Genomic DNA, 126,293 nt, shown 5'->3' on the forward strand with positions numbered 1-126,293 from the left:
AAGAGAATATAAGACTAGATCATATACCACATCAAAAGATTTCAAATCTTGTGATGGAGCATACTTTGTAGTCTCAGTACTTAGGAGGTAGAGACAGGCAAGTCAGGGGCAAGCCTTGGCTGCATAAAAGCCTGCTAAAAATACTGTGTGTCCCCCACCCCCCAAAGGTTGCAGATCTCTTGTGAGAGGAGTCTACCAGGTTTTGTGATACTTCAGCTCAGAGATGGATCTGTAGTTGTGGAGCTGGCCTCATAGGGATTCTTCACCAACTTTACACACCGAAAAATCATCAGTATTAGAAAGAGTAACACAAGGACAACGAAGGCAATGGCAAAGCCTTTGTCCACATCAATACCATTGGATAAGCTGGAGTCTTCCATGGGGACACACACCTCTTACTGTCTTCCAGACACAGCCACCTTCTCAGGTATATCTTCAGATTTGTCATATTTCTAGAAAATAAGAGCATAATCAAGTTCTCTTCTTTCCCTGATTTATGCATGTGTGTGCTTGGATTTCCTCAGTAGCAGTATGTGGAGAAACTAAAGGAACCAAGGGTTGAAAGCAATGATCAAGAGTTATTTAAGAGCCAGGCATAGTGGCATACACCTTTGAGCCCAGCACTCTGGAGACAGAGTCAGACTGTCTCCATGAGTTCAAGGCCAACCTGATCTACATAACAAGTTATAGGTCAGCTGGAGCTACACAGAGAAACACTGTCTCAAAAACAAGAATAAAAAATCCTCAACACTCCAATGCTGTATCCCTTCCTAGAATACCTATTGTACATAATTTGTGTGTGTGTGTGTGTGTGTGTGTGTGTTTAAACAAGATCTCACTGTGTAGCCCTGACTGGCCTTGAACTCATGGAGATCCTTTTGCCTGTGACTTTTTTCTTTCTTTCTTTCTTTTTTTTTTTTTTTTTTTTTTTTTTTTTTTTTTTTTGAGTCAGGTTTTCTCTGTGAAACAGTCCTAGCTGGTCTTGAACTCACAGAGTTCTGCTTGCCTCTCTCTCACGTGTGCTGGAATTAAAGGCATACACCACCAGTGCCCAGCTGCCTGGCTTATTTCTGTTTTTATATATGTATATGCCATGTGCATTTGGTGTCAATGGAAGTCAAAGGAGTAAATCATATCCCCTGTGAAACTCACAATCATCCAATCCAGGTGCTAGAAACCCAACTTAGTTCCCCTGGAAGAGCAGTAAGTGTTCTTAGCCATTGAACCATCTCCCCAGGCCTGATTGTGTTATCTTAACTCAATGGGTATTGACATAACATTGTCTTTGTTCTGATCACTGCTTGCTCTACCACCATTCTAAATTCTTTGTGAAAAATCATGTACATCCAGACATCGATTTCAATTACTAAAACTTAGCTCATCAGGGCTCAGCTTGATTGCCCATCAGAACTAGATAATGAGGACCTATCACTGGAGATGCCTTAGGTTACAGGCCATAGAAAAATCTGGCACTGAGTCCTCCTTGCTGCCTGTCTTTCATAATGTTGGAAGGTGCATGCAGACTGATAGGGGTTTGGGGGAGTTATCAAAAAATAGCTCAGTGGTTAACAGCATCATTGCTCTTGCAAAGAAACTGGGTTTGATTCCCAGCACCCGAGTGGCAACTGACAACCACCTGTAAGTCAGCTTCTGGGGAACCCCACACTATCTCCTGGAAAGTCTAAACACACATGGTACACATACATACATGCAGTCAACATTTACACATATTTTAAAATGTTTTAAGTTTTACCCACTTATGAGATCCTATGTATACATAACCAAAGTGTCAGGTATATCAGGTATAGTGTGGTCACTGGTAATAGACTGTTATGGGGGTAACTGATTGCGTTCTGATCAAATGTGAGGCACCTTCCATGGGTTGGGGGAATAAGTTGTGCTTGGTACTATAAACCTGGTCAGAATCCTGTAACTAGCAACATCATAGGCCCTAATATAAAGCTACTACTGTTGTTTTGTTAAGAAGCGTGTCGTTCCCATCCAACTACTTTCTAAGCATGTACGTTTATGCTCCTAGGTTGGTGCTTCTATTAGCGCTGGGAAAAGGCTCATTTTGCAGTGGTTTGCAGTTACTGCTGAGACTCATAATTGATTCAAGTGCTAAGACAGAGTGACTGCTTAGTGACAAGCCCAAAAAAGGACAGGTTATGAGCAGTTTTCCTGCCAGCCTGGTCCCAGAGCTACGTCAGCCCCAAATAACACACAGAGATGCTGTATTAGATATTAGATATAATGCTGTTGGCCCGTTACTAGGTTTTTTTTTTTTTTTTTTTTTTTTGCTAGCTCTGTCTGTCTTAAATATTAACCTATTTCTATCAACCAAAGTGTTTCCATGTGGTCTTATCTTACCAGAGAGAGGGCCCAGACCTCTTCTCACTCAAGTCTCTATGTCTTGAATCTCCCTACTACATCTCCCAGAATCCTCCTTGTCTCCTAGTCCCCCCTATTTTGCCTTCCTATTTGCCAATTTTATTCATTAACCAATAAGAGAAACATTTATAGAATGACATCTCCCATCAGAGACACCTATATCACTCCCTCCAAGATTCAGAGCACACTATGGAAGATGACCTTCAAAGAAAGTAGGAACCACAGGACAGGGAGGAACCCTGTCTTTGAGCATGGTATGACTGTTGAACTCATTGCTCCAGATTGACTGTGGTCCACCTGCCCAAGACCTACATGGAATTGCATGTGTCAGCACCATCATGGATAGGGAAGAGATTCATGAGGCTTACCCCTCCCTGAGGAGTTATTGGCAGTTAGTGGATGCTAGGTGAGGGGGGGCAGATTTTCTGGTAAGTAATTTCCCACCACCAATACATAAGCAGCTCTAACTAAACTCAATAGATCTCATGTACACTTGCATAAACATACACATACACAGGACATGAATGTAGAAGGGTTACTAGATGAAGAGGTTCAGATGGTGGGGAAAAGGCACAAGAGAAAGTAGCAATATGATCAAAATACAGTGTATGAATCTATGGAATTATCAAAAAATCAATTAACTAAACTTTAAAAAAAAAAAAACACTTGGTCTGTCAAACCAGTTTCTTGAACTGGTGATGTAGCTCACTGGGTAGAGACTAGCACATGCCCATAAATTGCAGATCTTCAGAGGTGAAGGCAGGAGGATTAAGAATTCAAAGCATCCACCTACACAGCTATAACTTAGATGGATGTCTAACGCATTATGATAAGTGAAAGAATTACAAAACCAAAGCCAAACAAGAGCACTGCCTAAGCCGAGTGCAATGTCTCATGTCTTTAATCTCAGCATGACAGAGATTGAAGCAGGGGGATTCAGACGTTCTGCTCCTTAGGCCTCACAGCAAGATCTTTGTCTCAAACAGCAACACATGTCTCATCCTACCCAGAATGGCTCATTACCAGGTGCAGTGACCTCCAGACACCCCTCAGTGTGCTTGAGATACTTGATACCCTTTAAATAGAGTTGCTCAACTGAGAGGTTGCGGAATCAGTCATGTTTTTTCCCCTAGGCACATCTCGCCAGTGTTCATGCCATCCCTGCTGGCACTGATTACATCAGCAGCTTCCACCTTCAGAGCCCTCTAGCCAAGTTTTTATGTTGACACAAGATAAACATACACTTCATACTTACTGAACCCTGATTTAAAAGGGCTGACAGGTCCTGGGGGCATGGATCAGTGGGTTAACAAGCTCGTTGTGCAAGTATGAGGACCTTAGTTCAGATGCCCAGCACCCACGTGAAAGTCAGTAGCTGGCACTGTAATCACAGTGTTGGGTAAAGGAGAAAGGCAGATCTTGGGGTCCCCTGGCCAGCCAGTCTAACTGAACTAGTTACCTCTAGGTTCAGTGAGAGACACTGCCTCAAAAGCTAAGGTAGGCGGCTAGAGAGATGCTCAGTGGTTGAGAACACTTGTTCTTGCAGGGGACCCTGGTTCCAGTTCCAGAATCCACTATAACTCCAGTTCTAGGGAATCTGAAGCCCTCTTTTTGGCCATGGGTACCAAGTTCTTAGGTGGTACACATACATAAAATGTTAGCAAAACACTCATACACATACAATTGAAAGGGGTAAACTAAACTCAAAGGCTTCACTTCTAATAATTTATGCTGGCAAAAATTGTAAGTTAATAAAGGGACCGGACCCTCACTCAGCGCCCTGCTTTGGCAGCCATGAGAGGCCACAGAAAAGACATGTAGGCCTCTGACTCAGCATATGTCACAAAGAAACTTCAGATCCCCTGGCCTCCAGGAGCCTAGGGCCAAAGCTAAACACAAAGAAACTCCAGACCTCCCCTCCCCCCACCTTGCCTCCTAGATACTTGGTTTCTGGGAACTTTTGGCCACAAAAGAAACTTCAGGGGATGCCAAAACCTCCCCTGTATTCTCCAGGATACAGTTCTGAAAACTAATGGTATCTATGAACAACAGGCTACCTACAAGTAACAAGACAAAGTCTTAGAAACAACAGAATGTTCCCTCTCAGCACTGACCAATGAGAATAATTGGTCTACAGGTATTTCATGCCAAAATATGACTTTGAGAAATTCCCCTGAATATTCCCCAAATCTCATCTAATCAGAAACCAATCCGTACCTACTGATGTAATCCTGTGATTTTTGCCTTAAAAACCCGACAGTAGACAGGGAACTCACTACCTCTGGTGGCTGCTGGGTCAGCCAGCCAGACGAGTCCCTGTCATGGTTGGATGAACAATAAACCTTATGCATGTGCATCAGTGGATCTGTCTCTCCCTGGTGATCTTTGGGGACCTTCGTGACTTGGGCACAACAAAAATAAATCACATCTTTTTAAAATTTTAAAAACAAAGCTGGTGGTGGCCACTCACACCTTTAGTCACAGCACTCAGGAGGCAGAGGCAGGTATCTCTGAATTACAGATCAGTCTGGTCTACAGAGTGAGTTCCAGGACAGCCAGGGCTACACAGTGAAACACTTTCTTGCAAACAAAAATAGCCTGGCTGACTCAGAGCTTTCTATGTAGACCAAGCAGGCCTTAAACTCTCCACATCGCTCCTGCCTCAGCTTCCCAGGTGTTGGGATCACAGCCATAGGGCGTTTGTTGTCTTTCTTCTTACCAATTACAGATACTCTTTTGTTTTTGTCTTTTTCACTTAATAATTTATCTTGGGGAATGGAGAGATGGTTCAGAGGCTAAGTGCTCTTCCAGTGGTCCTGAGTTCAATTTCCAGCAACCACGTGGTGTGGCTCACAGCCATCTGTAAAGGGATCAGATTCCTTCTTCTGGTGTGCATGAAGACGGAGCACTCACATACATAAATACATGAATAAATAGTGTATCTTGGAAGAGTTACAGATGTGGTTTAGTGGTAGATAGATCTAGGGTAGACCTGGGGTTCAGTTTCTAGCACTGAAAAAAAAAAAAAAATCAAGCCTGGCATAATTACTCTAGCTAGCTACTGTGGTACCTGTTGCCCCACAGCCTTGACAATGAAATGTATTAACTGTAACTTAGTGGCAGGGTGATTGTATCACTTGGGCAAGGCCCTGGGGTGCTATCCCCATCACCATAACAACAAATGAATCATCAGTTAAGAAATCTGGCTGCTCCTACAGAGAACCCAAGTGCAGACTCAGCACCCACACGGCTGCTCACAGCTTGTAACTCCGATTCCAGGGAATGCAAGAGCCTCTTATACCTTCAGAGTACAAGGCACACATGTGGTATACATACACAGATGCTGGCAAAGCACTCATACATGTAAAATAAAAAGAAATAAATCTTTACTCAAAAAGGAAGTTTGCATTATAATTTTGGCCACTATAGATAAAACATCATATACTGATAGGACGTAATTATAGTATTTTATGTGCGATATGGAAATGAGTCTTGTGAAATTTGTGAGTGCTCATGCTTATATGTGTGTGTGCATGTGTGAGTGTAGCACAGAAGACAACCTTGAGTGTTTCCAGAAACAATGTCCATCTCCTTTGAGACACAATCTCTCATTGCCCTGGAGCTTGCCAGTTAATCGAGGATGGTTGGCCAACATCCCCAGGGATCCTCCAGTTTCCTCCCCAGCCCTGGGATTACAATATGGTGGCACCACATCTGGTATTTTCATGGGGTGCTGAGAGTCAAACCCAGGTCCTCATGCTTGTGCAGCAAGGACTTGAGTGACTGACTGTTTCCCACCCCAGCAATGATGCTGACAATTCCAGAGCCACAGTTACAACTGTTTTTGAGTAATAGTTTTGTCCTAGTTTCTTTCCTGCTTTGATAAAGCAATTTAGGGAGGAGAGGGCTTATTTTATTTTATCTTATACTTCCAGGGAACAGCCCATCTCAGAAGGAAGTTAGGTGAGAACACGGGACAGTAACCCTGAGGCAGGAGCAGATGCAGAGGCCATGAAGAGGTGCTGCTTGCTAGCTTGCTCCTCATGTCTTGCTCAGCCTGCTTTCTTTTTTTGATATATTCTGATTTATTATTTTTTTTCTGAAAAGAGTTTCTCTGTGTATCTTTGTAGACCAGGCTGGCCTTGAACTCAGAGATCTGCCTGCTTCTGCCTCCTGAGTGCTGGGATTAAAGGTGTACACCACCACCACCTGGCTATTTAGTCTGCTTTCTTATACAACCCAGGGCCACATGCTCAGGGGTGGTACTGCCCCCAGTGGTTATGCCCCCTCACATGAGTCATTAATCAAGAAAATGCCTGACAGGTCAATATGATGGAGGCATTTTCTCAATTGAGGTTCCATCCTCCCAGATGACTCTAGGTCTTGTCAAGTTGACAATAAACTAACCAGGACAGTTTTATTGATATGTTTTACACACAGTAAAGTACAAACACACACCTTTGTTTTAAATTGAATTTTATGTGTGTGTGTGTCTAAGTGGATGTCTGTGCACCACATGCACATAGGCGCCTTCAGAGGTCAGAGGAGGCGTCAAGATCTTTTGGAAATGGATGATTACAGATGGCTGAGGGCCACCATGGGGGCACTGGGAACTGAACATGGATCTTCAGCAAGAGCAACAGATGCTCTTAGCTGTTGAGCCACCTCACCAGCCCACACACACCTTTCTTGAGACAGGGCCTTGTTATGTAACTCAAACAGGTCTTGAACCCTGCACTTGGAGGCAGAGGCAGGCGGACCTCTGTGAGTTTGAGGCCAGTATGGTCTACAGAGGAGGTTCCAGGACAGCTAAGACTACACAGAGAAACCCTGTCTTGAAAAAACAAAAATTAACATTGTGGAAATGCTATTCTACCAAAAGGTATTTACAAACTCAATGCAATCCCAATCAAATTCCTCATCTCCTTCTTCACAGAAATAGAAAAACTATCCTAAAATATATATGAAAGCACAAAAGACCCTCCATAGCCAGAACATTCCTGAGCAAAACAATACTGGAAGGATTGCAATCCAAATCTCAAGATAAATTACAGATCCACAGTAGTAAAAACAATATGGTAGGGGCCAAAAACAGATATGGGGACCTGGAACAAAACTGAAGACGAAAACATGAGCATACATAATTTCAGCCACTTAATATTTGCCAAAAATATAAACTGAAGAAAAGCATCTTTAAAGAATGGTGCTAGGAAAACTTGCTGTCCACATCCCAAAGAATGCATTTAGGCCCATATTTATCACTAACTCCAAATGGATCAAAGATCTAAATATGAAACCTGAAATACTGACACTGCTAGAAGAAAGCATAGTTAATACAAGAAAGCATGATATAGGTGTAGGAAAGGACTTCCTGAATAGGACTCCATGTGTCCAAGTATTAAGGCCAACTATTGACAAATGAAACTTCGTAAAACTTACATGCTTTGGCACAGCTAAAGAAACAATTGTCTGGGTGAAGGGGAAGCCCACAGAGTGGGACTCTGCTAACTATAACTTTAACAGAAGATTGATATCCAGAATCGATAAATACTGGTATAAAAAACAAAATGACACATTTGAAAAATGAGCCTGGGAGGCTGGGTGGTGGTGGCACATATCTTTAATCCCAGCACTCAGGAGGAAGAGGCTGGAACATCTCTGTGAGTTCCAGAAGAAGCAGCAGCTAAGAAGTATCCCCAAAGGAAGAAGTTGCAAGGGCCTAGTCATTAAGAACAGTGGCTGCTCTTGCAGAAGACCTGGGTTTGATTCCTTTGTCTCAAAACACAAACATAAACCTCATAATAATTGCCTCTGAGAAAGTTGTGGTTCCATACCATATGTTTTTCAGAGGAGTTCATGAAAAGCAACCTATGAGGAAAAGATCTGACGTCATCATCCAAATCAGGAAAGAAACACGTGCCAGTGGACCTTCTGGGGGAGCAGTTAACCAGCTTTTTAGTCACACACAGGTAAAGCTAAAGTCTTGTTTGAGAAACTAATCAGCTCATAAGTTTCAAGTCATCTTCATAGACTTAGTGAGCTTGAAGCCAGCTGGGGCTGCATGAGATCCTGTCTCAACAAACCAAAAACCAAATGACAGCAACAAAAATCAGGGTGGGGAGGTTCAGCAGGTAGAGGGGCTTGATACTTACTTAGAACTGGTGACCTGAGTTCAAGACTCCACATAAAGGTAGAAGGAGAAAATGGACTCCACAGAGTTGTCCTCTGATCCATAAAAAGCAGTGTGGCACCTACACACACACTAATACTTTTTATTATTATTATTATTATTATTTTGTTTTTGTTTTTCGAGACAGGGTTTCTCTGTGGTTTGGGGGGTTATTCTGGAACTAGTTCTGTAGACTAGGCTGGCCTCGAACTCACAGAGATGGGCCTGTCTCTGCCTCCGTAGTGCTGGGATCAAAGACCTGTGCCACCAACGCCCAGCACTAATACCTTTTTATTATTAAAAAATAGTAAGTTAAGTACACCTGGTGCACACTGTTGAGGCCAGCACTCAGAAGGCAAAGGCATATGGATTATGGATTTCTGTGAGTTCGAGGTCAGCCTGGCCTACAAAAACGAGTTCCAGGACAGCAGGGCTGTTACACAGAGAAAGCCTGTCTTGGGGAGGAAAAAAAAAAAAAAAAAAAAAAAAAAAAGGAAGAAAGAAAGAAAAGAAAACCCAAACATTAAAACTGAAATAGAAAGAAACAACCTAACTGGGACTGTGAGGTGCTAAATTAAGCTTTAAACAATATCAAGAGAATTGCATTAAGCCAGGCATTGGTGGCTCACGCCTTTAATCCCGGCACTTGGGAGGTGGAGGCAGTGGGATCTTTGTGAATTGGAGTCCAGTCTAGTTCCAGGACAGCCTCCAAAGCCACATATATCTTAGAACAATATCAACTACATTATATTTTAGAGCACCAAAGGTAAAAGAGCCTTGGACTATAAGAGAAAGCTGGCCTGGAGCTCCTCCTGTTGGTCGGAAGATGGAGATGGCTGGATAGATATCTGCTCTACCTCAGTGTTCATATGCCAGCTACATGTCCATAGCGTCCTTTCTTAGGCTGTCCTTCTGAGAAAGGACATATGCTTTCTGTGGGAACTAAATTGCAATGATTCTTCACTTGTAATATCTATTTTTCCATTAGTTCTGAGATTACCATACAAAGTAATTTTTTGTTTGTTTATTTTGTTTTTTCAAGACAGGGTTTCTCTGTATAGACCTAGCTATCCTGGCACTCACTCTGTTGACCAGGCTGGCCTTGAACTCACAGAGATCTGCCTGCCTCTGCCTCCCAAGTACTGGTATTGAAGGAGTGATCAGCCACCACCACCACCAGGCTGTTTGTTTTGAGATAGTATCTTACTAAGCAGCTCACCTTAAGGGCTCAGTGGTTAAGAGTGGCTCAGTGGTTAAGAGCACTGACTGCTCTCCCAGAGGTCTTAAGTTCAATTCCCAGCAAACACATGGTGGCTCACAACCATCTGTAATGAGATCTGATGCCCTCTTCTGGCCTGAAGGCACACATGCAGACAGAATCCTGTATACCCAACAAATAAATAAAATAAGAAGCTCACCTTAAACTCATAGAGACTCTCCTGCCTTTGCTTCCCAAGCACTAGTACTAAGGTGTGTTCCACCAAGCCGGGTTTCTCTCCCTCATCCCCTTTGTTCTTCTATACTTGAGTTGCATGTGTTTTTCAGAATTCCCTTTCTGCCTCTAAGCTTTTTCCCACTAACAGTTTCTTAAAATTGTTTTCTTCCCTCTCTATTCACTTTTAGGCCTTGGCGTACATATTAATTTCCCAGGGAGATATTCTTGTAATAGTCACTATAGTTTATTATACTTAGTGTTTATATAATCTTGTCATATAGTAATCCAATATTATAAGAGAGATCGTATTTGTGAAAAGATTTATTTTATGTGTATCAGTGTTTTGTCTGCATGTATTTATATGCACCACATATGTTTCTGGTTCCCTTGAAAGTCAGAGAGGGCATTTAGAGCCCCTTACAGATGCTTGTGACTTAGCATGCGGGTTCTAGGAACTAAATCCAGGTTGTCTGTGGGAGCAGCCAGTGCTCTCAATTGCTGAGCCATCTCTCCAGCCCACATATCTGTTTCTTATCTTAACAATCAGTCAATGATGTACAATAAATATCTGTTCAGTAAATGCATGTAGAACCATATCTTGCTAAAGTATGCATGTAAAAATGGTTGTTGGTAGCTGGGGATGTAGTTCAGTTAGAAGAGTATTTGCCTAGCATACACAGAATCTTGCATTTAAATCCTACACTGCATGAACTAGGCATGGTGGTATAGATCTCTAATACCAGCACTTGGAGGATAGAGGCAGGAGGATCAGAAATTCATCATCAGCTTCGGCTACATAGGGAGTTCAAGGCCAGCTTGGGCTGTGTGGGAGCCTGACTCAAAATAACAAAAATCTCAGAATGAGGTTAACTTTAGAATTCAGAGAATTGGGGAGTCCTCAGGGCTTTGCCTTTATATGCTGATAGACTCGATGGCTCTTCTCAACCCCACATTCCTTCAGTGTCCCTTTGAACTCCCAAGTTGGCTTCCCTTATGGTATCAAGAGTGGGTCTACACAGTTCTGCAGTCTGCACTCGGGAGGCCAAGGCAGGAAGATCAAGGCAAGTTTGAAGCTAGTCTGAGGTACATAGTAAATTTCAGGCCAGCCTGTCTCCATCTGTTTCCCACAAAACAATGAGTTTGTGGGTTCAGAAAAACCTTGTCTCACAGTTCCCCCTTCATGTCATCTTTCTCTCCTCCACTCCCCAGGGCAAGGCAATGTTTCTGTATGAGCCAGGATTCCTAATTAACAGAAATTAATTAACAGAAAAAGCATTATTGGAAAGAAATAAAGGAGGTTTCAGAGGGATAGTCTTATAAACAGGTGGGAGGGAGACAAGCCAGATTCGAGGAAACAAAGCTAGTGTGAGCACAGGAAGGGTCTGGTTAGGACAGGGTCAGCAGTAGGCATTGTTGCCACCAGACAGTGCTGGTACTGAGGACTGCTGTTATCATTGGACCTTGCTGCTGCTGCCAAGCCTGAATTATGAATTGTTGTCATCTTTGTGTCATTCAGTATTTCATTCTGGCTGGGGCAACACACTGGTCAAGGCCAAGTAGTGAAACAGCATCTTTTCTGCCAGGGTGTAGAAGGGGTACTATTTGGCCTGCCTAGCCTTCTACAGTAGAAACAACGTTTTGTCTCAAAAAGTTACATGAAGGAAAATCTCAATAGGGAGCAATTTTGGATGTCACACCAAAATAAAACAACAACAACAAAACAAAACAAAACAAAACAAAACAAAACAAAAACAAAAAAAAAAAAAAAAAACAAAGACCCAAACAAACAAGAAAGTCAGGAACTGGAGAGATGGCTCAATATCTAAAAATACCACCTCCTCCAGAAGTCCCAAGTTTGATTCTAGCACCCATGTAAGGTGGCTAACAACTGCCTGTTACTCCATGTAGGGGCAGCTTTGATACACACACACACACACACACACACACACACACACACACACTCACACACACACTCACTCTCACACACACATTGTTTCTCTGTGTAGCCTTGGTTTTCTTGGAACTCACTCTGTATATAAAGGCATGGACCACCAACACACAACTGAACTCTTTAGTCTTTATTTTAGAAATGCAACTGAATTCTTTATTCTTTATTTTAGAAGTAGCTGATAGTTCTATGACTATGACTAATTTAGTTTTGGGTAACAGAGACCAGTCTGGTTTACATAGTGAACGTCAAGACAGGCAGGAATACATAAAGAGACCTTGTCTCAAAAATAACAAAAACAAGCTGGGCATAATGGCATATGCCTTTAATCCTAGCACTTGGGAGGCAGAGGCAGGTAGCTCTCTGAGTTCTAGGTCAGCCTGGCCTACATAGTGAGTTCAGTTCATTCAGGACTGCACAGAGAAAAAACTGTCTTGAAACAAACAAACAACCCTCCCACCACCACCAAAAATTACGAAGAAACAACAACAACAAAAAAGCTTGAAGGTACTCACACAAATGCTCGGGAGGCACATCTTTATGTGGGACTGGAATTTGGGAGTTACAGAAAGGAAGCTCTTTGCTGTTGAAAACTACCCAGACAGGCTAACTAAAATCACAGTGGTGAGAGATCAAGGAGCTTGAGGTAGTTTGCATTGTGAAGGAAGGGTCAAAGGTAGAGATTGTGAACCGGCAGGGCCAAGGTCAGGGGACCGAGGTGGAGAGGGAAATGTAAATAAAGATGGAAATATCCAGACATGAGAATGTCAGGAATCACCTCCAATTGTCTTTCTCCTCACCTAAGAAATTGGAATTCTTGGATTCCGAGGCAAAGACCTTCTCATTCTCCCAGGAAGACTTCCCACTCAGAGCTGTTAGGCTCATGCTTTGCTTTCCTCTCTCCCCAAAAAGAAAAATCCTTGGCTCTTACTTTCATGTGCACAGATCTTACAGAATCTAACATTTACAAATGTCTCTTTAATAGAAAGAATATGAGTGCATAAGTACAAAATTAAATATTTTTGCTGTTGCTGTTTTGAGATAGGCAATCACAGAGGAACTCACTTTGTAGACCAGGCTGGCTTCAAACTTGTTGGTGACAGGCGGATCTCAGCCAGCTAAATTCTAAGATTGCAGGTGTGAACCACCATGATCCAATATAATTTGTTTTTCAATACGGAGTTTCTCTGTGTAACCCTGGCTTCCCTGGGTTTAGCTCTGCAGACCAGGCTGGTCTTAAGCTCAGAGATCCACCTGCCTCTGAAGGGACCAGCCCCTCACCCTGCTTTGGCAGCCTTAACAGGCTGCTGAAACGACCCAGTAAGACATAGACCCCAGACTCAGCAATATGTGCTGAGCTCCTGACCTTGCCTTCCATGTGGCAAGGAACCAATCGGAAGTTAGCTGGAAGTGCTTTATAATAACAGTGGAATGCAGAGTGTAGCAACTGCCCCGGGAGGGCCTAAAGGCCATAGTAACCTACAGCTGTAGTTGACCAATCAACACAGGACAGGTCACTCAAGCCCGGAAGTGCACCAATCCAGAGACAGTTCGTTCCCCAGACAGTCCCCTTGCTCCACCCCAATATATTTCCTGCCCCAAGGTCCCTTCAGGCTCTTCTTGCTCCACCCGCTCCCTATGTCGAACAGGTGGAGGACCCGAGTTATTAAACTTGTTAATTAATTAAAGACTCTTTGCTTTTGCATTGGATTGGGCCTCTTGGTGATTTTGGGGTTCAGAATTTGGGCACAACACCTCTGCTTCCCGAGTACTCGGATTAAAGAGGTTCACCATCACCGCTCAACTAAATAATTTTTAAAGTGGAAAAAAGTCAACAAATTGTTGGAAGCAGGTCGTGGGTGTGGGGGGTGGCCATGTTGGAGGAGCTGTAGTCAGCAATGGAGCTTATGGAGTACAGTTCTTCTGAATGCACAGCTAAAATGAAGTGCATCCCAGAGAGCCAAAGACCTCAGGTTTGTCTCCAGAATTCCCCTTGCCCCTGCTGTGCCTTCTCCTGTTTGCTGCTATTGTGTTTTTACTGCATTTGGAATGCTGTGATTACTATGTGAAGGGATCCCACTGTATCTAGTATAGTGTGATAGCTTCTTGAGAAAATACCCCTCCACACTGGGCAATTTACTTGCAGATATAATGAAGAAGATGATTTTTACGGAACAATGGTTGTTCCATATGGTTAGTTAGTTAGGCCGATGATTTAATGAACTTTCTGAGTCAGCCTAAAGGACACAGCTGGCTAACACAGTGATGACCGTCAGGAAAATGGTTTAAGTCGCTCTGCCAGTTGCTCCAATGAGAGATACAAAAGAGAAGAATAAGAAGTCACCCCCTTTTTGCTAGCTGTGAGACTTGGTCAAGGATAGAAAATAAGAACAAGGAAGTTTTATGCACTATAGACCCATGGATTCTGTCTGTGGAAAAACAGGCTGATGACTAAACAATTATGTCCCTACACCCAAAGTGAGGTTTGAGTTCCTTGGTCATGAAGCTTACAGAATCACAGGTTTTGGTATGCACCTTAAAAAAAAAGTTGGGGAAGGAAATTGAATGGCCCTATTTCATGTAAAGAAAAAAGAAAAAAAATAGATGGTTAGCTAGAGCAGTTGAGTAAAGCTTCACAGGAATCTGCTGCACTGAAACTGCCAGTACAAAAGGAACTGAAATATACCTGGCTTGCTTAAAACTTTGTTAATCAGCAATAAGAGAATCATTGCTTTGGTACAGATATTATGATGGGAGAATTAATGCAAAGGAAAATGTCTAATTACTTGTGGGCTTCTAAGAAAAATGTAACTTGTGACTTCCTCTTGTATAAAAACTTACTTATTTTCTTATTTATTTTTTGAGACAGGGTTTCTCTGTATTGCTTTGGAGCCTCTCCTGGAACTAACACTGTAGAACAGGGTGGTCTCTAACTCACAGAGATCTGCCTGCCTCTCAGTGCTGCAACTAAAGTCATGTGCCACCAATGTTTTTGGGCTTTCAAGGCAAGGTTTCATCCAGGTGGTGGTGGTGCACGCCTTTAATCCCAGCACTCGGGAGGCAGAGGCAGGTGGATCTCTGTGAGTTTAAGAGAAGCCTGGCCTAGAAGAGTGAGTTCCAGGATCCAAAGCCACAGAGAAACCCTGTCTCTTGAAAAACAAAAAGAAAACAAAAAAGATGGTATCTCTGTGTAGCTTTGCCTATCCTGGAACTCACTATGCAGACTGGGACCAGGCTGGACTCGAACTCAGAGAGCCACTTAACCCTGCCTACTGAGTGCTAGGAATAAAGGAGTGGTCTACCACAGCCTGGCTAGACAAGAAAATCTTTGTGCCAGGATGCACAGTAAAGAAAGTGTGACATGACTGCTATGTTATGATTAAGGTTCTTATTGAAGAATGAGGGAGAACACCCAGAGGCATTTGGAAGGGTCCAGAGCAAAGAGAGAAAAAGAGAAAGAAGCCGAAGTAGCCTGAACATGGCCAGCTAGCAGACTGGACACCGACTGCCAGGGCTAGCTAGGGGAGTGGGCGTGTTATGAGGTGATGTGAGGAGAGCCTTAACGAGGTGGGTCCAAGCCAGACATGCCATGCAGACAGCACTCACCTGGAAAGTTTTATGGGGGGGGGAAAGGAGCACAGAGAAGAGAGAGGGAGAAACAGAGAGAGAAGAGAGGACAGCAAGAAGCAGAGAGAGGGAGTGAGACTGCAAGAGTAGCTGGAGAGAGTTTAGATTAGAGAAGGGCTGGGCCGCTATCATGGACTTTGAAATGTGTAACAGGTTCTTGTGACACTCAGGGAGCCCGGAGGGCAGCATGGGCTTTGATGCGCTGACAGGTGCCACAGGCAGCCATGTGTTCCTTCTGTCAGAGGGAAGGGAAATGACTCCGTTTAGCAAATGGGAACCAGTTTCACAGGCTCCTGTGGAATGCTGGCTTTTATCTAACCATACCTCTATAGTCCAGGATGAGCTCCTTTCTGGATATTTGGACTGCCTACCCTAGCAAAAACAACTTTATTTTCCTTCTTTTTAAAGCCAGGGATTTACTATGTACCTTATGCTGGCTTTGAACTCACTATACAGTCCAGGCTGGCCCCATATTTCCTGCAATCCTGCTCCAGTTTCCTGAATGCTTGGATTACAAGTGTGAATTACACCACCAGGCAAAAGTAGCTTTTCGGGAAGGGCATGTTAGCTCACACTCAGAAGCCGAGGTAGGAGGTTCACCCAGAGTTTGTGGCTGGCCTGGTCTATATATCGAGTACTGGGCCAGCGAGGTTTACAGAGTGAAACCCTATCTCAAGAAAAAAAAAAAAAAATAGATTTCCTTGACAGATCAGGATCAAAACTGGCACAATCAAAATTTGTTTTCCAAAGAGAGGGCCTATTGTAGATTTTTTCCCCCCTTTTTGTAGCTTGCTGTTTAATTTGACCCAAGTAGCACTGCTCAGGACTAGAGTGGGGGAAGGGAGATGAGGTGTGAAACTATTAACTAGTGTTGAATTTGGTCCTTTAAAATAAACAGAACAGCAGCATTTACAATCTTATACAAAGTCAACCCCACTTTGACTTCCAGAAAGATCAGTCATTTCTTTTTCTCATGTTTTCTTCCCAAAGTCCTTCCTCCTTCCCATCTGCTGTACGCTACCACTCCTGGAGAGGGAGGAACCCAAACCAGAAAGATCCCGTTCTTCTCTCCCGGTGTAACTTGAATCTGAAGGAAGAGGCAATGGTGGGGAACAGTTACAAGACTTTGGGTTTGTATTTTGCCATAGGGTTGTACTATGCAGCCCTGGCTAGTTTGGCATCTCTGTAAAGTCCAGGCTGGCCCAAAACCTGAAGCAATCCTGCTGCCTCAGCCCCTTGAGTGTGGGAATACAGGCATGCAACATATTGTCCAGATAATGAAAGTTTCTTATAACAGTTCCTGAAATAAAGAAGCCATGCCCCCAAATGATCACCCCCTCCCCCATGAACATTTCAGTTGCTAAAACAAAGTTCTTAACTTCCTCTAGTGGTTTCTCCCATATTTTTACGCTTATGATAGATGCTACTAAACTCAGAATTATTGGAATTTTCCCCAGTAAAAATACCACCCAGAAGACAACATGGGCAGTCTCTTACCTTTGAGCTCTCCAGCGGAGGCCAGGCTTGTCTAATGCTCCTCCTACTTAAGGGCATCTTTTGGCAACCTTTGCTTTATTTATCAGCCCCTCTTAGGAAAGCGGAGTGTTTTATTTGCTCTGTCCCTTCTGACTTACACTCTGAACGCAGAAGGTTCATGAATATTTCATCTAAAACTGAATCAAGTTTCAGACTCTTCTGCGCGAGTTGGAAGACAATCCGCTACATTGAATTGCAGCCGCGATGAGCAAAGAGATATTTCTGAAACTCCGCCAGGGCTGTGTCCGCCAGGGCCATGCAGCTTCCATAAGAAGCCCCCGTAGGCTCATATATTTGCATGATTGGTCCTCAGTTGATGAGCTGTCAGAGGAGAAATAGGAGGTGTGGCATTGTGGCTGTGTCACTTGGGGTGGGCCCATTGTCCCTGTCATGTCCCATCCGTGCCCTTCCCTCTCCCCTACTTCCCAACGCTGTTTATCTCTGCTTGTGAATAAGGATTTCTTCCAGCACCAAAGCTGTCATGGTTGCTTCCACCATGACAATACTGGACTAAACCTCTGAACTGTAAACCAACCCCAATTAAATGTTTTCTTTTATAAGTGTTGTCATGATCATGGTGTCTCTTCACAGCGGTAGGACACTAAGATAACAGCCAAGGTTAATAGTGTAGGCAACACCTCCTAGGAGGACCCGTGGGTGGTAGAGGATTGATCAGCATCCAGACTTTTAGCCTACACAGTGGTTCTCTGAATTAGCCTAACTGGTGAATTTGTTAAGCCTAGCTTTAATGAAGAAGAAACCTAAGGGGTGTTGGCTGCTGGGATTTTCTTTTCTTTTAACATTTATCTTATTTATCTAGTTGAATCAGGGTTTTACTACATGGCTCTTGCTAGCCTGGAATTTTGTATGTAGACCAGGATGGCCTAGAACTCACAGAGATCCATCTACCTTTGCTCCCCAGTGCTAGGATTAAAAAGTCATGTGCCACCGCTCTTAGCCTAAAATTTATTTAATTTTTATTTATTAATTTACTTTTTTTTTGAGGCAGAGGCTCATGTAGCACAGGCTGGACTCAAACTTTTTTGTGGTAGGGTCTGGCCTTGATCATCTGACCTTCTTCCTATACTTCCCAAGTATAGGAGTTATGGGCATGCACCATCACACTTGGCATCTGGGATTTTTTTTTTTAATTGAGATTGGTTTTCTTTGTGTAACCACTCTGAATGTCCTGGAATTCACTCTGTAGACTAAGTTGACCTCAAACACGGAGATCTATCTGCCTCTGCCTCCCCAGTGCTGGGAATAAAGCCATATGTAGCCACCACCACCTGGCAAATCTTAAATTTTTTAAAAAATATACTCTTTGTCAATCTAATACATTTATATGTTTTGACAGTATGCATGGACCATTCCATTCTCTGCCTTTGGAACTCTTCTTTCTGACACATCCCTTCCTGATTTTGTTTTTTGAAACAAGATCTGTAGCCCTGGATGGCTTTGTACTCTTTCTATGTAGTTAGGATTGGCAGAGAACTCCTAACTCCCAACTCTGCCTCCCAGTCAATGCTGAATTTTTATGCTGTGTCATACTGCTCTACTTACAACCAATTAGTTTCTTAATTTTTAAATTATTTTTAATGTGTATGTGTGGGTTTTTTTCTGCATGTATGTCTGTTTATCTCTTGCATGTGCCCATGGAGGCCAGAAGAGGTGACTGGATCCCCTGGAAGTGGAGTTACAGAGGGTTATGAGCTGGCTTATGAGTTCTGAGAATTGAACCTGGGTGCTCTGGACAGCAGCCAGTGCTCTTAGCTGGTGTTAGGGATCATGAGTCGCCCTATCAGAGGCAACCAATCACGTATGCAGTCAGCAAGTGTTTATTAACATTACCAACATGCTGGAGCTGCTCCTTTTCAGCAGCGTTAGGGGAATTCCAGGGAGGAGAGCTTGGCTGATTGGTGGGTTTAAATAAAAAGTTCATAGGATTGGTAGGTGGCTCTAGTGGTTAGAGGGGAGGGAATCCATCTTCAGGTAGCTAGCAGAAGGCTGTAGGTGCCTACTGATTGGTTGCCCCAGAGTTGCAGTTTTCCTGAGAACTGCTTGCTCAGCTCCAGCCAGCAACCAAAGATAAGTAATAAAACTAAGGTGTGGTCCCTGGCAGAGGCTATTAGAAACCTATCATGGCTCTAGTCTGGCTGGGCAGCCCTCTCAGTAAGTGCTCTCTCTAATATCTTAATTTTTATTTCTGTTTGTTGTATAGTAATTTCTTCTGATATGAACCATTCTGAAATCTTGAACGAAAGCTCCTTAACACATATGATGTTATAAAGCAAAGTGAAAAGTTCCATCCTGTAGGGAATTTCCTTAAAACTCAAGAAGTCAATAACTCAAAATCTTCAGGAAGTCCTTGAAACGGAGGAGATGCATTTGGTCCCTCCTTCCTCAAACTTACATAAGTTGGAAGGACTATTGAGATCAAGTCTCAAGCTGAGTTGCCCAGAACAGGCTCTGGCCACTATTCAAGCTTCCTGGAAAAGGCAGCAACCAGCTGCCAGGCCTGGAAGAAACACTCATCAGCTTGTCCAATTGCCTGCAAGGTGTACTGTGAGTCAGTTTTCCAGGCTATGCTGGGTTGGGCTTTTGGTGGAGAGTTTTCTTTGAGTCATTTCTGTTCCTTTAAGTAACCCCTCATTCACAGTCCTGTTAATGATCCCAGTAAAAGTTTATCATGTCGGGTTTTGGAAGTACCCTTACTTTGGTCCGTCATTGGTTTCCTAGCTGGGGTTGTTCACATCTCTCCAGGTATAGTGTCGCACAATACCACAAAAATGGAAAATCTGATTTTATAGTCCCCCCGCCCTTTTGGCATGGTAAGGAGTGTTTTATTGACTACCAGGTAACTGAATAGTTAGAGTTAACAGGAATGTACAAACATGGAAAGGTTATTATTGTTGTTGTTGTTATCTTGTGGAGGTAGGGTCTTATTGTCTAGCTCTTGGCTGACCTAGAGCTCACTATTAGATCAAACTGGCTTTGAACTCACAAAAGTTCCCTTGCCTCTGTCTCTCCAGTGTTAGGATTAAAGGCATGAGCCACCACGCCAGGCAAATCACATTCAGTTTGCAGCTGAAAACAGCTTTCTGGAGTTTGTCATATTGTAAGTGAAAGAACACAGAATAACCTCAAAGTTTGAATCCTTTAGCTTGAGAGGAAGCAGAAGTTGGGCTCAATTGTTGGGCTAAGTACTGGAAAGTATTTCCTTATTGTGTTGCAACACTTGGATGTTGTTTGAAATGTTTTCAGTAATGTATTAGTCATTTTTTCCCTGATGAATAGTGAAAATTATCATGCATTAGAAAATAAACTCTAGATGGTTAAGATATTTATACCAGTTTGGCCTTCCATTAAATCTTTAAAATCTAAAAATCTATCTATCTATCTATCTATCTATCTATCTATCTATCTATCTATCTATCTATCTTAGGTATATATGTGCCTGAGTGTATGTGTGTTTACCACATATGTTCATTGTTGTGGGGATCAGAAAAGAGGGCATCAGATCTCCTGGAACTGGGGTTACAGACAGTTGTTAGGCACCATGTGATGCTGGAAACAGATCCTGGGTGCTCTCAACCACTGAGTAATCTCTCTAGCACCCTCTGTGAAAGTATTAATGCTCTTTCTGACAATAGAAGCTGTGGCTTTGGAGTTGAAGAGATGAATCAGAGGTGAAGTCTGCAGACATCTGCTCTCCAGAGCTCCGAGAGGGCACATTTCTGTCCCTTTATATAACCCACTAAGGGAATTGTGAAAATCACAGGAAACTTGCTGATAATGCTGACTGTCATCATATGGACACACACACAAACACATACAGACAAAAATTAGAAGAACATACAGCAGGTTGTTCACAGATGAATGTAAACACCATGCCATTTTACATAAGAAATTTGAGCATACATAGATTTTGTTATCCGTATGTACCGAGGATAACTATTGAACTATTGTCTATAGTTGTTAGTTGTGTTTTGTAACTCTTTGGGGGCCCACCACCCTGCTGCCAAATAAATATATGAAGATTTGTTCTTATTTATGAATGCCCAGCCTTAGCATGGCTTGTTTCTAGCCAGTCTTTCTAACTTAAATTATCCCATTTCTCTTTAACTATATTTTGCGTTTGTTTTTAATCTTTCTTTATTCTATATATCTTTCTTTCCTTCTTGATCTATGGCTAGCTGTGTGACTGTGTGTCTAGCCCCTGGTGTCCTTCTCTCCTCCTTTTTTTTTTGCTCCTAGCCCTCTTCCCTAGATTTCTCCTCCTAAATTCTCGCCGCATGCCAGCCCTGCTTGTCCTTTCTCCTGCCTAGCTATTGGCCTTTCAGTTCTTTATTAGACCAATCAGGAGCTTTATGCAGGCAAAGAAACACAGCTTTACAGAGTTAAACAAATGCAACACAAAAGAATGCAATACGTCTTTTAACAAATGTTCCACAGCATAAAAAAATGCAGTACATATTAAACTAAGAGTCCACAACAATTGTCCCTTTGTAATGATTTCACTATTGTCCTGAGGACCAAATTCAGGCCATCAGACTTAGCTAGAAGAGTCATTATTCACCGAGTCATTGCACTCACCTTAAAAAAATCATTCTACTCATTTATTTACTGTGTGTGTGTGCATGTGTGTATATGCCTTCACCCACTGGACCATCTCACTTGCTACAGTTTCATTTTCTGGGGATTTTAGTTCCTTGAGGTTTCAGTCAATCATGATCCAAAACTACCAAATGGAAAGTATCGGAAATAAGCAAATTGTACACTTTCAGTTGCTTGCCATTTGAGTAGTACGATGAAACCTGATACCTCCTTACTGGGTTGGAGCACTGTGAAGCATCCTTCCCCAGCATGTCCACTGTGAACACAGCCCATATTTGCAGGAGCTGTCTCATTATGCTCCATTCACACCATCCTTATTTCATGCAATACTAGCCTCAAAGCTCAAGGTTAATAATCCTGGCAATTTGGGTGTGCTAAGCAAAATCACAAAGTAATCTTCTGCTCTCTTTTCATTTATTTTCTTTCTTCCAGCAGAGTTTGAGACTTCATTATGGTATTTTAATATAGAGTTAAGCAGGAGGGTTAGGAGGAAGAGAGAGACACTCACTGGGAAGAAAATAAAATATGAAGAAAGCTTCTCTGTAGGCTTCTCAAAGATGAGGTGTGTGTGTGTGTGTGTATCTGTGTGTGTGTTTTACATTGAGCTAAGTGCCCAACCCCTCCTACCACATCCCCCCCCCCAGACAGGGTTTCCCTGGAGCTTTGGAGCCTATCCTGGAACTAGCTCTTGTAGTAGGCTGGTCTCGAACTCACAGAGATCTACCTGCCTCTGCCTCCCAAGTGCTAGGCTTAAAGGTGGGTGCCACCACTGACTGGCTACCTACCATCTTTTTAAAAAAAATATTTTATTTCAGTTTGTTTTTAAATGACAGGCATCTGGGTTGGAGAGATGGCTCAGAGGTTAAGAGCACTGGCTGCTCTTCCAGAGGTTCTGAGCTCAATTCCCAGCAAACCCATGATGTCTCACAACCACCTATAATGAGATCTGTGTGCCCTATTCTGGCCTGCAGGTGTACATGTAGACAGACACTATACCTATACCTAATAGATTTTTTTTTTTTGAGGCAGGGTTTCTCTGTGGCTTTGGAGGCTGTCCTGGAACGAGCTCTTGTAGACCAGGCTAGTCTTGAACTCACAGAGATCCCTCTGCCTCTGCTTCTTGAGTGCTGGGATTAAAGGTGTGTGCCACCACCACCCGGCCATAATAGAAAAATCTTTTAAAAATTCATTAAAAAAAATGACAGGTATCCCTGACTGGACCTGCCTCCCTATCCTCTTCCTCCCGTTCCCAAGTATTGGGCTTAGATGCATGTACCACTACACTGCTTGCTTTTATGAAGCACAGGGATAGAACCAAGGATTCCTATGTACCACGAGAGCACTCTACCAACTGAGCTACACCTCTAGCCAAATATTAAATTTGAACATGATTCTATGTCAGTAGCAAAAGTATCCCTGTGGTACTTTTTCAATGCATGCATGTATGTATTTGTGTGAATGTACATTCGTGTGTGTGTGTGTGTGTGTGTGTGTGTGTGTGTGTGTGTGTGTGAGTGTCAGAGTGTGCATGCACACTCCTGCCTGTAGTACAGTGTAGGCCAGAAGACTTCCTCTGGTGTTTTAAGGGAGACACTTCCTGATCTCATCAACTAGGCTAAGCTGGCTGGCCAGCAAGCTTCCATCTTCCCAGCCATGGGTTACATAGATCGGCCTGACCTTTTTTAACCTTGGGTTCTGGCACCTGAACTCAGGTTCTCATGGGGAGACTGAGGCATTTCACCAGCTTCCACTCCTTGTTAAACCAATGAGGAGATTTTATTTTTACCAGCAGACACCACACCAACTAAACCATAGCGTAATCACCTTTTGTAATTTTTCTAAAAACAGATGAAGAGTATGCCATTGTTTGAGTAAGCCTTGTAATTATGAATTTCTGGAGACAGAAATCCATATTCTTTCCAAATCTTCCCCCATCTCTTCCCCTCTTCCTTCTCTTTCTTTCCCTTTTCTCCCTCCCTCCCTCCTCCTCTCCCTCCTTTCCTCCCTCCCTCCTGCCCTCCCCCCTTCTTTTTTTCAGTGCCTTGAGTGGGTCTCATGTAACTGGTTTTAAATGTCTGATCCTTTTTTCTCCCCCATCTCCAGGCTGGCCTCAAATTCAACAGGGAAGCATAAAGCTAATGTTGAGCCATTTGTCTCCTGTTTCCATCTCCAAAGTGCTGATATTATGTACATCAATTATTGTGCTCCACTTTGCTTCCTACTGATAAGCCCCACTGTCCTTTAAGGGAAGACACAACTGCTCTTACACAGGTCGTGGGTTTGGTTTCAGAACAAACACAGCAGCTTGAAACCCTCTGTGACTCCAGTTTGAGGGAATCTGACACCGTCTCTGGCCACCACGGGCACTGCACATGCAATGCACAGACATGGGGTTTCCATCTGGGTGCCAGCTTTCTTCATCTCTGCATGTGGCCTATGTGAGGCCAGGCTAAGGAGGGGAGCACTTGCTTGAATTTCACCATCTCATCTGCAAAACTGTTCTTTTGCAATGCCCAATATTAAAACAGTGGGAGAAAGAAACTGACTAGTTCTGTGCTGGAAGTGCTTGCATTCAAAGATGAGTGGGCAGAAAGAAGTGCAGAAGGAAGCAAGAGGAAACCCCACACACAAAAAGAGGAAGGAAACCCAGAAGATATTTGAGATATCTGGACCAAACCTTGAAGAAGAGCCAAAGACTGAGTAGAACCAGAGGAGGTTAAAACACACACACACACACACACACACACACAAAACACAAGAGGAGAAAAAAACATCAAAGGAAACTTTCAAGGAAAGGCTGATTCAAGATCTTCAGGCGCTTAAAGAGGGTACACAACAAGCATTTAAGCAATGAGACCATGTTGATAGAAGCAGATGAAACATGGCACCAGGAGCATGAGAAACGCACGGTGATGTTTGGAAGGCTAATTGAGACCATCCTTACCCCCACACAATGGAGTTCCCCTGGGTTTCTGTTTTATCTGACAGTTCCAAGGCAATATTGCTGTTTTTATTAGCATTTTCTTCTCATATTTTAACCTGTCTTCCTACTTTGAATCTGTTGCTGTTAATGGTTTAAACATATCTCTTCTTACCTTGTTGGTTTTTATTATATTTGGAATCAATCTGCAGGTCTCTGGCTTTTCATAAGAGAACATTACAGATTTTTAAAACATGAGCTTCTGATGGAATACTTGGTGAGATAGGTTACACTGCATTACAGAATATTTGTGAAAGCTGAGTGGTGGTGGCGGATGCCTTTAGTCCCAGCACTTGGGAGGCAGAGGCAGGCGGATCTGTGTGAGTTTGAGGTCAGCCTGGTCTACAGAGCAAGTTCCAGGACAGCTAGGGCAGACAGAGAAACCCTGTCTCAAAACAAACAAACAAACAAAAAACCTGTGAAAGACAAGAGGTCACTTATATATTACATAAGTGCCCGTAAAAACTAGTTAATGGTCGGACATTGGTGGCGCACACCTTTAACCCAAGCACTCGGGAGGTAGAGACAGACAGATCTCTGTGAGTTCCAGGCCAGCATGGTCTACAGGAGTTTCAGGACAGGCTCCAAAGCAATACAGAGAAACCCTGTCTCAAAATAACAAAACAATTTATAATTAGGTTGGAGAGATGACTCAGTGGTCATAAGCCCTTGTTGCTCTTGCAAGAGAACCTGGGTTCAGGTCCCACATCCATCTGATGTTCACAAGCATCGATCACTCCAGTTTCAGGGTATTTAATGCCCCAGTTTGACCTTTGTGAACACCAGGCTAGCATGTAGGGTGCAGATACAGATGTAGTGTACTAATCCCCCTGACTGCGAGGACTATGCATAAAGGCCATCACCCAAATTCTTTGGTTGAATTAAGCCATCTTTATTTTCTGTCATACAGGCTGTCTCCCTAATTTGGGGGTTTGAGAAAACAGCACTGAACAAAGGAGAAGGTGTGGTTTTATACCTCCCCAAACTGCAAGACTAGGGGTTTTTCAAAGGTTGGGGGATATCCCAAGGAATTCTGTTTCTGTAGGAAGTTGGCTGAACTTCTCAAAATTATTTGGCAGATCATCTTATCTATGTTTTGGTGGTTAGGGTATAGTGTGTAGAACATGTAAATTCCAGAAAATGTGTCAAGACCTGGTCAAATCCAAGTTTTACAGAAAACAGGAATGAACTTATTTTGATCTTGTAACAAGATGGCTTTTAATCTTAAGATGGAGTCAGACTGGTTCATCACAGTAAAACACAAGGAGATATATTATATAAAAATAAAATTTATAACACACACATATATATTTGTTTTTTTTTTTTTTTAGAAACAGGGTCTCACTGTGTAGCTCTGGCTGTTGTAGAACTCGAATTCACTATGTAGATCAGGCTAACAGATATCTACTTCCAAATCTACTCTGCTTCCCAATGGCCAGCTTTAAAAATACCTTTGTAAAAATAAAAGTTTATAGCTATTACACACACACACACACACACACACACACACACACACACACACACACACACACACACACACACGGGGAGGGGGCAGAGAGACAGAGTGGGTGCCAGGCAGTGGTGGTGGTATACATCTTTAATCCCAGCATTTGGGAGGCAGAGGCAGGTGGTCTACAGTGTGAGTCCTAGGACAGCCAGAGCTACACAGAGAATCCCTGTCTCCAAAATAGACCACTGTAAAATAGACATGACAAACCCTGCTTTCCTTGTTTGGAAATCGCCTGCTTCGGGCAAGAACAATCTTCCTAGTTCCCCACAGCCCTTATCCCGCCGCGCTAGGCTATGAAATTTGACCTCTTCGGGCTACCGTCGCGCGGACCGGAAGGGCGCTCGACATTGCTTCCGGGCCTTCCTTTTGCTTTTCCCCCTCGTCTCCCTCACGCTGCTTCCGCACCCCATCTCTCTCTGCCGTCGGTTCGTGTGTGTGTGTCTGCCAGGCCGAGCCCTGGAGCCGAAACCTGGGGTCCGTGTGGAGAGAGACGCGGCCCGCGTGCTTGGAGCCGGAGTCGTGAGGACTGACTGAGGCAGGCGGAGGCTGAGGCGGCCCCGGGTGGTTTGCTTGCGGGAGGTCGCAGCTGTGTGTAGAAAGCTGGCGGAGAGCGAGGGGCGGGGCCGGGGCCGGGGCGCGCGGTTCGGCGGCGGCGGCGGCGGCGGCGGGTGGGCGAGGCCGAGCGGCGGCGAGGCGCGGGAGCGGGCCGGGGCTGCTGCTGCCCTAGGCGGCGGGACCCGTGCGCGCTGATGGCAGGGGGTGTTAGTGTCGCCTCTGCGGCGGGCTTGGCCGCGTTCGTGGGAAAGAGCTTGCACTTCTGCCTTTCCGTTCTTCTTCCTTCCTTCCTGCTGGACGTAGACTCCGGGGCCTGCCTGGTGCAGCAGAGACCCCCTTCCCCTGGGCGGCATCCCCCTGCCTGCCTGGTCGTAGGAATTGCTTTCCACGGGGAAGCAAAGTTACGTGAGAGAAAAAAGGGCAAAAGAACCCAAGATGCGATTAGTTGATTACGGAGCAGCAGTGTCCGGTGGACGTGGTACTTCAGGTTAGACACAGTGTAGAGACAAGTTCGTCTTACTAATAAAGACACACAGAAATACCTTCCTTTGTAGATAAGCCCGCCTCAGTTTTCTGCAACATTGTTTTGGGTAGCTCCCAGTTGCAGATTGGTGTTGTCCAAGCTCTCTGAGCTGTTAGTTGTGACTCAGGTCCGTTGGTCTGCGTGATGAGGTGAGTTTCCCCAGAAAAATCTCCCGGTGAAGGAGGGGAGAGAACAGACTGTGAATAAGAGCTTGCGGGATAGGAGTGCGTTTTACGACGAGGCTGAATTGTGCGTGTGTTGATCTTAGAGTCATTTTAGTTCCTTGTTCTCACAGGGCAGAAGCATGTCCTCCCTCCCGGGGTGCATTAGTTTGGATGCAGCAACAGCTGCAGCTGACTCTGAAGACATTACTGAGCTGCAGCAGGCAGTGGTTGAAGAGCTGGGCATCTCTATGGAGGAACTTCGTCAATTCATTGATGAAGAGCTGGAGAAGATGGACTGTATACAGCAGCGCAAAAAGCAGCTAGCAGAGCTGGAGACGTGGGTGCTACAGAAGGAGTCTGAGGTGGCTTATGTGGACCAGCTCCTTGACGATGCGTCCAGGTGAGGGTTTGTGCAAGCAAAAGTGCATGTCCGTTTGCAGGCTTGTTACTGCGATTTTTCATGGCAAAGCTCAGTCGTGTGGGACCTTACGCTTCCTCAGGGCTTGTTTTTGGTTTTGGCTTTTTGGGTGTTTCAAGACAGGGTTTCTCTGTGTAGCTTTGTAGACGAGGCTGGCCTGGAAGTGGCAGAGATCCACCTGCCTCTGCCTCTGCCTCCCGAGTGCTGGAACTAAAGGCAGGGCCGCCCCTGCCGGCCTTCCTCAGGGTGCAGAGTGCAGAGTTGCAGCATCCACTTGTACCTGTGTGTATGGTAGCTGGTGCATGGTCAGCAGTAGGGAGGTTAAAGGTTTGGGTCCTTTGTCTTCCTCCTTTAGTGAACTTTGTTTCTTTAGTAAGATCTCCAGGAAGTGAAGGTTGTAGAGTTGATGTTTTCCGTTTTTTGCTTTTTTGTTTGTTTGTTTGCATCCTGAGGGTGGGGTGGGGGATGTTTCAAGATAGGGTTTTTCTGTGTAGCAGTAACAGTCTTGGCTGTTCAGGAACTCACTTTGCAGATCAGGCTGTCTTTGAACTCACAGAGATCTGCCTGCCTAAGCTTCCTGAATGCTGGAACTAAAGGCATTTGCCAGACCACCCAGCTCTGTTTTTCTTTTTGTTGTGAGACAGAATCTCAGTGTTTAGTTTTAGCTGGCCTGAAACTTGCAGAGATCTGCCTGTCAGTGCTGCAGTCAAAGCGTCCCAGCTTTTGTTTGGTTGGTTTTTAGGGTCTCCCCAATACTAGAGTGTGGCCTTGAATTTGTTTTGTAGATGAGCATGATCTCGGCCCTCCTGATCATTGTCTTTTGCATCCTGAGTGCTGGGATTATAGGTGTGGGTCAGCATGCCAGGACTATGTGTTGTGTTTGGGATAGCACCAAGGGTTAGGTAATCATTCTGCCAGTTGAGCTACATCCTCATCCTCTCAACTTGCTGTTTTTGACTGTGAAACATTAACAAATTCCAATCAGATTGTCACCACAACTTCAGATAACCAAGTAGACATTGTTAGTATTGCACTTGGGAATTTTGAATTGTTGATGAACTAGTTGAAAACTGATGTCTCTACTCTTTTTGTTTTGTTTTTTGTTTTTGAGACAAAGTTTCCCTATGTAGCAACTGCACATCCATCAATAATGATGTCTGGGGCTCTCTTCCATAGTGCAGACATTTAATAAGAAATAATTAAGTAAATCTTTTTTTTTAAGGTCTAGTGTTTGGGGATATATATGTGAGTGTAACTGAACTCAGCTCAGAAGAGGGCACCAGGTTCTCTGAGATATAGTGACAAGTATAAGCTGCTGATGTGGATTTTAGGTACCCAACCAGGATCCTGTAAAAGTGTACCTTTTAACCACTGAGCTGTCTCTCTAGTTTTTGTTTGGTTTGGTGTTTTGACTCATTATGTGCTCTTGGTATGCAGCTCAAAGTATAAACTACCCTCCTTCCCTGCCTTACTTTTTACTTTGCGACTGGGTCTGAATTGCACAGGCTGGCCTAACTCTTGTTCTGTAGCCACAGTGGGTGCCGTGTTTCTGCCTCAGTCTCTCAAGTAGTTGGGTTGGTAGGGTTGTCACCAGGCTCTGCTTTCCTTCAACATTTTTATATATGTATTTATTTAGAGCTTTTTGTTTTCCTTGTTGATGCTGGGGATTGAACCCAGGGCTGTATACATGCTATGCAAGCACTCTACCATTGAGCCACATGCCCAGACTTGTTTTGTTGGGGCAGTATCCCTCTGTGTAGCATTGGCTGTCCTGGAACTTACTCTTTATATCAGCCTTCCCTGAAATTCAGAGATCCACCTGCGTCTGTTGTTACTACTAATGTTTATACCACCACCCGGCCATCCCAGACTTTTGAATTGCTTTAGTCAATAATGTTTTCCTTCTTATAATTTGAGTTCATTTATTTATTGTTTCATGGAAAATTCCAGTGCCTACATCCATATAGTCATTGATGTTATTATCTTCCATAGGTGATGCTGGGAGCCGAATTCCAAAAGATCAGAAGGTTAGTTGGGTTGTTACAAGAAGTTAAGAAATACAGCACTCGGAAGCAGAGGTAAGGATATCTCTGTGAGTTCAAGGCTAACTTAGTCTACATTGTGAGTTCCAGGACAGCTAGGGCTGTGTAGAGAGACCCTGTTGGAAAAAACCAAAATAATAACAGAAAACAACACCCTTAATCTTGGCTCTGAGGAGGCAGAGACAAGTGGAGAGGTGGATCTCAATGGATTTGAGGTCAGCCTGGTCTACATAGGGAGTTCCAGGACAGTGAGCCTCTGTCTCAAAAACTTTAGTAATAGTAACACTAATAATAAGTAATCTTGTGGCTAGAATGTGGCTCTGTGTAAGAGCACTCACTGCTCTTGCAGAGGACCAGGGTTAAGTTCTCAGCACCCTCATGATCTCTTATAACCACTATGCCTCTAACTTCAGGGGATCTAATGTCCTGAGTTCACCAAGCACATATGTGGTACACATAAATACAGGCAAAACACTAGTACACATAAATAAGTTTGAAACAGATTTTTTAATTTGGTACAATGCTTGCCTAGCTTGCAGGAAGCCTTGGGTTAGTTATAGTACTGCCCCATCAGATTTGTCTTGTTGCATGCCTATAATCCCAGCACTCAAGACATGAAGGCAGAAAGACCATAAGTCCATGGTGATCCTTATCTACTTCATAAGTTCTTGGCAGGCCTGCACTATAGTTGACCCTATCTGTTTTGTTTTGTTTTGTTTTTTTTGAGACAAGGTTTCTCTGTATAGTCCTTGTTGTCCTGGGACTCAATCTGTAAACCAGGCTGGCCTTGAACTCGGATTCACCTGATTCTACCTCCCAAGTGCTGGGATTTAAAAGGTGTGAGACACTACCACCCGACTCAGGTGGCACTGCCTATAAAAATAGAAGAAGCAGCATTTGAAAGTGGGGATAATTTTGGTCTGAGCATACAGTCAGTTTAGTCTCAACGTATTCACCGTGTAGTAGGCGCCATAAGCTAACAAGTTGTCTTATAGATAATTGCAAGAAAACAGAAAAATTGAGAAGTTGCTTCTTACCACAGCTCCACATATAATTGAATTTGTTTTGATTGTTGAAGACAAGTTCTTCCCAGGTGTTGTATTCTTTTTCTGTTTTATTTTTATTTATTTATTTTTGCGGCATCATGTTAGGCAAGTGCTGTTTCACTGAGTCCCTGGCATTGTGTCCTAACTCCTAACAGCTGCATCCCTCCCCATCCCTGTCTATCGTCCTACAGCTCCGAGAAGCTATGGCTGCCTTAAGAAAATCAGCTCAAGATGTCCAGAAGTTCATGGATGCTGTCAACAAGAAAAGCAGTTCCCAGGATCTACATAAAGGTTAGTGTTGAGGAGTTGGTAAGTCCTTTCTGAAATGTTACTGACAATCAGCTTTGCATCTCAAAATCCTGTTCTAACTGTCAGTTTTCTTTTAATATGTTTTTATGTGCACAGTCAGTCTGAGATTGTTTGATGGGGTGACTCAACTGTTAATTGTGGTTACTATTAGCTCTGTGAAATTATAAGGAGTTAGCGATAGCCAGTTGTGGTGCCACATGCTGGTAGGATATGCCGAAGGGTACCCTTAGGCATGTGAGGATGCTCTGTGTTCAGTGTGGTGTTTCTCTTGTTAGCCGTCTTGTGTTTCTGCCTTTGTCCAAGAGTTCAGCAAAAGTGGCTACAGGTCAAGGAATGATGCCTCAGCTCCCTTTATTTCTGCACTGCCTTCCTTGTTTGCTTTGATAGGTCTTCTATATCCTAGGCCTGCCTTGAGCTTCATAGTTTGCTGAGGATGACCTGAAACTTGTGGTCCTCCTGCCTTCCCTGCCTGGGATTTTAGACATTAAATACTCTGCCAGGTGTGTGCAGTACTTAGATTGAAATTCAGGGCTTTGTGCATGCTAGGTAAGCACTCTCCCAGCTGAGCTGCATCCCCATCCTACCATACTGCCTTCTTGACCTTCCCTTTCACTCTTCATACCAACTCTGTCTCTAGGAACCTTGGGTCAGATGTCTGGAGAACTGAGCAAAGATGGGGACCTGATAGTCAGCATGCGGATTCTGGGCAAGAAGAGGACTAAGACATGGCACAAAGGCACCCTTATTGCCATCCAGACTGTTGGTATGTTTAAGTAGAGGAAGGACTAAGGGAAGGAAGCCTGTGGGACTCGGTTGCTGGTCCTTCCCCAAAGCCTTTCCTTTTGTCCCCTGCATTGCACCCAGGACTCACGGTGTGTGACTGTTATTGTTTGTTTTGTTTTAATTTTGTTTTTCTTTTCCCCAGGGCTAGGAAAGAAATACAAAGTGAAATTTGACAACAAAGGAAAGAGTCTGCTGTCTGGCAACCATATTGCCTATGATTACCACCCTCCTGCTGACAAGCTGTTTGTGGGCAGTCGAGTGGTGGCCAAATACAAAGATGGAAATCAGGTCTGGCTTTATGCTGGCATTGTAGCTGAGACCCCCAACGTCAAGAACAAGCTCAGGTACCTGGACAGGAGTGTAGATTGTAGGGGAGTAGGAGCTGGTAGCACAGCACCACTCTTCATATTGTAGCCAAGATTTCACTGTCAGCTTTTGTGTCCTCAGTCCCTTGTGATCAGAGACTCTTCCTCTTTTCCCGTGTCATATCTTTTTCTTTCTTCCTTCCTTTTTTTCTTTTGTTTGTTTATTTTTTTAAGACCATATCTCTATATGTAGCTCAGGCTACTGTCACACTTCTTTTGTTTGGTTTTTGAGACATGGTCTCTCTGTGTAGTCCTGGTCGTCCTGGAATTTTCGCTGTAGTCCATGATTGACCAGAACTCAGATATCCACCTGTCATGTCACACTTTTTATGTATCCCAGATTGGTCTCATATTCACAAACCCCTGCCTTTGTCTTGTGAATGCTTTAATTAGAGATATGTACTCCCACACTTGTCCTTTTAGGGAAATAATTCTTCATGAAAAGTCAAAAATTAATCAGGATTTATTAATAGTGAATGCTGAGGGGAGAAAGAAGTGGAGATTAATTGGTATCATAGCGGTATATAGAAGAATACATATTTGGGAGCTTATTTTTTGGTTGTTGGAGACAGGTTTCTCTATGTTGCTCTTGCTGTCTTGAGACTCAGTCTGTAGAGCAGGCTGGCCTCAACTCAGATATCTTCCATCTCTGCCTCTGAAGCGCTGGGATTAAAGTTCTCTGTCACCATTCCTGGCTTTCAGCCTGTTTTGTTTTGTTTTTTGTTTTGTTTTGTTTTTTGATATCTGGTTTCTCTGTGTAGCAGTCCTAGGTATCCTGGAAGTAGCTCTGTAGACCAGGCAGCCCTCGCACTCACAGAGATCCACCTGCTTCTACCTCCCAAGAGCAGAGATTAAAGTTGTGCACCATTACCTCCTGGCTTTTGTTTTATTTTAAGTTGTGTAGTAGTATCTGCTTAGATTTGCACTGTTCTCAGTGTGCTGAACCGCCTACATCAGTCATTAATCAAGAAAATGCCCCCAGATTTGTCTACTGGCCAGTGTAATGTGTCGTGCCATGTTTTACTCCTTTGGCCTTTGGGGGACTTGCTTTGGGAGACCCGCCACCCATCTCCCAAATCGATCACACAGGGAGGCTTATTAATTATGAATGCCTGACCTTAGCTTGCTTTCCTGAACTTAAATGATCCCATCTACCTTTTTCCTTTGGTCTTTTTCTTTTCTTACATGTATTTTACTTTCAGTCTTACTGTGTGGGTAGTTGGGTCGCTGGCTGGCTGGTCCCTGACATCCTCCTTCCCTTGTTCTCTTGTTGCTCTTTGTCTTCCTTGTTTCTTCTTCTGTTCAGATTCTCTGTCTGTCAGTCCCGCCTATCCTTGCTCCTGCTTTGCTGTTGGTCATTCATCTCTCTATGAAACCATCATGTATTTTAAGGCAGGCAAAGAATCATAGTTTCACAGAATTAATCAAATGCAGCATAAACAAAAGTAACACACCTTAAAATAATATTCTACAACAGTAATAGAAGTATTTTCTACTTCCTTTTTTCTTTCTTTCTTTTCTTTTCTTTTTTTTTGTGACAAGGTTATGTGGCTCTTGGTGGCCTGGAACTCATAGAGAGCCACCTGCCTTGGCCTCCCAGGTACTGTCATTACTTAAGTGACATTTCCTCTTCTCAGATGGTCCTCAGTTATGTCAAATGTATAAAATAAATAGCACATTTGAATTTATAAAATAGTAGTTTACCAGGCATGGTGGGAAATAGTTTTAATCCCAGTATTTATTTGGGAGGCAGAGACAGGTAGATCTGGTATAGAGTGAGTTCCAGGACAGCCAAGGCTACACAGAAGAAACTTGTCTTGAAAAATCATTAGTAAGTAAATAAATAAATACTTTAAAAAATCTTTCTTATAACAGGCAGTGTGACTCACATCTATAATCTAGCAGTCAAGAAACTATAGAGGATCACTTCAAGTTTGAGGATAGCCTGGGCTACATGGTGAGATCCAGTATACCCTAATTGACAGTGTGAGATCCTTTCAGCTGGGTGTGGTTGCAATTGCCTGTAATCCCAGCACTTTGTTTTGTGTTTGCTATGTAAGTACTCTCCCAGCTGAGCCACATCCCCATCCTGTAATACTGCCCTCTTGACCTCTCTCTAACATATGTCATCACTCTTATACCAACTCTGTGTCTCTAGGAACCTGGGTCAGATGTCTGGAGAACTGAGCAAAGATGGGGACCTGATAGTTAGCATGGGGATTCTGGGCAAGAAGAGGTTCTAAGTAAGGTCAGCAGCCTTACATATTGAGACCCTGTTTTAGGAAACAAAGGGGCTAAAGACTGTGTTTTGCTGGGGGCAAGCCTTTAATCCCAGCACTCAGGAGGCAGAGGCAGGCGGATCTCTGTAAGCTCGAGACCAGCCTGGTCTGCAAGAGCTAGTTCCAGGACAGGCTCCAAAGCCACAGAGAAACCCTGTCTCAGAAAAACAAACAAACAGAAGACTTTGTGTTTAACAGTACTTTCTGTTGCTCCAAATGACCTGAATAAGTTTCCAGCACCCATATCTGATGGTTCACAACTATCTGTATTTGTATCTCCATGGGATCTGACACCTCTGCCTACTCACCTCGCTGTACTTATGTACACAGACTTAAATGTAGACATAGATACATATAATTAAAAGTAATAAAAATTTACCTAGGGTTTGAGTAACCTTTGTTTACTCAAAAAACCAAGAAAAAAGAAAAATTAAAGACTATACCAAACCTAAAATAAACCAACCATTCAACAGAATAACCTTAGGCAACTAACAAACCAAACCTGAAGTCAACGTGATATTTGTCTTGTCACTATATCGCTTCTTAGTGGATAATTTATTAAACTTTTACTTTTTTATAGTTATTTTGTGTGTGTGTATGATGTTTCTATTGAGGTCAAAGGACAGTAGTGGAGTTAATTCTCTCCTTTCACTTTTAAGTGGCTTTTGGAGGATCCAACTTCAAGTGCCTTTAGTTCTTGAGGTAGCTTGCCAGTTCTACTTATTTATTTTTAAATGTTTTTTTTAGACTTTGTGTATGGGTGTGGGGGTGCATATGTTATGGGGTGTGAAGAACTGAGGGTAATTTTCAGGAGTCAGTTTTCTTCTTCCCTCCTGTAAGTTAAGAGCATTGTAATTTGGGTTGTTAGGCTTGGCTGTATGTGCGTTTACCAGTGGAATCATCTTGATGGCAAATGCTTAAATATTTGGTGAATTAGATTGTAAGACAAGACAAGGGTAGTAACATATGCTTGTAATCCCACATTGGATGAAGAGGCAGTAGAACCAGGAATTCTAGGTCATTCTCTTCTACGTGGTAAATTTGAGGTCAGTCTGAGCTACATAAGACCTTTTTTCCTGGTTGGAGACAGCATCTGGAGGCATCCTTGGAATAGGAACCTGTGGCGGTTATCTGTTTCTGGTGTAAGTGATTTCTGCCCGAATAAACATCCATCAGACAATACTTTGCCCTGGAATCTTGTTTCCCATGCTTTAGGGTCTTTCTACATAGCCCTGGCTATCCTGGAACTCACTTTGTAGACCATGCTGGCCTGGAACTCTCAGGGATCCATCTGCCTCTGTCTCTTGAGTGTTGGAATTTAAGTGTGTTCACTACTATGCCTTGTTTCAATTGTATTTCTTGATTTGTAAAATTGTAGAATTTTCCCCATGGTTTTGTGAGTATGCAGTGTCTGTTCTGAGTTGCCCAGTTTTTATAATTGGTCAATAATTCTGTGTGGCTATCACCTTGCCATTTGTAAAAACTTGTCATTTTATCCTCATTGACATAAAAGTATGAGATTCACTTTGTAGTACAGATAGGACTCTGTCTTCTGAGTGCTGGTATATGTGTCTTAATAAAGAGATCTTAATTCATTGCCTCCAGTTTTGTCTATTGACATTTTTAGTACGTTGATAATCACCAAGTTCCTTTTATGTTACCAGGTTTAGAACAAGCTCTAAAAAGTTATTTACTGGACTTTTACTAGGACAAAGGTCCTTAAAGGAAAAGTCTAGAAAGGATTAGATCCCTGTATGAAGTTGACATATTAGAACATATAAAGAGTATTACATAACGAATCCTCTGTAGGGAGCATATGCAGACGAACCCACTAGTAAAGTAAACTTTTTAGTAAAATACTCGTTTTCATTGCATTTTACTGCCGTGAACTTGGTCTTGAATCTCTGACGCAAAGGAGGCAGGATTAGGGAAACAGCTGGTAGGCTTCCTAGCGCTCGGGTCACTGGACTTACTGGCCTAGTCATTAGCCAGGCCCCTATGTGGACTTCGTGCTTCTATTGGTCAGGTCTCCCGAGGAGGCTGTCTACGGCCTGGCCGCGCCCATGGTGTGGGGCGTGTCTTCTCCCCGGGTGGGGGGGGGCTGGGCGTCCGCCATCTTGGATTCCGCGGTAGCAGTGGCGGCGGTAAGGTGCCGATTCTGCGGAGTGGCTCTCCCCTCCCCTCCCCCAGCTCGGTGGCGGCTGCCCCTCCCACTGAGGGTGGTGCAGCGACGGTGCCATCTCGACCATGGCGGCGACTGCAGCTAACCCAGGTGAGACGAGGGACTGACAAGTGCGGAGAACCGGGGCCGGGCAGCCGGGCCTGGCGTAGGGTGGTGGGGGAGGGGTGTGGGGAGGCGTCTTGCCCGGAGGAGATGTGGAACCGGTGAGGAGGTTTGGGGGCTCTAAGTCCCGGACTTGGAGTAGCGGAGGTGCTGGGTTGGGCGCTTTCACTCTGCTGGTGGTGGTAGGGAGTGGTGTGGTCTTTTAACCCTCTGCCCGCTGCTGACGTCCCCAGATGTCTAGAAAGTAACTGGGCAAAGTGGCTTGGTTTACTGAGAGTAATCTCGGCTGTAAACATGGGACCACACTGATGTTTCGTAAGGTCTGGATTCCAGAGTTGGGACGGTTTACTTTTAAATGTAAAACTTGGTTCTTCTTGTGGTGTGTAATTCCCACCCGCCACCTTCCTCCTCGGGCTATACTTTGAAACATGGGGGCTTACGGTTTTTTTTTTTTTTTTTTTTTTTTTTTTAGTGTAGTTATAGTGTCTGCTCCTGAAGGCAGAGGTTTGGGTAATGCTTGTATTTTAGGACAGGTCTTTGTCCAGAACTCAGGTTTTTAAATCTTGTTAGGTCTAGGTGGAGCAATTCCTATTCTTTCAGAAAAATGTCCCATGCCATTTGTGGATGTCCTTTTCCTTTTTTCTTTCTGTTATTTTATTTTGAGACATCGTCTCATTCTAGTTCCATGTTGGCCTTGAACCGCTGCTATTTCTAAGTTTTAAAAATTATGTACATGGGAATATTTACACAGAGTGCAGGTGTGGGAGGGGTTCAGAATAAAGTCATGGATCCCCTGGAGCAGGAATTGTAAGCCACAGAATGTGGATGCTGAGAACTGACCTTAGGGCCTTTTAGAACACACATTCCTAACTATTGGACCTTCTCTTCAGCTCCTAAATATCAGTTTCTTAATCCTAAATTTTTGTTTGTTTGTTTTCGGAGATGGAGTTTCTCTGTGTAGCTTTGGAGCCTGTCCTGGAACTCATTCTGTAGACCAGGCTGGCCTTGAACTCACAAAGATCCATTTGCCTCTGTCTCCTGAGTACTGGGATTAAAGGCCTGTGCCACCAACACCTGGCTCTGTCTTAAATCATTTTTTATATAAAAGGTGAAATAAATTGTCAGGATTTCTGTTGGAGTTTTTGCTGAATCACGGAATGAAAGTATACAACTGGAAAATGTTAGGGAAAGCCAGACCTGGTTGTAAAGTAGCTGATGTCTGATTTAGAGAATAAAGAAGATTTCAAACTGTTCACACATTGCAAAATCCTTATGTAACTCTTCAGAGTGCAAAGTGTTTCTCTTGCTAAGAAGTGCCACAGAAACACAGATTTTAGTGTGTAAGTCAGGAGTTTTTCTAGCCTGGTGGGTGGAGCTGCCTTATTTGTTCTGTTTTAAACAAGTCACCAGAATGACAGTCTCTTGACCAGATATTCATTTCCTGATCAATATTAGCCAAAGTTTCTAAGCAGTAAATATTTTTTTTTTTTTTTTTTTTTTTTTTTTTTCTGAGTAGGGGTATTTGAGAGGCTGGTCTTGAACTTGAAATAGTGCTCTTGTGTATACAAGTGCTGGCATTACAGGCATCTGCAACTGTATACAAAGTTGCAAAAAAATTGTTTTAACAAGGTGAAGAAATCCTTGTAATGAAACAGTTGGGGAGTTTTGTTGTTGTTGTTTTGAGACAGGGTTTCTCTGTGTAGTTCTGGTAGTCCTAGAAGGTGCTCTATTGATGAGGCTGGCCTTGAATTCAGAGAGCTCTGCCTCCCTAGTGCAGGAATTTAAAGGCATGTGTCACCACCATCAGGCATAAACAGTTGATTTTGTTTATTTTCATTTAGTTGCTTTCTTCTTCAATTTTGAGTGTGTGTGTGATGTCCCTGATGCAGGCTAGAAAGATGGAAAATTATGGGGACATGGGAAGGGAAAGGAACCATTCACAGTCTGGCTGAAGACATTATTAACATTTGCTAAGACTTTTCTCCTTCCCAGTTGTAGAACTTAAGTTTTCTAGAAGTTTACCAGAATCTGCCTCTGTAAGACAAGGGCATGTTCTGAACTCCTCATGTGTCCTATATGGCTCCTGGTGTTGAGGAATAATTGTACTTACCTAAAGAAGAGAGAGGACTTCTGAACTCCTTTAATCTTTGCATAGGCAGGGAGATATCTGCGTTAAAGGCTTCCAGGCTACATAGTGAGATCTTGTCCAAAGTAAATAAGTAAATAAAAAAGCCAAACAACAAAAAATGGGTTCTTAGCAAACCTTTGAGATGTCACAGGAGTCTTCTAAGACACTTAATTGCTGGTCTCATTTAGTAAGCTTTAGTAAGCCCATACTAATACTTTAGGATGTCTTCTCTTTCCTGAGCACCTTTTCTTTCTTTTTAAACCTTTGAGCTTGAGATCTGTATTGTAATTGCTTTTAATAAACTTTAATTTTGCATCATAGTGTCTTGTCCAGAAATTCTTCTCTGAGTAAAGTCAGGAATCCTAGTGAAGTTCCTTAATACCTGAGTGAAGTTCCCTAAAGGGAAAGGAAGCTCTCCAGGCTGCTGTCAGGGAAAGCATTAGAATGCAGTTGTTGTTCCTGCTGTAGCTAACATTGTTGAGCCAAGGCTCCTTCAGCCTCTGGAGTGCTGGGATTACAGTCCTAGCCTAGAACCACCACACCACACTTGAGATTGATTCCCTACTGTCTGTGTTTGTCATCTGTCCTTCCTACCTTTTCCTGGGGCTACATCCCCAGTGCCTGTTGAGAATTCGTCCATCTAACTTACTGATTCCTTGTTCGCTAATGCATGATAATTAAGTCAGAAAACAATGCCCTTTTGTTGTTGTTTATTCCCCTTTCCCTTTTGTATTGAATAGAAGATGTGTTGTGGGCTTTTTAGTAACCTGTTGAATTTTGGAAAATGAGATCCATGATTGAAGGGGCATACTATGGGAAATGTACTATGCTCAATGAAAAGAAAATAAGTGGTTCTTATGTGAAATTTCCTTCCTCTTGAGATCAGGCTAGCTTGGAACTCATTATATAAGCCAGGCTGTCCTCAAACTTACCTTGATTTCTCTGTCTCTGACTCCTTTGTGTTAAGATTATAGGTTTAACACCAGCTATTATGGAATTCTCTTGGTTTTGTTTCCTTAGATCAGCATTAGAGACCAGGGACATCATTTCTTTGAATTTTTTCCTTTTTTCCCCTTTCTTTCTTTCTTTCTTTCTTTCTTTCTTTCTTTCTTTCTTTTCTTTTTTTTTTTTTTCAAAACAGGGTTTCTCTGTGTAGCCCTGGCTGTTGTGGAACTCCCTCAGTAGACCAGGCTAGACTCTTAAGTCAGAGATCCACCTGCCTCTGCCCCCAAGTGCTGGAGCTAAAGGCCTGCGCCACCATGGCCTGGCTCTTTGAAATTCTTCTATTTTGTTTTTGCTTAAGTGAGTTTTGATTATATTTCTTTGCAATTCTTGCTAGTTTTATCTTCAAATGCCTGAAAAACAAAACAAAACAAAACAAACAAACAAAAAACCCCAACTTTTTAAAAGTACTATTGTGGCCGAGTGTTGGTGGTGCAAGCCTTTTAGTCCCAGCATTTGGGAGTCAGAGGCAGGCAGATCTCTGAGTTCGAGGCCAGCCTGGTCTACAAAGCTACACATAGAAACCCTAACTCAAAAAATAAAAAACAAACAAAAACAAAAAAAAAGAACAAAAAATTACTATTGTGGTGCTGGAGAGATGGCTCATCAGTTAAGACCACTGGCTGCTTTTCCAGAAGATCTGGAGTCAATTCCTAGCACTAGAGTGGCAGCTCACAACTGTCTGTAACTCCAGTTCCAGGGGATCCCAGACCCTCACACAGACAATGTAGCAAAACACCAATACACATAAAGTAAATAACTTTTTAAAAAGTATTATAGTGTGTTTATGTATGTGTATGTTGCTCACACTGTGGTTTGCAGTGTGGAGGTTAGAGGACAACTTTCCAGAATTGATTCTTTCTTGTTCATGCCTGTAATTCCAGTCCTTGGGAGACTGAGGCATGAAGATTGCCACAGGTTGAGGCCGAACAGACTTTTTTCTAAGCTTCATTTAAGTTAATATTTAGGGTTGGAAACTTTTTGAGCATGTTAATTTGTGTGCTAGGTGTTGCTGTAGAGAAGCTCAGTGGTTAGAAGCACTGGTTATCCAGAGGATCCAGGTTCAATTCCCAGCACCTACATGGCTTCATGCAAACATTTCCAACTCTAATTCCAAGGGATCTGATGTCCTTTTCTGGCATCTGTAGGCACCATATATGCGCATGATACACAGGCATACATGTGGGCAAAGCATCCATATATGTAAGGTGTCTGTGAGGTGACTGAGTGGGTTAATCATTTGTTGACAAGCTTGATGATCTGAGTTCCAACTATGGTCTCACATGGTTGCAGGAGAGAGCTGACTTCTGTAGTTCCTCTGACCTCACATGTGTGCTGTGTGCACACATGTCTAATGTCTTTCAAAAGTCTGCTAATTATACTTTACCTTCTGTTGGTGTTAGAAATTGAATTTCGGGCCCTCACATGTTATGCAAGTCTCTAACAGTCTCTAACATTGAGTTATAGTCCCTCCCAGCTATAGTGTGTGTGTTTGTATGTAGAGGTCAAAGGGTAATCTAATCTCCAGTTTCTTCACCTTCTGTTTTGTTTGACACAGCGTCTCCTGTTTGTTTTTGTGTTTTTATTTTTATTTATTATTTTATTTTTTGAGGCACTGTTTCTCTGTGTAACAGTCCTGCCTGCCCTGGAACTTGCGTTGTAGACCAGGCTGGCCTTGAACTCACTGCGAGATCCTCCTGCCTCTGCCTCACCAGTGCTAGGATTAAAGGCGTGTGCCACCACTGCCCTGTTCACTGTTATGTATACCAAATTAGCTGTAGCTTCTAGGGACACTCCTGATTCTGGTTTCCACCTCACAATAGGAGTATTGGGTTTCTCAGTTCTGGAGATTTGAACTTAGGTCTTCATACTTGTGCTACAATTGTGTTAGCCATCAGCAGCTCCACTACCACCCCATTGTATTTATTTATTTGTACCTTTTTGTTTTTGATACAGTCTCACTATGTAGCTCTGGCTGGCGTAGAATTCACTATATCGACTAGGTTGGCTTAAGAGCTCACAGAGATATAACTGCCTCTCCCTCCTGAATGCCCAGCACCATTTTATTTATCTTTTGATCCAAGGTCTTCTGTAGCTCAGGCTGATCTGGAGCTTTGCATTATAACTGAGAATAGTCAGGGGTTCAGTCCTCTTACCTCTACCTCTCAATGCTGGGACCACACCAGCCTAGGAAGAAAATGTGGACTTTAACAGTTATTTTTTTATATATTTGTGAATGAATATTGGGGATGTACATGACAGGCAGAGGATAACTTGTAAGATTAGTTCTCCTCCATCCTGTGGGTCCCTGAGGTTGGGCTTGGGTTCTCAGGCTTTTGTAACAAACCATGCTTTTTTCCCCCTAGAGTTATTTAAAATTTTTATGAGTGCTTTGCTTGTTTGTAAGTGTGGCATGCATGCAGTGCCCACAGAGGTGGAAGAGGGCACCAGAACTGGAGTCACAGATGATTGTGAGTCACCACGAGGGTGCTATGAATCGAGCCCAGGTCCTTTGCAAGAACTGCCAGTGCTTTTAACCATGGAGCCACCTTTTGATGCCAAGAAAAAAAAGAGTTCTTTAAGTATAACTTTTATCTAAATAAGTTAGAGCTTTAAAAGCACCAGTTAAAAGTTTTACTTACTTTTCAGATATATAAAAACAAAAATTCAGACAGTGATTTTTTTTTCTTTCTCTCTCTCTCTCTCTTTTTTTTTTTTTTTTTGGTCACACTAGGGATTGAACCCATGTTCTTGTGACAGGCGTTGAACTGCATTCTTAAATCATTTTTTAAAAATAAATTTTTGTTTTAATTAAAAACAATCTTATTTTACATACCAATCCCAGTTTCCTCTCCCTCCCATCCTCCCATGCTCCCCACCAATCCCCCATTCCACTCCTAATCTACTCCTCAGGGAGGGTGGTCTTCCATGGGGGATCATCAAAATCTGTCACATCGTTTGGGGCAGGACCTAGGCCCTCTCCCCTGTATCTAGGCTAAGAGAGTGTCCCTCCATAGGGAATGGGCTCCCAAAGCCCATTTGTACACTAGGGGTAAACACCCACATTCAGGGGGCCTGGTTGGGTTCTGTGCTGGTTCCCCAGCTGTCAGACTGGGGTCAGTGAGCCCACTTGCTCTCAGGTCAGCTGTTCTGTGGGTTTCCCCAGCATGGGTCTTGACTCCTTTGCTCATCGTGCTTCCCCCTCTACAACTGGATTCCAGGAGTTCTGCTCAGTGCTTGGTTGTGAATCTCTGTTCCTTAGACTCAGTTTAAAAAAAAAAAAAAGAATTTTAATGAATTTTATTTTTGAGACAGGGTTTCTCTGTGTAAACAGTCTTGGCTGTCCTGGAACTTGATTTGTAGACCAGGCTGGCCTTGAATTTACAGAGTGCTGAAATTAGAGGAGCGTGCCACCATGCCCAGCTTAGAGATGTTTTCTTTTTAAAGACTTTTTATTATATGTGTATACGCTGAGTATCTGAATACACACCACATGTATGCTGTAAGTCACAAGAGGGAGTTAAGATACTGTGGAACTAGAGTTACAGGTAGCTATGAGCTGCTGTGTGGGTGCTAGGAATTAACCTGGGGTCGTTTTCAAGGACAAGTACTCTTTAACAGCTGAGCCGTCTCTTCAGCCACCTGGTCTTGGCCCCAACCTTTTATTAGTTAAAAGAATTATTTTCTTCTTTTAATTTTTAAACATGTTCTCACACTATAGTTCAGGTTGGTTTGGAACTTGCATCGAGCTTTCTGCCTCAACTTTTTAAGCGTTTAGCATTACAGGTGTAAGCAATCATACCTTGTTCCTTTGTGTGTGTGTGCTTGAACGTATGGAAGCCAGAGGTCAGTTCTTTCCTTAGGCACTGTCAACTTTCTTTGTTTAGTGTGTGCGTGTGTGTGTGTGTGTGTGTGTGTGTGTGTGTGTGTGTGTGTGTGTCTGTATAGTGTATGCACAGATGTAGGTGTCCACACCAGTGTACACAAGCCAGAAAGCATTCCTGTCCACCTCTATAACTGTCTGCATTATTTCTTTGTTGAAGGATTTCTTCCTGAACCTGGGCATTTTCTTAATGATTTATTTACTTTTATTTTATGTGCATTGGTGTTTTGCCTGCATATGTGTATGTCTGTGTGAGTGTGTCAGATTCCTTAGAAATGGAACCCAGGTCCTCTGGCACAGCAACCGGTGCACTTAAACATTGAGCCTCTATCTAGCCCAGAACTTGGGCATCTTTTTTTTTTCTTTTTTCTTTTTTTTTCTTTTTTCTTCTGACAGGGTTTCCCTGTACCTTTGGAGGCTGTCCTGGAACTTGCCCAGTAGACCAGGCTGGCTTGGAACTGAACAGAGATCTATTTGCCTCTGCCTCCCAAGTGCTGGGATTAAAGGTGTGCACTACCACTACCCAGCTGGATTTGAGCTTCTTACTGTGTCACTCTGCCATACTTTCTCTTTGACAAGGTCTCTCCCTGAACCTGGGTCTTGTTTGTTTTGGCTAGGCTGGCAGTTAGCAAGCCCTAGCAATCTTCCCATCTTGAACTCCCAGAGCACAGGGATTACTGGTGGATGCAAGATCATGCCAGGCTTGTTATGTAGGTGCTGGGATCCAAACTCAGGTTTTTAAGGTTGTGTAGCAAATGCTCTTGACCACTGAGTCATCTCTTCATCCTGTCCCCACTTCATTTTTTGAGACAAGATCTCTTACTGGCGTGGAGCTTTCCAAGTAAGATAAGATCTTGGTTTTAGCTTTCCCGGTGCTGGAATTACAAGTAAACATTAACATGCCTCGATGTTTTATGTGGGTTCTGGGGATTAGCTCAAGACCTTATTGCTTGATTGGCAAGTCTTTATTTATTGAGCTCATTATTATTATTATTATATTATAATTATTTTGAGACAGGGTTTCTTTGTGTAATAGCTCTGGCTGCCCTGGAACTTACTCTGTGAACCAGGCTGGCCTCACCTGCCTCTGCCCCTGGAGTGCTGGGATTAAAGGTGTTCATCACCACCACCATGCTGTTAACTTCTTAATTAAACACTTTATTTTATGTGTGTGAATGTTTTGCCTGCATGTATGTCTGTGTACCACGAGAGTGTCTGGTATCCAGGAAGGTCAGAACAGGGTATTGGATCCCCTGGGGCTGGGGTCACAGATGGTTGTAAGCTTCCCTGTGGGAGCTGGAAATTGAACTCAGACCTTCTGGAAGAACAGAGAACTGCTGAGTCATCTCTCCATCCCCACTTTGTTTTTTAAATATTATTTTAATTAAATTATGTACATTGGTATCTTAGTCACTTTTCTGTGGCCATGAAGAGACACCATGACCAGGGCAACTTACAGAAGAATCAGTTTATTGGACTTTTCCAATTTCTTTCCAGAGAGTAAGTCTGTGACCATTGTGGCATAACTGTTCTGCCAGTTGTGGACCAAGCATGAAGATTGTGCATGTGAGTGCCCATGCCCTAGGTGGCCAGGAAAGGACATTCAATCTCTTGGAGCTGCAATTTGCAATTATAAGCAGTTGTGAGCTATCTAATGTGGGTTCTGGGACTGAGATTATGTCTTCAGTAGGAGTATCAAGTAGTCTTAACTACTGAGCCCTCTCTCCAACTTGCAAAACCTTTTTTGTTTTTTTGTTTTTGTTTTTTTTTTTTTAAAGTAGCGAACCATTTTACTAACTCAGCAGTTAAAATATAAAACTTTTTTTTTAAAGGCAGGTCTCATTTAGACCAGGCTAGCCTGAAACTTACTGTGTTACTGAGGATGACCTTAATTTTCTGATCCTACTGCTGTGATCCTTATAGGCACACCATGCTTGGCTTATGCTGTGCTAGGGATGGAACCTGTGGCTTAGTGCATACTTGGCAAGCATTCTACTGATCGAATTACGTAATCCCTGGGTAACATTTTTGAAAAAGAACCTCAGTTGGTGTATTTTTATGAGATAGACTTGTGGTACCAGTTTTTTGAATCTTTATTTCCTTAGAAATTAAGATGTAGAGACATATAGCTGTGAGATATATGCATTCTTAGAACTCTAGTTTTCTTGTCATTTTGAAGTAGGAATCTTGTTGTTTAGGTTTTTTTGTTTGCGTGCCATGCAGCCCTGGTTTTTTTGGAAGTGGATATGTGGGTCAGGTTGACCTCAGCACAGAGATTTGCCTGCCTCTGCTTCTTGAGTGGTGAGCTTAAAAGTGTGTGCCAGCAGGCCTGCTGCCAGGCCCAGTTTCAGCTTAGCTCTTTGGTGTTAGAGTCTTCTTAGTTAGGGTTTCTATTGTTGTGAAGAGACACCATGACCACTGCAAACTCTTACAAAGGAAAACATTTAGTTGTTGCTGGCTTACAGTCCAGAGGTTTAGTCCATTATTGTCATGGCAGGAAGCAAGGCAGCATGCAGGCAGACATGGTGCTGGAGCTGAGAGTCTTGATCCAAAAGGATGTGGCTTGAAAATAGATGAGACTTCAAAGCTCACCGCTACAGTGGCACACTTCCTCCAACAAGACCACACCTACTCCAACAAAGCCATACTTCCCAATAGTACACTGCCTTTGGGGGGTTTCTCCTCATTCAAATAGTTTATCAAGAGATGAGAATAATATGCTGACCTGGTCACAGTGGTATATATACTTGTAGTCTCATCCCTGGGGAAGATGGGACAAGGAAGATTAGGATTTCAAGGCCAGCCTTAGCACATAGTGAGTTTCAGACCAGAGTAGGCTAGCTACATGAGACCTTGCATCAATCAATAAACAAAAAAGCTGGGGTTTGGAGAGTGGCCTTGCCATTAAGAGCACTGATTTATAGGCTTGGCTAGATGCATCTATTTTAAGGAATGCTGTCTTATTTTCTGTGATGACTTCAATAAGTAGATATAAGTGAGAAAAACACATTGTAAATAAGACATCCCTGTCTCTGAGAGTGCTTCAATGCCTGCAAAGATCTGTGAGTTACAAGACCAGACAAAGGTATACAGTGAGACCCTGTCTCAAAGCAGAAACAAGCTAGGTGGTGATGGTGCACACCTTTAATCTCAGTATTAGGGAGGCAGAGGTAGGTTTATCTCTGTGAGTTCGAAGCTAGCCTGGTCTACACAGTTTGTTCTAGGATAGCCAAGGCTATACAAAGAAATCCGGTCTCAAAAGAAACAAAAAAAGAAGAAAAAAAAAATACATAAACAATGATAACCCTTTCCATTTACAATAAGACAATCTAGAGAAATGAACATATTTATTTATTAAGCATTTATTAATTTTCTGTGGTTCAGGCTATATTTTAATATTTTGTTGGTTACTCACTGTATTTATTTCTAAAATATTTATCTGTTTTATGTGTATCTGTGTGCCTGAGTGTATATCTGTGCACCACAGGAGTTTAGAAACCTTCAGAGGTCAAAAGAGACGGGCATTAGGTTCCCTGGAACTGGAGTTACAGACAATTGTAAACTGCCGTGTGGGTGCTGGGAATTGAACCCCAGACCTTTGGAAGTGTAGCCAGTTCTCTTAACCCCTGAGCTATCTCTGCATTTCTTATTCCCTATGTCATGAAGTCTCTTCTACTTCCCAAGTAAATTACAAATTTAAAAAGTTTACACCTTTTTACATCATCTTTTAACTTTTGTATTCTCCCTTCTCATTTTCACTGTAGTTGGATTACTGAAGTAAGTCTTTCTTGAGACAGGCTCTTAAATACCAGGTTAACCTTGATCTTACTATGTAGCTAAAGATGATATTGAAGTTCCAGATCTCCTTGCCTGTACCTCCATAGAGGAGGGATTATAGTTATGTGCCATCACTCCAGGAACTTCATGCATCCCAGGCAAGCATCTTGCTGAGCTACATGAATTCCAAGTCAGCCATGGCTAGGGTGAGGTCCTGTCTTTAAAAAAAGAAGAAATTAAAAATAGGCCAGAGATACACCTCAGTTAGTAGAGCCCTTGTTTGTCAGGCACATGATCCTGAATTTAATCCCCAGTACAGTGCAAACCCTCCCCTCCCTCCAACCACCAGATGGTTTCTAAGCTGGATGTGGTGGCGGCTTACACCTGTTTTTTTGTTTGTTTGTTTTTTTTTTTCCCTCTGAGATTTAAGTCCTAACTCCTTAGTGCTGAAATTATAGGCCTGTACTATAAAGTAAGTGAATTTCAATCAGAAGATTCCCTCAGCTCACTGCCTTTTTCATATATATATTTAGCTTCATCATTTTCCATGAAGGGAGAATCAGTATTGTGGATTGATATCTGCAAACCTTAAGTTCTAACACATAGACATATACATATGTGTGTGTATACACACAATTCCCTCAGCTTTGCTGTTTGTTTTGAAACAAAGTCTCACTCTAGCTCTACCTGGCTTGGAACTTGCTATGCTGATCATCAGGCTGCTTTAGGACTCAAAGAAATTCCTCTGCCTCTTCCTCATGAGTGTTGGTATTAAAGACACACACCACCATATCTGGTAACTTTGATTTTTAAAGATTTATTTTTAAGAGTGCGTGCGTGTGCATGTGTGTGTGTGTGTGTGTGTGTGTGTGTTGGTTGGTACAGGTACCCTTGGAGGTCAATAGAAGTGTTGGGTCCCTGGAGCTAGAGCTGTATTATAGACTGAGCTGCAGGTGTGGGGGAACAGAAGTAGTCCTGAGTGAATGTGCATTGTTGACACAGGCATGGCCATGTTGAGGTGTCTGAGGCCTCAGACCCATGGGAAATTGACAAAGCCATTACCCATACGGTCCAGTCTAAAAGGGGATGACAGGGTTCTCCTGATTCTTAGTATGAGTGTGCTCATATGTGCGAGTGTGGAGGGCGGAGGTAGGTACCAGGTTGGCTTACTTTTCATTGTATTTACTTTGTCTGGCTCCCTCATCTTCCCACCTCAATTTCCCAAGTTCTGGGCCTTTATGTGTGTGCCAGTATACCTGCTTTGTGTGTGGCTGAATTCTATTTGTAATCTTTTGTTAAGTATTTTAGTATGTTTTCAGGAAGACTATTAGTCTATAATTTTGTGTATTTTTTTTTTTTTTTTTTTACTGATTGTCTTGTGTTGATATCAGGTTAATACTAGACTCATCAGTAAAATTATGTGGGGGTTTGATATCACAACCAGATATTTTCTGAAAGAGACTTTGTAGAGTTGATGTTAGTTCTTTACATGTTGATTAAATGCATAGTAAAATAATCTGGACCTGAACATTTCTTTTTGGGGGAGTATAAAATTGGGAATTTAGTTTTCTTAGTTATAGAACTATTATATTTATTATCATATTGAGTCAGTTATAATTTGGCTTTTCCTCCTCTTATTGGAGGTTGGGTCAATTTTATTTACCTGTTTAAAAGAACCAGTTTTTTTTGGGGGGGTGTGTGTGTATGTGTGTGTGTGCTTTCTTTCTTTTTCTTCTGTCTTAGAGTTTCTGGTGTTTTGATAAAAACACCATCTGTGACCAAAACACTTGTGGAGGAAAGTATTTTAGCTTATTTCCATATCCATATCACAGTCTATCACTGAAGGAAGTCGAGGCAGGAATTCAGAGCATAAACCACTAAGGAGTCCTGCTTACTTGCTTCTTCTCCCATGGCTTGCTCAGCCTGCTGCTTTTAACACCTAGAACAACCAGCCCATCATTGCCTACAGTGAGCTGGGCCCTCACATATCAATCACTAAGAAAATGCTCCACAGGCTTGCCCACATGCCCATCTAGTGGGGCATTTTTCTCAGTGGAGGTTCTCTGTTCCCAGAGACTCTGGTTTGTGTCATGTCAATTTGATATGAACCCATCTGGCATAGCCTCTAAGCCTGTTATAGTCCTACTTTCCTTTGAGTGTCTCCCAGTCTCTGGAATTACAGGAGTGTATCAATACACCCAGGGCCCGTAGCATGCTAGGCAAGCACTCTACTGGCTGAGTCATACCCCTAGCTCCATGTGACACAGGGTGGGTCCCTTTAGCAAGAACTCATGGATAAAAGACTCAAGAGTCTAGGGATGTCTCAGTGTTAAGAGCATGCATTGTTACAGCAGAGGAGCTTCCCTTCACTTCAGGTACCCATATCAGGTGACTCAACTGTCTGTGACTTTAACTACAGAGTATCTGACACCCTTCTTTAGCATCAGCAGGCAACTGTACTCACATGTGCACACCTCTTCCCCTTCCAATTAAAAATAAATCTTTAAAAAAAACATGCACTCAGAAGGGATTGTTTATTAGAGTCGGTAAGAAAAGAACAGGGCAGGCAAGTTGAAGATCTCAGCACTGCCAGGAGGAAGGAGATATGAAGAAGACAAAGAGGAAAAAGTCATACCCTTAACTAGAGCAAGAGGAAGAAAAGACACCTTGGAGGACAGGTGAACACACCAGAGGACTAGGGTGTTTAAAACCATGGCACCAAACTGTCCTCTCAGAGCCAGGAGTGGCTTGGGTGCAAATTTATTTATATATTTATGAGACAGTCACACACTGTACTCACTGTTTAGTCCAAGCTGGCCCGGGATTTGTGGCCATCCTCCTGAGTGCTACAGTTATAGACAAGAAGCTCTACACTTAGATGGAAATATTAATATTATTTGGTTTAGTTTTGTAGTCAGTACAGGTGGGGCTAACAGACAGAAGAATTCTAGGGAGAGGAAAGCAGAGAGGAGAAGCCACAGAGTCGCTAGGAAGGTAGGATGCCTAGACATTCTCCAGTAAGCCAGGACCATGTGGCAATACTTAATAATAGAAATGGATTAATAATAAGACAGAGCTAGTAAAAAAGAAGCCTGAGCAATCAGCCAAACAACATATAATAAATATAAGCCTCTGTGTGTTTACTTGGAATTGAATGGCTGCCAGACGAGGCAGAAGAGAAACTTTTGTCTACAAGAACTCACATAAACAAATTTTAAAATAATTTTTAAAGATAAATTGACATCATTCAAAACTGTCTATTCCTTCCTGGTCCAAAGCTAACAAAACTAGACAGTAAATGAATAGTACAAAATGCAGTTAGCTATTTTTCTTTTTAGTCTTTTTGTTTTGTTTTGTTTTTTGAGACAGGGTTTCCTCTGTCCTGGAACTAGCTTTTGTAGACAAGACACTTTACTGTCTGAGTCATCTTTCTCCTTAACTCCAACTTACCTGTTGATAAAGGCTAGTTTTGAACTAATTTGAAGCCCCTGTCATTGGCTCTTTTAAAATTTTTTTTACATTTTTTTTTTTTTTTTTTTTTTTTATAGAGCAAGTGTATGTGTGCATCTGGCAAGTTTATTGAGATAGATGACAACTTGCCCAGTTGGTTCTGTCCTTCCTTCACTTGTGTATGTAACTCAAGTGATCAGGCTTCTGGGCAGGCTCCCCAGGCTGCTCCCTTGTCCATTGAGCCATCTTTCTAGACTCATCCTGTTTGGAGTTTTCAGAAGTGTAATTATGATGTGTGCTAGAATGGGTTTCGTTGGATCTTTCATTTTTGGAGTTTTTGCACCTTGTTGATTCTGTAGGTTTACATTTGTTGTCAAAATTAGGAATTTTCCACAAATTTCTTAGCCCTGCTTTCTTTTTCATCTCTTTTCATGACTCTTATGACTCATGTGGGTCACTAAAGGAAGATGACTTTGAACTCTTTGGTTTTTGAGACAAGGTTGGTTCTCTGAGTAACAGCTCTGGCTGTTCTGGAACTCACTTATATCTCTCTGCTGTAGTCCCATGATATCTGAAGTTCTGGTAGTTTTTCTTTTGTTTGTCTTTGCCCCGACCTGCTTTCTTTCAGTTCAGATTAGTTGTTTTTCTCTATAGCTCTTGCTCATTTCCATTGATGTCCACTATTGATAAGACCATCAAGCATTTTTATTTGAATTGTATATGCATCTATACACACGTATTTGTGTGTGTATGTATACTCCCTATTTTCTCCTCTCCTGTCCACTCTTGTCTTTCCCTTTCACTTGACACAGTCTTACTATGAAGTTAGTCCATGCTAGCCTTAAACTAACTATATAGCATAGGTTGACCTCAACCTCAGACATGTAATCCTTTTGCCTCTGTCTCTCAGGTGCAAGCATTATAGGGATGAATCACCATATTTAGCCCACTTATAGTTTTTATTCCTCGGGTTTCTAGTTTTTGATTTTTTTTTTTTCATATCGTATATCTTTGTTTTCTAAGGCTGAGTTTTTTGAGACAGGGTTTCTCTGTGGTTTTGGAGGCTGTCCTGAAACTAGCTCTTGTAGACCAGTCTTGAACTCACAGAGATCCACCTGCCTCTGCTGGGATTAAAGGCATGTGCCACCAAGGCCTGGCTGCTAAGGCTGAGTTTTAAATATTTGTTTCAAATGTTCTTTTAGTTGGCTACTTGCAAAACTTTTGTTAGGTAATTCTAATATCTGTATTATTTTAATGTTAGCATCTGTTAACTGACACCTTCCCTTTGAGATCTTCCTGATTTTTAGTATGACCAGTGATTTTTTTTTAAATTAAAATCTTGATGATTTTGTATTTAAAATTGTCTGTTCAGAATATGTGAGTCCTCTAATACCTGATTGAGATTTTACCTATAGCTTGAAACTTTCTTTTCTTTTTTTGTTTTGTGTTTTGAGACAAGGTTTTTCTTATATATCCCTAGCTAACTTGGAACTCAGGGATCCACCTGTCTCTGCCTAAGTGCTGGGATTAAAGGTGTGCATCGTTGCTCTTGGTTTTTCTTTTCTTTTCTTTTCTTTTCTTTTTTTTTTTTTTTTGGTGGAGTTTTTGAGTTAGCGTTTCATGTGGGCCACTAAATTCACCTTGTATAGGATCCACCTTGTATAGGAAGATGACAGGGTTGGTTCTCTGTATGACAGCTCTGATTGTTCTGGAACTCATTCTGTAGAGCAGGCTGGTCTCGAACTCAGAAATCTGCCTGTCTGGGATAAAAGGCGTGGGCACCACTGACCAGCTGACTTTGAACTTTTGATTTTTCTCTCCAGTCTTCCAAGTGCTGGGATCACAGATTTTTGCCACCCCATGCTTGGATTGAACATTTATTTTTTTTTAATTTTTAAATTGTATTTATGTATGTATGTATGTATGTATGTATGTATGTATGTATATGGCTGTGGGGTGTCACAGTGCATGTGTGGAGGTCAGAGTCAACCTTATGAGTCAGTTCTCTCTTCACTTGTGGGTGGGTGCTAAGTATTGAATTAAAGTCATTGGAGTTAGCAATAAGTACTTTTACCTGCTTAACTGTATGAGTATTGTTTTTAGGCAGCGTCTTGATGTTAATAGTTGAGGATATTGATATTTATTATTTCCTGACAGAAATGACATCAGATGTACCATCGCTGGGTCCCACCATTGCTTCAGGAAACCCTGGACCTGGGATTCAAGGTGGAGGAGCTGTTGTACAGAGGGCTATTAAGCGACGATCAGGGTAAGTTTGAATATATATCATCAGTGTCTCTCTTGTAAAAACAATTTGATTTAGTCTCCTCCTACTTTTCTATTCCTGACCTCACTTTTTGATCTTACTACATTGCTGTCACATAGCTAACTCTTAGTCCCTAGATTTTTCCATATGTAGGCATGCTATTTTATATACATTTCTTTTAAAAATGTCTATATAATTTGAGTAGATTATAGCTATAAGGAAAAAGATGGAGCTGTTGTGCCTATTTCCTGTCAGTTTGCTCTCATCTTACCTCACTCATAGAATCAGTTGTTTCACACTTCGTGTTGACTTTAATTAATACATTACTTTTATATATTTCACATGAAAATGTCTAAGCAGGCAGTAGCATGAATTCTAATAGGTCTCAATAATAAAAACCCTGAGTCAGATATTAGGAGGGGGAAGCTGAAAGTTAGAGAAGAAAAAGAGCCAGCCACTAGCTCTTACCTCTACCTTAGACCAGATGGGCAATCCTGCCTCCGTGGGCAATCCTGCCTCCGTGAATCCTTACCGATTGCCTAGACTGCTCAGACTGCCTCAGACTGACTGCCTTAGACTGCACTGTCTCCTCCTGCCCTATAATCCTCTCTCTGTCCAGCCATATCCCTTCCTGTTTCCACCTCCTTAGCGCTGGGATTAAAAGCGTGTAACTCCCAAGTGCTGGGATCACCTTTGTGTGAGCTGTTTCTCTTTTAGACCGGATCAATTTTGTGTAGCTCAGGGTGGCCTTGAACTAAGAGATCAGTCTGCCTCTGTCTCCCCAGTGCTGGGATTAAAGGATTAAATCACCACCTGGTTTCTGGCTAATTAGTGACTTAGCTTTGCACTCTGATCTTCAGGCTAGCTTTATTTGTTAGATCATAAACAAAATATCACCACAGCAGGTTAAAATTTTGTTCTATTGATTTTTTTTTTTTTTGTTTGTTTGTTTTCAAGACAGGGTTTCTTTGTGTAGCACTGGCTCTTCTGTAACTCACTCTGTAGACCAAGCTGGCCTTGAACTCAGAAATCCACCTGCTTCTGTATCCAGAGTACTGGGATCAAAGATGTGCATTACCATTCCCTTGTGGTCTTTGAACTTGAGAGCTTCTCTTTCGATGTATCTTTATTTATAAGCAGTCAAAAACAAACAAACAAAACAAACAAAAAAACCCAAACACACACACACACACACACACACACACACACACACACACACACACACACACACACACCAAAAAAAAAACTCAAAGCAAAGCAAAAAACCCTCTGGAAGGTAAAGTACTTTGGGAAAGACCAATGATTTCATGGTTGTTAAGAAAGTTTCCAGCTGGGGACAGTGGTGGTGCACACCTTTAGTCCTAGCACTTGGGAGTCAGGGACAAGCAGATTTCTGTGAGCAGGAGGCCAGCCTGGTCTACAGAGCGAGTTCCTGGACAGCCAGTGCTGCACAAAGAAGCCCTGTCTTAAACAACGTCCTCCACCCCCCAAAAAGAAAACTGTTGGCTTTCTCGAAGCTCTTGTGTTTACATTCTCAAAATCTTTTTGTTAAACTTACTTCTTTTCTAATTTATTGATACTTTATTTGGCTTGGAATGCATAGTCCTTTTAGTTACAAAAGTATTAAGTACAGGATTTGAATGTGGCATTATTGTGTGATAGCTAATAGACTCTAAAAGGTAGGTGAGGCACATCCCTTGTTTTCAAGTTTCTAACATTCAGATAGTCATTGTGTGTGTGACTATCTGTATATACACACATATATAGACATTCACTCACACATACATGTATACATATACACACATATATACACATTCACACACACATGTATACATATGTACATATATGTATATGCCATGCAAGATAGAATATGGCAAAAACAGGTGAGGTATGATGACTCATACCTAAAATCCTAATACTCAATAGGGCTGAGTCTGGAGGATGAAGAATATGAGGCCATCCTTGGTTACTCTATCTTAAAACAAAACTAAAGATAAAGACAATTACCTAAAATACACAACAGAAAAAAGTTTTTTTTTTTTTTTTTTTTTTTAAAGCATATAAAGAATAATTTGGGATGGTAACAATTGGAAATAGTTCTTGAAAGAAGGTTAAGAAGGTTGTTTTAGGGCAGTGGTTCTCAGCCTTCCTAACCTAATGTTACAACACTTTAATACAGTTCCTCATGTTGAGGTGGCCCCCAATAACAAAATTATTTTGTTGCTACTTAATAGTTACAGTTTTGGTACTGTTACAAATTGTTACATAAATATATGATGTAAAAAGGAGCAGAATGGAACTATTGCTTTAGGACCAGTGATGCAGCCCACTGGCTAAAGGCACTTTCGTGTGAGCCTGGTTATCTTTGCTTGATCCCAGAACCCACATAAAGGTAGAAGGGGAAAACCAACTCCAGCAAGTTGTCCCTGACCTCTAGGTGAATATGGTGCCCATGTATACATCATACACTCAAACACAAAAAAATACTAAGCTTAGAAGTGATGATACAAGGTTCCTTTAGAAGCATTCACTTTTTGCTATTAGATTTTGTGTGTGTGTGTGTGTGTGTGTGTGTGTGTGTGTGTGTGTGTGTGTGTGGTTGGGGGGGGTGTTGGGGCTTAAACACAAGGCCTTGTGGATTCTTGGACTAGTACTTTACCATTGAGCTTGTTTTCTTAGCTTGTTGCCTCTTGTTTTTTGTTTTTGTTTTTGAAGTAAGATCTAGGTCTGGGACTCATGATCTCCTTCTGAATGCTAGGATTACAGTTTTGTATCACCATTTCTTGCAAAAAATACATGAAGTGAATCTTGAGTTCCAGAGAGATGTCTCAATGGTTAAGAGTGCATACTGCTTTAACAGATCCTGAATTCAGTTGCTATCACCTCCTTTTGGTGGCTCACAGACATCTATGACTAGCTACAGGGGACCTGGTGTCCTCTCTGGACTTTGTGGCACCTGCGTTCACATGTGTGCATGCCCTCAAAAGACACACAAGAAAACTTTTTCAAAGTCATGAAAGATGGTCTCTTCAATACTAAAAACACATTTAAAGAAGTGTTTGCTTTTTATTTTGTAACAAAGTCTGTTTGGTTTTGTTATTTTAATACAGTTTTCCTGTGGCCCCAGCTGGCCTGGGTTCCTATTCCTCTTGGTTCCACTTCCTAAGTCCTTGGAAACAAAAACATGTGGCCACCATACCTAGTTTGAGACAGTGCTTCTGTGTAGCCATGTTGGCCTGGAGTTCACCATGTAGCCTAAGCTGGCCTCTTGCTCATGATCCTCCTCCCTGCCTCTGCCTCCAGTGTTCCATGGGTATAGTCAATTGCCACTACATCTGGGTGTAGTGGCACATGTCTTTAATCCCAGCTCTTGGGAGACGCTAGCCTGGTGTACTTAGTGATTGCCATATCAGCCAGAACAATGTAGAAAGTTCCTCTCTCAGAAAACCAACCAGTCCTCACATACATACATATATACATAAACACATGCTTACATACATACACATTCACACACACACATTTATTTATTTACTCTGTGTGTGTGTTTAGATAAGAAAATAAGAAAAAAGCCTGTGGTTGTTATTTCTTTACTATTTGGGTCCCAGGGATCCAATTCAGGCCTATAGGCTTGGTGACAAGTTCCTTAATCTGCTGAGCTAATTCTCTGGCCCTTTGTTTTCTATTTGCAATTGTCTGTAAGGAGTAAGGTTTTTCCTCCCACCGCTGGTCTTGCCCCACCACTGCGCCAGCCCCAATTAACACACTGAGACTCTGTATTAGATATAATGCTGTTAGCCAGTTACTAGTTTCTTATGGGCTAGCTCTGTCTTAAGTATTAGCCCATTTCTGTTAATCTAGTATTTCCACGTGGTCTTCTCTTACTGGGGAGCCGGCCGGCATTCTGCTTTCTCCAGACTCTCCATCTTGACTCCTCCTTCCTATTTCCTCTTTCCTTCTTGTCTCCTAGTCCCACCTTTCATGCTTTCCTATTGGCCAACAGTGCTTTATTCATTAACCAGTATGAGAAACGTATATACATAATGGCATCTCCCATCAATTGTCTGAGCTGAAAAGTTCCCAAGGGACAAGTTATCACATGTCCCACAATATCTGGTGAGCATGTGATCTTGCTTTCTTGCTTTCTTCTCTCTCTGACAGGGTCTGGCTTTGTAGCTTAAGCTGGCCTTGGATTTACCATCCTTTTGCTTCTACTTGCTCAGTACTTTGAGTTAAAGGTATGTGTTACTAAGGCTGGCCACAGCACAGTGACTTTGAATATAGTATATATTTCATTTTTAGACTAACAACTTGCTGTGTCTTCTCTATGTGTATAGCATACACTCTACCAACTGAGCTAAGCTCTTAGTGGTGAGAACTGTTTGTACTTCTCTTGTACCTCTTCCTAGTTACGGTACTTGCCTCGTGTGTACAGATCCCACTGGAGGGATCAGTTGTGCTACTGCAGCTTTCTCCATACTCCTTCCTTTTGCTTTTGAAACAGGTTCAAATTGTGTAGCCAAGGCTAGCCTAGAACTCACTATGTATCTGGGGGTGGCCTTTCAATGCTCATCCCAGTTTCTGGATGGTGATTGTAAGTATGTGCCACCATGGCTGATTTTTTTTTTTTTGTCCAATTACGACACTATGAAAAACATGTATCAGAGATTTGTTTTGCTTTTGCCCACTTCCTTCTATTTAGGTGAGCACATAGATGTCTTGTATCAATATATTTTACTTTCTTAAGATTCTATGTTATCAATAAACTCAATGTTTTTTTTTGTTGCCTTTCCCTAGGCTGGATTTTGATGATGATGGAGAAGGGAACAGTAAATTTTTGAGGTAAGTTTTGCAATTGTCTGTAAGGAGTAAGGTTTTTCCTCTCGCCTCTGACTCTAACAAACAAACAAACAAACAAACAAATAAATAAAATGATTTAAAATCAGTGGGCTGGGAATGTAGCTTGCTAGAATGCTTGCCTCTTATGTGTAAGGCTTTGTGTTCAGTTCTTAGTACCAAATAGGTTATTTAAGTATACTTCTGGCTTATAATGTTTTTCTTCATTGGCCTAAAGAATATGCTTCATCCTAAAACTGTACATTTTCTTGTATCATAGGACAGTTTTAGTTGTTATATTATTTTTAGAGATAGCTCCTCAGAGAGGAGGGCACAGAAAATTTAGAAGACCATCCCTAAGCCAAGTTATATGTTGATTCATGACTTAAAAAGAATAGCAGCCTGGGAAGATAGCTCAGTGGTTAAGGATTTGACATTGAAAATCTGAGAATAACAATTCAGAGTCCCAGAACTCACATAAATGCCAATGGGCATAGCATCCTGCTTGTAATTCCAGCCTTGGAAGATGGACACAGGATATCCCCAGAGTAAGCTAGCATTGAGTAGTTTTTATCTGTAAGCTTTGAATTTGATTGAGAAATCCTGCCTCGGTGAATAAGGTAGAGGGATAGAGAAGGACTCCTGACATTAACCTTGGGCCTCTCTGTGGATGTGTGCCCACATGTATATTTACTTACACATGTGAGTGCTGACTTTGTTATTATTTTATTCCCTTCCCATGAGCCCTGCGCGTGATGAAATAATTCTGCCTCATGTAGTAAGGCAGAAGAGAGACGGAGGTACATTTTCCACATCAACCTTGGGTCTCTTCATGCATGCTTATCCACATACATGTGTACCCACACAGACCTGTGCCTAATACACATGCAAACATGCATATACATACAAATGGAGAATAAAGAATCAATTGGTTAGTTCTCACAAGTCAGTGGGTTGACTGAATCTTGCTTGAATTCATGGTAAGACTGCTCAGCCATCTGGTTGATTTAAAGTTAGACTCAACTGGCATAGTTGCACCTCTCTCTCTCTTTCTCCATTCTCCCTCACCCTCTGATCCTGCCTCCTCCCACTCCCATTATCTCGTCTTCAAACAGGGCAGAGTATGGTGATGTCTGTAATACAAAGGGCAAGTCTTAGTGTGCTTAACAAGCCTCTGCTTCTGTGAGCAGCTTGTGTATACATGCCTTGCATCACTGTTGGAGAGGGTTACAAAAGGATGTGGATGTTGGAAGGTATAATTTGATAATGTTCTACTCTGTCACACTCTAGTACCTGTTGGCTCATCTTTTAGGTTTTTTGTGTACATGTGTGTATGTGTGTGGTACAGGTTTTTTATGTACGTGTGTATGTGTGTGGTACAGGGTGGCAGGGTTCAGACCAGCCTAAAACTTGGAGCTTGAGAAGGGATGGTGGTTTGAATGAGAATGTTCCCGTAGGTTTGTATGCATGTTTGAATATTTGGTGGACCTGTTTGGGAAGGGTTAGGTGTGGCTTTGTTAGACGAGGCGTGTCACTGGGCATTCTCTAAGGTTTCAAAAGGCTTAGTTCTCTTTCTGTCTCTTGTTTGTGGAACAACATGTAAGATATCAGCTATTCCTGCCTTTGCTTCCCCATCGGATATTTCTAGAACTACCTGTCCAGAAGAGGCACTGCCCACAGTGAGATGGGCCCATCTTATCAATTATTAATCAAGAAAATGTTCTACAGACTTGCTCACAGGCCAGTTTGATGGAGACATTGTCTTATTTGAGATTCTCTCTTCTCAGAGGTTTGTGTCAAGTTGACAAAAACCAACCAACACAGCAATTGAAAGTAATTCTTCTTGACACTTCGTGGAACGTAATAAATTTGAAGAAGGGAAAAGATTTAATTTTGTGGTAGTAGACAGACTTTGTTGTTATTTCTACATTTATATATTTTAAGTGTCTGGATGTTTTGCCTGCAAGTATTGTTGGACACACATGCATACGGTGCTAGCAGAGGCCACACAGGGCACTGCATCCTCTGGGACTGGAGTTACAGATGGTTGTGGTGACCATGTGTCCACCAGAGAAGATGGCTTGGACATGGATTTAACCCAATAGAAAGTCTTTATTAGCTGGCTGCCAGCTACACTGGGTGCTTGGGATCCCAGTGTAGCACTTAGCCTTTCTCAGGGTGAGATGATTAAGCACAAAAAATCTGCATTGGCATACTTCAACTAGACTAACAAGATCAGTTAACCAGAAACAGGACTACAGAAGCTAAAAATTTAGCAAGGTTAGTACATTTATAGACTCCTAGAACTGGGGACTTTGATGGATTAGGCCTTTGTTTTAGTTTTGGCAGGTGATGTTGTCTGTGGACTGAGTTTTATAGCCTGAATGGCACTTCCATCATGGAGTCAGTTGTACTTAGGTCAGGGGCCCTGTTAAGGTAGGAACCGAACACTTAAACAACTGAACCGTTTCTCCATTTCTCCATCCTTAAGATAGATGTTTTTCAAATAGCTTTATTGGGGATCCCTTTATTACAGAATTCTTCTTCTTCTCCTTCTTCTCTCTCTCTCTCTCTCTCTCTCTCTCTGTCTCTCTCTCTCTCTCTCTGTCTCTCTGTCTCTCTCTTGTGGTGGTGAGTTTTCAAGACAGGTTTTTCTGTATAACAGCCCTGGCTGTCCTGGAACTCAATTTGTAGACCATTAATGTAAAACATTATATCATTGAATTGCCAATTTTGTGAAACTTAATTTAATTCCTAATAGTTCTTTTTAGTTGTCCTGAAAAGGTAACATGTAGAATTGGGAGAAAATACTTATAAGTCATATATCTTAGAAGCAATTGATATCTAGAATATTTAATGAACTACAGTTCTGACATAATATTGAAAAGTGGTTTAATATTTAAGATGAAGACTGGGGATTGGAGAGATGGCTCAGCTGTGCTTGCTGTTCTTCCAAAGGACCAGAGTTTGGTTCCTGGAACCTACATTGGGCAGCTTACAGTTGCCTATAACTACAGCTCCAAAGAATCCAATCCTGCCTTCTGGTTTCCATAGACACCCAAACATGTGGCAAGCATGCGCACACACAAATAGAAATAAATATTTATTTAGGAATAATTTGCTGCAACTTAATAGAATGATTGCCTAAAATGTGTGAAGCTTCGGGTTTGCTTCCCAGCACTGTGTAAGCCAGACATAGTGGGTACATAACCCCAAGGAGAGTAAATTAGGTCCAAATTTGAAATCACCTTGCACCACATAGCCAAACCTTGTCTATATAAGAAGATGAAAATCAAATAGCCAAGTACAGAGTGGTGGTAAGTACCTGTAACTTCAGCACTTGATGACAGAGGCAGAAAGATCTCCAGTTCGAGGCAGCTTAGTAAGTTCTGGGTTACATAGGAGACAGTTTCAAAAAATAAAGACAAAAATGACATCAGCTGTGCCTCTTGATACTTCAGAGTGGATAAAATGGGGCTACAGGTATAGCCCAGTGTGTGCTTAATATCATAAGGCCTGAGTTTGATTCCCAGTACCAAATTTTATTCATTCAGTTCAGTTAGTATCCACAGAGAGGCAGTGGATAGTAACTTATACAGGCATACCTTTGTTGCAAATGTAGGGGAGGAAAGACCTTTCTTCTCTCAACATTTTGATGACTGAGTTGATGAGATAAACTGGAGGCAGGTAAATAGAAAGAGAGGCAAGCAGATAGGTTGATATGTACTCTGAAAGTAGCCTAGGGGCCCACAGGGAAACAAAGCTGCAGTCAGTGAATTTGAGGAGTTTATCTGCTCTCCTCCTAGGGAGATGATTTAAGAATAAGATGAATGGGCAGTTGAATGGGGTCTTGGCCTGGTTTACATTTGTCACTTGACCTCCTGTGCTATGGTTTAGTTCCTCTTCCTAGGTTGGTAAGTCTTCCTAGAGGGGATTGGTAGCCATAAGAGAAGTTGCCAGCATGGGTGTATGACTGTGTGTTTTAAACATTTATTTCTTTTGTGGGCATGTGGACATGTGTGCTATAGCAAATGTATGAAGGTCAGAGAATAACTTGCAGGAATAGGTACCCCACCACCACTACCATATGGGTTTTGGGGACTGAACTCAGGTCATCAGGCTTGGCAGCAAATGCCCTTGTGTACTGAAACATCTCATCAGTTCCCTTTTGTTTGTTAGAACCCCACTTTGTAATCCAAGCAAGCCTGGAAAAAGTTGTACAGTCTAGGCTTTACTCAAACTCACTAAGAGCCTCTTTTTCCAGTGGTGGGATTGCAGGCTTCAACTGCCATTCCCTACCCTACATTTGTTTGTTGTTTTGTTTTAAATAGGTCTGATTGTTTAGCTCCCAGAGGTCTGCCTGTCTCTGCCTCCCAATTCTGTGACTAAGGATATGCCCTAACATGCCTGACTTTCCAGTATTTGTTTTCATATTCCTTCTGATCTGAGTAATCAGTAAGCTAGAGCACTGTGTTTGGAGGTGTTTTCTAACTCCTTTGACTTGTGGTCATTTTTTAATGAATCGCTCTTGCTGGGAGGACAGTAATAAGGCAAACAAATGACATTGCTTCAGTTGAACAGTGATAGTCAGACGGCTGTTATATAACTGAGGGGCCAGTATTAGGTTGAGGATCTCAGGAGCTTTGGGGAGGACACACTGCATCTTGAGACTGAAATGGTGAAAAAGGGGGGAGTGGGATGTCTGGTTTGGCTCAGAGCTAGACAGCCTTCCTAGAAAAGGAAAGGGAAGTACAGAGACCTGGGAGCAATATAGGAGGAATGTGGCTATTGTTGGGAATATTAAAGTCCTTGCTTGTGGGCCACAGAATGGGAGGGTAGTAGAGGAGCCAGTGGCCAGGAGCCTTGTGATCTTGTAGATAGCAGTGAACTTTGCTTTCAGTAGAAGCTTTAGGGAATAGTTTTGTTTTTATTTAATGGTTGGTTAAAAAAAAAAACATAGATTACTTTCAAAATCAGTAAAAACAAATTTAAAAATGAAAGGGGAAAAATGCCCAAAGGACATGGATAGACATTTCTCTAAAGAAAAGATACAAATGGCCAACAAGCATATGAAAAATCAACATCACTAGTCATTAGGAAACACACAAATCAAAACTATACTAGAGATGCCATTTTATATCTGTCCCTGTAACCACTATCAAAACCAAAACAAAATAGGAGCTATGGGTAGATGAAACCCAGTAGCCAAGGCTGTGTAGTGAGATCTTGTCTCAGAAAGAAACAAGCAAAACCCCAGAAAATAACAACTATTGTTAAAAATATGGAAGAATTGAAACAGTTGTATACTGTGGTAATAGGAAATGGTAGTCACAATGGAAAACAGTGTGCTGTTTTCAAAGTTAAACTGTTGTTAAGAGTTCAGGGTCAAGCACTTGCCTTGAAATCTCAAAGCTCTGGGTTCTAGTCTTCATCCCTACCCCCAAAAAATTTTGTTTGTTTTTGAGACAGGGTTTCTCAGTGTAGCCCTGGCTGTCCTGAGGTTGGCCTCAAACTTACAGAGATCCGGCTGTCTTTGCCTCCTGAGTGCTGGGATTAAAGATGTGCACCACTACAGCCCTGCTAAAATATTTTTTTATATTTATGTTTTGCCTGCATGTATGTATTGCTCTGTGTGTGTGCCTGGTTCTGAAGAGATCAAAAGATGTCAGATACCCTGAAACTAGAGTTAAAGACAATTGTAAGCTGCCATGTGGCTTCTGAGAACTGAACCTGGGTTCTCTGCATGAATAGCACATGTTCTTAATCATTGAGCCATCAGCTTAACTCTTAAATTAATTAGTTTTGAGCTGGGTATGATGCCATATACATATAATCCCAGTACTTGGAGACTGTGAGTTCAAATCAAGCCCAAGCAGCATAACAAGATGCCTTATCAAAAATACACACAGAGAAGTAAACATAGCATGCTGTTGAGATGGTTCATTGGCAAAGGTGCTTTTTGCTATACTCAGTGACCTGCATTCCATTTCTGGAACCCACATGGTAAAAGGAAGGGACCAACTCCTGCAAGTTGTCTTCCAGCCTCCACATCTGCCCTGTGGTTGCAAACACACGTCTGGTTTTGATGGCCTGAAACTTGGTGTATCAACCATGCTCACCTCCAACTGTCACTGTCCTCTTGAATCTGCATCCTGCACCCCTTACCCTCTGTCATCCTTTCCCCACTAACCCCTTTCTTCTTCCCAACTAGTTCCTCTTCTACATTCATGACTTTGAGGGGAGGCAGGGGGCTCAACATTTCATTAGGGCTGCTTCCAGTAGCATGTGTGAGTGGTTATTTACAGGAACACCTTCCCTGTGGCTACACACTGAAGACAATCTTTCCTAGCAACTACTAATTGGTTATAGATCCTCAAGGAGGGTTTAGGCTTTATGAATTCCTCCCTTTTTCTATGCTAAGATGTTGATAGACCCAGTCTTATGTGGTCTCATAATTTCAGCTACCATGAATTCAAGAATTCATTGGTCATGGTATTTCTAGAAGATAGTGTACTTCAATAGTCTGTCCCCTTCTCTAAATTCTAAAATTGTTTCTGTCCCCTTATGGAATGGTCTCTGATCCTTGGAGGCTTTGGCTATCTTCTTTTATCCCTGTGGAGTCTTGCTATACTGCTTTGACTGGTTCAAGTGTCCTGTTCCCTCAGCTACCTAAGTATCTGGGCCAGTAGAGCTGCAGGCACATGCTACCACCCAGCTTAAAGCAGGCTCTTAAGGACTTGTTTGAGTATCCATATTAGTAATCCTGGTTTTCACAGAAAAATGGACACAGAAAATGCATACATACATTGTTCTATATTTTTTAAGGCACATTTTTAAAAAATTATGAGTCAATATGAGACAGGCATAGTGGTTCACACTTGTAATTCTGATACTTGGGATGCAGAGGCAAAAGAGTCTCTGAAAGTTCCAAGTGAGTACCAGGCTAGCCAGAGCTACATAACTGAGACCTCATCTCAAATAAATAAAAAAAAAAAAAAAAAAAAAAAAAAACCAACAATAGCAAACAAAAATGGTCAGGAACAAACAAGTAAACCCAAAAAATTTCCCAACTTGAGGACGGTCATGTGACATTTCATGTTCTCATCACATGATCTTTTTGTGTGTAGGATAACATAAAAACATGACAGGAAATAGTCACTAGCTTTTGTTTTATTTTATTTATTTGGTTTTTCCAGAACAGGGTTTCTCTGTGGTTTTGGAGTCTGTCCTGGAACTAGCTCTTGTAGACCAGGCTGGGCTGAAACTGACAGAGATCCGCCTGCCTCTGCCTCCCCAGTGTTGGAATTAAAGGTGTGCACCACCACTGCCTGGTTAGTCACCAGTTTTTAGAGTTCGGTCAGTTGCTGTGAGGATCTGTTGTTTTGTGATGCTTGTCCATTGGCTCTTTCCCTGTTGCATATTTTTCCTTCTAGTTTTTAGTTTTATTTCAGAGCAGAACAGATAAGTTCAGTGTTTGAACTAATCTTCTCCATGCTGTCTCTCTTTTCAGATGTGATGATGAACAGATGTGTAATGACAAAGAGCGCTTTGCCAGGTAATATACTAGAAGTTTTGGAATCAAGCTGTCTAAATGTTGGATTTAAATTTTATCTACATGAGAGTGAATGTCTCTGCTAGTGTCTTTCCTCTTCTGAAAGTGTTGAAGCAGCCTGTAATATATGCATGTTCAGGTGAAACTAGTGGTGTATGTTTACATAGTGTTTTTCCCATGTATGCAAACTATAGTAGTATGCTTATTGTATCTATAGGAATACAAACTATGGACTTCTTGGGTTTGTTTGTGTATTTATTTATTTTCGATGTAGGGTTTCTCTGGTTGTCTTAGAACTTGCCTTGCAGACCAGCCTGGCCTTGAACTCAGAGATCCATCAGCCTCTGCCTCACAAGTGCTTGAATTAAAGGTGTGTACCATTACTGTTCACCTGGATATATATATTATTATATTGGTGCAAATAATGGAAGAATTTTTATTGAAAATGGTTTTTACTCATTTAAATGAGTTTTCTTTTTCCTAGATAATAAACTTAAATTTCTTTAAATAAGTGTTAGAAGGGGGGTGGGGATAATAAGTGTTAGTAGATTATGAAATATATTTATATTACTTTTTATTAAAGACCAATCTTTCTCAACCCAGATACTGGTTTTACTTTTAAAAAATAATTGCTATGAGTTATTCTTAAAAAGAGATAGATAGATAGATAGATAGATAGATAGATAGATAGAAAGAAAGATAGATAGATAGATAGATAGATAGATAGATAGATAGATAGATAGATAGAGTGAGCATGGGCTGGAGAGATGGTTCTGTGGGTAAGAATGCTTGTTGCTCTTATAGAGGACCTGAATTTTGTTTCCAGAATGCACATGATGGCTCATAACCACCTGTAACGCTAGCTCCAGAGAACCTGACATTCTCTTTTGGTTTCTGGGGGCTTCCAAATGCACATGATCATACATATGTACAGGCACAGACATACACACAAATAAACAAATACACACATACATACATACATACATACATACATACATACATACATACTTTGGAGCCACAATGTTGGGTTCCAAGTATAAGCCTGTGCCTCTTGCCACTCAGTACCCTTGGCCCAGCAGACTGTGATGTGTCCCCAAAGACCAGAGAGGTTCAGGTTGAGCCCTTGCATAAGGACCTAACTTAAATGGGAGTTTTTGCTTCAGTACAATGATCCCAAATGCCAAACACACATTGAAAATTCTGTCTTGACTCATTGGACCTATGCATGATCAGCAAATGTTTATCATAAAAAAATTTCAGACATACTCCCAAGAACTCACTTTCAAGAGCGGTGGCATTATTTGGACCCCTCATTTTCTGGTATTAAGTTTTAAAAACAAACAGGGACAGAAAGAAAAGACTTATCTGGGAAGGAAAACTGGACCAAACATTTAACCTCTCCTATTAAGTTAGGCAAGGATGACTTTTATAATGAATCTTTAAACTCAATCCCAAAATCCAACTGAGGAAGGAAAGGACTTATTCTTGAAAGTTGCTGTCTTCCACACACACAGTGATACCCTGGTGTCTGTACTTATACATGTACATAATATAGACACACACATAATTATAATAAATAAAAATTTAGAAAATGCTGACTTTTTTGGCTGGGGAGATAGCATAGGTATAAAGTGCTTATCCCTGAAAACCACATAAAATCTTGGTACGGTACCCTAAGAGCCTGTAATCCTAGTGCCTCCTTATTGAGAGACAGAAGAATGAGGAGAATGGCCAGAAGCTCATGACTCAGCTAACTTGATGTGTGCAGCAGCAAACAATAACCATGACTATCTCAGACCAGGTGGAAGGCATAGGCCTGAGGTTGAGGTTGCCCTTTAACCCCCCCCCCTCTCTCTCTCTCTCTCACACACACACACACACACACACACACACACACACAGTTGAGTTTGTAACGCCTCAAAAATGAGCAGTTTTATTTATTTATTTGTTGATTTGGTTTTTTTTTTTTTGAGACAGGGTTTCTCTGTAACAGCTTTGACTGTCCTAGAACTCTCTCTGTAGACCAGGCTGCCCTTAAACTCACAGAAGTCTGCCTGCCTCTGCCTCCCAAGTGCTGGGATCTAAAGCATGTGCCACCACCGCCCGGCGAGTAATTTTATTTTTAAATGTTATATTTAATTGAGTACTTTAAAATTATTTATTTAAATTATGCTTTATGTATGTCTGTGTATGGGTGTATAAATGTAAGTGTGGGTGTCAAAAGAGGCCGTAAGAGGACATCAGATTCCTGGAAGAGCAGCAAGCATACTTAGCCATTGAGCTATTTCTGGAGCCCAGTGAATGCTGATATAAGATTTTATTACATTGATTGATTGATTAATTAATTGGCAGAGAGAGAGAGAGAGCTTCATCTCACATGTGGAGCTTAGAGGATAACTTCTGGGGTAGATTGTTGCCTTCTATCTGTGAGTCCCAGTGATCAAACTCAGATCTTTAGGCTTGGCAGCAAAGCACCTTAACCCACTGAACTATTCTGTCAGCCCTTCTGTGAGTACGTATTAATAGTATTTATTCATTGCTGATCCTGCCTGTCTGGAATCCACTTTGAGGCCTCAGATCTAAACAACCAAGAAGTATCAGGCAGAGAAGTTTAAAACTCTTAGGAACAGTGCTGGCAGTATATAGGGTTGATTAAAGAGTATGCGTAGATAGGTAGTAGGTAAGTAATAGGCAGAAAGAGGGAGATAGTAGATAGGAGCTGCTGAACTATTACAACAGCTGTGAAATCATGAGTGCCTGGGCACAGAAAACTGGCCTTTGCACTAGGTAGTACTTATTAAAGCCTCTTGAGATAAATGAAAATTTAAGGATGCAAATAAGCTCTAAAGTGAAAAGTTAATTATTAATATGTGGTAATAATCTTTCAGATTCTATTAAAAACTCAAGCCATAAAACTGGTTGTGGTGTTGTACACTCATAATCTCAATGCTATGGAGGTGGAGGCAAGAGATCAGAAGTCCTAGGTTAGGGACTGGAGAGGTGGCTCAGCAGGTAAGCGCACTGGCTGCTCCTTCAGAGGACAGGGATTCAATTGCAGCACCTATGTGGTGGTTCACAACCATCTATAAGTCCAGTTCCGGGGGATCCAACACCCTTTTCTGGATTGTATGGGCCTTGCATGTGTGTGACACCCATGTATACATACAAGCAAAAGATGCATAAAAATGGATTAATCTTTTTTAAAAAATGTTATTTGGCAACTGGGCAGTGGTAGCACATGCTTTAATCTCAGCACACCGGTGGATCTCTCTGTGTTTGAGGCCAGCCTGGAGTACAGAGCAAGTACCAGATCATCATTAAGGCAGATAGTATAGGTCCACAGTCTCATGATTGAAATGCTGGAAAGCTATAAGAACACAACCTGGAGTATTTTAATCTACCTGTGTCCTATTCTGTTCAGGGATATTGCAGTAAACAAGAGATTATGACTATTAATATTAAAAGGAATTTTAAAACAAAAATTTATTTTTTCTTTTTAAGTTTGTTTTTCAAGTCAGGGTTTCCTGTGTAGCTCTGCTACTCTCTCTGTAGACTACACTGGCCTTGGATTTAGATCTTGGAGATCCATTTGCTTCTGCCTTCTGAGTGCTGGGATTAAAGGTGTGTGCCACCACCACCAGGCAAAAAAGCTTTTCTAAATAATTTTAAAACAAGACCTATTAAGATTTTATCTTTAAACATTAGTTGACTGTGCCATATGTTTGTGGGTACTGCATGTGGGTATGTGCATATAAGGGCATATGCCCATGGAAGCCATAGGATTTCCCTGGAGTTAGATAAACTCAAATCCTCTTCCAGAACAGTGTGTGCTCTTAACTTCTGAGTCATATCTCCAGTCTCTCTCTCTCTCTCTCTCTCTCTTTCTTCCTTTGTCTCTCTTTTTTTTTTTTTTTGAGTTAAGATCTTACCAGCCCTGGCTTTCCTGGAACCTGCAGGCTTTTTGCCTCTGTTTTTTGAGTGCTGGAATTAAAGTTGAACACTATCACAGTCAGCTTTCTTTTTCTACTGACCATTCTTTGAGTATGTATATATGCATGTAGAGACAGGAGGACAAAACACGGTCTCACTTTTCTGCCTTGGAATGCACCAAGTTGGCTAAGCTGCTCACCAATGAGTCACTGGAATCCTCCAATCTCTGCCTTCCCAGTGCCAAGATTCCAGGGATTTTATGTTTCCATTTCACTGGAATTTTCCCATATGTTGCTAAAATAATAATAATAATAATAATAATAATAATAATAATAATAATAAAGCTCATTGTTTATTATTATGCTCAAGTTTTGCTCTTTTGCAGTTTTCTAGAACAGAAGTTCTCCTGTCTCATTGTTCCTAGTAGCTGGGACTACAAGGCCCCTGCTTTCTACTCTGTCCATCCCAAGACAAAGGCTTAAGAAGTTACTTTATTTGCACGGCTGGCTTTGTTGTCTTTGTGTATATGAGACAGTCTCTCAGACCTGTTGCTCAGTTCCCATGTCCATATGTGTTCTACCATTGAGATACATATTCCTTGTCATTATCTTAAATTTTTTTTTAACTTATTTTATCTGTATTTCTTTTGCCTGTATGTATGTCTCTGCAGGCAGCATGTGCATGCCTGGTGTCCCTAGAGGACGTTATGTCTTCTAGAACTGGAGCAAGAGACTGTTATGAATTGCCATGTGGATCCTGGGAATGGCTCCAGGCTCCTCTGGGAACCTCAGTGCTCTTACTATTGACCCATCTCTGCAGCCCCATTGTTGCCATTTTTAATAGCTAAAAAAACTTTTTGATCTGTTAATATGCCTTACTTAGATAATTTATTTAATGCTTGTCTCTCTTAAAGTAAGTACTTAGGCAGTAAATTAGATATTACCTTATTTTTCAGTTGCTACCCTCCACCCCCTTTTTGGGGGTGAGTCTTTTGAGATGGCCTTTCGACGTAGCCCTGGTTATCCTGGGCTTACTATGTAGACCAGGCTGGCCTTGAACTCATCAAGTGTTAAAATGAAAGGCATGTACCACCATACCTGGCCCCTATCACCCATTTTTTTTGTTTTGTTTTGTTTTGTTTTGTTTTTTTGTTTGAGACAGGATTTCTCTTTTGTAGTTTGTAGACCAGGTGCTGGCCTCGAACTCATAGAGATCCACCTGCCTCTGCCTCTCAAGTGCTGGTATTAAAGGTGTGTGCCACCACTGCCTGGCTTCTGCCACCCATTCTTAATAGTATCTTGGTTTTCTGGAAGAATTTAGTGTTAACTTTTGTCTTTTTCCAAGGGAATTGATACTGATTAAACTACAGAAAAGGTGCTAAGGTAACTGAACCAGAATTAATTAGATTGGGGATATGCCATTGATAGAGGATATGTAAGAAACATAGCTCTTGGTTTGAGGATATAATTTTATGAGGAACATCTGGTCACGCCCAGCTAGATGGCTCAGAATATAACTCTTATCACCAAGACTGAGAACTCAAAGTTCTAGCCCTAAAATCACACGATGAAAGGAGAGAACAGACTTCCACAAGTTGTCCTCTAACTTCTGTGTGCATGCACACAGACACACTAAATATTACAATGGGAAAATCAGTCATAACTTGTGTGTGTGTGTGTGTGTGTTTATGTTAGGGAATTACATTTCTCATTAGTTGTTTGAAACCCCTTAATTTAGTCACTATAGAATATTGTGTGTGAGTATGATTTTGTTCCCAAATTGGCAGCAGCTTGTAAGAATGATCATCCTGAGTTCCCTGGTTGGCTCTTGTTCAAATTCTGCATCTTTGGTCTCTATAGAGATTGTTGGACAAAATTTTTTTTTTTTGTGTGTGTGTGTGTGTGTGTGTGTGTGTGTGTGTGTGTGTGTGTGTGTGTGTTGAGATCATGTTAGTTCCTAATTGGCCTTGACTTTTGTCTTATAAGTTACTTTTAAAAAAAATATGGTCTGTAGATTATAGGCAAGGTTCTTGCTTGTATTGCCATTTCCTCCCTTTTCTCTGTATCCATTTTATTTCTTTTCTTTCTTTCCATTTGCATTTCATTTCTCCTCCCTCCCTTCCATCCACCCTTTCTTCTTTCCTTCTTTTTATTTTAATTTTCGCTTAGTTCATCAATTCTGTTTTTAGGTCGGATGATGAGCAGAGCTCTGCGGATAAAGAGAGACTTGCCAGGTAGGAACCATGTTTAGCATGAAGCAGATGCTGCTGCTCTTCTTACCCTTGTCTCACCCATCTTTTCTTCCCCTTTCTGTATTTTCTTTTATCTGTGGCAAAAAGGACGTACATTTTTACAAGTTTGGCTATCACAGGAACTGGCTACTCCATCAGAAAGTGATTAAGATTGGCAGTGGTGGCAGACTCTTAATTCTACCTGTGGTGGCTCACGCCTTTAATCCCAGCACTCGGGAAGCAGAGGCAGATGGATCTCTGAGTTCGAGACCAGCTTGGACTACAGAGTGAGTTCTAAGATAGCTAGAGCTGTTACACAGAGAAACTCTGTCTCCAAAAAAAGAAAAAACAAAAACAAAAAAAGAAAACCTAAAAGAACAAAGAAAGAAAAGAAATTGCTGTGTTCATTATTTTAATTGTTTTATTTTCTCTTTATCTTATCACTAAATTCACAGATTGAAAAGGCTTTAGAAATAATGTGACAGGGGCTGGAGAGATGGCTCAGCGGTTAAAAGCACTGGCTGCTCCTCTAGAGGTCCTGAGTTCAATTCCCAGCAACCACATGGTGGCTCACAACCTTCTGTAATGAGATCTGGTGCCCTCTCCTGGCCCTCAGGGATACATGCAGGCTGAACACTGTATACATAATAAATAAATAAACAAATAAATAAATAAATCTTTAAAAAGAAAAAAAAAAAGAAAGAAAGAAAGAATGTAGCTGTGTCCATTGGTGCTTTAACAGGAAAACAGAACACCTATAATTGCCATAGTTCCTAGTATTTAGGACATAGCACTTACCCTGAACTTCCCTCTATAGATTTACAAACTAGATGACTCTGTCAGACTGATTCCTTATAATTTCTGAGGAAAGTTTATCTGCCTTCGTATGGCTAGCTTATTCTATAAAGTGCCTGCTGTGTATGCATGATTACCAGAGTTTTATCCCAAGAACCTACTAAAAAGGAGGGTGTGCATTTACAACTCTGCATATGAGTGTAATTTTAGCACAGCAGGGAAGCAGAGGCAGGCAGATCCCTCAGATCACTGGGCAGCTGTGCTAGCTTAGTAGTTGAGCCTGTTGTCTCAGAAAACAAGTGGGAGGAGGGTGTCTTAAGAACTAACATCTGAAACTATCCTTTGATTTTCACATACTTGCACTTGTGTGCTCACTCATGCTCTCGCAGTATGCACACCCACACACATTCATTTTCTGGATGTCAGTCTCAAGTTTGTCATATACAAAGAAAATGGGTACTTTAAATTTGAGAATAATTTTTTTCTATGTCTTAGGCAAAGTAACTAAATGTGAACCTATGAAGTGGGATCTTTTTGTATTTTGGAAAGAGACTCTAGAATCAGTCCTTCTTTCCTCTTTCAAGACAGGGTCTCTTATGAACCTATGCTGGCCTTATACTCATGATTCTCCTGCCTCTGCCTCCCAAGTGCAAGGATTGCAGGTACGTGCCATCCATCATTTCCAGGTAAATAATCTCTACAGTCAGATTTCCTTTTGAGGGAGTACTAGGGCTTGAATTTAGAGCTCTGTGTGCTGTGGGTGAGCAGTGCCACTCCCTGTGTTAGTTCTCTTCAGGCTACTGTCCATGGTACAGAGTACTACTTTATGCCCAAACTTTGCTGTTCTAGTCTTTGACTTGGCATGCTTACTAGTAACTGGGTCGTTAATACAGATATTTTTACCATTTTCTCCTTGTATTACTTCTTCAAGCTGGATCACAAATTCATTCTGTGGCTGTTTCAACCCATGCCTCCTCCTCCTCCTCCTACTACTACTAATGCTTTTACCCTCAGACACCTGAGTCAGCATGGTGGCGGTGAGGAAAGCATTGCATTGGGGAGGAGGACAGCTCTGGGAAAGCCGTTTAATCCTTTGACTTCATTTGGCTCATTTTATAACAAGGACATTGGTGTTAGGTGTGTGCGTGTGTGTGGGTGTGTTTCTCTACAGAATAGATCCATAGGTGGTAAAAAGAAGTACATAAAGGTGATAAAGCTGAAGAGTTGAAATGCAGTCTGTTCAGTTTTCTCTTTGAGGAAACTTCATACAAGCCCTGAGCAGCCTTTTAGCTTTCTAGAATTCCTGATTGTCAACTCTTAGATTATTCCTCTTTAACAGTTATATAGTAATTCTGCCTCAGTTTTAAGACCTTTGTTATCTCAGTTGAAATCTCTGTTACCCTGGTGAAATCCAAGTTCTATTTCCATGCTTTCAGTTATATATCCCTCTACTCTGTTCTTGCTCCCTCCATACATTTTGCCCAGTCTGAGGAGCCACATAATAACTTGTACTCTCTTCAGTTCAGTGCACTTCCAAACCCAGAAAAGAAGGTAGGATTTTGTGCATTAGCGTAACAAATACAATTCTAGACTCTTTCAATTCTGCATTTTAATGTCATAAGAAACTTACAACAAAGCAGCATTTAATATACTAAGAGAATTTATACTTAATGTTTTTTTTTTCCCCTCTTTTTCCTTTTTGGGACAAGGTCCCACTATGTAACCCTGGCTGTCCTGGAACACCCACCTGCCTCTACTTCTTGAGTACTGGGATTAAAGGCAGATATCACCATACATGGTCTCCCTTTTCCATTTCCCTCTCCCACTTTCTTTCTTTTTATTTTTAAAGGACAGTCTTACCTATTCCAGGCTAGCCCCAGACTTGATATATAGCTGAAAATGAACTTAAACTTTTAACAGGTTTGCACAATCACACCTGTTTTATGGGCTACTGGAGATCAAACCCAGAGCTTTGTGCATGCTAGACAAGCACTCTACCACCTGAACTAAACTCCCAGTCTGAGGTAGTAGTTGCTGCTGCTTTTTCTTCTCTTCCTTTAAACAAGTGGTGGTGGTGGTGGGGTGTGCAGAGGTAGTTTTGAGACTGATATTACTATGTAGCCCAGGCTGAACTTAAACTCACTTTGAAGTTCATGATGATCCTCTAACCTCAGTTTCCCAGTTGCTGGGATTATAATCAGGCCTGGCCTCATTTGTTTGTTTGTTTAAAGACAAGGTTTCTCTGTGCTGCCCTGACTATCCTGGAACTCACTCTGTAGACTAGGCTGGCCTTGAACTCAGAGGTTTGTGTACCTCTACCTCCCAAGTGCTGGGTCCAAAGGCATGTGCTACCACTGCCCAGCCTTATTTAGTTCTTTAGAATAGACTATCACTAAAGAGTTCAATTTGCCCTAGAACTTGCTGTATAGCCCAGACAGGCCTCAAACTTAAAATTCTTTTGCTTTGGTCTTTTAAATGCTGGGTTGTAAGCACATATTATATATGTCTGGCCTCTGTACTGTTATTTCTTTCATAAGCTATAGATCTACTTTCTTAAATTGGCAAAAGTTGGTCATTGTATTTTCTAGCCTTTAGGTATTTTAATTAGTAAACATGTAGTCATTGAAGCTGAGATTTGCCCCCTTAGAAACTTAAATAAATGAAATCAATATTTAAAAAAATATTATTATTGTGTTTGTTTGTTTTTGTTGTTGTTGTTTGAGGCAGAGTTATTCTGGAACTCACTCTGCAGACCAGGCTGACCTTGAACTCAGAGATGTGCCTGCATCTGCCTGACATTTGGGATTAAAGGCATTCACCACCACACCCATCTTTAACTACTATTTTTAAAAAACATTTCTTTACTATGAAGAAATGGTAATTTAGAGGAAGTGGTTTCCTGGAGAGGCATTATATGCTTGTTCTTTGTCTAGATTTTGTTAGTTTGTTTCATGCTTTCTCTGCATGAGGTTGACTATCTTGGCTTCTGAGACTTGAACTTCATCAAACCTAAGTACTGCATCTTTCAGCAGCTGATCCGGTGTCCATATTACTCTCCTAATACTAAAGGACCAGATGTGACCATCTAGAACGGAGCTTCTCTCTCTTTCTCCATGCAGGGAAAATCATAGTGAAATAGAACGACGACGACGAAACAAGATGACAGCTTACATCACAGAACTGTCGGACATGGTACCTACCTGTAGTGCCCTGGCTCGAAAACCAGACAAGCTAACCATCTTACGAATGGCCGTTTCTCACATGAAGTCCTTGAGAGGAACTGGCAACACATCCACTGATGGTTCCTATAAGCCATCTTTCCTCACTGATCAGGTCTCTGGAACTTAAAAGTGACTCTTGGGTATATATGTTGAAAGTTTTGTATTAATCTAGTGGGATTTTTGTTTGTTATTTTTGAGGTAAGGTCTCATGAAGCCTCCAACTCACTATACTGTCAACAGTGACATTGAACTCATATATTGTATCTACCTCCACCCACAGTGACCCAGCTTCAGGAGGTTGTGTATTCAGGAAGCATCAAACCACATGGAAAAATGAATCTCAGTCCTTGACTGTAACTAAGTATGGGGTGTGAGAAGTAGACAAGAATTGTGAGAACTGTTTAGCAAGATTTTAGGTATTTTCTAATTTGAGTCATAAATACAGCCTGTGAAGTAAAAGAAGGATGCAATTTCAGAGAAGTTACCACATTCATGGAACAAGGATTCCTTGGGTTCAGGATTCTAGAACATGAAAGAAAACTGTCTCAGCCTTGAAGCAACTTCCCGTCTTAAGAGAAGTCTAACAGGCAGTCCCTGTTGCTCCATGATTTGTTCTGTTAGATTTGCTATTTATATGAAAACAGAGACTGCACAAATACTTCCCATCACCCAGGTTTCCATCTAAGAGCTATGGCTGTAGCTTATTGGTAGAGCACTCACCTCCTGTGCTGGAGGCCCTAGGTTCAATCTCCACTACTGCCAGAAGAAAGACCTAAATTTGAACATAGTAAATATGTAAGTGGTAAAATACATAAATGAAAAATGGTGGAAAGAGGTATATGGTGACCATATGGCTTGTTAATATTTTATATGTGATAAATATATAACAGTGGGTTGTCTAAATTTGTTTAGTCTCTATACTTGAATGAGAGGACCCGAAGCCAACAAATTCATTTCAATTAAAAATCTGTGATCAGCCAGGGTATGATGGTACATACCTTTAATCCCAGTACTAAGGAAGCCAAGGCCAGCCTGGTATACATAGATAATTCCAGGCCAGCCATAGCTACATAGCAAGACCCTGTTTCAGAACTAAAAAAGATATATGATAGCTCATACCTAGAAAGCACAAAGCCCTGAATTTGATCCTCAACACCATATACAACTGGATGTGGTACCCCATAACCTGTAATTTCAGCCCTAGGGTAGGAGTAAGAAGTTCAGGTCATCCTCCTCAGGGCTAGCCTGGTATACATAAGACCTTATCTAAAATAAATATAAATATACATGCAATGTGTGTTTACTGTGGGAAGTTTTAGAAAGTACAGGCATATGAAGAATAAGGCAAAGGACATTTAATGTAATATCAGCATGATTTTCTAAGAATTATAGGAATATGGCTTGAGAGAAAGGAGTAAATTCTCCAAATAGGATGGTATATTTGCTAGCCCATAAAGCACATTTAATAGCTATGTACATAGACTACTCAGTTTACTTCCTCAGAATAGTTGCCGGTATTGATTAAACAAACTCCAGGTATGCTCCTTTTGTGGCAAATCAGATACTTTGTGGGTAGAAACAGATATGTAAGTTGATAACTCATAACAAAGCTAGTGTTATAACAGAGGAACAATAAATGAGGCTTATAGGAGTGTAGATAAAGAAAAAAAGGAATTAGGTGATGGGCATGGTGGCACGTTGCTTTAATCCCAGCAGTCAAGATACAGGCCATCTCTGTGAGTTACTTTCAGTTAAATGATACTTGTAAATCAGAAAGTTATTGGGGGAAGGGCATGGTGGCCTGTCTTGACTTTTTGTTGTTTTGGTGGTTTGTTTGTTTGTTTTTGTTGTTTTTTTCCAAAACAGGGCTCCTCTGTGTAGCCCTGGCTGTACTGGATCTTACTCTATAGACCAGGCTGGCCTTGAACTCACAGAGATCCGCCTGCCTCTGCCTCCTGAGTGTTGGGACTAAAGGCATTCTCCACCATGCCCAGCTTTGGGCTTGTGTTTTATTTCATGGTGTGGAAGCATGTGTATAGATTCTGAAAAGAGAAGATGATCAGAGAACAGGACTTAAGAAATGTCTACATATAACATGTGAACTAAGGGAGAGAACTTGGAGCAGAAATGGACTTTCAGAAGGTGCTAAGTAAGAAGGACATTTATTGAGTGTAGTTCGATAGTATTAGCAGATTGTGGAGAGAGATTGAATATAAAAAAATGATGAGGATCCAGAAGAAGGACCTGAATTGGCAATCAGGAAGATGCAAGTAAATCACTTAAAACAACAAAACAGAGATGATGGTTTAGAGTGAAGGTTGAGAATAATTGACAAGCAAAAGAGAATAGGACCATTGAGTGTAGCATGATCACTCTGCTTTTATCCTCTTTAATCTACCCTCAAAATGATAGTAATCTAATTATGTGTTTATGGTTCCTTACTGCCTAAAAATTAAAACCTAAATCCTTGAATGTAATAATAACATACTCTGGACAAATTGAGGGAAGATTTGTATAGAATTAGGAAATGTTTGTGTCATAAGCTTGAATGGAGAGAGGGAAAGGGAAGCGATCCTCAAAGGAGCACAGAAAGGATGGGGTCAACAAGTCTGCTGTTGGAGGCTTGGAGTGTACTTCACTTGACAGAGTTGGAGCTAGGGTGCCCAAAGCCGTGGTCAATTGACAGCCATACAATCAGGGTGGTGTTGCACACTTGTACTCCCAGGACCCGGTGGAGGTAGGATGATGAGGAGTTCACCATCATCCACCACTAGGTAGCAAGTTTGAGTTCAGACTGATGTACATGAGACCCTGTCTGTTGTTGTTGTTGTTTTTAAGCTAGTTATTAGCTAGATGTGTTAGTTCTAATTCCAGTCCTTGAGAAGCTGAAGCTAAATGATTGTCATGAGTCCAAGGCCAGAAGATCCCTGTCCCCCTCTGAAAATCTCATCATTGTAAACCTTTTTATTTTCCCTTAAGTGTTAAGAGAACGAGGTGGCTAGCAACTTAGAGAAATAGAATACTTATTGTAAAAAACTTTGCCAGTGGGTATTTATGGTGGGAAGCCATGGCTTGGCTGAGATATGACCTTCAATTCCTAATGGAGCAAGACCAGAGAGTCTTGCTGCTTCCCATGACTAGAAATATATATATAGTTTTTCAGAGTTCACTATTAACTTTGAGTTATTTTCTTGACCAGGAACTGAAACATTTGATCTTGGAGGCAGCAGATGGCTTTCTGTTTATTGTCTCATGTGAGACTGGCCGGGTGGTTTATGTCTCTGACTCAGTGACTCCTGTTTTGAACCAACCGCAGTCTGAATGGTTTGGGAGTACACTCTATGATCAGGTGCACCCAGATGATGTGGATAAACTTCGAGAACAGCTTTCTACTTCAGAAAATGCCCTGACAGGTGAGAGTTGGGTGGATCGCAAATGAGTGGGGGAAGAAAAGTCTTCACTTTGCTGAGGCATTAGTAACATTTAATTAAGCACTTACATTGGTTTGTTGAATCTGGTAGAGCTTATAAAAATTTTTCCTTAATGAATATACTTGTTAAATTTTGTTCACATGTAAAATATCTACTCTGTGGCTCATTCTTAGAAAATGTTTCATCAGTGGTTGGGTTAATTTGTATCTTAATTATACTGTAAATAAAGTAGGGAAATTAAAATATACAGTAGTTTCTTTCCCCTGTGTCCACATAATAAAGGAATTACCTGTGCTTGACTTTGTGCTAGGTTCTGTAAGAGAGTTGTTATTGGTCAGTGTATAAAGGTCTTGGTTGTTGTCATTGTATGTTTACTGTGTCATTTCCCCTTCACCCGTTAAAAGGAGATTCAGTCCTTTGCTAACATTTGGGTAGAGGAATAAGTCACAATTGTTCTAGGTGACTGTATAGGAAGTTACAAAGTGGAGAACAAATAACTGGTAGTTAAAATGCAAGAAATTCCAGTATCTCTGCAGTGGACACGTTCATATTAATTTCAGTTCTTAGTTTTCCCTTCTTTTGTGATTTATGTACATTTCATTTCTCTAGTTTTCTGCTTCCCCAAAGATTACTGCTGTTTGTGTTTTGAATAAATAAAGGAGAGAAACAGTTTTGTTTTCAGACAGATATGTTTCTTAGCATGTAAAATTAAGTGTTTTAAACCCCACTCCCAGCTTGAAGTTAAATAGTAGACTGGCTAGGTTGCTTAGTGGGTAAAGGAGCTTGTCCTGTGAGCTCAGCAACCGATGCTTGATCAATAGAACCTATGTGAGAGTGGAGGAGAAAACTCACAGAGTTGTCTTCTCACCTCCATGTTATATGAGTAGACACATATGAACAACAGCAAAATAATAAGATAGTGTAAAAACAATCAGAAGATGAGAATACACCTAGCTTGGTCATTCATGGTAGTGCATGTCTTTAATGCCAGTACTCAGGAGGCAGAAGCAGGCAGATGTCTGGGTTTGAGGTCAGCCTGGTCTACATAGTGAGTTCCAGGACAGCCAGGACTACACAGAGAAACCCTGTTTCAAAAGGCAAAACAACAACAGCAAAAAGAACTGGAGAGATGGCTCAGCGGTTAAGAGTACTGGCTGCTTTTCCAGAGGACCCGGGTTCAATTCCCAGCATCCACTGGCAGCTCACAGCTGTCTCTAACTCCAGTTCCAGGGAATTTGACACCACACCAATGCCCACAAAATACAAAGTTATTTGAAACAACAAAAAGATATACTTTGCCTCTTGCTTCCTTAAAGTACTTTCCACTTATGCCTTACCCAGAGACATTTCTAGTGCCATCATAGAGCTAATAGTGAGATTCCTAGATGAGAATGGAAGTAGCTAAGGCTCAAAAAAACATCTCTTTATGAACAGGGAGGCTGGGAGCCAGGGTGGACCCTGACCATTGCCTCCTGTGTCTATTCCCTTTCCCATGCACAAGAACTAACTTCAGATTGCTTTCCACATCCTTCTCCAGGGCGAATCCTGGATCTAAAGACTGGCACAGTGAAAAAGGAAGGTCAACAATCTTCCATGAGGATGTGTATGGGCTCAAGAAGATCCTTTATTTGTCGAATGAGGTGAGTATGAAGCTTGGCATTGTGTTGGGGTAGGGATAATAAGCAGCTAAGGCTTACATTTCTGTCAAAGGCACTAACATTTAATTTCTAGAGCTATATTCCTGACCACAATTGGATTACATTTAATCTTCAAGAACCAGATGTTCTATCATAGTTCTAATATAGTACTTAGTAAGAGAAACAACACTTAAAGAATTACTCTTAAGGCACAGTTGGTAGGCCCTTCGTTTCTTCCTATTTTTGTCTTCTTACTTTATTTTCACAACTGTCCATAGGGTAAGTAAGATTCATGGTTGCTATTTTATTGATTATAAAAAGGGATTCAAGGGCTCTTCCATCCCCAGTTTCATTACCAATACCACATGGTAGTTAACAGCTACTTGTTAGTCCAGTTCCAGGAGACCTGATGCTTTCTTGTGGCTTCTGTGGGCACCGGGCATGGAAGTGGTGCACAGACATGCAGGCAAAACACCATACGCATAAACGGGTCCTGGAGAGATGGCTTACCAGTTGAGAGCGTTTGTTCTTCCACAGGACCCAGGTTCGATTTATAGTGCTCACATGGAGGCTCACAGGCATCTGTGACTCAGATTCTATGGAATCTGATATCCTTGTCTGACCTTCTTGGCCAACAGGCCACCTACATGGTGCACATAAGCCACACAGGAAAAACACTTATACACAAAATAAAAATCTTTAAAGAAAATGGATTCAGAACTGAGGAGATGTGCTCAGTATTCAGTGTTTGCTACACAAGCATGAAGAACCTGAATTGAATCCCCAGAACCTACAGAAAAAGCTAGACATGGTCTCTCTGCTCATCCCATTTCTGGAAAAGCTTAGCCAAATTGATAATCCCTGGGTCCTATTGAGAGACCCTGCCTCAAAAATCAAGGTTGAAAGGGCATGAGTGATAACCTTACCTTCCCCTCAACCATTTATATATATTCAGACATCAAACTCAGTATCGACATGCTTCAGGATCTAAGTGCTGGGATTACAGGCATTTTTGTTGTTTTATATTAGAAAAACAATACCTTGTGTGTGCATGATATATGGATGTATATTCATGTGTGTGGAGGTTGAAATACAAACTTGTTTGAGGTGGTGTTCTCCTTTGACCATGTGGGTTGAGGTAATTCCATTCAGGTCAGAAGGCTTGTGTGGTAAGTGCCTTTCTCCAATAGGCCATCTGACTGGCTATGTTTTTCAGATTTTTGTTTGTTTTTGGAGTTTTTGGGTTTTTTTGAGATGAGGTTTCTCTGTGTAACCACCCTAGCTGTCCTGGAAATTGAGCTAGAGACTAAACTGGGTTTGAACTCACAGAGATCTACTTGCCTCTGCCTCCCAAGTGTGGGGATTAAGGCATGTGCCACCACTACCAGGCTCACAAAAGTCTTAATATTCTAAAAAGATTTTTTAAAAAATTTATTTACTTATACATTTATTTATAAGAATACAGTGTTATGCCTGCATGTATTTCTGCACACCAGAAGAGGACACCAGATCTTATTATAGATGGTTGTGAGCCACCATGTAATTGCTGGGAATTGAACTCAGGATTCTGGAAGAGCCATCTCTCCAGCTCCCTCTGCCCTGACGTTTTTTAAGTAGTCTACTAAATTATTGTTGTCATCTCATCACTTGGGAGTTAAAGACAGTCAGATAAGGGGTTTGAGGTCGTTCTGTGCTGCATGAGACCCTATCTGTGGGTTGGCAACCATAGAGGTAGCGTAGTGAGTAAGGAAACTTGGAAGAAAGCCTAACAATGAGTTTGATTACTGGAACCCACATAATGGAGAGAGAACCAACTCTGCTAAGTTGTCTTTTGTCCTTTACGTGTACATAGTGATACATATATCCCAAATAAATACGTTATATTTACATACATACATAATGCATGCATGCATATATGCATACATACATACATAAGTTTTTAAATGGTCTAGGGATATGGCATTTTTGGTAGAGTGCTTGTCTAAAATGCACAGAGTTCTGAGTTTAGTACCCAACACTATATAAAACCTGATACGTTGGTACATGCCTGTAATAGTTCACAGTACTTCCTGGCTACTTAGGTGGTTCCAGGCCAGCCTAGGCCTGAAGGTGCTGTCTCAAATTAAAACAACAAACAAAAACAATAGAAAGTTTCACAAGCTCAGCTTGACTTTCTTGTTGCCAGTTTAATGTGTGTAGTTGGATCCTCTTATCCTGCTTATTTATCGTAGCCCTGCAACTTTTATTTTTTGTTTGTTAAAACAGGTGTGGCAATAGTTCTGTGGACCCTGCTTCCATGAATAGACTGAGCTTTTTGAGGAATAGATGCAGGTAAAATCCAAAGCAGTGAAAACCAAGAGATGGAGTTTCTTACTTTCTCTAACAACTCTCACTCTCTCTTCTTTTACCTCACTGTCATTTATTTTCTGGCAATGTTTCTAAACTTTTCATTTACTTAGTTTTGGTTTTTCAAGACAGGGTTTCTCTGTGTAGCCCTGGCTATCCTGGAACTCTGTAGACCAGGCTGGCATTGAACTCACAGAGATCTGCCTGCCTCTGCCTCTTGAGTGCTGGGATTAAAGATGTGCACCACACTGACTGCCCTGTAGTTTCTGAACTTGAAAAGCTTCTCTTGCACATTCTGTTTAAGAAAGTTGCTTACTACTTTACCTATTTTTCTTCTGTTCTTATTTTTTTTTTTGTGTTTTACTTCAACATGGACTAAAAAGTTGGTTATTTTTTTGGGTGGGAAGGGGCAAGCAGTGATTACTTTTCTGAATATCCAAGAAGCTAAAGTTGAGGGTACTTTAGCTTTGTTTCCCTTTAAAATTTGCTTTGTGTGGGCTTTTGGGATGGCTCATCTGATAAAAGTGATCAGTGCCAGACCTGACAACTGGTGCTCACATAGTCAAAGGAGAGAACTGACTCCCACAGGTGTCCTCTGATTCCATATACCCACACACATACATATATAAACAAACAAGCAAATGTAAAAACAAAACAAAAAACAAACAAAAACTAAAGGGAAAAACAAAACAAAAAGCAAACAAACACTAAAGGGAAAAATAAAACAAAATACTTTGGGGCTACAAGATGGCTTAGTAGATAAAGTCACTTGTTTCGAACTGAGTTCAGTCTTCACAACCCACAAAAAAGTGGGTGGAAAGAACAGATCCCATAGAGTTGTTCTCTCCTCTGACCTCCAACCTCCACAGATTGAGGGGGTACATGCTATCCCACACATATCATACACACACATAGCAGTAAAAAATGATTTAGTGCTTTTATAAGATAAGTTTACTTTGTAGAATTTCCCCCTGATTACTGTAACTCTTATAGGAATGGACTTGGCTCTGTGAAGGAAGGAGAACCCCACTTTGTGGTAGTCCACTGCACAGGCTACATCAAGGCCTGGCCTCCAGCAGGTAGGGAAATTACGTAGTACTTAGAAAAGTGTCAATAAATAAGGCTTTTTTTGGGGGGGGGCGAGACAAGGTTTCTCTGGGGCAGTTTTTGTGACAGGGTTTTTATGTGTATCAGCGCTGGCTGGCTAGAATTCACTTTGTAAACCAGGCTGGCCTTGAACTCACAGAGATCCATGTTGGCATTAAAGAGATATGCTACCACTTTCTGCTTGCTTATTTATTTATTTATTTAATGTATCATTGGGGGCTGGAAAGAGGGCTCAGTAGTTAGAGCACTTGCTACTCTTGCAGAAAACGTGGATTCAGTTCTCAGCAGCCATGTGTTGGGTTATAACCACTTACAACTCCAGTTCCTTGGGATCTGACACCCTCTTTTGGCCTCTGCAGGTTCCTGTACACATGTGGTACCCTTAAACTCACACAGGCAAACACATATATACACAAATAAATAAAAAATTTAAAGTATATTGCTAGTATTACTCCTGTATATTTCTAGCATATAAAATAGATACATATTTATTACTGGTCTGGAACTCCTGAGTTCAAGCAATTTTCCCACCTCAGCATCCTCCTGGAACTGCTAAACATGAATTAACATAGGTGGCTTAGAATTCAGTTATTAGGGCTAGGAAAATAGCTCAGTGATAGAGTAGTTGCCTGGTATATGTAAGGACCAAAAACAGAACAAAATGAGTAAGCAAGTAACTTACAGTTTTAAAATATACAAATTCATAATAATAGTTTACATTGAATACAATGTCTTTAAGCAGTTATGGCAAAGAAACACAGGAATTTTATTTTATTTTATTTTATTTTATTTTATTTTATTTTATTTGAGACAGGGTCTCTCTATGTAGCCATGGCTGTCCTTGAACTCTTTATATTGACCAAGCTGGCCTTAGACTCACAGAGGCCCAGTTGCCTTTGCCTGTTAAATGTTAGGGTTAAATGTTAGGATTAAAGGTGTGCCTCCATTATGTCCAGCTTCAAACATTATAATTTAGTGCGGTTTAATCTTAGAAAACTGAAATGGGAGTGAGTCTTTGGGGGGTAAATGGAAATGGTTTGGTTGCAATAACTTTAAGAGGGCTTTTCTCCTGAAAGTCTAGATGTAAGTAGTGTCGTTTAACTTGAATTTGAGATTAAATAAGGGATGTAGCAAACATGGTAGGGTGTGTGGGTCAGATTTTCGTTTTGTTTTAATACCTTGAATTCCAGGCAGTCTCCTACCTCAGCCTCACAACTGCCAGGATTACAGGCTTGATTCTCCATGCCTAGCAAGATCACCTTATTAAATTGACTGACAAGGGTTTCCAAATCTTACCTTATTATTTCCTCACAGGAAGAGTATTATTGGGAAATGAGGATTTACAGAAGCCAGAAATGCAGAGAAAAGAAAAGTTTTAATTATTATTTATTTTATGTGTATGGGTGTTATGTCTGCATGTATGTCTTGAGACCATCTGTTTGCCTGGTACCCATGGAGGCCAGAAGTGGGTATAAGATGCCCTGGGACTGGAGTTACAGACAGTTGTGAGCGGCTTTGTGAGTGCTGGGAATTGACTCTGGGTCCTCTGAGCCTTTTCTCAGCCCCCATATATTTTAAGATGAAATTAACATTGATTTGGGAAGTCTTACACTGCTTTCTGGCATTGTATTAATAGTTTAACTATGGTACATTACTTAGTCTTCACATGCGTTTTCTCATCTAGAACTTGAGATAAAGCACCAGGTATGTCATTTTTGTGAGAATTAGATATAGTGTAAGAAAAGCACAGTCTAGTTCGTGGTACATACCATGTAGCCAATAAATAGGAATTATTGTAATTGAAAAAGTTAATCTGAACTATTATACATAATGACACATGAACTTTTTAGTCAGTTTATATACATTAAATCATACAGTTAATGTATTGTGATCCTTATTTCTGTATAGCTATCAAGAAAATGTTTTTTCCTGGATCAAAATGAAAGGTGAAATTGTGAGGGATGCACTCTCTTTCCCTTCTTCTGTGATTATGAATATATTTTGGTGCTTTGGATAATGTAATTTTTGTTAATTTAAAAAAAATCACTGGTAAGTCACGAATGTTTACTTCTCTGTGTATAAACACGTAGCATATATAAAGTTCATGTCTTTAGATAACTTTGGCTAGGGCTTGTATTTTCCAATTTGTTACAATTAAAATATTGAAGCCAGGTATGCTGGTATATGTCTGTAATTCTACCATTGGGAAGCAGAATGAACAGTCAAGGTTACAGATACAAGTGTTCCATTTAAGACAGTTATATTCTGTCTTAAAAATAAAAAGCACAAACACAAAACAATGACAGCATATAATAAAGTCTGTATAATAACTACCTTTTAAAAAATCATTTTATTCTTAGTATCTTCATACAGAAATGTATTGGTGAGCTTGTAATCACTTTCCATTAAAGGGGTTTGGGTTTGAGATATATATGAGTCATGCTTCTTTTCCTTCATGAAGGTGTATCCCTCCCAGATGATGACCCAGAGGCTGGCCAGGGGAGCAAATTCTGCTTAGTGGCTATTGGCAGGCTGCAGGCAAGTATGAGTCTTCACATTTTCTTTTACTCTGTGAATAAATAGGAAAATTCCATAAACAGGCCTAGTATATCTGACAGACATTTCTGAGAAGCAGGGAATTTTGGAGGACCGTTCTACCCTGTCTTGGCAAAGTTTGGCAGTCACCTTTTTTATGTCCTGTTTGTCTAGTTTGGACAATATACTGTCAACAATTGAGGCAAGGGCAGTTTCTTGCCCAAATGGCTAGCTGTTTGTCATAAGGAAAGCAAACTCTATATGGAGTTTCTTTGATGCCCATCATATTCTGATGACTAAATTGGTGCTTGTCTCGCTGTCAAGAAAAAGTCTTATGTTGCAAAGCATCTTAAATTCCATCTACTGTAGGTCTTTGAAATATTTGAAGACCATCTATCTAAATATATCTGTTTAACCTTGTAAAAGTACCTTATATGACTGCAAGTTTGATTGTTATAGATGGCCAACTTCTAACCTTTATTATCTTTATTATCTAATCTTTATTATCTTAAATAGCTTTCAAGAATTAAAACTTTACATTTTTAAATGAGCTGCATAGACACCATACCTTAAACAAGAGTAGAAACATTTATACAGTATAACAAAAATAACATTAAATTTGTATCAATATACAACAACCCATACTGATGAAAAATATTTGAGACTAGTGGTTGTTCAAAAGTAGACTCAACAACCCACCCTTTTGTCCCATCATTTCTACACTGTATTCCTCTTTTCCCTGCAGAAAGACATCCCTGAATCTGATCTCCATTGTTCAGCTTTTTTCCTGACCATGACCAATAACACCCTTAATCAACTTCCCTAAATGTTGACAAACATCCACAACTCACCAAATGACCAAATACCACCCACCGTACCTCTTTGGAATGTGGGCATCATGTTTCCTAGACTGCTTCCTATCGTCTAGGGGTGATGGCATCTTTAGGGGACCCTGAGAATATTAAGATGATGGTCAAGTCCTGGGAGAGCTATCTGTATTATTTTTTGTTTAGTCTCTCTGTGATGGGAAAGTATAGAACTTATCTGAAGTCTTGGCTGGATAATCTGTGAAACTGGACCTTCTCAGCTTGCAGCTTTGAAGCTGTTCTGGATGCAGGATTTTGAGGAAACTGCAGCAAAGGTATTCTGAGAGGCTGGATTACCTGGACAGCTTGTCTTCATTAATATCTGGTCCTTTTTTTTTTTTTTTTTTTGAAAACACATAAACTTTTCAAGATAACATATATCTGCATTAACATAAGTATGGAGTATGTGGTGCGCACAAATCAATCAAAGTTTTTTTTTTTTTTCTTCTATGTTTGATCAGGTAGAAAGCATCTGTTGACTTTATAAGTCCATTTGGACTGTATAACCAAACCTCCTCCATCCATGCCATATGAAAAGATGGCATGAAAATAGTAAGTCATGAAAACTCTGTAGCCAACAATATTTATCATGTCTCATCCAGTCTCAGAGCTAGAGGGATCAGGTTATATGCCACCTGTCTTGTAGTTTTTCTTGCTTTCTTTCATCATGTCTGCAGCCAAGATTTTCAGGAGCTTGCCCCAATCAAATCTGATCTTTATTAGTTTTGAAGAGAAGTATAACTTTTTGTTTCCTGTGGAACACATTTCCCAACTTCCATTCTGAAGCCAAGACATCTCTAAAGTGTTTATGCTGGTTTAAATCAGCAGTCCCTTTCATAATCCAATGTCTCTCAGCAGCTATCAGCATTCACAAAATTCAAAGTGAACAAAGCACCATACAGGATCCAGATTCCCTGTGTGTTTCCCATCTTTATGTGGCTTTTTTCTTTTATATTACTTTACTCTTTCTTTAAAGACTTTTATTTTTAACTATTTGTTTTTTTCTGACAGTCTATAACCATTTTTTTGTTGTTGTTACTGTGTTTGTTTGTTTGTTGGCTTTTGGTTTTTTGAGGCAGGGTTTCCCTGTGTAGCATTGGATCCTATCCTGGAACTAGCTTTATAGACCAGGTTGGTCTTGAACTCACAGAGATCCTCTCCTGCCTCTTCCTGCCAGTTGCCCCAGTTTTTACTGTTTAAAGGATTTCTCAATCCAGACCACTTTATCATGCACCTGCAGCCTTCTCTGACCATGTAATCAAACTTCAAACCCAACATGTGGCTTTGCACATGTAGTTGGCTGACTCGAACCTGCAGACAATAGCCAGGAACTACATCTCTCTACACTGCAGCCTCCTAGAAAACTGTATCTGGCTCAGTGTTTTTAAGCTTTCTCAGGTACTATATGGAAATACGTGTCCCCATGTTGGACATCAAATGTAACAAATCTTTTTCTGTCCGACCAGCAAGCTCCCAAAAAATGACAGACTTATTATTAATTATGAAAGTTCAGCCAATAGCTGAGGCTTGTTTTTAGCTAGCTCTTATAACTTAAATTAACCCATTTCTATTAATGTAACCTGCCTTGTGGGTACTGTGCAGGTCACATTAACTTAAATTAATTTAACTCACTTGTATTAATGTGACCTGGCATGTAGGTGCTAGAACTTGAACCCAGGACCTCTGGAAGAGCAGTTAGTGTTCTTAACCACTGAGCATCTTCAGCCCCTTGATTTTGATTCTTTTCCTGCACACAGTTAAGTTTCTCAGAAACTTGAACCATTCTGAATAATGAACACAGGCTAACCAAATAAAAAGTCAGTTGTTTATGGTTGCATTCATTATTTTCTTACATTACTAACTTGGTAACGAGAACATTTGTAAGAATAGAGCTAGACTTTATGTCTCTCATTGGGATTGCCATTTTTGCATTTCTGGGTGAAACACAAGTTCCTAAATCTGGTAGTCTCATATCTATGCAGATACTCATGAAGAAAATGTTTCTGTAAGTAACGGAATTATTTTGGCTCATTTTTATCTCTCCACTCCTAGGTAACCAGTTCTCCCAACTGTACAGACATGAATAACATTTCTCAACCAACAGAATTCATCTCCCGACACAACATTGAGGGGATATTCACTTTTGTAGATCATCGTTGTGTGGCTACTGTTGGCTACCAGCCACAGGTGAGAGTACAGTTACTTCAGTGTTGTTTTGTTTTCTGTTGCTAGTGTTGAGGTCACATGGCTATCTAATTCCAGGGATGACCGAACTATAGCAGTCCAGTTCAAAAAAAGAGATGCTCTTTTTTGCTAATAATAAAATTTAGTCTCAACTTCTACCAAGGCTATCACCCCATATAGAGAAATATAGTTTGTAAAACCACATGGAAATAGTAGGGATAAATATATACTTACTTTGGTTTTTGAGTTATTTGTTGTTGTTTTGCTTTTTTGTTTTTTTGAGACAGGGTTTCTCTGTGTAGTTTTGTAAACCAGACTGACTTCAAACTCAGACATCTGCCTGCCTATGCCTCCCAAGCACTGGGATTAGAGGTGTGCACCACCACTGCCCAGCCTTTATACTTACTTTGTATTTCTGATAGTAATACAGATAATTCAGAACTACTTATTTTAATTATTCTAGTGTAACAACCCTTATTTAGGTTATTTATGTACATGACCTCTGTGATCTGTACGAGCCTGGCTGTAAGTATTTGAAATGGTCGCTGAAGAAGTCTTGAAAATGAAGAACAAAGTTGAAGGATTTACTTAACATTCCTGATCCAACACTTTCTGTAAAGCTGTTATGAAGGAAGTGTGGCATTAATATACGGAGGCATTAATCTAGTTGTCTATTCTGATGAGTGGACAGAAGAGAGCTTTTTTTTTTTTTTTTTTTTTTTTTTTTTTAACATTCATGGTCATTGGATTTTCAGCAAAAGTGCCAAGACATTTCAAGTGGAAAAGTTCTAACAAATGGTAGTGTAGATATTGGAGTCCATGTGCACTTTGTCCCTGCCCCAAAAAATTCATCATACCATAGACAAAAATTAACTCAAACCCTAAATGTATAAGGACTAAAGTTGGAAATAAGCTTCTAGAAGAAAATCTTTGTGTGGGCACATATAAATAAGAGGATCATGCCAGAGCATGATCTGGGGGTTCACCAGGTTCCATTTGTCTTTTCATTTTGAGGCAAGCTCTGGAACCTGAAAAGCAGTCTAGGCTTGCTGGCTTCTGAACTCCACCTGCTGTATTTGCCCTGGGTTTGTGAGAATGTACCACAGTTGATTTTACTTCTTATTTTTACTTTTGAAACAGTATCTCACTGTGTAGTCTTGGCTGTATTGTAACTTTCTAAAGTAGACCGGGCTGGTCTGAAACTAAGAGATATGCCACCTCTGCCTCCCAAGTGCTCAGAGTAAAGGTATACAGTCCTGTTTTTATGTTACATATATGTGTGAGTGCCTGAGTGTGTGTGTGTGTGTGTGTGTGTGTGTGTGTGTGTGTGTGTGTGTGTGTGTATGCATCATGTGTTTTCTTGGTATTACACAGACCAGAAGAATGCATTGGATCCCCTGGAACTGGGTTCTATGTAGTTAGAACACTGTCTTGATAGCTACTGCTTTATAGGAATTGTTGGATCAGGGATTATAAATCCTCCAACTTGGTTCTTCATTTTTAACTACCTGGTATATGATCTGTTCAAGAGCAAGAAGCACTCTTAAGGGACGAGCTATTTCTACTGCCTCACCTGGGTTCCCCCACTTTCTTGAAAACATGTATTCTAACAACCAAACTTAGGTCCTCATGCTTGCCAGATATGAATGTTATCTACAAGTTTAGCTTTCCTTTCCTGTCTGGTGTTTTGTTTCCCCTCCTTAGATATCTTCTCTTTCTAAGCTAGCCTAAAATTGGAACTCTTTTTGTACCAGCCTCCTGAGATGCTGAGATTTATAGAATATGCCTGGAAAAAATTTCCCCTCTTAAAAATAAAAGCAAACAAACAAATAAACAAAAAAGAAATTTCCCCTCTAAACTGATACTAAGAGAGCTAGTAAGATGACTTTGTGAAAAAACTCTTAATTTTTAATTGCTCTGTTGCAGTCTACAAATACAAGTATACATGCATGTCCCTTAGAATGCAGCTGGAGTTAAGAGTCAGTTCTCTCTACCATGTGGGTTCCAGAGATGGAGCTCAGGTCATCAGTCTTCATGGAGAGGACTCACTGCACTGCCTCTCTGGCTCTGGCTCTGTCTTCTTTTGTTTGTTCACTTTTTTCTCCACACACCTGTTTATAATAGGATAAAGAAAAGGAATAACATTTACATCTGTACCTGACAGATGTAAAACTGTGGGTTTTACTTTTCTCTCTTCTAGGAGCTCTTAGGGAAGAATATTGTAGAATTTTGTCACCCTGAAGATCAACAGCTTCTAAGAGACAGCTTTCAACAGGTAGGTAATCTTTCTCCTGGTTTGGGTCTGAGTACATATTGTGATCATTTCCTTATGTTTATTCTAGATACTTACTGATCAGTGTTCATTTAAGCACTGTGATGGAGTCTGTACTTTTCTTTATACTAAGTTTAAGAAATAGAAAATGATAATGCTTTGAAACTAGGTAAATCCAAGGTGTTTCTACTGGGCTTTAGCTACTTATTGTCTTCTATTCAATTAACCTTATCTAAAGAAATTGTCTTCAAATCATTTAAAGTATTACTTGTTTCCCTGACCTTAGATTATATAGCAGGGAAGTTTCACCCGGATTCTTTATAGGTAACTGAAAGTTAATTCACTTGTAACTAGTCATAATTCTCAGACCTGAGCTCCTGAAAATTGGTGAAAATAATGGACTTGGCTTTAGATAACTGTTCTTTATATTTTATAAGTTAATTCTGTCTCTATAGTGATCTTACTATACTATGGGTATAATGATACTTAGAAGGTCATGGGAGGGTTTAATAAGGCACATGTAGCCCAGTGTTTGACACATAATAAAATAAGCATTAGTTGCTAATATTCTCTATTATTAGAAATGGAGAACTAAAAGATTGTCTTTTGTTCCATAAGACCAGGAACTAAAACAGTAATAAAACTGAGGCTTCCTGTAGGGGTTTTGTGGAAACTAGAATTCTCAAGTTTTGAGTAAAAGAGCTGGGATTGATAGTAATGTATAAAATGTATTTGGTGTCACCAAACTGAAATTCCTGGTAAAGACTTGCAAAGCCAGTTAATTAACTATGTCTGCAGCAAACCTCAAGGGAAATACAGAGACAGTCTTCTCTGTGTTCCGTCTTGACTATATAGTCTTACAGTCTGCAGCTTGATAGATATATGTCCCCTTAATTTCCTCTCCCTCTTGTTTGACCATTAAAAAACATGGGTGCTTCAAGGGTAGTAACTAAGAGTCCTGAGGTTCTTCGAGTGGGAAGATTATTACTTAATTTTCTATTTTTAAAGTCCACTGATGATGAAAACCCTTTCAGGTGGTGAAGCTGAAAGGCCAGGTGCTGTCTGTCATGTTCCGATTCCGATCTAAGAACCGGGAATGGCTTTGGATGAGAACCAGCTCGTTCACTTTCCAGAACCCTTACTCAGATGAAATCGAGTACATTATCTGCACCAGCACCAGTGTGAAGTATGGACTTCTGCCTTTTTTTCATGTTGGGTTTCCCCTGTGGCCACCCCTGGGATAGGGCTCGGGGTGGGACAGGGCAAGTCTTAGCCTTATCGAGCTATCTCCTCTTCAGCTTTGACTTATGAAATACCGTCAGTTTGAAATTCCTCATTTTATAGCTTTCTATAGGGTTTGATATAGTCGAGGTAGAAAGTAAGGTGGGTTTTGTTTGCTGTTGACATCTATTTCTTAATTTGTGTATATCACACTGATATGTAGCAGAACATATATGAACATCAGAGGAGAACTTGAAGGAATGGTTCTCTCTTCACCAAGTGGGCCCCAGGCATGGAACTCAGATTGTCAGCCCGGGGGCAAGCGCCTTTTCCTACCAAACCGTCTCACTGGCTCAGATAGAGTAAGTTTTAATAAGCAGTCGTAGTTGGTGCTATGGGCAGTGCCCATAACCACTGCAGTGTTCTCCGTGAACTTTTCTTTCTGTAAGAAATTGCAAGTAAAGTTAAAACAGTAGTTCAAATGTTAGTTGTTGAAATAGAAAGGTTCTCATTTTAATTTTCTAAATTTGATTTACTTAGTAATAATTTTACCTTTTCTTAATTAGTTAATTACTTACTATGCTGGTTAAACTCAGTGATTTGCAGAAAGTAGGCAAAGTGCCCTTCCACTGAACTATTTCCCTGCCTTAGGATTTTTTGGAGGGTTTTGTATTTGTTTTAGAGGCAGGGTCTTGGTATGTAGTACTGGCTGGTCTGAAACTCTGTTTGCCGATCAGGCTGACCTTGAACTCACAGATATCCACCTACCTCCCTGAGTGCTGGAGTTAAAGGTGTGCTCCACTCAGCTCTGCCAGTGTTTTGCTCTATGAAGGACAGGATAGTAAATATTTCAGCTTTGTCTAGACCGTATGAGCTTTACTGCAACTACTCAGCTCTACTGTTGTGGTATGAAAACAGGCACAGAAATAACATGGCTGGGTTGCTATAATTTTTGTTATAAAATGGGCAATGGATTAAAGTTGATCCATGGGTCAAGACTTTACTGCAGAGCATAGCAACATCACACTCTTAATATAACTTTCTGTTCCTTTCTCTCAGTTGTCTTTTTGTTGCTGTTGGTCTTGTTTGTTTTTTTGTTTTTTGGGGTTTTTTTTTATTTGTTTGCTTGTTTTTTTGTTTTTTTGTTTTTGTTTTGTTTTGTTTTGTTTTGTTTTGTTTTGAGATGAGGCCTCTCTATGTAGTCCTGAATGATCTGAAACTCATTAAGTAGACCAGACTGGACTTGAACTCACAGCTGTCATTATTCTTCTGTCTCATGAGTTCTAGGATTACAGGTATGAGACACCATGTCAAGCTTTCAGCTTTATTATGAGTGTTTTGCCTACATGTCTCTTTTTGCACTACGTATGTGTATGATGTCCTCAGAGGTCAGAAGGAGTTCAAATCCCTTAGAACTAGAGTTGAAGACAGTTGTGAGAAGCCACGTGGGTACTGGGAACTGAACCTGGGTCCTTTGCAAGAACAGGAAGTGCTCTTAACCATTGAGCCATCTCTCTGTCCCCTAGCTTTCAGCTTTTTAAAAAGTTTGCTTGAAATACATCATACAGGCCATATATCCCTCCCATTACATGGGCAGTTTTTAGTTTAGTACACACTTTTGCAACTCTTAGAACATTTTCATCCCTACTCAAACCCTGAACCCACTAAAAGTGTTCATTCTCCTCTTTCCTCTAAAGTCTTAAACATCTAATTTACTATCTCTATATATCTGCTTAGAGATTTGTAAATCACAGAATGGTTCCTTTGTGAGTAGTCTCACTGCTTTCTGGATCAACCATGTGGTAGTATGTATTATTATCTCATATTGTTGGTGCTGTGAATTAATATTTCATTTTATGGACATAGCATCTTTTTTTTTTTTTTTTTTTTTTTTTTTGCTTTAAACTTTCATATACTGTATTCTGATCACACTTTCTCCCTCTCCCAGCTTCTTCTGGCTCCTTCCCATCTACCCAACTCCATGCCCTTTTTTCTCTCAACAGACACACACACACACACACACAAACACACACACACACACACACAGAGACCAAAATAATATAACAAAAGATGAATAAGACAAAAAAAAAAAAAAAAAAGATGTCCAAACAGATCAATATGAGGCAAAAGTCTTCAAAAATATCACCAAGTACATTTATGTTGGCCAGCTACTCATAGACAAGGTCCTACTCAGAAGTGAAATGTGGTTAATACACCTAGTGAGACTCCATTGAAGAAAACTAATTTTTCTTTTGCAAGAGAGTATCAGTTGCAGATGATAATATCTTGGTTTGGGTGATGTAAGTAGAGAGCCCATTGTAGTCATCAGTTGATGGACATTGGGTTATTTCTATTTTCTGGCTATTCAGAATGAAGCATAAATATTCCTATGCTAGTTTTGTGTAGCATAGGAATGCTACATAAGTCTGGTTGTCTTGAAACTCACTATGTAGACCAAGCTGGCCTCAAACTCACAGAAATCCATCTACCTTTGTTCTACAAGTGCTTTGACCTCCAAGTGCTGGGCTTAAAGATGAGCATCACCATGCCTGACTTGAATTTATTTTTTAAAAATCAAATATTAGCAGGGTATAGTGGTGCATAAGTGTATTCCTGTGAGTTTGAGGACAGCCGGTTACCTAGAGCATTGGTTCTCAACCTGTGGGTCATGACCCCCATGGTCAAATGACCTTTCACAGGGGTTACATATTAGATATTTATATGACAGTTTATAATAGCAAAATTACCATTATGAAGTAGCAACAATAGTAATTTAATGGTTAAGGTCACCTCAACAGAAAGAACTGTAATAAAGGGTCATAACATTAAGAAGGTTGAGTACCACTAACCTAGAGAGTTCCAGGACAGTCAGGGATACATAGAGATGCCCTATTTAAAAAAAGAAAAGGGCAAAAAGATCAAACGGTTTTAATGTATACATTCATCTCAGTTACAATTTTAAAAACAGGGCAGATGGGCACACACTTTCACGATGCCCAGGTGTCAAGTACCTTGAAGGAGTTAGAAAACAAGTGGGCTGGGGCCAAGTTCAGCTGGTACGGTGCCTGTCTATCATGCATGTGACCCTGCACCTCATAGACTCAGGGTGGTGGTGCACGTATGTAATCTGTCCTTGGAGCTAGAAATTAAAAGTCACATATTTCTGAGTTTAAGCTGGCCTGGGCTATGGAAATCCTGTTTCAAACAACAACAAATAAAACCAGAAAGAGCCTTTGTTTCTTAGGACATAGATTCAGTTAGTACTATGTTGTCTGTAACTTAATTTTTTTTTTCCTGAAACCAAGTTCATGGGTTACTTATGGGACTGTACTTTATAAAGAAAGATCTGTTAGTGATTGCCTTTCCTTACAGGTCAATATATGGAGTTTATTGTATTGAGTCATTTCTTGTTTTCCCTTTATGTGTTGTTGTCTACTTTATCTTCCTAGGAACTCTAGCCAGGAACCACGGCCTACACTGACTAACACAGCTAGGTCACAGCTAGGTTCAGCAACCAATCTATCCCTAGAGATGAGTACAGGGCAGCTGGCCTCCAGGTGAGAAATGGTGAAGTAATTAAGTCTTGAGCAATCACTAGCCGGAATGTAGTGATGTGCAGTCACATTTTTGTTCTTGCTGCATGTGGTTTACGTTTTTAAAGGCCTTTTCTCTAAATTCTTTGTTACACATCTTTTTCCCTATTGCTTTCCACACTGATATTTGACATATAGGCAGCAGCAGCAGCAGCAGCAGCAGCAAACAGAATTGGATATGGTACCAGGAAGAGATGGGCTGACCAGCTATAACCATTCCCAGGTGGGTGTGTATCTTCTTCTGTAATAGGATAATGAACATTTCTTTAAAATGTATCTTCAAGCTGGCAAGATTGCTTAGTAGTTAAGGGAGTCCTGCTTTTGTAGAAGACCCAAGTTCAGTTTCTAGTACCAGCAGTGGGTGTCACATCCACCTGTAACTTTAGTTCCAGGTCTGATGCCTCTGACCTCTGTAGACACTATATATATGAATACAGTGTGCACGCGCGCGCACACACACACACACACACACACAATAAAAAGATAAAAATTAATCTTAAAAACTCCCAGGATTGGTGAGAATATGAAGTTGAACATTATTGAATTGCTACATTAACCATTACTGATTGTTTTCATTATTTTATTCCCTAGGTTTCTGTCCAGCCTGTGACAACTACAGGAGCAGAGCACAGCAAGTCCCTTGAAAAGTCAGATGGTCTCTTTGCCCAGGACAGAGATCCGAGGTTTTCAGAAATCTATCCCAACATCAGTGCAGGTACAGCTTTCATCTACAGGATCCTTTTAATAGTCTGATTTTGATATCACTGATTGGACTGCTACTGCCCAATTGATAGTCTTCCAGCATACTTCCACTTAAATATCGTACTTCATGAGTAAATAGGACTTTATTTAACTATATACTACAGCCCCTTGATGGCCCTCCCCCAACTCCTTTTGGTCCACAGATCAGAGTAAAGGCATCTCCTCCAGCACTGTCCCTGCCACCCAACAGCTATTCTCCCAGGGCAACTCATTCCCTCCTAACCCCCGGCCGGCAGAAAATTTCAGGTGAGCCCCATATGTGTGTGCTGCTTGACAGGGCTCTGCGGGATTCAGTTGCTGAATCCATGTGCCATTCTTCCCTTGCTTTCTCTGGTCCTTTCAGACAAAGCAGTAGTACTTACCTGGACCTAGGGTGAGATGAAGAAGCTGCTTTTTTCCTATTTTTTGCACCTATTCTATTGCCTTGTTGTAGGTTCCATCTCTCTGTGTGGTCAGTGTGTGACTGTCAGTCTCATGTTTTTCAAATTTATCAGGTTTTCCTTAACTCCAAGGAAATCAAAGGGATCTAGGGATAGAATTTGGTTGTCCTTTGGTTCATAGCTTCCTTGATAGACTCACCTTTGAATCTTTTACTTCTCTGTTTGTTCCTCCTAGGAATAGTGGTCTGACCCCTCCTGTAACAATTGTCCAGCCATCATCTTCTGCAGGGCAGATGTTAGCCCAGATTTCTCGTCACTCCAACTCTACCCAGGGAGCAGCTCCAACTTGGACCCCTAGTACCCGCCCAGGCTTCTCTGCCCAGGTAAAACCTCTTACCTGTCTGATCTGTATATTGTTTTTTGTTTATTGGGGTCTTTTTTCCCTACAGATAAATTTATTATTGTCATCTTAGATATCTCCTCTCCAGTTCCTGTTCTTGATCTTTCTTACAATTTTCATGTTTGGTGAGAGCAGCCAGATAATTAAAATACCAGAAATACTTCCAAAAATCTCATTGGTGCCTCTGGTTTTCCCATAGTCACCTTAGTTCAGAACTGCACATTCAGAGCAGTTTAAACAGCTTTGATTTGGGGTGTGTTTACAGTAAATTCAAAGAGTTGTCTTTGTTTAGGACTATGTGACATAGTACCAAAGTAGAAAATTAGTAATTATATTCATTGACTATTTGTTAAAATAGTTAAAAATCCTGGTATAGTATCCATGCATAGAATATATAGTGAATATGTTAGGCTTATTTCTCTTGTGCTTGTCTCATGTAAATAATATTTTAGAAAAGGAAAAAAAAATTAAAAGTCAAACTGGGCTCCAGAATTGTTCCATACACACACACACACACACACACACACACACACACACACACACACACACACACACGTTACATAGCTTTAATCCCAACATAGAAGTAGCTGAGCTGAGGCAGGAGGATGGTGCATTCAAGACCTGTCTGGGCCACCTAGTGAGATAAACTGTCTCAAAAAAGGTCTCAAAAAAGGAACAGAACGAGGACAAAATGCAGTGGAAAGTAAAAGTGGGAAGACGTTGTCCAAAGTGTCAGCCATGAGTCAGCCTCTCCTGGTGAGGTTAATAATGAGGCTTTGTTTCTAGTTGGATTTTTTTTTTCCTTTTTTTCTCAATTTTTTTCTTTTCTTTTTGAAGCAGATCTAGAGTTTTTATTAAAAGACTCTTTAAATACAGATTTAAGCTGAAATTGAAGGCAATGAAAAACACTCAGAAAGACATAGCTGAGTGTGGGCATGGACTTCCCTAAAAGTTGTCATCAAACTCTTCTGTACTACACATATATCCCAGTCAAAGGAAAGATGGGACTCTTTAGGAAAGGAAGCTAAGAGTAGAGGGAAGTCAGACACAGTGCATGATACAATGGTTCTTCTTTTATACAACTCTACTTTGGGGACAGAAGAAATGACTCTAATGATAAAGTGCTTGTCACTCAAGCCTAATGACCCACATGGTGGGAAAAGGGAACCAGCTCCTGCATGTTATCTTCTAACATTCATGCTTATGCACACATGTGTTCACATGTATGTGCATACTCATGCACACTAAGTAAATGTAAAAAAGGAAAGAAAATTAAATCAGGTGTGATAGAAAACACCTGTATTCCCAGGACTGGGAAAATGGAGACAGATGGTTCCCTAGTGCTTGCTAGCCAATTAGTCTAGTCAGATGGGTGAGCTGCAGGGTCAGTGAAAGATCCAGTCTCATAAAATAAGGTGGAAGGCAGATGGTGGTGGTGCACTTTGATCCCAGCACTTGAGAGGCCAGAGGCAGGTGGATCTCTGTGAGTTCCAGGCCAGCCTAGTCTACACAGAAACTCTGCCTCAAAATAAAAAAAAAAACCAAAAAACAAAAATAAGGTGGAGAATAATAAAGGAAGACACCCAACCTAACATCTGGCTTCTATACATGTGTGTGCATGCACCCACTTACCACTAAGAAGTACATGAACACACACATAAAGTGGAGATCAACTGAGAAAGACACATTGATCTTTGGTTGCTGTGTTTGTGAATGTGCACTTGCACATGTAAAATATGCATACACATACAATTTATAACCTGTTTTCTGTTCTCATAATTGTATGAGCTCATTTTATATATAAGAATAGGTTTGTTGTACTGTTTTCATGCATGTCTATAATGTATTTTGACCATAACCTCTTGTCTTACTCTAGATCTACTGATACCTCTTCTTCTTATCTATCAACCAGCCCCTATTCTACCTTAATGTCTTTTTTCCTTGTTTCATGACCCAGTGAGCTCAATTAACTAATTATTATTTTTATTAAGTCTGTAATTCTTGGCTTTTTAAACTTTTAGTTGCCAAAAAAAAAAAAAAAAAAAAAAAAGATTTAGCAAGAATTGGGAGTATTAGAAGTTTACAGTTAGAGACAGGTAAAAAGTAGTGCTCAGAAGAATCCAGTACTTAATGTGTATTGATGCATAGAGATGAAGTACACAATATTTCCCTTGTTCTGTATCCCTCTTTTCTTTATCAGGTGCCCATCCAGGCCACAGCCAAGACTCGTTCTTCCCAATTTGGTGTGAGCAACTTTCAGACTTCCTCCTCCTTCAGTGCTATGACTCTCCCTGGGGCTCCCACTGCATCTCAGGGTACTGCTGCCTACCCTACCCTCACCAACCGTGGATCCAACTTTCGTAAGTTCAGATGAGAAGAAAAATAACAGGAAAATCAAACTACTAAAGAAAGAGGATTTTGTAGTTAGCATTGTTTCTCTGTATCCTTCATGCGCTGACCTAATTATAAGAAAATGCAGTCTGTTTGAAATTGGAAACCTTGCACAAGAGATGTTGAAATGGCCCGTTGCATCACAATCCTTAATACCTGAGTTTAGTCCCCAGAACCCATGTGTAGGAGCAAGCTGACTCCACCAAACTGTCTTCTGACCACCAATGAGCCACACATGCGCTATACACAAAACAGTAGTAACTTTTAAAAATCTTTATGAAAACCTGCTATAGGAAAACTGTTTCAACACCTGTAATAAAATCCATGTGAATTATTGTAATACTTACTGTACAACTGTACTACAAAAACCACGTCTACTTAAGGGAATGCATATTTAAATGAACAAAGAATTTTTTAGAAATGCTATCTAGGGAATGAAAGTGAATTTGAGAATGTGCTTTGAAATAGAGGCATTGGTTAGCAGATAGACTCATATATATAGCTGTGTGCTAGTTTCTCCCTTCCATTGAAGCTAATAGATTCAAGCTGTTTATTACTGTATTTCTAGCTTCTGAAAGTGCAGGACAGACTGCAGGACAATTCCAGACCCGGACAGCAGAGGGTGTAGGTGTCTGGCCACAGTGGCAGGGCCAGCAGCCCCATCATCGGTCCAGTTCCAGTGAGCAACATGTTCAGCAAACATCAGCACAACCGCCTAGCCAGCCTGAGGTCTTTCAGGTGAGTAGATAAAGACTTCAGGAAGAGAGATAGAAGGACACGTACGTTGTATTGGTTGGGGTAGTACGAGATGAGACCGAAGGGAAGACAGGATACGTAGGAATGTCAGTAGTTGATCTTATTAATTTAAATTATAAATTATTATAAACACACCCATTATCAGACCAAAGTAACTGATGTGAAGCACCATATAAAGATGCTGAAGAAAATTATTTTAATTCATGTACAGAGGTCCATATCTCAAAGTAGCTTTGGATTTAAAAATAGCATATACTGATTATAGCTATAAACATCTGTTTTCACCTGAGGGGACTACAAGATTGATTTTGATAATCTTAGAGAATAAACTAGTCAAAAACAGACTAAAAAGAAGGCAAATTAGGGTTTGGTCAGAAACAAATGTGATTAGATACATTTCAGATATTACCGTAGGGGTTAAATGAAAAGTTGCATGCATATTTTTCTTCTTTGAAAATATCAAGGGGCCGGGGGGGCTGGAGAGATGTCTCAGCTGTTAAAAGCATTAGCTGATTTTTCCAGAGGACCCAGGTTCAATTCCCAGCACCTACATGGCAACTCACCACTGTCTGTAACTCCAGCTCTAGGAGTTCCAACACCTTCACACAGACACACATTCGAGCAAAACATCAATGCATATGAAATTTAAAAGAGAAAGGAAATATCAAGGACTAGGTAAAAGGAAAATAAAGGAATTATAGGAGGAAGATGGAGAAGAGACAAGGAAAAAAGGCTATGAGGTGAGGCTACTGCAGGTTAAGAATGGTAGCATGTGGGAGTGTTGGGGGAACACCATCAAATGTAATCTTTTTTCTTCATTAGGAAATGCTGTCCATGCTGGGAGACCAGAGCAACAGCTACAACAATGAAGAATTCCCTGATCTAACTATGTTCCCCCCCTTTTCAGAATAGAACTATTGGGGTGAGGATAAGGGTGGGGGAAATCACTGTTGTTTTAAAAGCAAATCTTTTGTAAACAAAATAAAAATTCCTCTCCCTTCCCTCACCCCCAATATGTACCCCCTTCACCCCTTGACTCTGAAGTAACATTTATATAAGAAATGAAATGAATTCCCAGGCTTTTAGGGTCTTCTGAAAATCTGAGGACAGGTGAGATTAGAAGTCCTGTCTTTATGTCTTCTTACCAGAAGTGTCACAGAAATGAGTTGTGCTGAAGGCAAGGGGCAGAATAGACGAGCCTGACAGCCACTGATGAATTGCCTTGGAGACTGTGGCTTGTTTTGGATAGAAATACTGAATAGAGTAGAGGAGAAGAGAAATATCCTCATAACTGAGGATCGTGAAATATGATTATATGTGGAGCTTTTGGAAATGAGAAGTCCCCTGGAATGAAACATGAAAGAGTATGAGAGAGAGAGAGAGAGAGAGAGAGAGAGAGAGAGAGAGAGAGAGAGTGTATGTGTGTATGTGTGTGTGTGTGTGTATGTGTGTGTCCCCTTGTGTGTGTGTGTGTTTGAGCTCCTCTGTTTTGTTCTTTCTCCCTATTAGGGAGTTTATGCAAAGTTTGTCCTAGATTTTCTTTGTTTTTCTGCTTGCTCTTCAAAGAGTCCTAAGAAATTAATTTTTCCTGGTATTTTTGTATTTAGTATTGCAGCCAAAGAGTATTTAAACTAAGCCTTTGCTGCACTTAAACCCATGCCCAGCCAAAATGGAACTATAAGCCAACATATAGCCTTCTGTTGATAGGATTGGTCTCTTACAGAACACATTCAGTGATCAAGCTGGATTATTCCTGCTTTTTGGTGCTCTCAACTTATGTGGAAGATCTGTAGATATTACCAGAATAGGCCGGCCAGACACCCCAGACTTGCCCATAGAATAATGCTGCATTTTTTCTGTCAGAGTCACACATGTGTTCTGGAGAGGTTATTTCTGCATGGAAACTCAACTTCTTGGATTAGCTATCTGAGTGAAAGCCCTCACCGACGAGGGAATAAACCAAATAGAAAGCCGTCCTGCACATGTCTTCTCCTTCCTGTTGTCAAAGCAACGTTTAGGTCTTCCTGAAATCTATTGTTCTTTGCTCCCTCTCCAAACTTGGATTTGGGTTTTGCTTTGGAACATAAATGTGAGTTTATTTGTTAGTTGGGTCATGGACTCAAATTCCCACAGGGTCACTTGATAATTACAGCCATAGAAACTCAGTTACAAGCTACTGCTTTCACCCTTTACCATCCTCGGGTGCATCTCATATCAGGAGCCTGGTTTTTTGTTTTGCTTTGTTTGTTATTTTTGTTTTTGTTTTGTTTTTTTTCTGGCTTCTGTCAGTAAGTGAAAGATTAAACTAGTATGGAAAACATCTATTCAGTGTATTCATAGGGAAGGAGGAGCCAGGATGGAGAGGCTCATGGAAGAGGCTGAGGGAATGTTATATTCTAAGTTTCCCTCCATTTGTCTCCAGTCTGGTGCCAGGCAATAGAGTGGAAAAGGAGGCTATTTTTTTATTCTAAGTGCACATATACAGTATACATATATATTTATATCACAATTACAGAACCAAAAAGTTGAGTTTCCAATGAAATACTTGTTTTTTAATAATCAACTTGTTTTTAAATGTGATCAGAACTATAATGTACAGTAATTACAGGGCTTTTGAAGAAAGGGGGGGAGGGAGAATCTACTCTGAGGGTTTTGGTATGCTTTTCCTTCAGGGTTTTATTTTTGATTGTTTTTTCTTGTTAGCCATCTGTGTTAAACCTTGCAGTGGCAAAAATAATGATATGTAGCAAAGATTTTAAAACAAAGTATTTTTTCTTTTATAAAGTTTATCGTGTTGTGTGATCTTGATTGCGGCTTCCTTATCCCAGTCCAGCTTCTAAATGACAGACTTGCACAACTGAAAGAACCCATAATTGGGCTCAGACACACAAGCATAAAGCATAGTCTTGATTTTGGGAATTAGAGATCATAAGGCCTTGATCACTCAGCACCCTGTTCCTTGCTTACTTTCCTCCTGACCCTGACTCATCATGAGTAGTCAGTAGACACACTGGCCACACTAGGAGTGGGGGTGTCTAGTCTATTACCAGATGCTGGGAAGAGCCGGGTGGTGGCAGCCCATACCTTTGATCCCAGCACTAGGGAGGCAGAGGCAGGCAGATCTCTGAGTTTGAGGCCAGCCTGGTCTACAGAACTAGTTCCAGAACAGCCTCCAAAGCAATACAAAGAAACCCTGTCTCAGAAACCAAAACCAACCAATCAACCAACCAACCAAAAAAAAAAAAAAAAAAAAAAAACAAACAAAAATATGCTGGGAAGAGTTCTTGGAATTTGCAGCCACTCGGGACATCTGGATGGATGTCTTTCCCCCTGTATTTCCTCCTGATTGAAAGGAGGTAAGGGGATTGTCAACTGTGCTCATGTGGGTCTTTACATGCATGGGTCATGGGCACCTCTTGAAATCCAAAGGCAAGCCTGGGTTCTAGAATTGGGGTGTGTGTGAGGAATCCAGCTAGAAACTGAATTTAGATTTGTGCAATACCCTTTCTATTCCAGGATCCCTCGTTCTCTAAATCCTCACATCTGTTTATGGAAAGAAATGGAGTTTAGAGTCATGGTTGGCTGAGCTAGAGTCTTATGATGTGCCACATGTGTGGATTTTGGGGAAGCATTTGGAGGTGATCTTGTGACTAGACCTAGCTGGGGATTTTAATGATTGAGATGCAGTGCTCATCAGATTCTGCCATCTGAGAGTTTAGCAGTGGAGTCACATGTGTATCCATCAGCCTGTTGATGTTGATTGAAGAGTTGTAAATAATATATGATACATTGGGTCTCTTTCTTTCTTAATGCTATATTAGGCCATGAGCCTTGGGCCATATAATGTTCATCAAGCACAACACTGAATTATGATCCTCAGTCCTCTTTTACATTTTAAACAGGAGCTCACTAAGTTAGGCTAGGCTTGAACTTGTGAGTTTGCTTTTATTTATTTAGAGACAGCATCTCACTGTGTAACCTTGACTGACTTCAGATCACTCTGTAGACTGCTCTAACCTTGACCTCACAGAGGACCACCTGCCCCTGCTGCCCTGTTCCCAGGGGTGGGGGGTAGGGGGGGTGAAGGGGCAAGGATAAAAGGTGTGCCCACAGCCACCTGTGATTTTGCTTTAGCTTCCTGAGTGCCTGCACCACCACATGCCCTCAACTTTCTGTCCACTTTTAAAACATTTCACTCTGACTTTATGCACAGCCATAATGGGTTAGAATAGCTTTTCCCTGCCCAGAAGCAGTAGCATTAGTCAAAGAAAATTTAAAAATGTTTAAATTGGAGTCTTATATGCCATATATTACTCTTTCTAGTCTTTGGTGTGTCTCCACCACACACACACACTCACACTGTGTGCACATAGCTCTGTGCCCCCTATCATCTCAGAAGAGGATCTGAAACAAAGTTGAAAATGGTTGGGGGACAGGGGATAGACCATGACTGAATGGTTAGAAAACGATGGAATTCTCCAATAAGACATTTTGAGGAGGGGTGGAGAAACTCAAGTCTCTTTCATTTCTTCACCAAAGCCTCAATTTGAATAATTTGCTGTCTAAGTTTTCCCCCAAAGAGTTAGATAGAACTGAACACTTAGCAGCTCTCAGGAACATTGTGCAAATATTTGTCTATCCTTCCACCCTAACCCCCCTTTCTCATCCTATCCCTGCCTCCCTCCCTTATCCAAATTTTCCAGCCACTGCTGGAGTTGACTTCCGCAATCCTGATGGAATAAATCTAGCACCCTTAGTCTTCTGCTCACAGTAGCCACGCTTGCTGTCTGGAAGCAGCCTGGACGACAGATTCTCAACGACAGGTAACAGTTTTTTAACTTTTGGATCTTTTAGCATCTCATTCCTACCAGCTACCTTATTTTAAGAACAGAAAGGATATAGTGGGTTGGGGATCCCTGAACAAAAACATAGTCCTTCTTAGTTAACTTTCTGTCTAAATAAAATGTCTGGAAATCTTTAGGATTCTGTGTATGATTGTGTATTTGAATGAATATGTGTTTGTTTGTTGGTGAAAGATGAGGATTCTGTGAGCCTGCCTCAAAAGTGGATTTTTTCTGCAGTTCTGCTTAACCGAAGGGTTAACTGACTTGCTCCTGAGGAAGAGGACTAGTTAACAGCCGTATCCAAGGCTGTAACAATCTGCTATTAAATGTTCTGCTGAATATTTGGTTGCTTTGCAAAGAGTACATAAAAGTGTAGTCAGTGTTGCACAAGTCCTATGATGTGCTGGAGACAGGAAGTGGTTTTTAAACTTAAAAAATTGCAATTAAGCCAGTGCAAGAAATTAATGAAGTCCTGAATAGCTGTGAACCGTGAACTTGTTCATTACAGAATATTGTCCTTTTGTCCTGTACTTTCCTCTTACATATCTGGGGCTTTTGTCTTGGGCAGCAGCCACGTCTCAGTTTGGAAAAAAAAAAAATAATGACATCTGGTTAAGATTAGAGCCGTTTCCTGTCTAAAGAGGGAGAGGAATGAGGAAAGAAATGGGTAAGGCGAATGAAGACACAGTGAACACATTGTGATAAATACTGCAAAGTTAGCCCTGTTCTTTCCTGGCAAGATCTGGGTTTAGGCAAAGGAGGAAGGATGCCATGAACAGAGCAGGAAGCACACCATAGCCATAACTCTGTCTCTAACCACATTCATTTGTGGTTATTCTCTCCGTGGGCACCTTCACTGGGGATACTGGAGAAGAGCGGTACCCAGCCCTTCCCAGTTACCCACTCTGGTTGTCTACCATGTGTGCAGTATTGGTGGGACATCCTTGAGTTGGGGTAATTAAAATCAAATGTTCCAGCACCCCCCCCACCTTCTGCCCATTATTGCTTTATCATGAAAATCGCCTGAACTTCTATTTTCCACATACAGCCAACCTTGCTAGCCCTATAGTTCAAGAGAAGGGATTCTTGGGCTGGGCATGGTAACTCATGCCTTTAATCCCAGTGCAGGTTGGAAGAGGGGACAGATCTTTGAATTCAAAGCCCTCTTGGTCAACATAGTGAGCTCAAGGCTAGCCAAGGGTTAGAAACTTACGAAGCAAGTGAGAGAGAGGAGGGTGGGGAGCACATGCACACACGCCTGTGTGTAGTTCTTTTGGGTTTATGAATCCCTTAGGATTAATGCATGTGTGTGTGATTTTCTGGTAGACAGAACTCATTTTTATAGCTCCTAAAAAGTTAGAAGGTGGCTTTGTTGCTTTGTTGTGATTTTTAAAAAGCTGCTCAGGAGAGAAAGACATCATGTGACAGAGTTCAATTGGAAGGGGTTTGTATTAAGGGAAAAGGATTGTAAAAGGGAAAGGGGGTGGGGAGATCAGCCTCAGGAGAAAGGAAGGAGCAGCAGAGAGGGAGGGGAGGGGAGGGGAGAGGAGAGGAGGAACAGGGGGGAATGGAGTTGGGCAGGGCCCTTTTAAAAGGGAACAAGGTAAATAGGCACAGGTGGTGCTCTTAGTGGCAGCAGCTGAGAGCATATCCTGTCTGAACTCCAAAGACAGACCAGTACAAATGCCAAAGTGCTAACAGCCTTCCTGGTAATGTGTCCGCCATCATTTCCACACCCACAGGCTGGCTTAGCCTGTGAACCTCCTGCCAAAGAAGTTCTGCTGTAATTATTCCTCTCGCAGGATGTGGGCATTCAAGTTGCTGCTGCTGCCCATGTTGAGCGTTGCCCTGTATCCTGAGGAAATGCTGGATACCCAGTGGGAGCTATGGAAGAAGACCCACAGGAAGCAGTATGGCAGCAAGGTGCCTGGGCCTGCAAGGGGACACAGGAGGGCTGGGGCCTGGGGCCTGGGGCCTCTGAGTCATTGACTAGATTCCCTTCAGTCAGAACACAGTGCTTTACCCCAAGCATGCAGCGCCTGTGTCCTAACTCGGAGCTGGCTTTGCTTTTGTGCTGCAGTCCCTCTATCTGCTTTACACATATATTAGCTGGAGGAGTGGCTCAGCCATCACAGGGTGCATTACCCAGCACCACAGATGCTGCTGTGCTGTGTGTATGTGGGAAAGCTCTTTTGTTTTCTCATAGCAGTGTTGTTATTCTATGGTCTCTCTAGAACTTTGCATACATTTTTTGGGTGTGGACTCTTAAGATTCCATAGTTCCCCAGCTAGACTGTAAACTCTTTTTGGTTATGGTACATTTTTCTCCTAAAACCTACCTATGTAATGGCACACAGTCTATGAACTTAAAGACTATTCTATTTAGGTGGATGAAATCTCTCGGCGTTTAATTTGGGAAAAAAACCTGAAGCATATTTCTGTCCATAACCTTGAGGCCTCTCTTGGTGTCCACACATATGAACTGGCCATGAATCACTTGGGAGACATGGTGAGTTGCATCTGGGATCCAGGCCCACCCACTGCCTTTACCATGGTCCCAGCTAATGATTGGCCTCCTGCTTTGTCTCAGACCAGTGAAGAAGTGGTTCAGAAGATGACAGGACTCAAATTACCACCCTCTCACTCTCACAGTAATGACACTCTCTACGTCCCAGAGTGGGAAGGCAGAGCCCCAGATGCCATCGACTATCGAAAGAAAGGATATGTCACTCCAGTTAAAAACCAGGTGTGCTTGCTTGCATATGTGTGTAGGCAATCTGGCCTGAACTGAAGTATATCTTATGGAACAAGAATATAGCTTATTCTATTGTTTAATTCATCACCTATTTTGTATATTTAGTTTTTTTCTGCTTTTAAAAACTTAGTGTTACAATAAGCATCTTATGCATATATTTTTGTGCTCATGTAGAAATATTTGTGCAAGCCAGACATTGGTGGCACGCCCCTTTGATCCCAGCACTCGGGAGGCAGAGGCAGGTGGATCTCTGTGAGTTTGAGGTAGTTAGTTAGTTTCAGGACAGGCCCCAAAACAATACAGAGAAACCTGCCTCTAACCCCCCCAAAAAAAATTGTGCAAAACAAATTCTGAAATTGTAATTACTAGGACAAGAATATTTTCCCCCAAAAGGTTTTTACAATATTAGATTCCTATCTGTAAGAGAATCTCAGTTTTTCTAGGACCTTAACAGCACAGGGCTATGTCATCAGTAAGATGAATAATTGATATAACATTCATTCTACAAACACCACCCCTCTCCTAGAACCAAACAAGTACAGTGCTAGCTACCTGGTAAAGAGTTCCTCCTCAAGAACTTCTCATTCTTAAAAAAATAGAAAATCTGGGAGAAAGAAAATGGTGCAATTGAGGAGAGCAAACACTAATAATAATAGCTGATGATTTCTGAGAGTGCTGAGCATACAGAGCTTCTATGGCTTACATGTAAATAAGTCTCTCAGTGCTCACAAGAGTCAATTCATTAACTACAGCATCACTCACGTTGCCCAGGCTGGCCTCTATCTCAGTATATGGTTGAGATTGACCGTGAACTCCTGATCCTCTTGCCTCTGCCTCTCCAGTGATGGAATTACAGATATGTCCCACCAAGTCAACTTATTCTCATTTTTAAAGGTAAGGAAACTGGGGCACAGAGAATTTCAGTAACAAGTCAGGGTCACAGAACTAGTGTACAGAGTCAGGGTCACACTTCAGAACTGTCTCCAAAGCCATAAAGTACTGTACTTGACTCCAGTTAAAGGAAATGGTGGTCACAATTGTTATCAATGGGGATGACAGCGAGGTTCACAACAAAGCAGCATTTGTGTTGAGGTCACAAAATGCATGAATTATTTTTTAGGCCCATGTGAAACGTGATGACTGACAGTTTTTCTGTATGTCTCTCAGGGTGAGTGTGGTTCCTGTTGGGCTTTCAGCTCTGCGGGTGCCCTAGAGGGCCAACTCAAGAAGAAGACTGGCAAACTCTTAAATCTCAGTCCTCAGAATCTTGTGGATTGTGTGTCTGAGAATTATGGCTGTGGAGGCGGCTATATGACCACTGCCTTCCGGTATGTGCAGACAAACGGGGGCATTGACTCTGAAGACGCTTACCCGTATGTGGGGCAGGTGAGAGGCCTGTGCTGGCTCTCCTTCAGCATGGCTTTGCTTTCTGCTGTTGTATCTGCTTTCCTGCCTTCCTCCCTTCCTTCCTGCCTTCCTCCCTTCCTTCCTGCCTTCCTCCCTCCCGTCCTTCCTCCCTCTCTTCCTCCCTCCCTCCCTCCCGTCCTTCCTTCTGTCCTTCCTTCCTTCCTTTCTTCTTTCTTCCTTTCTCCTAACTCTCTCTCTCTCTCTCTCTCTCTCTCTGTCTCTCGCTTCTTTCTCCCTCTCACTCCCTACCCCCTCTCTTTCTTTATTTCCTTTTAACTTTGAGATAATATCTTACTAGGTATCCCAAGCTAGCCTAGGCTGGCCCCCCTTTTTTGACACAAGATCTCATATAGTCCGTGTTGGCCTTGAAATTACTATGTAGCTGAGGATTACCCTGAACTCCCCCCTCCAGCTTCCAAGTACCAGGGTCACAGGCCCAGGACCCACACATGGATATCCTGCTTTCTTAATAGAATTGTCATAGGAAGCCAAAGTTTCCATAATATAAGAAAGCTTTGAGTCATCTCTCCAGCCCCGTGGAGTTTTTAGTATAGTTGGGACTGATAGGCAATAGAATTCTTTGGGTTATGGACCTCTGAGAGAGGAACAGCAAGTTTCAGTGATAAAAATGTTAGTAACTATCTGCTAAGGGGTATGTGCTCAGTGTATTTTCTTAAAAGGTTGGCTTATCCTTGATATTTAAGGAGATGTCACAACATACTCAAATTGCATACTGCAGTCTGTAGTGAAATGAAGATTTTATAAAAATGTATTACTGTGTGTATTTGTGAATATGACACATGTTCGTATGTGCAGGTGGGCTTGTGCTATCCTGTGCTTGTGAAGGCCAGGGAAATCTTTCAGGATTCTTTCTTTCCACCAAGGGCTCTGGGGATCAAACTTACTAGGCAAGGATCTTGCTTACTAGGCAAGAGTTTTATCCACTAAGACATCTAATCAAACAAGATTTATCCACCAGGCCTGCTAATCTGGCACATCCTTCCCTTTCATGCATTCATTTAAGAATTTTAGATTACAGTATGTTTCTTTATAACAGAATCACCTGGCTTTGAAGGCATCTGTATCTTAAATTTTACTATAAAATGTCAAATTGTTTGCCAAAAATTATAACTCCTACCTGCAGTATGCAAGTGATTCATAGTCATGGCTTCAGCAGTATATTTCCCTGGCCATTTGTATTTCTTCTTGTAAACTGCTATTGAGAGCTCAGTGGGCATACTGTAATTCCAGCACATGGGAGGTGGGAACAGGAGGGTTAAGAGTTCAAGATCATCCTAAGCTACATGGTGTATCTGAATATAGGCAGCCTGAGCTACAAGAGCTCCTCTATGCAGGGAAGAATGGGACAAAACACCAAAAACCAAAATAAAATAGTAAAGAAGGAGAGACACTCTATATAGAGTCTAGTCTGTTATTTACTGACATTACTTAACATCAATTAAAGGATATATTTGAGAAAAGTATAAACTAAAGAACTAATTGACCACTTGCATCTTTAGAGTTTTATTTTTTATTTCATATGTCTGTGTGATTTGCCTGTGTGTATGTACATTGTGTATGTGCCTGGTACCCCCAGAGGTTAGAAGGACATTGAGTCCCCTGGAACTTACAGATGGTTGTGAACCACCATGTGGGTGCTAGGTGCCAAACCTAGGTCCTCTTGACTTCCAAGCTGTCCTTCCAGACTGGCTTGCATGATTTACCTAGCACTACTTAATCAATTTGTTAAGAAATAGTTTTCTTTGTCCTGGGTTTTGTGTTTGTTTGTTTGTTTGTTTTGAGGTTGTGGTCCAGACTGGCCTGGGTGCACAGAGACCCAGTGTGTCTGTCTCCTGAGTGGTGGTCAAAGTATGGGCCATAGCAGGCCCTGATATTCTTTGAGTCCATTCACAAGATATTTCATTTCATTTGTAGATACTATATTTCATTTGCATAAGATCTTTTGTCTCCTCTTTTCTTCCTCCTTCCTCCTTCTCTCCTTCCCTCCCTCCCTCCTTTCTTCCCTTTTTTCCTTTCTTTCCCTCTTTCTTTTGTGAGATCATGCAGTACCAAGGCTTACCTAGAATTTGAGGTCCTCTTGTATCATGCTGAGATCTCAGGGATGTGCCACACAATTATGTCCTGTTGATCTGAGAAGTTTAACCCCAGAATCATGTGGAGAGAACAAGCAGATTTTGAGAAAGTAAAGCAGTGAGTCACTGTAAACTTAGACTATGACATCAAATGCAGACAGTACTTTTGGTATTAAATACGTGTTCTTATAGATACAACCTTAGGGTGATAAAGGTCTAGTGTGTAGGAGAAATGTTGCCACAAAGAGCACATCACCTTGACAAGACCTTGTATTGTTAGTGAGGCTTGCAAAGCTCGCATGCTCTTGGAAGGTCAGAAGTTGAATTTCTTAGTTATCAATTTATTTTCCTGTCATATTATGTACTTCTTTCTGCCTCTGATGAAAACATAAGGTCTAACTAAAACTCATTACCCCATACTAGCATTCCTGAATTGTATACAAAGGGTCAAGGCTGTCTCTTGAGCTGGGCTTGGTGTTGGCAAACTCCCCACAGAGCAGCTAGTACCTTCCTGCCACCAACCTTACATATACTACATAGGCAGAAGGTAATTTGCGTTAAAATAAAACCCCAAACACTCTTATTTGAAAAATCTTTCCCTGTCCTGGGAGAGGTGGGGCATGCATATAATTTCAAAACGTGGAGGTAGAGGCCAGAATGCCCAGTGGTTAGGGTCATCACTTTATAGCTATGAAATGAGTTCAGGACCAGCCTGGGCTACATGGTACACAGTGTGAATAAGAAGAAGAAAAAGACAGTGTTGACAAGGGGCTAGAGAGATGGCTGAGTGGTAAAGAAAAGCAGTGTCGATTTTGTGAGTGCTAGGAAGCAGGAAACCACTTGACTCCCCCCCCCCCCCAATTTTTTGGTTTTAGTTTTTGAGACAGGATCCTACTGTGTAACCCAGGCTGGCCTTGAATTCATGGCAATCCTCCTGCCTCACCCTCTTGATTGCTGGTTTTACAAGTGTGTATCACCAAACCTGGCTTCTTTTCATAGTTTTCTAAAATGGTAAGACCCAAAGACTGGTCTGTTGCCTCTAACCTTGGTTGACTTTCTTACGAACTTATTGCCAGTTGATTAACTGTAGTCCTCTTCCACCCTTGATTTTTTTTTTTTTCCAGGATCAAAGTTGTATGTACAACCCAACAGCAAAGGCAGCTAAATGCAGAGGGTACAGAGAGATCCCTGTGGGTGATGAGAAAGCCCTGAAGAGAGCCGTGGCTCGGGTGGGACCGATCTCTGTGTCAATTGATGCAAGCTTGACATCTTTCCAGTTTTACAGCAGAGGTGAGGACCTCTTCCTGCAGAGCCCCCCTGCTAGGATGTGGGTGGGGTCCTGAGAGGCTTGAGTACTTGAGTTTTCATGGTCAGACTCCATCTGCTAAATCTGGCAGCTGCTGCAGTGTGGGGCATATCAGTTGTAAGCCCCAACTGAGACAGGGGACCACACGGGGCTCCTCAGGTTGCCTCAGAGAAGCTCATCCATAGTTTGTTTTGTAGGTGTGTACTACGATGAAAATTGCGACCGTGACAATGTGAACCATGCTGTTTTGGTGGTGGGCTATGGCGTCCAGAAGGGAAGCAAGCACTGGATAATTAAAAACAGGTAACAATGAGAGAGAGCTACTGCCTTTAATCCCCTTTGTAACACTAAGCCTCATCTCCAGCTTCCAGTTTTTCTTTCAGGTTCATAATTACAAAACTAACATGTAATAGATGGACAGTAAATAATGTCTGAAGTATATTCTGATCAGCTGCTCTTTGCGCAAAATGCTTACTAGCTGTTCACAAGCAAATGGGCAAATGTGTGTGTCAGTCATTGCGTCCCAGTCGGAAAGACCTGGCTGACAAGTAGCACAGAGACCAGTTCATGCCTAGCATTCCCATTCACCTCACCTATTTACTCCAGATCTCTCCTGCATAAAGTTAATCGCCCCTTAGATTTACAGTTAAGACCGTTCAGCCTGATGCTTTTTGTTTGGTTGGTTGATTGGCTTTGATTTCTTGAGACAGGGTCTCCTGTAGCGCAGGTTAGCCTTGAGCTTAATACAGCCCTGACCTCTTCAGCCTTATCTAAATCCATCTCTCCAGATCTGTCTTCCATTGCAGTTTGTCTTTTTTTTTTAATTTAATAAAGTTTTATTTTTCCAACTGTACAGCTGATTGAACCTGTTTATGCATTTTCACCAGCAGCTGGGGCATCTCCACCCTTTGTGTTTCTGGTGTAAATTACTTGGGCTCTGTGCTTTGAAACCAGCTTGATAAGTAGCTCCTGAAGGGCTTCTCTGGCCAAGGAACCTCAAATCTTCAGTCTCTCAGAGACTACAGCTGGAATAATAAGCTTATAATTGGACTCTTCTTACAGAATTTGTCAAACAGGACTAGATTGTTGAGCTTGTCCCGAACTCTGCCTTTGGACCACTTCTTTATGGCCTTGCCACCAGACTTATTTACTGGGTCTTTGTCTTTCTAGGCTGACTTTCCAGCATCTTTCTTGTTATCCTTAGGTAGCATGATGAAGCTCGGAGAGTGGCGACAACCACTGCAGCCTCCTTAAGATGTCGGAAAACAAAAACAAAAAACAAAAACCTGCACTTTGTCTTATACCCTGTTTTTTAGCCACATTATCATAACACATCTCACTTTCCCATCTGTCAAAAATTTTCCATCCTCTACCTTCCTCCCATTGGCACACAGTGTATTCATCCTTCAGGTTCAGTCTCAGATACCCCTATCGCATCACGCTTTCCTCTTCTCTAACCTCTTCTCCTCCTCCTCCTCTAGAGACAAGGTAACATAGCTCCTGCTGGCCTGAACTTGCTGTGTAGACCAAGCTAGGATGGAAGTCACAGAGATCCTCCTGCCTCTGCCTCCTAGGTGCTGGGATTAAAGGTGTGCAACAACACACCTGACAATTTCTACTATCTTTAAGACCAGTCTTAGTTCTTCTGTTGTTGTGATAAAGTATTCTGACAAAGTAACCTGCGGAAGAAAATGCATATTCCATAGTTCCAGGGCACCGTCCATCGTGGCAAGGGAGTCTAGGCAGCAGGAGCTTGAAGCTGCTGTCAGCATACAGCCATAGTTGGGAACAAAGAGATGAACGTAATGGATTCATGCTATTGTTTGGCTTGATCTCTCTGTTTTCTACAGTCCAGAATCTGTCCAAGGAATAGTATCCCACATCAGTTAACATAATTAACATGATTCCCAGGAGTCCATCTCCCAACTGATTCTAGATTCTGTGAAGTTGACAGTTAACACTGTTACACAACCAACCTGGGTAGCAGCCTTCTTTCCACATCGTGCCTTTAAACTCCTTAAAAATAAAATCCAACTAACTCATTTTTTATATTATTAGTGAACTACAGTAAGTGTTTTAAGGACTATATAAATTAAGATGATAAGTGTCTTTCTCAATTGGTTCTACAGCTGGGGAGAAAGCTGGGGAAACAAAGGATATGTTCTCTTGGCTCGGAACAGAAACAACGCATGTGGCATTACCACCCTGGCCAGCTTCCCCAAGATGTGACTCCAGCCAGCCCATCTGTTCTGTGCTCCCATCCCTTCTCCGATGGTGCCATTCAAGGATACTTTGGTGGGGTTGACAAAGCACTCCTGGAGCAGATGTGTGTCATGAAGACTGTTTACTTTCTCCTCATTGGTGCTCCCAGTGACACCTCTATAACTTCCCTTCTCTCCACTCAAGGCCCATTTTCCTTGTGGACACAACAGGAAATTCCCTGAGAGTCGTAGACTCTTGAGCTAAGATACCTGGGCACAGACTCACCTGATACTGTGCAGACAAACACTGAGGTCTCCAGCAGGCTGGAGTGACCTTCCCAAGTCCATCTTCCATAAACTCCATTGCATCTCTCTGTTTTCCACCAAGATCCACAAACCTATTTCTTTGACAAATTTACACAATAAATGTGTGTGCTTTTCTTCCTTTGCATTTAAAATAAAGAATCTCATTTACAATTTAATAAGTGACATTGCATCTACACTTATGTTGGATATGGTGCTAGTCTGCATTTATTACTGTATCATGAGAACTGTAAATTTCTGGGATTCAGTGGACCTAAGAAGGTCTCTTCATATTTAAAACTGCCATGAAGCTGGACACAGTGCATTGTGCCCATGCACTTGAGAGGCAGAGGGAGGGTGATCACAGAAGTAAGTGACAAGTATACCTAAGCCTTCAAAAATCAGGTTTCCTGAGGTTATTTTATTTTTGAGATGGAGTTTTTCAGCTAGACAAGGCTGTCCTCAAACTCACTATGAACCTGAGATTGACCATGAACTGAACACCTGGTCAGAGATTTTTTTTTTTTTAAGAAAAAAATCAGACTCATGTAGCATATGCTGGCCTCAGACTCAAGATCCTCCTGTCTCTACCTCCCAGAGATGGCATTATAGTCTAATGTACCACTATGCAGGACTGAATATGCTTTATAATAGTTTCCAGGTTCTATTGCTGTGGTCCTAATACTGCAGCCCTTTAATACAGTTTCATGTTGTGGTGACCCCCCAATCATAAGATTATTTTCATTGATACTTCATAATGTAAATATCTGTATTTCCTGGTAATCTAAGATGACCCCTGTGGAAGGGTCTTTCAGCCCCAAAGGGGTTGCAACCCACAGGTTGGAGGGTGGGGAGGGGAGTGTTCACAGTTACTGAATATTCATTGTCATGCACTGTTGTTTAACATATTTTTAAGTGCAGCCAATTGGTGGTGGCACATGCCTTTAATCCCAGTACTCTGAGTTCAAGGCCAGCCTGGTCTGCAGATCAAGTTCCAGGATAGCCAGGACTACACAGAGAACTCTGTCTCAAAACAAAAACCAAAGAAACACAAAAAATTAATACACATTTTGAATTATTTATTTTATATATATGGGTGTTTTGTCTGCGTGTATGTCTGCCATATGCATGCCTGTGTCCACACAGGCCAGAAGAGGGTTTCAGATCTCCTGGGACTGGAGTGTGAATGCTGAGAGTCAAACCTTTGGGAGAGCAGCTTGTGCTCTCTGTAACACGACAAATAAAAGATCCAGAGACTGATATTGGGGTTTGAACTTCAAGTTGAATATCAGAAAAGCAAATCAGCCAGCCACTAGCTCTCACCTTTAGCTCAGGCTGAAAGGGCTGATCCATGCATGAGCTCTTCACCAAGCCTCAAACTGCTGCCTCTCCTCAGTGTGGCTGGAGAAGGAATCTTTCCATCCTCAATGAAGCTGGAGAATGAATGCCTCATACTGAATCCTTGTTGCTGCTTTTTATTCCTCTCTAGTGCTGGGATTAAAGGTGTAAGATATAATTCTCTTTTAGACTGATTCACTCTTGTATAGATGTGGGTGGCCTTGGACTCACAGAGATCTGTTTACCTCTTAATCTGGAGTCCTAGGATTAAGGTGTGTAACACCACCTCCTAGTTTCTGGCTACAGGGATTAAAGATGTGTGCCTGGCTTCTATGGCTGTGCCTGTCTTTGCTTTCTGAATCCTCAGGCAAGCTTTAATAATAACATATTACTACAGCTCTCAGCCTCTGAGCCCTCTCTCCCATGCCATTCATTGACTTTTCTTTCATTCTTGGCAAACCCCTCTTCTACTTTTTGGCCTTTAGGACATACCAATTACATATAGGGTAGCATATGCCTTTAATCCATGGACCTCTGTGAGTTTGAGGCCAGCCTGTTTCATATAGTGAATCCCAATGCAGCCAGGCTACATAGTGAGATCCTGTCTTAAACTTCCCCACACAAAAATATGTGGACATTTAGCAAGCTATATTTAAGCCTAAAGCGGTGAAAAGAATGTCAGACTTCTACATGTGGTCATGCCATGCACTTGCAATTTTAACACTTGGAAAAACTGATGCAGGAGAATAACTTAAGCCCAGGAGTTCAAAGCCTGATGTCACCACAGCAAAAGTCCATCTCAAAAACAAAAACAAAACAAAAGTTTTAAAGCATAAAAGATACTGAAATGCTAAAGTAGTTTGTGGTAACGCATACTGTTAATCTCAGTTCTCAGAAGGCAGAGACATGTGATCTGCGAGTTTGAGGGCAGCCTTGTGTAAGGAGTAAGGTTTTTCCCCCCCGCCCACCGCTGGTCTTGTCCCACGGCCGCACCTGTACCAATTAACACACAGAGACTCTGTATTTGATATTATACTGTTGGCCAGGTACCAGTTTCTTATCGGCTAGCTCTGTCTTAAGTATTAACCCATTTCTGTTGATCTATGTATTTCCACGTGCTTTCATCTTACCGGAGAGCCGGCTGGCGTCCTGCTGTCTCCAGACTCTCCATGCTGACTCCTCCCTACTCCTTCCTCTAGTCCCGCCTATCTTGCTTTCCTATTGGCCAACAGTGCTTTATTCACTGGCCAGTATGAAAAACATATTTACAGAATGACATCTCCCATCAGCCTTGTTTATGTAGTAAAGTTCCAGGAAAACCAGGCCTATGTAGAGAGACAGTCTCAGAAAAAAAGTTTAAAAACAGGAATGTAGTAGAACATTAATATATATATATATATATATATATATATATATTTATATACATATATATGTATGTTTATATACATATATAAATATATATATTATAATAAATACAACCAGTGATTTGAGAGTGAGATACTGCTCATACCAACAGAAATAGGTAATTAATGAATTGGATTTAGACGGGGCCTTAATGCAGCACAGTGGGGGGCGGGGATCGCATGCAGCTGAAGGTTGGGGGACTACAAAGCCTGTCGTGACTCACACCCAGTTCAAAGTACATAGTGGAGCTAAGACAGGGGTAGAGGAGGTGACTCTTGGGAGCCTCCCATGTTCAGTATATGTCAAGCATGTGAGCAAAAAAAAAAAAAAAAAAAAAAAAAAAAAAAATCATGACCAGATCTGCACTTTTGTAATAGTCTTTGTGTAAATAAGTGATGAATAAAATGAAACAGCAAGAGACTAGAGGACGGTCTTAGTGTGGGACACTATTCCTGGGGACAGATAAACATCTCACCCCAGTCTGGGAATTTACTACGGACAGACACAAGTCCAACTTGGTGAACCAGTGAGTTTTTGTTTGTTTGTTTTTCTTGGTCTCTTCCTCCCTGGACAGAGTCCTGATGATCTCCTTCTTGGCCTGGGAGACATTCCTCCAGGCGCTTTGGTGCTTCCCTGGTCTTAGACCTGCGAACCTCCTCAGCCTGTCAGCCATGTGCCTTTGCCAGCTTTGTCTGCCTTCAGCTTGTGGATGGATGTGCTCCAGGAGAATTCACTTGTTTTTGAAGAGACTCCCTTTGACCTTCAGGTACAGGCTGTGGTACAAACGGCGGTCAATCTTCTTGGATTCACGGTATCTCCTGAGAAGTCGACACAGAATCCGCATCCTTCTCATCCAGGTCACCTTCTCCGGCATGCTCGCATTGGCGGTACACTCCCGCTTCCCTACACCCCTATGCCTGCCCTTCTGTAGAGCCAAAGTGTTTTTAATGCATCGGCCCGGAATGCACAGTCACGGACCGGCTTCTGGATAATCAGCTTCGGGATCCACTGATGGGAGTTGGCATTGGCGATTTCATTATTGGTCTCATTGGGGTCCAACCAAACTCCTCTCCCTCTCCCTCTCCTCCCTCTCCCTCTCCCTCTCCTCCCTCTCCTCCCTCTCCCTCTCCTCCCTCTCCCTCTCCTCCCTCTCCCTCTCCTCCCTCTCCCTCTCCTCCCTCTCCCTCTCCTCCCTCTCCCTCTCCTCCCTCTCCCTCTCCTCCCTCTCCCTCTCCTCCCTCTCCTTAGAAAGGGTTTCCCTGTATTGTTTTGGAGCCTGTCCTGGAAGTAGCTCTGTAGATCAGATCAGGCTGGTCTCGAACTCACAGAGATCCGACTGCTTCTGCCTCCTGAATGCTGGGACTAAAGCGAGCACCACCAGCGCCCTGCCAGACCTTCTTTTTACCACAGTGGAGGACACTAGAGGCAAGCCTCTTCTGTAGCCTGAGCATACTCATGGCGGCAGATGTGCAGTGAAAGGGAAACAATGAGTATTATTGGGGTTACTTACAGGAACTTGCGCTGCTCAAAGATAGTTGCACCACCAGATCCCACCTCAGAATGAAAGTTGAAAAGCTGGAGCTCGCTGCTCAGAATGTTGGGAGTGCTTTCCAGGCGGCTCAGCTTGTCTGAGTGGCTCCCACCAGTCTTTAGAGCATCTATGGGACTTTAAAAGTAAGGGGCCTAGTGAATCTGGTCAGCTTCAGGGACTTCCTGAAACTGTTATAGTGTCCACTTCTGAGCCAGCAGCAGGGGATGTTTAACCTCCCTTAGATCATCCTGAGTCTTTTCCTCCAAAATAGGTTCTAATCCTAGAGAAACTGCTACATGAGCCTGTATCTCATTGGTTTCCACATTTGCTGTGTTGCTCTTCAAGGGGGTAATAAAGCCCTTCACAGAAGAACAGATCCAAAACCTCTCCAAAGTTTAAATTTAGCGGACAGAGATGAAATTGCATCCCAGATGAACCAATTAACATCCACATGTGTGTAGGTGTGAGAACATGAACATTTAACAATCTGCAAGGGGTTCACAGTGCTGGGGATCTAACCTATGGCCTCATCATGCAAGATAAGTGTAAAGAGTAAGGTTTTTCCGCCCTCCGCCTGGTCTAGTCCTGCCGCCACGCCAGCCCCAATTAACACACTGAGACTCTGTATTAGATATAATGCTGTTTGCCAGATACTAGTTTCTTATCGGCTAGCTCTGTCTTAATTATTAACCCATTTCTGCTAATCTATGTATTTTCATGTGGTTTTCTCTTACCGGGGAGCCGGCTAGCATTCTGCTTTCTCCAGACTCTCCATCCTGACTCCTCCTTACTACTTCCTCCAATCCTCCTTGTCTCCTAGTCCCTCCTATCTTCCTTTCCTATTGGCCAACAGTGCTTTATTCATTAACCAGTATGAGAAACATATATACATAATGGCATCTCCCATCAGATAAGTGTTCTCCTGATAAGCTGTATCCTCAGGCCAGCAATGTAAAACACACTGCCAACCCCCACACCACACCACACACACACCACACATACACACCACACACATCTCCACACCACACACCACACACCCCACACCACACACACACACCCCACACCCCCAAACCACACACACACACCCCACACCACACACATACCCACACCATACACACACCACACACCTCCTCATTCCACACATACACACCACACACACACACCACACCCCCCACACCACACACACACCACACAGCCCCACACCATACACACACACCCCACACCACACACTCCACACCCCCACACCACACCCCCATACCCCATACCACACACACCTCCGCACCACACACACACACACACCACATACCCCCATACCACACATATACACATCACACACACCACACACACACACAAGCACACATCACACACACACCACACCCCCTCATACCACACATACATATACCACACACACACACACCCATACCACACACACACATCACACACACACCCCACACACACACACACACCACACACCTCCCCATACCACACACACACACCCCACACACCACACACCTCCTCATTCCACACATACACACCCCACACACACCACAACCTCCCCATATCACACATACACACCACACACACACACACCACACACACACACACCCCACACACACCACACACACACACAGCACACACCTCCCCATACCACACATACACACCACACACACCACACACCACACACACACCCTCACACACATCACCCCCACCCCCCACACCACATCCACACCCCCACACACATATACCACACACACAAGTATATATGAATATTCTTATTGAGTGTTGAAAGGACCAAAGACAAGCTAATAAAATACTGATTTCCCCATTGGATGACTTTGTACAGAATTCTCTTGCTTTTTTGTAGAATTTACTTACCCATTTCTGCCTAAAGAATGTCCTTTAGATTTCTGATTTTTGAATACGTGTGTGACTATGTCTAGGGAATCAAACTTGGGTCTTTTATTTATTTATTTATTTATAATTTTGAGGCAGGGTTTCTCTGTGTAGCTTTGGAGCCTGTCCTGGAACTTGCTCTGTAGACAATCAGCCTGCCTCTGCCTCTGGAATGCTTGGATTAAAGGTGTGTGGTGTGCCACCACCACCTGGCCAAACTCAGGTCTTTTGACTTTGATAGCAGGTGGTTCTGAACCATCTTGCAGGCTTCTTGCTTGTTTCTTGATAAGTGTTTTTCAGGGAAGTTTGCCTTTTATTACATTCTGGCAGGTTAAAATGGGGTTATTTCCAATACATCTTATAATAGGCTTATTTGTGTATATGAACGATACTAATTTCTGTCTCATATTCAGCTACCTTGTCTTGAGTTTTTTCCTGGAGTTTCTCTTTAATTTTTTGAGTATGTAGGTGTATAATATGAAGAGCTAAATCTTGTTTTTGTTTTCTTTCCAATTTGTCTCTAGTTTCTCTTTTGTGTATTTGCATTCCTCCAAAATAATAGTAAGTAATGAAAGTAAACAATCTTGATCCAGAAACATAACGGTTTTGTAGGTGCAATGAATCCTACTGTGCAGGAGCTTGGGGGTGAGAGCTCTCACCACCACCCCTGACGATTCAGATTCAATCCTTGAGCCCCACCTGATGGAATAAGAGAGTTGTCTGACTCACACACATACACAATGAATAAATAAATGTAAAAAAAAAGTAAAGATGCACATATCTATTTAGCTCCCATTAAACAAATGTTACTTTCGGTGTTTTAGGTTATAAATAACACTGCAGTTAATAGTTGATACTTTGACACAGACAGTTTAAAATTACTAATTTGTCAGTCATTTTAGTGCTTCGTGGGAGTATACACATATGTCTGGATGTGCACTCATTTGTGTATGTGGAGGTCAGAGGTCAACCTTGGGTATTATTCCTCAGATGCTATTCCTCCTTTCATGCAGCCATTCACTCTCCAAGTAGGTGAGGCTGGCCAGCCAGTGGGCCAGCACTAAGCAATCTCTTATTCTTCTTCCTTAGCCCTGGGATGACAATCTTTCATCACTTAATGCCCGAGCTATTTCTTTTTAACATTTTACCTGATTGTTTTCTCCCACTTCCCCATGTATGTGTGTGCTCTACTTGTATGTCTGGTACCCAGGGAGACCAGGAGAAGGCACTGGACCCTCTGGAACTGGGGTCAGACAGTTGTGAGCTGCCATATGGGTGCTGGGAACTGAATCCAGGTCCTCCCCAAGAGCTGCCAGTGCTCAGCCACTGAGCCGCCTCTGCAGCCCTGCCCCTGGTTTTATCTGTGAGTTTGTGTACTGCAGAGTCAAGATTTGGAGCTACAGGCAGTTGTGAGCCTCCTGTTTTGGGAGCTGGGACCTGAACTTAGATACTTCACAAAACAGCAAGCATCTCAACTACTGAGCCATCTCTCCAGGCATCACAATTGTTTGTTAAAATCATTTGCTATTTAGTCCAGTTGCTTAAGGAACTTTTTCACTGTTAGTTACTTCAATTCTGTACCAAAGTAGCTTTACACAATGGATATTACCAAGTCAACAAGATGTTTCAGCAAGTACAGGCACTTGCCATCAAGCCTGGGTGCTTGGGTTTGATCCTCGGGACTTACATAGTGAAAGGAGGGCACTGACCCCCTCAAATTTTCTCTGACCTCTACACATACATTATGGTATGTGCATACCTGTGCATGAACACACAAAAATACATGTACTATTTTAAAAGTCTGCTGATTCTTTCACATTCACCCTTCCTGCTCCCATTCTCCTCATATTCATTTTTTTCCCCTCTTCATTTGTTGGTAACACAAAGATCCTTGTTCTCACAGACAAGCATTCAGGAAACCAGGAATGTTAAACATGCTGATTGTCAGGCCAGGCATTGGTGCTGCATGCACTTAATCCCAGCACTTGGGAGGTAGAGGCAGGCAGGTCTCTGTGAGTTCAAGGCCAGCCTGGTCTACAGAGCGAGTTCCAGGACAGTCTCCAAAGCAATACAGAGAAATCCTGTCTCAAAAAAACAAAAACAACAACAACAACAAAAAAAACAAAAACAAAAACAAAAACATCATGCAGATTGTCTTATCAATGAGGATATGTACGACCTATTTTCCACCCAGAAGGCTGGGAATGGAGGTGATTAATGACCTGATGATGAGCAAGGTCATGCCAAGCTCCCACTAGCAGGACAGGAGAGACTTAACAATCTAGGTGACATTTGCATTGTCTGTATCTCCAGGTCCCCATAACCTGGACCAGAAGTGGCTAATAGCCTAGATGACCTCTACACTCTCTGTATGATTGAGACCACAGCAGGTCCTTAACACATGTAGCCTTTTTCTGGAACCCATCTTCATGGAAGAAGTGGCATGTACTTTGAGAAGTATGCCTCCAAGTGCACAAGGGATTGTGTTAGACCAGGAAACGTTTTCCTAATTGTACTGTATTTAAATATGCTTACAATAAACTGCTCGGGGTCAGACTCTAGAAGCGTGAACCAACACTGGCTAACTAGGTTGTGTTGAACCAGGTTTCCTTCCTGCCCCATGTGGATCATTACTCTGCCAGCTCTGGTGTCTGCAGTGACCCACACATTCATTGCTTTAATGGCTCAACGATATTATTAATCCAGTAAAGTGGTTCCATTAAGTGCTTCTTCTTTGTGTTCAAGGTTGGGGTGCTCTCATTACTACAGTCTGTACTGTATCTCACAACCCTTCACAGACATGGTGAGAAGGAAGAAGATACTCAAATGATAGGTGTGGTCCAACCTCCATGGTTAGCTAGTGGCAAGCTCCATTCTCTGATCTTCAGATAGGCTTTGTTTGTACAAGCAAATATCACCACAGCCCGCTCTACTGTTTTTTCCTTTGTTTGTTTTGTGTTTTGTGTTTTGATTTTTCAAGACAGGGTTTCTCTGTAGCTTTGGAGCCTGTTCTGGCACTCTCTCTGTAGATCAGGCTGCCCTCAAACTCACAGACATTCGCCTGCCTCTGCCTCACGAGTGCTGAGATTAAAGACGTGTGCTACCAGCGCCTGGCTGCCTGTTCTGCTTTTAGTTATATGGGCATTATTGAGACCATGAGTTCTGTGCTGCTTTCACATTAATTATGTTTCTGCCATTGGAAAAGTTCCTTGAGTTGTTAACAGGCTTTAAACTTCCAGTCCACTTGTCAGGTACTTCAGCAATCCAGCCCTTCGCTTTGGTACTTACAG

At 41.5% G+C, this 126,293-nt stretch overlaps 3 protein-coding genes and 1 pseudogene across 5 annotated transcripts; 3 read left to right on the forward strand and 1 right to left on the reverse strand.

The window, feature by feature from the left end:
- The first annotated feature begins 27,548 nt into the window (after positions 1-27,548).
- Positions 27,549-29,945, forward strand: LOC127232981 (histone-lysine N-methyltransferase SETDB1-like). Its single transcript, XM_051199303.1, has 2 exons — positions 27,549-27,855; positions 29,866-29,945. Exons 1-2 carry the CDS (start codon positions 27,596-27,598, stop codon positions 29,867-29,869), a joined length of 264 nt encoding a protein of 87 aa, XP_051055260.1. The 5' UTR covers positions 27,549-27,595; the 3' UTR covers positions 29,870-29,945.
- A 2,320-nt stretch (positions 29,946-32,265) lies between these two features.
- Positions 32,266-104,716, forward strand: Arnt (aryl hydrocarbon receptor nuclear translocator). 3 transcript variants are annotated; one of them, XM_051199301.1, is made up of 22 exons: positions 32,266-32,397; positions 53,379-53,490; positions 58,282-58,326; positions 65,831-65,875; positions 71,991-72,035; positions 75,947-76,160; positions 79,248-79,461; positions 81,017-81,119; positions 83,382-83,447; positions 84,456-84,541; positions 87,031-87,107; positions 90,023-90,157; positions 92,355-92,429; positions 93,461-93,612; positions 97,097-97,204; positions 97,379-97,463; positions 97,832-97,955; positions 98,146-98,248; positions 98,618-98,765; positions 100,983-101,142; positions 101,742-101,911; positions 102,752-104,716. In XM_051199301.1, exons 2-22 carry the CDS (start codon positions 53,381-53,383, stop codon positions 102,839-102,841), a joined length of 2,355 nt encoding a protein of 784 aa, XP_051055258.1. In that variant the 5' UTR covers positions 32,266-32,397; positions 53,379-53,380; the 3' UTR covers positions 102,842-104,716. The 3 variants fall into 3 exon arrangements, with proteins under 3 accessions (XP_051055258.1, XP_051055257.1, XP_051055259.1); XM_051199300.1 differs by lacking the exon at positions 32,266-32,397 and adding an exon at positions 36,801-36,969; XM_051199302.1 differs by lacking the exons at positions 32,266-32,397; positions 71,991-72,035 and adding an exon at positions 36,801-36,969.
- A 3,859-nt stretch (positions 104,717-108,575) lies between these two features.
- Ctsk (cathepsin K) lies at positions 108,576-116,622 on the forward strand. The gene is made up of 7 exons (XM_051198931.1): positions 108,576-108,696; positions 109,159-109,281; positions 109,363-109,518; positions 110,695-110,913; positions 114,152-114,317; positions 114,531-114,636; positions 116,463-116,622. Exons 1-7 carry the CDS (start codon positions 108,577-108,579, stop codon positions 116,560-116,562), a joined length of 990 nt encoding a protein of 329 aa, XP_051054888.1. The 5' UTR covers position 108,576; the 3' UTR covers positions 116,563-116,622.
- Positions 116,623-120,123: 3,501 nt separating this feature from the next.
- LOC127232958 (60S ribosomal protein L19-like) lies at positions 120,124-121,036 on the reverse strand (annotated as a pseudogene).
- Positions 121,037-126,293: the final 5,257 nt, after the last annotated feature.

Source organism: Phodopus roborovskii, unplaced genomic scaffold (assembly GCF_943737965.1).
Source record: "Phodopus roborovskii unplaced genomic scaffold, PHOROB, whole genome shotgun sequence".
Classification (NCBI taxonomy): domain Eukaryota; kingdom Metazoa; phylum Chordata; class Mammalia; order Rodentia; family Cricetidae; genus Phodopus; species Phodopus roborovskii.

What these genes read in the sequence shown, in the direction of transcription:
- LOC127232981 (XM_051199303.1), top strand. Translation starts at nt 27,596, where the DNA reads ATGTCCTCCCTCCCGGGGTGCATTAGTTTGGATGCAGCAACAGCTGCA.
- Ctsk (XM_051198931.1), top strand. Translation starts at nt 108,577, where the DNA reads ATGTGGGCATTCAAGTTGCTGCTGCTGCCCATGTTGAGCGTTGCCCTG. An exon ending in GGAAGCAGTATGGCAGCAAG is followed by an intron (nt 108,697 to 109,158) that starts GTGCCTGGGCCT and finishes TATTCTATTTAG; the next exon opens with GTGGATGAAATCTCTCGGCG. An exon ending in TCACTCCAGTTAAAAACCAG is followed by an intron (nt 109,519 to 110,694) that starts GTGTGCTTGCTT and finishes TATGTCTCTCAG; the next exon opens with GGTGAGTGTGGTTCCTGTTG.
- Arnt (XM_051199300.1), top strand. Translation starts at nt 36,945, where the DNA reads ATGGCGGCGACTGCAGCTAACCCAG. An exon ending in GCTATTAAGCGACGATCAGG is followed by an intron (nt 53,491 to 58,281) that starts GTAAGTTTGAAT and finishes GCCTTTCCCTAG; the next exon opens with GCTGGATTTTGATGATGATG. An exon ending in GCCCAGGCTTCTCTGCCCAG is followed by an intron (nt 98,766 to 100,982) that starts GTAAAACCTCTT and finishes TTTCTTTATCAG; the next exon opens with GTGCCCATCCAGGCCACAGC.